A 143,277-nucleotide genomic window follows, 5' to 3' on the forward strand; every position below is an offset into this window, starting at 1 on the left:
GCCCCTGCGGGAGAGGGGACAGGCTGCCCAGTCCACACTGGCCCCCACGGGACTCTCGCCCTCCTCGCTGCCCCCCGCCCAGGCATCCCCTCCCCTTCCCCTGCCCTTCTCCGCTTGTTGCATGAAGGGCGCGCTTGACCTCAATCTGTCTGCTTGGATTAGAGTCCGGAGCCGTTCCCCTCCGCCGAGCGCAGAGCCTCGTCAGGGCTGCGAGGCCACATCTGCCACGGCTGGTTATTCAAGAGGGGCTCAGCGAGGGCCGCCGCCGTCACAGGGCAGCGGGGAGGTGGAGGTGAGAAGGAGCAGCGCTGGCTGCACCGTGTCACAGCCAGCGCTCCCGGCGGCAGGGGGGGAGAGGCACCATCCCACTAAGCTCAGCTTGCCCTGAGAGGTGGAGGCCAAGCAGAAAGGGTTAAGTGGTGAAGGAGGAGTGGAGACTTATTATTATAATGGAATGGAGGTGGCTGCATGGGCTGAGCTCCAGCTGCAGGAATATGGGTCCTTTGGGTTTGCAGCAGTGTTTCTTCAGAGTGCTCCAGAGACACTCACAAATAAAAGTAAATAAAGGTAAGTATGTAAAATGCAGCAAGGCACAGTCTTTGGCCCAGGCAAGTGACTCAGCATGGCTCAACATGGCTGCACACTACACCCTGTTCCCAAAACCAGTGACCTCACTCAAACTGCTCTCTGGGAGCTGCTGCTGCCCATGAAATCCCAAAAAAAGTGACTAGGCAAGAAGCAAATTCCTGCAGGAAGCCCCTTTAACCTTCACTGCACCCTATCCCATGCCACCAGCACCTTCTACTCAGTCTGGAGGCCAGCACCACACCAAAGATAAATACAAGGGAAAGACCAGAGAGAAACGGGAAGGTACAGGAAGGACCAGAGGGAGGGAGGGAAGAAGGTGCCTTCCATCCCCGGGTGGACACAAAGGACAGAGGCATTTGCACTAGAAGCTGACTGGCCAATCTGGGAAGAAGCAGAAGGGTGACGGCTACTGTGACGCCACTCACATGCGCACTGCCCAGCAAACTGGTCAAGAGGGGAGGGCAGCAAGGCCTGGAGGCTTCCACTGTGTTGGTTGAGGATGACAGGCCAAGTCTGACAGCTCTCTGTGCTGTCACCATCTATTGCATTGTGTTCCCTGAAGGACAATGGGGAGAGCACAGCACCCAGAGCCCTGACAAGCGGGCTATCAGACAGCCTGGTACAGCCAAGAACTGTCCCCAGCTGCACACGCCTCTCCACATCAATCCTTTCTCCTCTCTTTCTTTTAGGAACATCATTAGAGGTATTTCCACCTGGTCAGAGGACAGATCTGCACCCAAGCCATCACAGCCATTTCTGACTTCATCAAAACCAGACCTTCAGGAGGGACCATCAGGCCCAGCACCACAGTGAACAACGCCCTGGGAACAAGAAGTTTCACTGCGAGGTGAAAGTTGAAGTCCATAGTACTGCACCAGTGTGTCCTGCACCACAATAGCCATTGTACTGCACCAGTGTGTCCTGCACTACTACAGCTTGTTAACACAGAGATGGAACTGAGCAGTAGTTATAGTTATCTACTATAACTAGTAGATATGGGCTTACTCTGCAGACTAATGTCAGCTGAGAAATATAGATTTAGCTTCTGAAATGTCTCAAAGTCTCAGGTGCTTAAGTCAAACATTTCCAGCCCAGTCCTCCATGGTGAGAAGGAGAGGTGCCAGCGCTGGGAGAGAAGCTCTGCTAAGTCCCAGCTCTTTTGTCCATGCTGAGAACCTCTGTGACTTTGTCTCATCCAGCAACAATGACATGTTACAAATGTGCAAGCTGTGGCTAAGATGCACATTTCTCGCAGGAGGTATATTTCAGCACTTCTCCATCATTTTATCCCGCTCTGTCTCACCCAGTTTGGAGTCATTCCCCCTCAGACACATTGCTAATAGCCCCTAAGTGGGAATCCAAGGGGAAGCCCTAGCTGGAGACACAGTGGGTCCAACAGGGTTAGGGCAAGCAACACTCCATCCACTCCCTGCTCACCTCCAAGGGGAGAAGCCACCCCCTGCTCCAGAGTTACAGCTCTGCAGGCAGAAAGCCCAGAGCAACCACAGAGGCACACAAGCCACCCCGAGACAGCGCAGCTCCACTGCTGCCCAGCCTATCTGCTCTGTTCCCACAGCCACAGAAACTCAGCCAGCAGCTGGGGTGCGTGGTGACACGATGAGGACATGACAGAGGCCTGGCTGCAGCTTCTTGCTGGAGGATAACCCTGCCACCATGCCCTGGGGCATCAGCAGAGAGGAGGCTGACACGCTGACATGTCCCTCCAGCTGCCCTGACGGGCTGGCCTGGCTGTGCTTTCATTCCTCTGCTCCCTCAGCCCTGCCTAGCCCACAACCCACGACTCAAAAGCTTCCTCTTATTTTCAGTTTAGTGACACAGAAAAACAGCCGTCAGGATGGGGGGAAGGGGTCAGATGCCAGCGTGGAGAAATCCTCGGAGTCAGACACACAAACAAACCCAAATCACCGCTTCTCATGGATGTCACAATAAGTAGCACGAACTGTAGCTGCAGGAAAAAAATCCAATAGACACCAATTAAATGCATGACTTGACTGCCTCTGCCATGGCAGCCAGTGGTGGCTTGCTGGTGGCAGCAAAGTATCCCTGGTCATTGCTGACACTGCCGAGCCGCTGCCTCTCCCAGGGGATGCCAAGGACAGTCAGTCTCACCAGTGTGACACATCCCTGTGTACCAGCTGGCTTATTGCCAAGTACACCATAAAGTCACCCATGTCCTGCCTTAAAAACAGGGGACCATCACGTTGCCATGACCCCAGATCTCCCTGGAGTATTAACAGTGAGTGAATCCAATGGAAAAAAAAAAAAAACTTGTTTAAACTGCCCAAAATCTGGGCTGGCACAGACAGGGGCATGTCTGCTATTGCTAAGCAGGACACTACAGCCAGGGCCAGCCCAGCACAGGTCCTGCCACGTCCCTTGACATGACAGAGAACAGATCATCTCATGCCAGAAATAACCAGAGCAGCTGCTGGGTAGCAATGTGGGACAGCCAAGAGAAAACCCACAGCCCATCCGTGAGCCACAGTTTTTCCTTGCCTACCCACAGTGATGCTGCCATCTGCTTTAGACATCCCAAAGACAACTCTGGGTGTGATAGCCACAACAGCACAATACTGTGCCAGGCAGCCTGGCCACAGCATTCCCAGCAGCAGGCACTTCCAAAACCAGCCTTCCTGGTACTGGCAATCAGGTACCGGGTATTGCACTATGGCTACTCCAGGCATCTGCATCACACTGCAGCAGGTGCTCTTCCCGGGGGGCTCTGGGCCCCAGTATTCCCCATAGCCCTCTAAGGTGCACCCCTGCACAGGAGAATTTAGCACATCACAACCACGTCTGCAAGAAACACACGTCCCTCCTCTATTTAATCCGCAGCCACTAGAGGGTAATCCAGTCCTCCAAGTTAGATCAGCTCTTGCTTTGATACACTGGGCAGCAGGCAAGTGCCTGAACCTCAGCAATTAATTACGTGCCTTTCAACAGCTCTTGCCTAAATTAGCATCCATGCCCCCACGGCCAGCCAGAGAGTCCTTCTGGCTACTCCTGAGCTGCACAGTCCGGAGAAGGCACCCCGAGCCAATGCCATGTGCTGGGGTGCAGTTGTGACTCTGTTTCTTCCAGTTGGCTGATGCTGCTCCTCCAAGCTGATTAAGAAGAGTACGAGATAGTTACACAAATAGTGAAATAACATTTTTAAAACCCACCATAACCCTGAAATCTTCATTAATTATGAATTTTGCATGGCAACCGTTACTAAGAGAGTCTCCTCTGAAACTGATGTTCAAAGAACTTTACATCAAATCTTCAAACAGTTGAGAAGGTTCAAGCTACAAAGTCGAAACATCTGTTGCTTTCCATGCATTTTTCAATGGGGAGATCAGAGAGGAGGAAAAAAGTGTACAAAATAATCCTGGTTCTGCTTTATTATTTAAATACAATGACAGTCTATTATATACACTCTGTGCAGAGAGAGAAAGCAGAAATGAAGGCAGAGTGTTTTACAGTTCTACCTACTGGAGCCAAAAATATAATATGCTTCCATTTGCTTTAAATTTAGCCCTTCTGGGAAGTTCTGTATTAACAGCCCTGGGGAATGAAGTCTAAAACAGGAAAAGAAGGGCAACTTCTCCAGCAGAAACAATGAGCTGACAGTCTCATCCCTCCTCCAAGTGCCATGCAAAGCCTGGTTGTGGTGAGAAAGTTTAGAGTCAAGACTGTGGGGTGCACCTCCCAGCTACATCTAATGCCACCTCCCTTTATTGCAGGCAGCAGGGAACAAGCAGAAAGTGTTGTTTTCTGTGCCTGTGGGAAGCACCGAGCTGGCAGGACCATCTCCTAAAAACTGCCTTCAAAACACACTCTCTGCACTCAGCTTTTTGCCCTAAGGGCAGGCAGAAATCTGGAAACCGGTGCCTCTTCACACCTGATCAGTTCCATTTAGTGAGGTCTTCGCTAGACTCAGCTGTGGCATTTTTCAAACTTTTCAAGTGAGAAAAAATAGCGTCATTTTAGCCCAAACCAAACATTTCAAGCAATAAAACAATAACCAACATTTCCAATATTTTCCAAGGCTTTGCAAAATATTTGGTGTCATGCAGGATCGATATCGCTTTCAGTGTAACGTTGACGTTTTTTTGTTGAACTGTGAGAGGAAATTTCTAACAACATTTGGATTGAAGACCTCAATTCAACACACAGCACAGCAACCTCTCACCATGGGACCCTCAGAAATGTGACCCAGAGGTTTGCAAGTTTCCTGAACTTGTGGTGTTTCTACTGCTTTCCCTGGAGCCTCGAGCATTGCTGCATCATAAGACCAACACCTGAGGAGAGACCCTTTTTTTGAATGGGTAAACTGACTTCAGCTTTCAAACCTTGAGCTTTTGGGGACTGCTGTCCCTCTGGGAGCTAATGCTGGAAGAAACCTGGTCTGCCAGGTAAGTTCATCTAATACCAAGAACCAAGACCAGTTGTCAAACTTCAGATGAAGAGCTAGACATCAAGGACACCTGTAACATGAGGCTGGAAATGGTTTCTTGGCTCACTGCACCAAGTCCCTGCTCTCACAGGCACCATGATATATTACCCCTTAATAAACATAAAGCTGAAATCTTTGGTTCAAATTCCCCAAATAGAAAGATGGAATGGGGCATGAGCGAGAAACTGAGTGGCTCCTAAAAGCCTTGTGAACCAGAGATTCACGTCTGAGCTCTCCTCCTGCCTCAAACCCACCAAAACTTTCCTCAAGGCACAGTATTCTACTACTGAGGCGAAGGTGGGAGCTTACCCCACACCTCACCTCTTCCAGCAGGAAGGTGTCAAATCCCTTCAAAGAGGCTTTTTCTGCCCCCAGAACCTCCTTTCAGCCTCCATTCATTTGGAGGCAGCTGAGAAACTCAGCTGCTGCTGGCTCAGCACAGGCAGGGATGAATTATCAAATGCTGCTCCTGAAGGCATGTAAGACGTCCTAGTGGCAGTCACACTGAGCTCCTGGCCATCCTCTTGCTTTCAGTGTAATTTGTCATTTCAATTTGGGCTCCAGCAGTTCAACGGCCCTTGAGGCTTGGTTGGGTCAGAAAGATCAGAACAAGAGGAGGAATATGGAATTAACATTTTCAGAGTGCTCTGTCCCAGCAGCTTTCCCATCTCCCATCTCATCCAGACCCACCCGGGGCCCCAAGCAGCTCCTGGCCTGTGAATCCCATCTGGTTTTGGTGACTCCTGCCCGTGTGGCCAGTCAGCAGCGGTCAGAAGCGAAAGCTGAAGCCAGTGCAGAAATTCCCTCCTCCCCAGGCAGTGCATTTCAATTACCACAGCGTGGGCTTCCAAGTGGATTTATCAAACTGGGCCTATAAAGCAAATTGAATAATCTCATGCTTCAGACCAATAAAATTTAAGTATTATACTTGAAAGTACTTTGACAAAGTAATAAAGATGGAGAGTGAGGGAAAGGAGTTGAGGAGAGCAACCATCTCCTTGTTTGTGTGTTGTAACCAAGCTAAATCAACCCCTAGCTGAAAGGTGCCCCTCCATCATGGGAACCACGGGGGCACATCTGGCTGTGAGACTGCACAATCTGGGTGGAAAGCTGATAAACTCTAAGCTATAAGGATGCTTGTTCACCCATTTTGCCCAAGACTGTTTCCCTTGCTGCTGAAACTTCAGACATCTCTTAAAACAAAATGGGGGGGGGGGGGGGGCAGGGGAAAATTGGAGATAACCGAGACCCTGGAATTAGACACCCCTCCAAAAACAGCATCTGTGAGCAATCTGGTCTTCAACTCTCTGCTGAGCAGGACCAATAGAAAGGGGATTAAGCTGGAACAAGGAAGATTTAGGTTGGTCGGAAGGAAAAACATACTGAGTGCAAGCTTGGGAAAGCCCTGTTGTACATTGCTTTTGGAGACTACAAACCTGAAATTGTTCTAGAAAAAGCAGTTAGAGAAATACCACACCACAATTTAGAACAGGAAGAACACAGATGCATCGGGCAGGTCCAGCATGAAGTCTTTCATGGTATTAAATCACTTGAAAATTGGGATGCCAGGCAACATGAAACACAACAACAGCCCTGGCTCTTTGGGAGTTCTGCTCCACCCATTTCTGCAGACACTCCAAATCTCCTCCCTTTTACCTCCGTCTCTGACTGTAACACTAACCCTCAACTAGAGCAGACTCCTCCCAGATATCCTTATAATAAAAATGAGCACAGATTCCTCCCCCCAATGATGTCCTGTCCTTCTCCCTAAATCAGTGAGATCCTTCATTGAAAGGGACCTCACAAATCTTGGCCGCTGTAACAATATAATTCTGGGATTAGCTGTGAACATCTGCTCTCTTTAGCATAAAAAGACATCCTTACCCCACCAGTACCATTTTCATCATTTGGTATCCAATGGTAGGAACAGCATTCCAGGTTTTGCCTTCCTGAACCCCAGTTCAGTCCCTGCCCTCCATCAGTCCCTTGAAAATCATGCTAGCTCTAGAAACAAACCACCTGCAGTGATCATCCAGACAGGATCTGTAACCCCAAATGAGCAGCAAACTACAGAAAGGGCTGAAATTCTTGGCTCTGCCTTCATCCCACCTCTCCAACCCTTACATGATCCAGGAGCATCACTTCAAGAAATGCAGCCATAAATCATTCTCTCTCTCTCCTCCCAAACATGAATGCATGGGACACCACCTCTCCACATCATGGATTTCTAGCTGCTAAGTCTGGAGTTGCATGCTCACATACCCAAACTGATAACACGTGTTGGGACAGCCCAGGGCACGTGCAGCCCTTCCTCTCTAGCGAGCCCCGCTTTGGCCTGAAGCCTCATCCCTTCACACGACACCAGCTGAGGGCCACCTTTCCACTCAGGTGGGACATGTGCCCAACCTTCCACTTCACAGCCACGATGTTTCCCCTGCTAAATCAGCACCTGGAGCTGGGAGATACGATGGAGCAGTATGGTAAAATCAACCAGCCAGCCCTTCAGAAAATGAAAAATAACAATGAAACCCCCTCTGGCCATTGGCTGGAGCTCAAGCAGACATCAGACCCCTCTTCCTTGCTTATTATTTACTCTCCACTCGCTATCTTTGTTCTGCCCCAGTGATCCCACTGTTCACATGTCCCTGCTCTGCCTTTAACCCCGTTTTGGTTTAGGGTCTGATTAACTCTTGATGCTGAAGGTTTTCGCCATCAAAAGGCTTTGTTGCCATGGTAACTTCTGGGGGGGATTATTCAAACTAGTGGGTCCAGCTAGCACAGGGTCAGCAGGATGAAGGAACACCCAGGGATGCTCAAGTTCCGCTCTGCAGTGGTGCCTGTGCCTCCTCCCCACCACCAATTACTGCAGATGAGAGCCGAAATCCCGCTGCCCTCTTTAACTCTCTCTCTGCATTAGCACCAGCTCATGGACTTTTTTTTCCCTTTTTTTTTTTTTTTTTGCACCATGTGTCACTAATTTTACTCATTTTCTGAGTTTGTCTAGAATAGTAAAAGATTTGATTAGAGTGTTCCCGGTTTTAATTGTAATTAGGACAGTCATTGTACGAGCTATAAAAGGAAATTGGGCTACCGCTGAGTGGAAGAGCCCCTGAGAGAAAAGGAGCTGCGAAGGGAGAATTTCGTTCATAAAAAAAAGGTAAAAAAAACCAGTTTGGTGAAGAAATAAAACTCCAGCTCAGGATAGTGTGACAGCCAAAGTGGCCCAGGCATCTGGGACCATAAGCAAAGCATGTTTCCTGGGGATTTCAGCATGGGTTGTGAGCAGTTTCTTCCCTGCTGCAACCTTCTGTACGACCTTGGGTGAAGCAGCTCTGCCCTCGTGCCTCAGTTTCCCCCACTGGGACTCATCTGAGTGGTCTGTGAGCTAATGGCTTATTTTACAATAAGCATTGTGAGCCCTTGTGATATGGGAGAGGTGAGCATCGAAATAATCCACCCAGTCCCCATGCCTTACCAGAGGACACCTTGCTGGAGGCACCACGGCTGCTGAGGGACAGCACCTGCAGCCAGGGGACAGCAAGATGCCACCCAGGTCCCAAGGATGGACACCAGACACTTCTGCTTTTTTCCAGCAGAGGGAGGGGAAGGCCAATTGAAGTCCACAGTGTTGCTGCTGGGAAGAACACCTAGAAACAGCATGTGCAACGTCAGAGCAGTCACCACCTGAAAAGACCCTGGAGAAGTGCGAATCCCCCAGAGACAGATAGCATCACCTCAGGGTTTGCCAGCCCGGGGTGACCTTGTTGGCCGCCTATGCCAGAAACCTGGTGTTGAACCACCAAATCCTCGGGGATCAGAGGGACAGGCAAGATGCCTGCAGCAGTGTTTCTCAACTGACTTCACTGTATAGAAAAATTGCTCTTGACAGTCATGGTCTCCAGACTGGTCACCATGCCACACCACCATCCCATCCAAAGGATGACTCTCTGCAAAGGGGCAGCTGGCAGTGCCCAGAACCATGTCACCTGCCCACCGTCCCCTCTGCAGAGGGGCAGCCTGCATTGCCTGAGCTGTCAGTCTGGTGCTATAAAATTCGAGATAAATCAATTTTCCCCCTTCCCCCTGCTCTAATTCCACCAGGGGAGATGGTCTTTTTCCTGAAGCAATAATTTGCCTCAGTTAAAAAAAAAACCCACAGTGGAGCTCTGACTGCTCATGGCACATTAATGTGTATCAGCCATCGCCTGCCACCTCCTAATGATCCCACCTCCGATCCGAGCCCAAAACTGTGGGCTTTTTACCACTACATTTAAAGCGAAGAACAAACATAAACCAGTCGCCTCACAGTGTGGCTGAGATTTTCATTAGTCCAGGCGGGGAGAGGAAGGGGGTGTTGCTGTGCTCAGCCCTTACTGCCTTCAAAATTGATGGATTTTCTTTTTATTTTTTTTCCTCTTCCCAGCAGCTCAGAAGAAACTTAATCATCACCTCCAAGGAGGAAGAAACCCCCCGTCGTATCCTTCAACTTGCAGGGCCACGTGATGCTGCTCTGGCCTTACCTATGTGATGTCTGAACACAGCACATGGCCTGGCACTTGGAGCCTGTTTTAGTTCTATAGATTGGTTTTAATTTATGTTATACTATATCACATTACATTACACTGTATTACATTGTAATGCCTTATTATATTATACATAGTTATCAATTTCATATATGTATTTGGATAATAGACTGTAAAGTATATATTATATTTTTTATATATGTATTTATCCCATGTGAGAGACAAAGCCTCTCTCCCATGGAAGGTGGCTGCTTGAGGGCCCCCCATGTCCCCTGAATATGTGGCAGGTCCCTTTCCTGCAGGATTGTGGAGCTCAAGGGGCAGTGAGGTACCAACTAGCCCAGCCGCTCTCTCCATTTTTGGGTCCCTGGGCTGTGGGCTGGCAGCATCACGGGAAGGACTGGGACTGCCTGGGCTGATGCTGCGGGGGGGGGAAAGGAAGGAGCAGGCTGGCCAGTGCCAGACCCTGGGGCCAGAGGGCAAGGGGGATGTTCCTGCCAATGTTTTGTGTAAGCCTGAAGAAGAGGATGAGTCTAACATCATTTTTAGTGACTCAGCCTCTAGGGCTCTGACCACACGAGTGGTGACAACAGAAGGAATACACAATGGGAGACATTGGTGGCAGGTCAAAGAGGTGTTAAACCCCCAAGCCAAAACATTTGTCTTTCTGTAAGAAAGCTCACCAAGGGCAGGAGGTGACTGACACCCACACCACCAGCACATGGCTGTCCATGACTGTGTGCTTGGGGACATGAGCATGCCACGTCCCTGTACTGCTAACCATGAGTCCCCATGTCCTGCACCCACCACGCCCCAAGGTGACACATGGCACTGAGCAACACAGTTCTGCAGGAGCAGCACTACCATCTGCATGTCCTGGCCTTCACTGCACGTCTAAGAGAGACAAAGGATTGTGCAGAGAGGCCCAAAGGCAGGAGAGCATCTCCCAGGGCAGGAGGACAAAGAGGTGCACAGGAAAAGTCCAAAACCACGGTGATGGTGAAGGGATAGAGGTTTTTGTAGAAAGAGTGAGGATGAGACCTTCAGACCCCACGTGGGTGCCCTGGGATGTGCCACTCACCTGGAACCCAAGTTTGGGTGAGGCAAAGGGGCTTCCAAAACCCCCAGGTCAGCCAGGGAGGCCACAGGGAGAGGGCTGCCTCCACCACCAAGCCCCAGCCAGCTCCAGACATGTGGTGGCTTCTGCAGATTTGCTGGATTACTGCCGTCTCAGGCGGCGGTGGTGTATGTTATTGCTGGAAGGTTCACATTTTATCATTTAATCAAATAAAGTGCATTTGTGGATTACACAATCATTTCCAGGCCTTGATAATCTTTTTCTGCTTAGCTCTGCACTAGGACTGAGGAGGCAAACAAAGACATTTGTAGCTGTCGTTGAAGGCCCTGGCTTCCTGCCAGGAGCTTTTACTCCTTGGAAAAACTGGTGCAATTTGTATTGAAGAACATCCTGGCAATGCTGAAATACTAGATATTTATTTATTTGGTCAACCAGGAGGTTTTTAAGTATTTGTTCCCAGCTAAAATAACAGAACAAATATTAAGATAAAAATCCTGTCTGCAAATGGCAAAGTGCCAAAGTCCAGCAAAGGGGTTTATGCGGATGAAAGCATGTCCCAGAGGGGTGACAGGGTCATCCCTTTCCCTCTCTGCACCTTGACGTGGCACATTGGTACCCTCCAGCAAGAAATTTCAACTCCAAGCTGGGGAAGATCCATGGTCGTTATCCCCAGGGAAAGCAGAGAACCCCAAAATATCCCCAGAGGAAGAGAGTGATTAAGGTTGGCTCTGCTTCCTGCACCAGGTAGGAGCTGCTGCAGGCTGGAGTGTGGGGTCCCCTCCAACACATCCAACAAGGATGTGCCACCACTGAAACCCAGCTCAACTCTTCAGGGAGAAACCTTCTCATCCCCATGCCTTGAAAAGGCCCCAAACCAAAAGAAAGTCCCAATATATGTCGGACTGAGAACTTATTTAAATGCAGTTTCTGTACCCACCATGATGCTCACCTGCCTGATGCTCAGCTGCCACCCACTCCCACACGGCCATGAGGATCACAAAACTGGGGGAGATGAAGGTCTTTTTCCCATTGCCCTTAGTTAAATCCTCCCAGAAACCTGATCGAAATTCAGTTCAACTGTTATTTTCTTAAACATTTGAAAGATTGGTAAAAGAAAACTTTGATCTTGCTTTTCTATCTTAAAAAAATAATCTTTGTTTTAATGACACTATGGCTAAAATAGTGGATGTTTAATATTTGCTGATGATGTTCTCACTGGAGAGTAGGAAAACTGCAAGAGAAAACAGGAAAAACATTTAGCTTATACATATTCTAAATGCAGAGAAAACATGTATTCAGCACCCATGGTACAACCAGCCGTGCAAGCCCACTCCTTCAGGAGATTGGCCCCAAGTCAGGAAGAAGCTAACAAAAGAAGAAAAAACAAAAAAGCAGCTAAATTTGTGCGATTTTGGTCTGTGTGCTGCACAGAGCCCTGGCCCCAACCCCACACCCTGGGGATGCACTCCCAAACTCACCTCCTCCTGCCTGGGAATGTCCCCCCATGAGAATGGTGCTGTGGTGGCTGGCTGCTGCCCTGGGCTTCCTCTCCCACTGCTTTGCTTTGGGGCCCTGCTCAGCCTAGAGTGCAGTTTAGAGGTACCCAGAGTTACAGGGTGACAGCTTTAAAGAAAGATCAGGAGCTGGAAAAGATGAGGAGATGGAAGACACCCTGCAGCATCCAGAGCCCGCAGAGACATGACAGCAGCAACACCTCACCACCATGGACTTCTTCCCAAGCACTTGTGCTGTCACCCCATTATGACCCTGTGGAAGGAAGGACCAGGATGTGTCCAAGAGGCAGAAGGGAAGCTGTCCAAGCCCCAGTCGGCTCCTGTGGACCCCGGCGAGCAGCAGAATAGTTGGGAAGGTATTTGCCTCTTGCAGCATAGAGGGTTCAGCTCCTCTGCCTCTGATCAGCAGCTCTGAACACTTTGAAAGGCAAAGAGTGAAATCAAACAGTTTAAAACAATTTAACGTGAGCCACCCAAGAAAGGGGCTGATGGAGAAGCCCACTCCAATCCCACACACATCAACCACCCAAATCCCCCTGTGAGCAGCCCCCACAGCTGCTTTGGAGGTGTAACAGCCACAGCTTGGGGTCCCCACACCCACACATACACCCAGCAGCCCAAAGTGACGCTGGCCCATCCTGATGCCATTTTGCATCATGCCCTCCTGGCACAGCCACAGATTTGTCCACTGCTCCCAGGAACCCAAAGGTGCTTGGTCTTCCCACTCACATCACCCCCAAAAACACAGCAAAACACCAGCTTTAGCAAAAATGTTTAATCTCTCCTTGATGCGTGTGTTTATTTACAAGTACTAAATCTGAAGAACATTAAAATAGGAAATAGCAGGATATTTACACGATCAAAGGGCGCTTGACCAGCTGCGCTGGCCTGTTGCTTCAAGTCTGAAACAATCACAGAAAGGGAATCAGGACTCCGGTGTCTGATTTTTTTTATTCCCCACTTAATTTTTTTAAACTACTAGAATTCTCTGCCTCTCACTGGGTCCACCTTAGGTTCCCCCCTGCTTTCTTAAAGGACAGCTTGTTGTGCGCTTTGGTCAGGAGCGGGTGAGCCCGGGGGAGTCCCGCCACCTGTCCCCCTGCTCCCTGTCCCCAGGTTGGGCCCAGCCCCGGGGATGACACAGGGCTCCTGCTGAGGGGAACACTTCCTGGCTGCACTTTTTTTAAACCCAAACTGAAGAGAAAAGGCAATGTGAGCAGGAAGGGACCCCCTTGCTGCAGCGGTGGGGGATCAGTCTGCAGGGTCCAGCTGCCTCTGACAGCGGTGGGTAGAGCAGGAGCACCCAGAAACACAGGCTCAGGGCAGGGGATGCTTCTTTGTCTCACCCTCTTTTGGGGCATGGGCAAGACCACTGGCAAGAGGAGTCCTGCAAATGCTTCCCAGCTTCTCCCCACCTTTCCCCATTACAAGGCAGGGTTTGATGGGGTCAGCCAGCCCGGCTCTGCCCCTCACCAGGCTGGGGGTGAAGGAGGACGGGCAGGCTGCCTGGCACAATTAAGGACGCTGGGCATCACACAAAAGGCAAAGGTAGCACCAAGAAGTGCCAGAGGCTGCGGGCAGCACTGCAATGCCCACCTTGCCGACCACCACCCTCCCTGTAAGAGGCAGCAAAGGGAACCTGCAGGGGTGGGGAGGTGCTGTGGGATCCTTGGTGGAGCAAACCGCAGACACCCCAAAGCTCTCCAGGAGGAAATCAAGGGGAATCGATCCCTGGGACCACACTACGGGCACTCAGCATCACCAGGGAGCTGGAAGAGCCAGGTCACAGCACTGGGGGAGCCCAGAAAGCACAGTCACACCATGGCACTGTTAGCATGACCTCTCCAGAAGCTTCTCCACTGCCCAAATCTTACTCAGACCCACAACGGCCAAAAAACTTGCCTGTCCCTCTAGCCTGGCCAAGGGAGCACCCACAACATTGCTGCTGGGAAAGCAACGGGCTAAGAGACCCTCCACAATTAACAGTGCTTCCAGCCCTCTTTGTCGAAAAGGAAATTTTCAGGGAGATGCTCTTAAGAAACACATCTCCATCCCCTACAATCACCAACAGGGAGGTCCCACCATTCCCTGTCAATCACCACAAAAACCATGAGTTTGGCTCCTTCAACAGCAATCGAAGCTCCCCAGAATGCCCTTACCACTGCAACAGGTAGGACCCATGCCAGTCCTGGACAGATACCTCAAGGCAACCACTTCCCTTCCACCAGATCACAATGGCCACCGATGCACAGCTGCCATCCTCCAGGCGATTTCCAGGACCTTCACCAAAGCCACCCAGGCAGCAACACCAAGAGGAAGAAGTTTTGGGCCAATCTTGCACCAAAGGGAGACACAGCCACCCTTCTGCCCCATCGCGGCAGCAGCAAACACTAAAAAAGACCCCCCCGAGGGGCCCCCAGAGGGTCCTGTCCCACCAGAGCACTCAGGGAGATGCTGGCAGCCAGCAGTGGCCCTGGCACAGGGTGGGTGGGCACACAGCTGTCCTCTAAGGCTCTCCAAGTAACACATTTGAGATGTGTTTCTGCTGCTTCTTTTTTTTTCTTTTGGACAAGGAAGTGACAAATTAATTTCAAACAAAAAAAATAGATAACAGGTCTAAACAAACCTCTAATATTCAACACTTGCAGTTTTTTTGTTTTATGGGTTTTTTTCTTCTGTTTCTTAAAAAGATCAACTCAGACTAAAATCTAGCACAGTCATGCAACAGCCCACAGCTCTCAGAAATCCAGCGACAGCTCATGGTTCGTAGGTTTGGGAAACAATTATTAAATCCTTTTCAAACATAGTTTTGCTGTTGTGGTTGGGTTTTTTCGTCATTGTTTTTTTTTTCTTTTTTTTAATCAGTATCTTCTCTCCTTTCCCTCCTTATTAAAACAAAACAAAACCAAACAAAATTACAACGTAATGAGAGATGTGCAGGCTTCAAACAATTGTTCTGCATGGTGAGAAAGGCTTGGAAGTTCCTTCCAGACCATTTGGTATCCTTTTTTTATCTTTTTTTTTCGCAGTTGTCATTTGTTTTGTTTTAACTGGCTGTGTAAATTCATCTTGTATTTATATCGGTTCGATTCTCCTTCAGTTAACTATACAGCACCCCACTGGGGCACGAGAATTAGACTGTAACCACATATATATATATACACACTTTTATTATTTTTTTTTTAATTAAAAACTTCATTATTTCTCCCTCTCCCCCCCTTAAACTTGCGATTTAAGGGAATGGACAGAAATCAGCTGGGCTTCTTTCCACTTGGATTTTGACAGCCACCCGCTCCTGGCAGAGTGTGGCCCCGTGTGCTGTGGCCTGGGCAGCGACGGGAGCTCTCAGTACAGAAAAGGAAAGGGTTCTGCTCATTTTTTTGGAAGTTTTTGGTCTCCTGCTGCCTTTCCAGGCAGCATTCAGCACCTTTTCATCTCTGGAAAGCACAAACCCGCGAGGAACTGACATTTCGAAGGGGGCAGCTGAGGGAGAGACCTCGGGTCTCCAGTGAAGCCCCTGTTAGGGCACAGGCAGCAGGGGGAAGATGGGGTGACAGCAAGGAGAGAAAGGGGGAGAAAGAAGGAAAAGACAGAGAAAGAAAGGTCAGTCTTGGGTGGAAGGTCCTGCACACATTTGGGCTTCCCAGGTGGAAGAGTGGGCAACAGCCTCATGGCAGCCATCATCCCAGTCCCTCCATGGGCTGGTAACCCAGTGGGGTTTGCCAGGGGGATCCCGGTCAGGAGGTGCAGAGGATCTGCCTCCCCTTTTCCCGAGGATATGGTCTCTTCCCCTACATCAGCACAAAGACGTGATGGGGGAAAAATAAACATAAGGGGCTTTGTTAAGGCTGCTCCAGTGCCAGGGAATCCATCCCAAAAAGCCAGGTTGGCTCTCCACCAACCCTCCTGACAGCAGGAGCCCCTGCAACTATCCTCTACCCTGCAATCATCCCAGGACAGGCAGGGGCAGGCAGCACTGCCCAGACCACCCCATGGCCAATGAACTAGAAAAACAAGGACAAGCTCAACAAAACACCGACCATCCCTCAGCAATCCCTCAGGCAAAAAAAAAAAATGAGCCTTGGGATCTCCCTTCCTCTCTGATTGTGACCTCCAGAACCACTCAGCAGCATTTAAATAACAGCATCTATTCAGCTAACAAAACTCCCACCTTTTTTTTCTTCAATTTTTTTTTTCGCACTAAACAACATTCAAATAAAACATGGCACAGAACATATTTTAGAAATATCAAAGCTCAGGGATTTCTCCCTTTCCTGCCCACCCCTACTTCCCCCACCCCTAAATCTCCCCAGCATCAGTCCTTGAGCTTATATTTTAAAACCATTTTTGTTAGTTCATTGCAAAAAATTTAGAATATTTTTTCCCCCCATTTTTTGTTATAATTTTTTTCCTTTAAATTAAAAATTTTGTTTCTCTTGTGTAAATTGTGCAAATATAGCAGTTAACACTAGTGGCAGAAGGCCAGAGAGAGAGAGAGACAGAAGGGGGAAGAGACAGAAAAAGAGAGAGGAGGAGGAGGAGAGGGGGTGGACAGCTGGGGGGAAGGAAGGGAGAGCAAGTCAAGTACAGTAAAAATAGGAGCCCACCCACCCTCCCTTCACCAAAGTAACAACAACATCCAAACGCCATCCTAGAAAGCCCCGCGGTCCTGACCCTCCTTCCTTGTGGGCTCAGGGGCTCTGCCCAGGCAAGGGATGCCCAGCAGGTCCATGGGGCAGGCGACCCCCCTTCTCCTCTGCCCGGCATCGCCTCTCTGCAAGGTCCCTGCTTCATCCCGGTTGGACTGGGGGGGTTTGTTTGTGGGTCAGGGAGTTCTATCGACGTTGCTGCTGCCGTCGGGATTTGTTTGTAGTTCTTTCCGCTAAAGCGCGAGGTTTCCTTGTTTGTTCGTGGGAAGCGTGCGGAGGCTCCCGCGGGTCCGGCCGGTCCAGCCCCAAAGTCTTGTGCCCGCGGCTGCCGCTGGCCGGCCCTCCCTCCTGCCGCCTCCGCTGCCCGGGACGCTGGCACCGCCGCCGCCTTCTCAGCTGCTTAAGGCCATTGTGTCGATCGCCTGCTCCAGCTTACTCCTCAGCCGCTGCCTCCGGGCCTGCTCGTCCTTCTCCAATGCAGCTAAAATCTAGGGAGAGAGGGGAGAAGAGAGGGTGAGCAGATGCCCAGCTACCCAAAGTGGCTTTTTGCTGCCCGCTGGTTCTTTGACAGCGTCAGAGCATGGGGATGTGGCCCCACTGGAAGCAGTGCACATTTGTTCTTGTCCCCTGTGGAGCCAGGAAGGGCCAAAGGAGGTGTGAGGTGGAGGACATGGCTTTGAGTGGTGCCACCCCACAGATCGAGGCCACTGGGGCCCCCAAGGGGCTGCAGTAACACCAGGGACCTGCCTGACACTAACAAGAAGGCAACTTGCATGTGGGGAAGTGAAGAAAACATTGGAGGGTGAACCCCAAACCCAAGCAAGCACCATGTCTGTGACTTAACAGTCCTTTAATGCCTTAGGGAAGCAGCGGTTGTGTTTGAGAGACCACAATCAAGCCATGAAGTAGTTCCATGAGCACAAAAAGACAAAATCCACACAGCTTCAGCTACCCAAAGTGGTAAAACCCTGCTCATCTCTTCCCCAAGGCGGACAACTGGGGGGCACTGGGGTGATGGAGGGGGACATCAACATCAGATGGATGCACCAGCAAAGCCTGGGAGCCCTCAGTCCTGTTCAAGGGGTGCACCCACGCACGCTTGAGCATGACGTTCCTCCCTTGAAATCCTCTTTCCCTAAACAAGCTGCTGGCCATGATGATAGATCGCAGGGTGGAGGGATGGTCCCCTGCCCTGGGCTGGATGTGGCTGTGCCCCCAGGGCTGGGGAAGGACTGGCGGCAGCAGAAGGGTGGAGGACAAGGCTCAGAGTGGGAGAAGGGAGTAATGAAGTGTAAAACGAAGGGGCAGTTGCCCTCCCAGCAGCCAGAAGTCTCGTCTCACTAACATCATGCCAGCAGAGCAGAAAAACTGATTTAAAAAAACAAACCTGACAGAAATCTCATCTCCTTGGGTGAGCTAGTTGAGAGAGCAAATTTTTTGCAATTAAATATCAAGGCATCCATCAAAGGGGACTTGATTAACCATTTCATTGGCTGCATAATTGGAAACAAACTGTTGTATAATTAATAGACTTACTAGGAGGTAGGCAAAGTCCATCAGGAGCCCTACAGGTAACTTCTTAATGGGGAATCAGCTCCTTTTGATTAAGAGCTGCTGCAGCGCTGGCAAGTTGTGAAGCAGTGGGCAGGGCATGCTGAGCAGCACCCACCACACTGCCACAACCAGCCTCTGGCCACCAACAGACTGGTTCTGCACCAGGCTTTCTGGGGCAGGACCAGGCTGGTCCCTGTCTCCTGAGGCAATAAGAGATGCCTGAAGAGGAATCTCTTCCCAAAAGAAAAGGGAAAGCTGCATCTCAGCACCGGCATCAGCTCCCGCGGAGGGAAAATTCACTAGCGAGAGCCGGGCACATCTGATTTACCACCACTAGCAGCAACAACCGAGGGCAGCAGCTGGACTGGCAAGAACTCATAGATTCTGCCACAAACCTGCTACTGGGGACACTCCTCCCCATCAATCTCCATAGAAGCTCTCAGCCCTCACACTACACACTGAGCAAAATACCTACAATGACAGTCACGCAGAAACCAAAACCCCACATGCCTGAAAGGTGCTCGAGCTGGAACCAAATGAGATTGGTCTGAGAAGTGGAAGAGGAGCCTATTCCCCCTGCCTGCCTCCTCTGCCTCTCCCAAAAAGAGAGCTGTGTACCCTGGGATGCTGAGGTGTCAAAAGATTCCCAAACTGTCCACACATTTATCTGCTCATCTTATCTCAGCCTTACGGAAAAAAAGCAGTCAAAGAAAACCTGTGCCGAGCGTAGAGAGACCCAGGTTTGTCACCTGCTGTAAGGAGCCAGGACCACTGATTACCAAGATGCAAGTACCCAAATGAAAATTAATTATGATTTTCATTCACAGCCAATGACAGCATATTATTGCACTGAACAACAGGAAAAATTATTCTCTCCCATTTTGCATCAAAGAGGGTGCAATCGGGCTGCATATAATTGTGCTTAATGAATGAAAACAAACAAAGGGAACAGCTGCGATTTATTAATCCCATTACAAATAATAAAAGAAGTTCCTGAGAGCTGTGAACACACTTGTGATGCTTGGAGAGCAGGCAACAGCAAGACACTCAACAGATGTCAGATTGCCATTAGTGCGCAAGAAGAGGACCCGAACCCCTAAAGAGCAGCTCATTAATACCACGTGGTCCCCTCACACAGACCCTTCCCTGCTCTCACCCAGGGCTTGGGGGACTTAAGGCTTGGGGGACTTTCAACCTGGAGGAAGCAAGCACTCAATGATGGCTGAGGAATGATGGCTGTCCCACAGCAGATTTTTATGGACGACTCATCACGCAGAGGTACGGAGGCCTCCTGGATGTGCCATCAGGAGTAGTTTAAGGAGCAGCATAAAGGTCCCACCAGTGTGGTCATCAGTACATGGTCACCATCTCCATGGTGACAACCACACAGCACCTTCCCAAGCACCAGGGTTTCTTCCCATCCCTGTAGGAAAGCCAGGACCTCCTCCTCCCTCCTGTAGAGCACCTGGCTCCACAGGCCTTTGGCCCATGATCTCAGTGCTGACCTTAAACCCAGAGGCCAGGTCTGCTACAACCTGCCTGTGGGCTCCCTAAATTCACACCTCAAAGAGGCTCTGGGAGAAGCCTCTCAGGACTCTTGCATGGTACAACAGGGACCCCGGTTCCTTTCCTGTCTTTCTCCAAGTGGGGAAATGTTCTGGTACTCTGTCACTTAAATAAGCCACCATTCAAACATAGTCATCAAACCCCTTTATTGGGACAATAAAACCTGTACTATCATGCTATATGTATAAATCCACATTTTACTGTAGTTACATATTTTATTGCTTTAATAAGATGTGGGATGTAGATCTGAACAGTGCTTTGAGGAATTAATTTGTATAAATTACAACAGAGGGGTTTTAAACCATCCTTACTGACATTCACAAAACAAGCACTGACGAGACCACCATGTCCTCTAGCTTCCCTGGGGAGTGGAGCTAAACACCACTTTTCCACAGTGTTGATACCTCCCTCCATGGTGCCAGATTGGTGGCAGTGGATAGGGGAGGCATGCTGAGATAATGCCACGAAGTCTGCAGCCTCGTGGAGCTCGTGTGCCAAATGTGTAGAAAAATAGGTGTTTCCCACATTACTCACTGCAGAAAATGTGGAGAATGAAGTGCTGCCTACCCCAGCACCTGCCTTCATGACTCCCAAACCTTTCCTTTTCCACCAGCTCCAGCACAAATATGGACTACATTATTATCCTGCATTTCATGGTGTGTTTTTCTATAAGAAAAAGCAGGGGACTGCAGACACAAGGACAAAGTTGCAGCCTAGGCCTGACTCTGCATCTCCACATCTTACCTCGTCCTTGTACTTGGTGATGTAGGAATAGATCTCGTGCAGCGCGCTCATGCTGTTGAACTGGCTGAGGTGTAACCGCGACTGCTCCGCCAGGTACGCACTCATGTCCTGGTCACTGATCGCTGGCATTTTAGCTATATCTGCATAATATCTGCAAGGCAGGAACAGAAGAGTGGGTCAGAGATAGGGATGGGCAGAAGAGGATGTGTCCCTGCCACAATGCTTGCTGAGAACAGCCACTGCAGAGGCAAGTGAAGAGCATCTTTCCTCCAAGTGGTGACATACCACGATCACCCATTACAACACTGTTGCTCAACGAGGTCTCTGAGCACTCCATGGAGCAGTCAGCATCATTAGAACATGCTCCTGATGGAACAGCGCCCAGCCCAGTGAAGCCCAGCTCCTCTTACCGTGCTGGGAAGCCCAGAGATGCTGCTCTGAGGGATTTCCCAACCTCTCCTAAACTACACATTTTTCCTCCTTCCCATCCCATTGGCACGTTTAGCCACCAAAGTGCATACACCAGGACTCTCCACACCTGCAGCAACACTCAAGGCTTTGTTACCACTCTCCTAAGCTCACTGTGTTGCTAACAATGCCCCTTTGCTTTCCATTAAATACTAGGGGTGTGAACACAAGACAAGGTCACATCCCGCCCTTGCAGCAATACATGCATGGTGGTAGTGGAAAAATATCCAACAGGATGTTCATCACAACCCAGAGAGATCAAAGCTGCAGCAACCCATTGTAGAAGGAGGGTTACACCAAGCACATGCACCAGTGGACTGGCTGCTGAGGTCCTTTTGGAAACCAGGGTTGTGTCCTCAGGCCTCATTTAAAAAGAAACCCTACCCACAGCAAACAAGCCCTGGCTGCTCCCACCACCTGGAAATGCAGAGTGCCAGTCTCTCCCAGGTTTGCTGTACTCCTCACGATTCCTCACTCAGTGAAGTTTCTGGTACAGTGATTAGCATCATTAGTGTCATCAGCTGAATGCTGAGACGGAACACGGCTGAAGCACTTGGATAGGAGCAGATGGCAGCAAGACCACTTGAGGAGATGAATATGAGGATTCACTCCATCCCACAGAACTGAACTCAGCTAGTGATAACTACTTGGGCAGTTTTTACAAAGAGGCTCATTCACACCCAGAAAATGATGCAAGAGAATTTTTAGACACTTCCAGGAGAGCAGTGATCTGAGGTGAGGACCTCTGACAAAACTAGGCATCTGCTACACCCCTAGAGAGATCACCCCAGAGTGGCGTCTCCTAGAGCAGCAGTTTTATATTCTGGGTTTTATCATGACATGCAGGATGGGAGGAAACCATCATTTTTCAATACAAGTGTGCATGGCTTGTGTGGATCAAGATTCCAGTCATACCTACCATTTCCAGAGGACACCTAATGTGCCATGACTCCAGCAGCAAGATCCCTTGGGTTTCCCCAGGTTCCCTACCTCCTAAGCCCTCCACTGTGCTGTTCCTGCCTCAGACTGGCAGGATGCCCTGTTTTCAGCTGGTGCCTGAACCACGGCAGCAGACAGACCTGTAGGTGGGACTATCAGTCCCACTCAGCCACCCTCGAACCACTCCCCCATCCCACCTCTGCATAGCTTTGTGAAGACAACCATGCCAAAAGCCAGAAATGCTGATTGTGCCATAATTCCCTGTAGAGGAGCAGTAGGAGATGTAGTCACCCCCTGCACAGGACATCTCTGCCCCCTGCTCAGCTGCCTCTGGGACCATTCCAAAGGTAAGTGATGGCAGGAACACCTGTCACCAATGAGATCTCCCACTTCCTCCCCAGGGACGCAGCATGCCTAGACCAATGTTTAACTCTGGAATGGTTTTATACCTTTTTTCCTCCAGGCACACATACAGAGCTGAATATTTTTGTCATAGAGATAGCAAGGTCAGAGAAATTCACCTTATGAAGCTTGTGATGTTCCTACGGGACCCCACTCCAAAGACCCATCCAGCCCCATGCAAAGAACTTCCTCCTATTACAATGCAGCTCAACTCTCATCTCAGCCATCGTATTTCAGGGGCATCATCTCTTCTGATCCAAGCCCTATCTTCCTCAAGGGAAGAAGCCTGTCTTTGTAACTGCCTGCAAAGCACCAGGCATGCCAATGGCATGACAAAAATATCTGTGTACAAGCAAGTATCCAAACAATGATTTAGGCTACAAAGTCCCATCCCTACAAACTAGAGAATATGATGTTTATTGTTGCCTGGACAGCTTTCATTTGGTTCATTCTGTATTCAGTCAAAATGCTGAAAAAAGGAAGGGTACTCAGTTAAGGGAAAAAAAAAAAGGCACCATCTTTAGCCCAGCACATCACCACAAGGGAAAAGTTGCATCGGCATCCTGCAATCTGCCATTTTTTAAGTTTTATGAAGTTCCACTTCACAACATTTTAACAGTAGCTCTATTTGGAGGGGTTTGGAGGACATCTAGGTTTCTCTCCCAAAAGGATAAAGCTAAACACAGCGTTATGCCTGAGTGCATCAATTTGCAATCAGTAGCATTCAAACTCTGCACCTTTAACACCGCATTAATTCAGCGGGACAGGGGGATGTCTCTCATCAGCTCAACAGGGAAGGTGGAGGGTGTCAAAAGGAGTCAGGGGACCTGCTCCTCTCCCTGCTCCTCAGCACAGAGACAGCAGCCTGAGCACTGCCTCAGAGCATGTACTCTCATCAGGATCCCAGGTGACATGTACTGACAGATGAGAGAAGGGAAATGATAATTTTCAAGCATTTCAGCAAAACCTGCATGTATTGTAATGGTATGAAAAAGGCACTTCTCTAGTCCAAGGCTGACTTTTCATTGCTCTTCGAAAGCAATCAAGGGAGGTGTTGGTAATTCCCTAGCACAGACCAAGTTTTTACAACAAAAAACATTAGACAACCTAAAAGTGGAGGTTGCTTTTAGCAACCCTTAAGCAAGTCATTAACAGCTCTGTCAAACAGGCATTGCAAACTCATTTCAGGAGACAATCATGAGAAAGCATCAACAACGGGATCACCTTCCACAAGTGTTAGTACAGTCCTTCTTCAGACGGTTGCCAAGAGGAGCCCTCCCAACAACACAAGTCCCTACATTCACGAACATCCATTGTAATTCCCCCAGGTGAAGCAAGGAGCTGTTGCCAACTCTACTCACCTTTCTACCCAGCTCTTGTAGTTGGGGATGTCCTTGGCGTACAGTAGTTTGTTGGAGGGAGAGTCTTTTCCTAGCTTGTGCTCAGAAGTTGAGCAGGAGTCCATGAATGTCTGAGCCACCACGGATAGGCAGGCATCAGTAATACTGTTCTTGTGAATGTCGAACACAAACTGGGGGTTCTTAATCACATTCACCCAAAAACGTAGAGGTAGACTGAGGGATGAAGGAAACAGGAGTCAGCACCTGAATCGAGCCCTGCAGGGCAGCTGGCACATACATGCAACTCCAGTCGTGGAGAACGAGCTCCCCATGACCCAGAACTGGGTAGGTTGCTTTTCCCAGCACTCCAGGGATGTAAACATCCTGGGTAAATGGCCATTCCCCTCTGCCCAACCCCACAAGGCCATAGTTCTCCATGAAAAGGTTCCTCAGCACTGCCAACATCTCTGAAGGCAAACCAGGGCAGTGCAGATCTGTGGTTTCTCCAAGGATCCACTCACACTGAAGAGACCTTGCTGAGCCCGTGGGTTTAATCAAGCACGGTCCCCTTCTCTCACATCAATAATCCCTTCGAAGGCGCTGTGTGGCATTTCACACATCTCCCGTGTCGGAGGAGGGAGTTAACTGGACTCCTCAAGGGACTCATTAGCACATTTAACACCAGAGGAGAACTTAGGCAGCCTCAGATGCTGGAAATAAAGCTCTCAGCTGTAAAGGCAAGAGTGGGTCTTCTGGCGAGCCACTGACTGGATGTTTCCTGCATACTGACACACATGCCACCCTCCATGGCACTGTTTCCCAATCCTGCTGTCCCTCTCCTCTCCCAGGAGCATCTCAGAGCCTCCCCCATCAGAAAGCCTCTCTGCTCTGTCATCCCCCAGCACCTACACTCAGCAAATGCTTTTATTTAAGACAAAACACACTTCGTTCCCCAGGACTTTCCTAATGAGGGTACCGGGTGCATGTACATATTTCATTTGTGAAGGGAATGGCCTGGAGAAATTAGCTCCACACGTCGAATTAGCGCCCAGAGATAAGCACAGGCATTAGTATGCAGGAGCCTTCGTGCCCAGCCCCTGAAGAGCGGGGCTTTTTTTTTTCCTCCCTTGCCTTTCACTCCTTCTTTTAATATAGGAAGCCGAGTTATAAATCAGTTCCAAGCACTTCCGCGCTCTCACATCTCCATTTAAAAATGTTTCTTTTCCTGCCCTGCTAATTGCAAACAGTTACCGAACTACACAAAAGCAATTTGGCTGCCATTTAACAAATGCCAGACACGGGAACTTACGTACCCGTCTCCAGTCATGGCAAGATCAGAGAGATAAAATCAGTGAGGCAGCAGAAATGAAAAATGCCAAGGGGGGCTGCAGAGCCAACGCCTGCTGGAGCCCCGGCCCCAGCACAGCACCCACGGAGGGCTCCTCAGCTGCTCCGCCCTGCTTTTCAGCCAGTGATTAGCAGAGCCGAGGGGCTGGCTCTGAGGGCTAGGCTAGGGAGGATGTGTACTCGGCTTTGTGCTGACTTTGTTAAGGCACGCTCGGCTGAGTGACAGGAAGGAGTGTGGAAACACCTTCAGGACAGCGGTGATGAGAACTCGGACTGGCATCCCCAGAGGAGCCCAGAGGATGGAGAAGGCCAAGGTGAGATGGAAACAGAGCTGCTGTGGTCCTCAGCAACTGCAGCCATCAGGGGGAGCGTGGTGCCTGGGATTTGGGGATGGAAGGGCTGAGGGAGCATTGCATTCCTGGGATTTTTTTCTGATGAAGGAAGGCATGTAAAGGATTTACCCACACCCGAAATACAGATATATGGGCCTTTCTTGTCCTGGATCATTTCCAGGTACGTATTTCTGCTCCCCATGGGAGGGATTGGACACTGTGATATTGTTAGGTTCCCCCCCATCCCACTGTTCCTCTCCATTACCAGTTACTCTTCCAGGTGTGCCTGACATCATAATCATTGATCTGATGCTTATCAGCCTGTTCATCCAAGAAATCAAACATGTATTTGATGGCGAGGGGCAGCGCGCTCCCACGGTGAGCTGTGCTGAAGATGGTCTCAAACAGGTCATCCACGAATTTCTGCAAAGTGCCCTGAAGAGGAGAAAGAGAGAAGGGCTGCTCAGCAACACCCAGCACCAACAGAGAGGTGCGTCTTTAACTAATGGTCGACCTCTAAACCAATTTCACTTCTATTCCTACACCTGGAATAGCAGCACAATACAGTCTGTGTAACCCTACTGGTTCTCAGTGATTTATACTGGAAAATAAACACTGCAATGATGAGGTGTCTCCTTCACTGTATGATCTGTAATGCTAAAAGCACCATACAGAGCAAAAACCAAGTGAATGTGGTCTGTTTTGGGTCCCATTAGGATACTGAAGAACTGACAACAGACATCACCAAAAAAGCCCTCGTCTCATGAGGTAGGGAACCAAGTCGCTGAGCCCAGTCTCTGCAATCCTGAGCCAGTACCTTCAGCACAGCCCTCTGATCCTCTCTAGGAACATTTCAGACACATGGCACCCACTCAGCACTGGAAAAGGTTTGTATGCACTGAATCAAGGGGAACCTGCTGCGAGGCCAAATGCCCAGGTAATTACCCTTCCCACATCACCAATTCTGCACTTTTTCCCAAACACCAAAGAAGATGAAGTACCTGTCCCAGGGCATTTCTGCTTTGCAGACCAGCAGCTGCTCACAGATACAAAAACACCAAAGGGTGCAAAAAGCAAATAGGAATATCCACTCAAGGGATATTCACCGAAGGTTTTGACACACAAAACCATCATCTCCAGCTCAGGAAAGAGACTAACAGAGCAGCTCCTCCTGTGCGGGAGCAGGCAGCTAATAAAAAAGCAGTGCTTACCACTTTTGGACAATGCAAATCACTACCCTTCCCCACCCAGATTTCAAAAGCCAGGCAGCAGCTCTGTGCCTCTGGACCATACCTTGGTTGCTAACAGACGGGTCAGGTAGATTTCTGAGACCATCTTGCTGCCCCGATCGCCCTCCCGCTGGTCCATGTGGTCATGGTTTTTCACCAGGTGCCAGAGCTTGGTGCCGCTCTCCAGGTCAGGGGTGATCATGGGGGTCCGTGAGCGCAAGCTGTCGGGGCTGCTGGCTGTCCTCAGCATGCTCTCTGCAAGCACCAAGCAGAGGAGGATGCTCATACCCTGCCCACCTCTGCCTTGCCACCAGCCCCATTACTCCCCTTCCCTCCACAGAAGCTTTGGGATCCAGCCTCTGCAGCCACCATGGATTGGGAGCTCTGCTGGGACCATCCTCACAGCCTGCTGTGCAAGCCTGATACAAGCCTGTCTGATATACAGAAACACTGTGGAAGGAATTTTTTAGAGTCCTGTCTTGCTCCCAGCACAGAAGTGGCAGGACCACAAATGCCTCCTGCGTCAGTTTGAGCTGACCGCACTATTCCCTTCCAAACCAAGGCTGAAGTACACCTGCCAGCATATTCACTGCAGTCTTCAACTCTGCTCTTTTAAGTGCTAAGTGCCTCTGTGCCTATTTTAATTAGATTTCAGGGGAATAAAAGGGAAGGGATCTCTTAACAGCAGCAATCTCACACGTGTCTTTCTCCCCTGAGTCCAAAACACTGCAAAGAGAGATGGCTCTGGGCACATCCTCTCCCTCTCTAACACCAGAATAAATAGGATGGTGCAGGAGAGCTGGGAGTTTGGAGGATTTTGTTCACATGAGTCACAGTTACAGTCACTTGCCCTGTGCCTTGGTCTGCACGCCCAGCCCAGTGCCAGCTCCCCTGCCAGCCCAGCGGAGGATGCCCCTGTGCACTCACCGTATCTGCTGAGGGACTTGGTGAAGGTGGAGGAGTTGGAGATGTTGTATGCTGAGTTCTGCTTGGGCACCAGGGCTACCGAGGAGCCATCTGTCACCTGCAGGCAGAGATGGTGTGAGCAGGCTGCTACACTGGAGAGGCATGGGGGGAACAGTCCTGGCACAGGGAGAAACCGGCCCCGGTGGGATGAAGCTATACTGCCACCCATCCCAGGGACATCATCTACAGCAAAGGGGACTGACACACCTCTGCGACAGCTCAGGGGAAGGGGCAGAACAGGAACACACCAGATATTTGGCATGAAAATGGCAAAGTAAGGTCAGAGCTGGAAACAGCCTCTATGAGCCCTGGAGATGCCCCATTTAAAAGGACCATAAATATGGGGCCCAGGCACTAAAGTGACTGCAGACCTCCTGGCCATGCCCCTGGAGAGCTGAGCCCAGGCCTTGACCAAGCTGAGGAGGGGGAAGAGATGCTCGAGCTCAAAGGAGCTGATGACTGCTCAGAGCTCTCCACCACGACAGCCTTTACCTGGTAGTGGGCCAGGGTGTTCAGCCTCTTCCAGTCATTGTCGATCTTTGTGGTGACATCTTCGTCCTGCAGTATGATCCGGGCCATCCTGCCCTGCCGCCACTCTGTCCCCATGAGGAGAAGGGCTCGTGGTTAGTGGGTGATAGGAGCACGAAGCCAAGGAGAGGGTAGGAGCACAGTCTGGGAGCCCTCCCAGCCTCTTTTGAACCCCAGGACTGGTGACTATCAACGTGTTGAGCAAATTCAAGTACTCAAGGAAAAGAGCCTGGTGACTGTTTCCTTTGCTTTTCTCCATTGTCCTGTCCCTCCGTTAGGAACAAGATTATTGACACTGTTTTCAACTACTGCTGGCCTCCTTGGGCTTCAGACACCTCAAGTCTGCAATCCAGACCACAGCCAGAACCAAGGAGGCTCCTCTCCCCATTCCCTCTACTGGCAGGACCCACACTCTCATACCAAGGCTCCACACACACAGTCAGTGCCACCAGCACAGCAAAAGTGGACTGAACAAGCACAAATATGCTCCTGTAGGAGACAGATTTTCCTGCCTTGAATAGTTTTTGTGGGACTTCTGCTCTTAGTCACATCCCTGCTCCCCACAGGGCAGTGGCTTGGCTTCTCTCTTACCCAGGTCCATGTCTCCAGCTTTGGGTCGCTGGGAATAGGGTACACCCTTGTAGACAGCATCCAGCAGCTTCTCCTTCACCTGTGTGATGGTGTCGCAGTTCAGCACCTTCACAGGGATCTCTGGGGCGTTCTCGTTCTCGGGATTCACGCAGTTGAGGGTCTGCACAGGAGGGGAGGTCAGAAAGGCTCGAGTGAGAGGCTGTGATGCACTGGCTGCAAAGGCAGGTCCGAGGACGCGAGGCTAGAGCTGTCTAAAGGTCATGTCTTCTCACCTCCTGTGCTGCTGTGGAGCTGCAGCCACGTGGCACATTCCTGCTCTCCCTTTCTCCTTTCCCCACCTCTCCCTGCCACCCTCAAATCTCCAGCTGTTCCCAGGAAGAGAGCACCATGTCAGTGGAGGAATGCTGGGTCAGCAAACCTCATCTCAATGCACCAAAACCTGTCCAGACTGAGCAATGCCCAGGCACACTCCCCTCCCGACCCACCCCAGTGAAGAACGAGCTGCAGGCTCAGCCAAGGTAAGGGCCGGGCTTATCATTTAGCTGGACTGAGGAGAGGGCTCATAAGGAGGAGAATCCTCTCCATCTCTGGCATTATTCTCAAGGCTCTAGCTTTGATCCCCACCCAACATGAGCCATGGACTGCTCCAAGCAGCACACGCTCAACAGCATCTCTCACCCATATCTGTCACAGCCATGGGATTTGCTTGGAGAGATATGGAGCAGGATCCAGTTCATGTTTGACTTTCTCAGGCCCATGGCAAGAGCAAACCTTGCCAAGCAAAGGCCCTGTTTCTAACCCTGGTAGAGATGGGCACCACTCAGACAGAAAAAGAAGCCCCCCAGGGATGCTGGAAAGAAGAAGGGACAAACCACTCTCTGAAAAGTACTTTGGGTGCCTTCAAGATCTTGTTAAATAGCTGGACCTGGCAGTCCTGGCAAGCACCAGTAACAGTGAGGCTTCTGGTTGCACTAACCAGCATTTTGTAGTCAATCTGCTGCCGGATAAGCTTGTCCTCACTGAGGGAGTAGCGAGCCTCTCCTGTGATGGCATCAATGGGTCCCTTCTCCATCTGCTGCTTGATGGCACAGTAGAGCATGAAGAGTGGTTCCCCAGCACACTCCTGCAGGACAGAGGATGAAGGAGAGGGAGAGAGAGGGGTGAGAAAGTGCCAGGCACCAGCTTTGCCTTTCAAGAACCATCGCCGTGTCAGGAGCCTGCTGTGGCCCTGCAACATCAAACCTCATATGTGGCTTTACAAAGAGACTCCAGCTCAAGACTACAGGAAAGGGGGCCCACAGTAAAATTCATCTTGTGAAGGGAACTCATTCTCTCCTTCCAAGCCCACTGAAGGTGCTGCCTTGTCTATCAATGCCTAGGCTCACTTTTCCAGAGTTTCCAGACACTCCTCCGTGAACTCTGCTCCTTCTACAGGCCAAAGATGAGCTAAAAAGGTTAAATTCAGGACTCGTGAAGAGGTCTGGGAACTCTGTATATGGGATACGGCCTGTCTGTTGACCTGCTCCAGCCAAGAGAAGCACCTGAGGACTGGAAAGGGTATGCTGCATGGGACAGCCTGGAGGCTCTTGCCCAGGTAGCACAATGCCGTTCTGACATCTGCCAGGAGCTCTGTCTCACATGAGAGGTCAAAGGAGGTTTCTTCAAATGACAGCTGGGCACAGGCAGCCAAATACACTGGGAAGGATAAGCAAGGGAGTAACCCATTGACAACCCTACCCTGAGACTCCCAGCGATGGAGGGGACCAAGCAATGAGGTCTCCTGTAGTTAAATCATTTGCCACCTACATCCCCTCACTGCAAGCCCCTGTAGTCAGAGCTAGCTTTAGCCACCAGACAGAGGCACATCAGCATTAATCTGCAAGGAAGGGAACGGGAAACTGGACCAGACACTTTCCCCCAGAGATGCTAGATTCAGGAACAGGAAAGGACATGCCAAGGTTGGAGGCACCAACCAGCCTGGAGCAATGTGTTGGTATAGGGGGACTGGGAGTGGACACCCCTTTATCACCCAGGGCCCAAACATTTCCCCTGAGCTGCATCCCAGTGAGCCCTTCCAGATACAGGAATTAGCCCTAAGGGAGAATAAAAGGTATGATGGGAGCGGAGGGGATGGGGAGAAGTCCCAGCAGATTTTACCCCACCAGCCCTCGTCCCTCCCTCCCGGCCGCCTCACAAATAAATTGTACTTTGGTGCAAAGTGCGGCTGCTCTCCCTGTCACCATATGCTGTTAGCATCTCGTTAGCATCTGCGGTAATTAAAGAGACAGCTGCTAACGAGCAGGAACAGGCATACATCATCCCCAGACCTTCCGACAACATGCCTGTCTTTGAAATTATGTTTCATTTGCAAACTTGGCTTCATTAAGTCAGCCTGGAAAAGTGAGAGACCCAAGTGGGTGCTTGGCTGCACATCACTGGCTGCCCGACGAGGCAAGGCTGACCACAGAGTGGTGAGCCCCCAGGGGTCCCACGGCACCCCAGGCCTACCCCTCCAGAAGACCTGAGTTGCTTCTTTTGGTTGCTTGTAAAAACTCGTTGTGAAACTTCCAAGTCTGTGGAAGTGGTGTGGATGGAGGACAGCCTGGAGCAAGACTCCTGCTTTCATCTGGCATGGCTGCTCCCATCTCAGTGAACAGCCTTCCCCTCTCCAGCAAGGCATGGGTGCTGTCCCACCAACTGCAGCTCTGCACCCACCTCTGGGAATCCACACCAAGACAGGTGGGCTCAGTCCTTCCCCCCACTGGCATCCCAGTTGCTCTCCAGACACCACAGCATCACCTCCTCAGTATCACCTCCTCTGCTCCTCGAATGCCAGGTGGGCTGACAGGAAATTTGGATGCATGGATTAGAGCTAGCCCTACAGCCTCCTTGGAAGGATGGAGGCATCAGCGGTTCATTTGATGGGTACACCACTCCTCCAGCATCATGCGGGCTTTTGCAGGCCCCTGTGTGCCCCGGGATTCTGGTCTCCTTCTGACCTGTCAGACACCTTAATGTCAACCAAAACAGCTCCTCTGCCCTGTCCCCCTGACTCTGAGCATCCTCCACACTGCAGCTCGGCTGACCCTCCTGTTCTGAGTGCGGGTCCTACCCTCAAAATGCAGCACCTCACTCCCAGCCTCACTGGCTCCATCAGATCCTGAAGATCAGGGCCAAGATGCTCTGTGGGTCACACTGTGCTGAGACACCACAGGTGAGGGTGGTTTAGGGATCATCCCTGACAGAGACCAACAAAATGAACAGGGACCAAAGAAACCAGTGCCGGGCAGTTGACCCAAGATGAACTCCTTCAGGTGAAATACAGCAGGGGACCACTGAGATGGGGCCAGGTGGCCCCTCATGCTGACAGAAGGGAGCCTGCCCCCTAAATGTGGCTGTGCTCACACTGCCAGCCCTTATGCAGTTTGCTCACTGCTGGGGGCCTGACTGAGGAGGGCTTTGGGAGGGCTCTCTCTGAGAGCCGAGCTGGAGGAGGGCAGCTGCAGACACCCCATGCATGCCCATGTTGGTATGTTGGGAGCAGGCTGAGGCAAGCCAGCTAACTCCCAAACTGTCTTACTGACTAGATCTAGCTCATCAGGCACCTAATATTGTGCATTTTTCAGCACTTGTCTCAATTTATCCGTCTCCCTTTCCCTGAGGTGTCTCATTAAGAGTCTGATAAATGCTTCTACAGGGTCCTCCTGAAACTGCCAGCCCTCAGTGGCTCCCTAAGCTGCTGGCCCTGGGCATGGGGGGGTGTCCTGTCCCTGTCCCTCACCCCAGCATATCTCAGCCATGTGATGTCGAATGCCCGGCCCTGCTCCGGGCAGGTTTGCTGAGAGCCGATCTGGCAGCTGGGCATGCGGCCGCCTGCCTCATTTACACGCACAATTACTGCAGTTTGGGGCAGTTTCCCTGCTGGCAAACTGTCTGCTGTGATACTCTCCATCTACTCCACAGGCTTCTCCTGCTTTTGATGCCACCTGTGATCCTCACTGCCAGGACACAGGCAGAAATCGCCCCGTGGGTCTCCTCTGACCCAGGAGAGGCCACGAGCACATCCTCGAGCCTCTTCCAGTCTAACTCAAGTGACTCAAGCAATGGAGTTTCAACCACTTCCCGGGGAAAGGAATCCCAGCACAACAAATTTCACAGCCAGCAAGTTTATTCATGTCCTCTGTGTATGTTTCTTCTGTAATGGTGCATCTAGATCAGACATCTCTCCTGCTGCTACCACTCAGAGTCTGGAGGCATTTTCCCATGCCAAAGTCATGGTGTAGCCAAGGACTTTATAAAAACCACTGCTCTGGTATCATCCCCACATCTCTCACCTGCTGCTCCTAATCCTCAACCTGCACTGGTGATGCACCCAGAAGCCTCTCTGAAAGGGAACAAGGCTATACAAGGACAGATGCAGGACAGTGGTGGTACATGAGCTGATCCAAAGCAGTTTCTGAACAAGGTGAGCATACCCCTGCCACCTGCCCACATGGCTCAGCCCAGTCAGGACAGGCCAAGGGAGTCAGGTCACACATGTGAATGCAACATCCCCAAACGCCGCTGTTGGCCTTCATAGGCTATGCACCACACTTTGCTTGGCCAAAGCACAACCCTGCCCACTTCAGGGAGCCTTGAGGGAGTTTATCCACAAGGAGAGCTACTCCTGCCTGTTCCACCAAGTCCACAGAGCCCAAAGAGTCACCTGCCAGTGCCCTATCCAATCCCACTGGGCACTGCTGCTGCAGGGGCCCTGCTGGGCAAAGCCCTGGCACAAAGAGGTGGAAGGAGGTTTGACACCTCCCCATGACCAGCACAGCTTCTCTCCTCTCCCACCTCTGGCAAGCGATCTCCACTGCACGCTAGCGAGATTTTTATAGATACAGGCTATCCCTCGACAGAGGCAAAATGCCAAGTGCATGTAAGTGATATTATAAATCACCTCTCGTTGACGATCACTTGAGTTCTGCTCATACTACTGCTCGCTCTCATCTCTTGGCTGGAAATGGTTCAAACTCTCTTTATCTTAATGAGGGATGAAATCCCACAAAAACGGCTGCGTGCCACCCAGCCTCGCTGCACCGACACCAGGCAGGATCCCAAGAAACAGCTCTGCTGACTGACAGACCAGCATCAGGACTGCAGGTGCCGTTCACCCTGACGGAGCCATCCCAAAGCGGTAGCAGGACTGAGGCAGGGGTGCATGGCCTGGAGCTGCTTCTGTGTAACCTACATGGCCACTGGTGCAGCTCCAGCAGTGGAAGCACTGGTGCTGTTGGAATAAATGTTCTCAATACGGGCAGATGAACAAGCGCTAAAACCAGAGCTTACACTTTGATATCTTCTTCTGCTACCCTGATGAAACTAGGAAAAAGGTGAATTCAAGCTAACACAGCGGAGAGCTGTGTCCCTGGCTGTCAACAGGTCCCTCAAGCATTCATCCCCAATGAGGCACCTTTTGCAGGGGAGGCAGCAGTGGTAGAGATGCCTGTAGGAAACAGTTCCCCTACCATGGAACCTCAGTGTTGGAGAGATGAAGAAGCAGTGGCAGTGCTACATGAAGAGTGCAACTCACCAAACTGCCACTCAAACAGGCAGAAATAGCCTCCAATCACAGTCATGCCTACAGAAGGACCAGCTCCCAGGGCTGTTTCTGCCTGAGTTACACAAGCAGAGGCAAGAAGAGAGGAATGGGGACCACTCCAAGACTCAGCTGAGTTGCTTCATATTTATCTTTCCTCAGGGCACCATTGTTAAGATCTCAAATCCACTATGCATTAAGCAATCCCAATATGGATTTCATTTCTCAAACTCAGCTATTTCCCAAAAAGGAGACCCAGAATTACTAATCACATCTCAGAAAACCAGGATGGGAACAGAGGTCTGGGAAGCAATCTCTGCTCCAGGAGGGAGTGGCAACGCTCAGGAGCGTGATAGTCCAGGCTTTGGGTAGCATGCTGCCTGTCCTGGCAAGGCAGAAACCACCTCCCTCTCCACACAGGGTTGCCATCCCTTCCCAAACTCACCTTCAGAAACTTGTACAGCAGAAACGTGAACCAATTCGTCAGCATCTTCTCTGCCACTGATTCCGTTCTGTAGGGAAAGTAGAGAGCAAAACCATCAGCAGAGAATATTAAAGGTCTCTGATCTCACCCGTTGCCACTTCACCCTTAGACTGTGGCTAAATTATTTTTGGCTTTAAAAAGTCTCATGTGGAATGGCAGGATCCTCAAAGTAGGGGGCACAAGCAGACAGCACAAGCTCTAGTGGAAAGCCTGCCCATCCACAGGGCTGAGCCACAGTAGCCCCCAAAGAGGGAGAAGCAATTGGTCTCCAGTATATTTGGAGAACTGGAGAGCTCAACCTTATCCCACGGGGACTTTCACCCAGGGGATGAGCAGCTTTCTGTTTCCCCCCGGTACCTTCTACTTCAATGAACTTTGTTTCTTCTATCACGTCCCATTGGAACCAGGCAGCTCCCTCCACAGGAGGACTGTATGACACACCTGAGCCAGGTACAATGTCACCAAACCTACTTCAAGCTCCCCAGTTAAAGCACACCCTGAAGGAAGAGCTGAGGTTGCAAGGCAAAGCCAGATCCTGACCCACATTCCCATGACAGGAGCACCTCCTCCCACAAAACCATGTGCTCGATCTAGCTGGAAACCCCTCTCCCCACCTGGGAGCTGCTGCTGCCTTCTGCTCCTGTAATGCACTCAACACTGCCATTGCCCTGATGCAGGTCACCACTACAGGTGACAAGGGACTTCCCTGCGACCTCTCTCGTACCCCTTGATCTCTAAAGCTTCAAAGCCGGGGGCTCACAGTAGACCAAGAGGATAATAACCACCACCAGACCACTGTACCAGGTCTTGGTTAAAGCCACCACTGGATTTAGGTCCAGAGTCTTTGGCCCCAATACATTTTTAGTAAAACTTATCTCTAGTACTAATTCAGCCATAAACAAGGGGATTAAAGAAGAAAGGAGTAAGAGCAGTGGTTGGAAGCTTAACCTGTTTTCCATGTACCTTTGGAACACAGAGACTGTGCCAGGCTTGAGATTTAACCTTTCCCTGGGAGTGGGGAGTGATACAGGAGTTTGCAGGTATACAGTGCTGCAACCACCTGCTCCAAAAGGAATTTAAAAATGGAGCCATGTCTCTCAGCTTTCGGAGACACAGTTGAAGGAAACAGCCAAAACTGCCTTAAGAAAACCTATATATTGCCCCTAGTTTCCTAAAGCATGGTTCCAATCCAGATGACATCATGCTCCAAAGCAGCATGGCAAGGAAGGTCCAGGGGGACCTGTGTCTGTTTGGGACCATGCACAAGAGGGAGATCCTGCAGGATGGGTGTGAAACATGGTGGGTCCAAATAGGATGTGGGTCCCTCCAGGTGCTGGTACTGCAGCCAGGATGTGCCACACCAGCAGAGAGAGGGGCAGCCTGGCATGGAGGGAGCTGAGGGTGACACCGGAGCCAGGTGAACTGTGCAGCCCTACAGGTGGAGCTTAACACACAACACCTTATCTCTCTGCCTCAAGATTAAAATTCCCCTTAACACATCTATTATTTTTATCATGGCTTTGGCTTTCACTCCTTTTAAAGTAAAAATGCCAGCCAGTCCCTCGACCCTTTCTGGTTAGGCTTCTTCAGCTTATCCACGCATTAATCATCAGATCAGCCACTTGCAAACACAGACGCTCCTGAAAGCACAGGCAATACTAATAACCTCAGGGATGTGGCTGCATTCCTCTTGCACCAGGGAAACAAATACAAACGAGTTGACTCAAGAAACAAAACCCAGAAGAAACGCAAATGTCAGAGCCACCAGAAGGAGTCCCACTGCCCATTGCCATGCACTGCCCCATGGCAATGCCATGCCCAACAGATGGGCCAGGAGCAGATGGCTGGGCTAGGAAATCCACTTTCCCAGAGTTTATTCAAGCTGACTCAGGGTCATATGGCCCCTTCTAAGGTTTTCTCTTGTGCTAATGGGGTTTAGCCCTTTTTGCCCCCCCCTCCCCCGGAACAGCACAGCCTTCCTTAAATCATTTGGGGACAGCATTACCCAAGCCTCCAGGGAAGGGAAGACTTCCTGCCCCCAACAGGAAAAATTAATCCATCATGGGGAACAAAAAAAAGGAGAAGGAAAGGGACATGGGGAGAAAGCCAAGGGAGGAGTGGACTGAAGCAATTCAGCAGACATTCTCCCCAGCCCTGGACCAGGTCCTTTGCTGACAAGCCTGTAATGCTCATCTGAAGTGCCACCACTCGAGCTCTGGCGGATGTTTGTCTTTATCCGCAATAGAGCCAGATGCCACAGCAAGGGGGGGATTATCCAACAACAAAATAAATAACAGCTCTCCCCAGTTAGATCAATGTTAATCCAGTTGCCCTGGGCGGTAAGCACACTCTCACACCCAACAGCAGGGCTAATCAACTGGATAGAGAAGCCCAGCCCTTGGCACCGCTTACTCCACGTCATGGCTTCAGGAAGAACAGTGGCTCTGTTAAATATCACTCAGGGATGCACAAGCAAGGCACTGGCCAGAGGGCCTCATCCCTGTCCTAATTGCAATGGGCCCTCGAGTGCTGGGGCTGGGGACCAACAGTCTTTGGGCTGCCGGCTCTCACTGCACTGGCGCAGGCTGGGCTCTGCCCCTGTTCTACTGCTACGGATCAGCCACTGCTGTGCTGGCCTCCTCATACTGCCTTTTATTTATATTTTATTGATTTACTTCAGGAGCTGGAAATGTGTTTAATATTTCAGTGAAACCTGGTGTTGTGGAGGGACAATCAGAAGGGAAGAGCCTAAGGATGCACTCAGGGAACAGGGATGGGGAACACCGGTTGGCTCCTCCAAGACCCACCCAGTCAGCCATAGGTCTGCACCACACATCACTCTGCTAATGAGATGCTTTGAAACATTAAGGGCACCCTTGTAACATGATAAATGAAGCAGAGAAAGAAAGCAATGTGTCTAAAAGACTGGCAACACGGATGTAACTGGGACCAGCTCACACCTGGGTCTTCTCCAGGTGTTTCCCCATGGTCAAGCACACAAAACCTCACAGGCTTTGTCCAGTCTGGCCATGCCACAAACATCAGCTGATGTTTGGATGATGCTCGGGTTTCCTTGAGCCTTCCTGGTGACATGCCAGCCCTGTGCTGCTCGGCCATCCCTGCATCTCCGCTGGAGGCTGGTGGCACTGGGCTGGAGGAGGTAGAGATGGGGAGGCACAGCATAGTGTGTGAAGGGAGAAGATGGCACAGAGGGCCTCGAGCTGAACCAGTAGAGCTTATTAATAATTTTTGTTCAGGACTTGGTGTATCTTTCAATATTCATCAGTCTGTGATGAAGGAGAGCTCAGAGCTATCGTTAAATATTGATGGGCCAGGCAGACTCACAGCAGGGCTTGGCAGGCTGCCTCCTGCTCGCACTCCCACCAGCCCCGTTGAGACTCCCAGCTTCCAAAAATCCACTTGGCTTTCCCGGGAAAACCCCCATGTGACTGGCAAGGTGGACAAGCCCTGAGGAGACGGCAGGGAAAGGAGGACTCCTGCCTGCTGCCAGCCCACAGAGGCACCCATGCAACTGCCAGGCAAGTCAAGAGACACTCCACATGCCAAGAGGTGGGGAGGACCACCTGATCACCTGGAGAAGGGAAGGCAGACGGGGGCATCCTTACATGCCACAGTGCCTGGCACCAGCGTGTACTCTCCCTGCACCAGCCTGTGCAGCTAGCAGCTGCCGAGTACCTTGGTCACTCCTTCCCAGGCAACATAAGCCCACATGGGTCAAACTAGAGTGAGAACATCCCATGGGTGTTCTGAGTTGGCTGGGGGCAGGTGGTCCCACATCCCTCTCACACTTGCACGCAAACAGGCAAGGAAATGCTTGACCACACACCCAGTGCTCACACTGCCACAGCCAACACCAAAGCCATCACTGACGGCATCCCCAAAGGACACCAGCTCGTGTCACCACACTCAGAAGAGCCTGGGCACTGTCCCACAGCTCCAAACTCTCGGCTGGTTACTCACCTCCGCAAGAGCAGCTTGGGGTGGTTCTTACTCTCCAGGTTCTTCTCGATAAGGTCAGAGAGGAGCTGCTTCAGCACACCTGTGGCATACTCCATCTCGCCCTGCAGCGCCGTCATGATGAGGGAGGCCACATTGCCGCGGTCCCGCATGGAGAAGCTCCGCTGAGCCTCCAGAGTGCGGATGAAGGTCAACAAGAAGTGCTTCTTGTTCAGGAGTTGACCAAAGAGGGTCAAGGACTTCTCCACATTTGCCTGGACCTGAAAGGATAGAGCAAAGCTGAGAGACAGGCATGACCAGGAGGGTGACAAACAGGTGACTGGGCTGAACAATACCCTGGATTCACCCTCATCCCACAAGAAGAAATGATGAAAAAGGGTCAAGAAGCAGCTGGATTTCCTCCCTCCATACTGTCAAGCTTCCTCTTTGGTGATCAGTCTCAGTTCCCTCCAGAGTGTTATCTAGTTTGCAATACCCCAGCACCAGGTTAACAGTCTCAGGGCATCGCTGTATAGAGCTGTCTATATATACACACCCTTCCATACAAAGACTCTCTCCAGAGAGAGTCTTTGTGTACAGGCACATAAATGCACTTCCCTCCCATACACACTCTTTCTCTCCCAAGCACACACACAAATTATAATTTTCAATTTCAGCTAACAAGCAGCCCAATTCCCACCCAAGTCACTGCAACATGCACTTGGGGTATTGCACAGAAAGCAAATAAAGCCACAACCCTGAGCTCCACCAGCAGCAAACCCGCCTGGTTTGGGGGAGATGGATTTCAGACAGGGAAGCAAACAGCAGAAACCTGGCAATGTCCCACTCCAGACACAGCCTGAAACAGTCCCTTTTCTCATGAGACGTTTGAAGGTGTATTTCTGGCCATACTTGGCCATGTAGGACCCAACAGGGATTGGGCTGGGATGCTTTCATCTCCATGCTGCCATCGGCAGCCCAGGTCTGGTCAGCCCTGACCACACTCCTTACCAGAAATGAACATTTCTACAACACTCTGCTTTCCTGTTAGAAGAGATTTCCTCTGAACAAAAGCCTTGCTGTGGTTAAAACTATTCCCCAATCTTGTCTTCCTGAATGGGAGAATAAGCGTAAAATTTCATTTCATGTAGGTATTTGGAAAGAAAACAACACTTTTCATTTCAAAACACCAACTCAAAATGAAGAACAGGGTTTTGACACATCAAATCATTTAACTTCAGTCAAAACTTTGGATTGGCACTTTTCAGTTCAGTGAAATTCCTCACAGTTGTAATTTTACTCTTCAAAATACTCTTTTCCACTGGACAAAAACTCTGTTTTCCACCACATCCTTGTCAACTCTCTGATATGGGTCCCCAGGTGGGACTGTCACCCTCACTACCCAGGTGAGAGGGGACACCTGCCTTAGAGCACCTCAGAAGAGCAATGGGGAGTGACAAACCCTCTCTGCCCCCATCCTTGAGGCTCCTCTAGTGGGCACCACATGGCTCAATTTCTCCTAATGCAGGCCTGAGAATGATGTCCTGCTAGGAATGGAAATACTTTAAGTTATATTTTCCTGGAGCCCCTCCCTCCAGACACACAGGGACCTCAATGCAATTACACTGGTAACTCAGCAGACGCCTGAGATTAAGCAGCATGAGCTGCTCCCTGTGGGGACACAGAGATGCCAGTTGATTCCCCAGCATGGCAAGACCCCAGAGCTGGTTGGAGTGCACTGGCTGCACTGCAGACCTACCAGACCCACCAGTGAAACTGGGGCAGCAGGAGTTATGCTGGATTCCCACCCCTGTGCATTGCTGGTGCTTTTGCAGTCAAGATCAGTCAAAGTAGACCATAGGCTGTAAAGCAGCAGGATTTCAATAAGACAGGAAACAGGTCCTGCCCAACAGTGACCATCCCACGAGAGGACATGAAAACCTCATCAAGAGCAGCACAGCAATGTCTGAGGCCCCTGACTCGTCGCCTCCCTAAGCCCCTGTGTTTAACTTGCTGATCCTTAGCAGAAATAAATGAACAATACTGAATTAAATATTTAATCAGGCTTAAATTCTCACAAAGCAACAAGCTTCCCCCCAAACCCTGCAGAGGAAGGGAGCTGGTACCGACAACCCGGTGCTCACTGCGGATTAGTGTGTGCATGAGCAAGCACTGTTTCCTTCCCGTCACTTGCAATAGCTAATGTTACACTCTGAGTAAAGAGACAAATAAAAGCAAACCTGATTAAATTATATGAAGCTTACACAACTGTAGTTGCTTTATTTAATCTCTTTTGGGGATTTTTTTTTTTCTCCTTTGCAACTTTAACCCCTTGCTTCCCAGGCCAGGCTGAGCTAGCGGGCTCTCTCAAGCAGGATGTTTTGAATTAGGAGCTGAAAGTGGACAAACTCCCACCCAGCCTGTCACAGCCAATGCAAAATTCATCCTCTGATACCCTTTTTGATACCCTTTCCTCTTTAGGGAAAATCTTATGGAGCAAGAGCAGAGGTGAGAGGAGAACCAGGCATCTGGACAGACAGGAAGGGCTGTGCCCCAGGGAGGACTACGATCACGCCTGCTTAGGCTCTGAGCATCCGGAAACCTGAGCTGCAAGGGGAAATCCATGGAAACAGGGTCCCCACCGTGCTCCAGAGCTGGGATTAGGGACCAGGGAAAGAGAGCAGGCAGAGGGCCAGGGCCCGTGCTGTAGCCATGCTGGCATACAAGGCCAGCACGTGCACTTGGAGTTGGTAAGAGCTTGTTGTGTTGTAATTAGTGACCGTGCATCTTGCACCAGGGCCAATTACTTCTCCTAAATACATTGTGAAGCCCACGTCGACATTAATTACTGTGCTGGGTCAGCAGTGAGGGGAAGTGGAGGTCACCCCCCTCCTTTCTCTAATCAAGAGCGGCCTCAGCAGCCCAGCACATGAGAAGCCAATTGCTGTGCAATTGCATGCACTAAATTATACAGAGGTGGGGAGGACGGGAGAGGAGAAGGAGCTGGTTTGGGGAGCAGGGGAAGGATGCCAAGGATGGGTTCTGTGTGGGGAAATGGAGCCAAGCAAGCAGGCGATGTCAGACAAGCCTGCTAAAAACGAGTGACCGGTCAGGCATCAAACAAACCCAATTGAATAAAGCAAGTGCTGTAGAAAATGACAGCAGCAATGATATTAATATAAATATTGATATTAATGTCAGAGAGCACAGTAACCATTTGGCAGCCAGTCCACATCCGTGTTGGCTGCCACGTGGCGAGATGCTCTTTGCTGCACCACACCGGGCCAGCATCCAACCAAAGTATCTCTCCAGCCCTGTGCCTGGGGCACAGGGACTCATGCAGTGGCACATCCCCAGTGTGAAACACTACAGAGACAGACAGATAGACCCACACCTCCATCTCCTTCAGCACAGGGTGGTCTTCTATCCCCGGGAAGAGAACCCGCATGGCGTAGGTACGGTAATCCAGAAAGGGGATGCCAGCCCCGTCCAGGTCGTTAGTGAGCTCGTTGATGTCAGTCTGCAGCTCAGCAAAGGCTGGGGTGGGAAAAGCAGAATTAAATGACACATCTTGGAGACCCAGCACACAGCACTGGCACTTAGCCCACCACTGCACCCCCAGCACCCCATGGGTGGACCCCCTCAAGGCGTGAATATGCTCAGCATCCCTCCTCCTGGCAGGCTGTGATTGTTGTCCCTGTCTCACAGATGGAGAAACTGAGCTGCAGAGTGTAGGGATGACATTCCCAGAATAAATCAAGTGGCAGATTTGGGAACAGAATTGTCAGGTCCCAGGGGGCTCAAATCCCCCCTGCTTAGCACTTGCAGCCTCCCAGGGATGCTGGGGGCAGCGGGAAACAGCAAGACTTGAACAAAACCAGAGCTACTGAGGGAAAACGTTAGCCTAAACCACAAGAATGTCCTCATTTCTTTTTGACCTAAATACGACTTGAGAGAAGAACTTGAACACACCCACCCCAGCACCTCCCAATCTGAGCAGAGTCAGCTGTGACTCCCAGGGGAACATGATCCAGGGGGGTCCTGAACCTTTAATTGCACCTACAGGGAAAAGCTGACGGGAGAGGAATCTTGGAGATGCACCAGGGAAGGGGGTTGTGGTGGGGGGAGAAAACCCTCAGAAAAATCAAATTAACAGCACTTTAAAGGGAGCTGAAAGCCAGGCAGAGGACTGCAGGCTCGTCAGCCTGATGAGAAAAAACAAACCGTCAGCTTGAAAGGCGTGCTATCTTATCTGTAACTAGCGGGACTAGAAAAGAGAAAAGGCAGGGAAGAGATTGTGCCTTTTAATTAAAAGCAGATCCTTTTATCTGCCAGCTGTGGAAGACAAGACACCATCCCCTCCACCAGCTCCCTCCCCTCTCCCTGTCACCAGTGCCATCCGCAGGCATGCGGAGGGATGGGGATTTGGGGGAGCAAAGGGGTTGTCTTTTTTTCCCCTTTTTATTATCTTGTTTTCGGTGCCTGCTCCATTCGCAGCGCTGGTTGTGGCTGTGGCTGGCAGGGTCAGGGCCTCTGGAGCCAGCTCAGGGGGATAATGGGCAATTAGGTTTTATCAGCAGGATCATACAAGGAATTCTGTCCAATTTCACAGCATCCGTCTGTCACATAATGAGAGACTGACTGCCCACTCACAGGAAGCCTTCGGTACCCTCCTTGCTGTCTTTTATCCGATTTGGAGAAATGGAAAAGAATATCTTAACTGGAAAAATCCCCAAATCCCACCCAAAATGAGTTCGCTTCCAATGACAAAGCAGCTTTGCCCATTCCCATTCCCTCTCCGGAAGGCAGCAGAGGAAGGTTGGGAGCACACTGAGTCTCGGAGCAGTAAGAAACCCTAGAAGACCCCCACACTGATGGCACAGGGATCCCTCACCCTCTTTGCACTCCAGGGCCACCCGAGACTCCAGGTTGTCCATCTGCAGCTGGAGACGTTTCAGGGTCCGGTCAGCATCCCGGGACTTGCGCTTGTAGGCGATGAGGACGATGATGATGATGAGGAGGAGCAGCCCACCCCCACCGCCGATCCCGATGATGGCGGGCAGGGTGAGCAGGCTGTCCGAGTAGATCTGCAGTGTCCCCGGGGAGAACTCGAACCCTCCAGCCTTGATCTGCACCATGGTGGGGGAAAAAATGGACCTGGTGTCAGGGGATATGCACCCAGGGCAGCCCTCCCTGCTGGTGCCCACCATCCTGGAAACTGGGGCATGACTCCCAGCCCATGGCACGAAGGATGTGGCAAAATGAAGGGACGGCAGGGGCTGGTCTGGAGCAGTGCAACGTGCTTTAATGGCATGCAGGACACACGCTGCCAGTGCACACGGAGCAGGCAGAGAGTTTGATGTCTCATTCAGACAACATTACAGCAACAGATGGGATGTAAAGCAAGTTCCCCCATGGATGGGGAGCCTGGTGGGGACCGTGCTGGGTCCCTTTCAACAAGGCAGAGTCCTGGAGCATGAACACCACTGTGCTACAACCCCACAAACAATGCAGCCGGCCTTACAGCATGTGCCAGCACTGAGGGGAAGAGGTGGGAACCCCCCTGCCTTGCACCCAGCAGGGAAGGCAGGTTGTTGGCAGGGCCAGCCAGGACACAAGAACACCCAGCTGAGCGTGCTGGGGAGGGGACAAAGTATTTCGTCCTACCAAACACGTAATCAGAAAAAGGGATGCACAGAGAGCAGAAAGATGGCTCCTGAAGATGCTCCTGCACGTGCACAGACTATCCAGTCCTTATCCGAGGACAAACACACAGCAGGGCCAGTGCCAGGATAAAGACTGAACCTCTGTGACACATTGGACCCAAGGAGCAAAGGCACTGGTGTCAGCACTTACCGTGACTTTGTGCTGGCCAGTGAGGTTGGGGGACTCACAGAGGAGCTGGGTCTCGGAGACAGTCAGGGTGCAGGGAGTGTCTCCAATCAGCACCGTGTAGTTGAGGCGGGAGTTACCAGCAGCCGGCGGGAGCAGGTTCCTGCCCTTTGAGGGAACAAGGAATGACATTGTCAGTTCTCATGCAAAGAGGAATGTTTAAAAAAAACTCAACATAAGGCAAATGCATGCTCTCACAGTGCAGGACTCAGCCCCAGGAGAGACAAAACGCCACCTCCACCGAGGGACATATCCCTTCCTCTGCCCCCAGGAGCAGACTGCCTTACCTTGAGGATGAGGGGAGAGCTGGGCTTCAGCTCCAGCATCCCTGTGGGGCTGAGTGGCTCAAATACAGGGTCTGGGTAGTAGACGAAATTGGTGGTGTTGATGATCAGCAGGGCCTGGACATTATCCATGACGAAGCCGATCTCATCCGGGCGGTCGCCAAGCTCCGGAGGGCTCCGCACAGGATTGTCAATGGAGGGTGCGTAGCACACCATGGTGGTGTCATTGTAGACCGTGCAGTTCTGCAGGAGGCACAGACCGAGGTCACACCCAGCTCCCAACAGAGAGGTCAGGATCAAACCCCACAAGGATCTCCTGAAAGCAACATCTCTGGACACAGGGTTTAGATTTGGAATCTCCTGTTCTGTTCTATCAACGGGCATCACATCCCACCCCAGGGCAGAGACAGACTCCTGTCCGCAATGGATGTGCAAGGGATAGCAGGCGAGAGGTCACTGGGGACAGGCTTTTTCTGTCAATATCCTGCAGATATCCCACAAACCTCCCATCAGTTTTGAACACTCAGATCTAACCCTCTCCCGACAGCACCTGGCTGGAGGTTTTGCAGAGAGATCAGTGCCCCTCTTTGGGCAGCAGCCCCTGGACCTCAGCCTTTCCCCACCATCACACCTGATGGGCAAGGGATGAACTTTCTGCCCTGTGTTGCATAGGGATGGCATCCCTCCTCTTTGTGCACTGCCCCCAGCCGGTGTCACTTACGTTCTCCCTTTCAGAGCTGCAGTACTTGGCCCGGATCCTGGGCTCTTTGATGGTGGCCAGGTTGGTGCCAGTCACGGTCAGCAACGTCCCACCGCTAGAGATGTGGAGACCATGGGTTAGTAAAGGCAGCTGACACTGGGTCCCCAGTTCTAGGAAGAAAGCACCCATTCTCTCCAGCCAGATGCCCATCTGTCCCAGCCTGGATAAACCACAATGTCCCAGGAATTTCTTATCCCACCCACACGTCACCATGGCTGGCAGGATCTGGCACACATCACTGCCAAATCATCTAGGCTGACCCAGAGGCCAAACAGAGATATAAAACTTGATAATTAACACTAATATCCCACTCTGTGTCCAGGTTTGAGATCTGAAGACAGCTCCCAAGCTAAAGGCAACTAAGCATCCACAATGGGAAGGCATCCCAAGGAGGTTGAGTTCCTCTCTGCCATCCCTTTCTCCATCACACATGCAGTGGGTGACAGGACAGGCTGAACCCTGCCAGTTCTTCTCAATGGCTTGGTGTTAAAAGCCCTGTGGTCCCAGAGAGCTCGACCGTGCCCCTGGGGAGCTTGCTCCTCTCATCAACAGCCTAGGGAAGGTTTCCCTTGGCACTAGCTCTTAATGGATTCCTTTGCCTCCTCTCCAGCCAATTCAAACCTTTTAGAAAAATATGTAAACATTTCAAAAAATCCCCCAATGGGAAATATTTTAATTTTATTTGCCGCCGCCAAATGTCAAGCTGAAATTAAGCAGATCCAAAGCACTGTCTGCTCTTGCCCCCTGCCAGGCTCAGCACTGCAGGCCAGGAGTTAGCAGGGCCCTGGTGCCAAGCCATTGCTCACACTCCTCTCGCCATGTCTTTGGACCGCAGCCTGCCAGTTATCACTGCAGCACGGAGATGTACCCATTAGGATCAGGGAATCCGTGTGGAAAACAGTCACCTATGCATCTCTCAAGCTCCTCACGACTCACCTGTTGATGCTCCATTCGGGATCAATCTTTTGGATGGTGGGGTCCTCCGTGTAGTTGTACTTCACCTCTGGGTTGCTCAGCTCTGCCCGGTTGATGTTGATGAGGATGGGAGAGCCGCCGGGGGTGTGCCCAGGGGGGGTCCTGCACCGGATCTCACGGGCGCTTCTCCTGGAGCAAAAACACAGAAGCTGTCAGTGCCTGGGCAGGAGGGAGGTGAGGGCAGCCAGGGGACCAGTGCTGCCTGGGAGCCCCCTGCCCCAGCCCCTCTCCCCTTCTGAAACAACTGGGGGGTGAAGAAAGAAAGGAGGAAAAGTGGAAAAAAAAAAAAAACAAGAAATGAAACAAAAGGCAGCTGAGAAATGCTGAGCAGCTCCTGAGCATTCCCATCCTGCGGCTGCTGCAAACAGCAGCGATTAGGGCTGATAACCAGTAATTACCACAGGAAAATATTTAAAGAGCCGCTCCATTATCATCCCTAATCTAAAAATTATCCACTTCATGCCTCAGGGCTTTGTGCTTTTAGAGAAAAATCCCTGTTCTTAGGGCTCTTCCTGCAGCCTCTGACACACAGAGGTTTCAAGAGGAGACACCTTTGGCCACCCAGGGGGTTTGGCTCCCAGGATTCCTCCTGGCTTCCCAGCACAGGCTTCTGGCTGCTGCTCTGTCAGGGGGTCCCGCTGTCTTCGAAGGTGCCTGTAGCCCATCCTCCACCATCCTCTGTGCCCCTCACCCTGAAAAAGCACAGGGCCGTCCCCCGATGGTCACAGAGACATTGCTGCCAGCATTGAGGTGGCTGCCTTCGATGGCGATCCAGGTGCCGCCGGAGAGAGGACCCCGGGCGGGGACCACACGGGAGAAAGTGGGTGTCTGTCAAAGGAAAAGAGCATCCCTGAAGTCAGACAGGCTGGGAACCAAAACCCGCATCCCCAAACAGCCTTGACTGGGTGACAGGACCACAGACAAGAGGGACCTGTGGGCTGGGCACAGTACTAAGGGCTGGCAGTGCCAGCAGGACAGTGGGGAGGCAGAGCAGTGGCAGACTCAGAGAAATTCAATCAGCATGACTCAATGCCCGACCAGGGCAGCCCCACCTGTCCCCCAGGAAAACGATGGTAAATTTTCCAATTCACACAGAAAACCACCCAAAACCACCCGCCATCACCTCCCCCCTGGGGTGCCAGACCTGTCCCCCGGCACAGGGCTTACCACAAAGGTGAAGCTCTTGGGGGATGTGGCCCGGTAGTTGGGCAGGCAGTCACGGATGCACACTTCCACCCGTGCCTCATGCACCTTGCTCGAGCTGGCATCTCCAATTTCACACACAATCCTAAAGGATGAGGGGAAGAAGCTCTCAGTGTCCTGGCACCAAAGCAAAGGTTTCAGGTGCCAGAAGATTCATGAGAAATCAAGGTGGTGGCAGTTGGCACTTCCAGCCATGGAGGGAGCTTCCCCAGAGCCTCTGGGCTCCTCCCAGAGCAACCACAACCAGCAGGTACTTTTCTCCCAGTTCAGTCCAGCCAGCTCCAGGCCTTTTGCAGCATTTAGCACCAGCACCCCTGTCCCTGACCTACCAAGGTGATCTGGAGCACGCCCGCCCCTCACCAGGCACTTACTGCTCAGCGCTGATGTACTCGCTCTCGATGGGGACACACGTCACTTTGCCCACTCGAACGCCCCAGCGAACATCTTCAAACTTCAGGCCCAGATTCTCGCCAGTGATGGTCAGACGGGTCCCTCCTTGCCTGGGGCCAGTCTCAGGGAATAACTAGGAGAGAGCATGGCCTGTCACAAGGGTGAAGAGCCGCAGGGACACCTCACTCAGATAGGCTGCAGTCCAGGCAGCCGCAGGATGTGTGTTACTCCCCTACGAGCAGCAAGGAGCAGATGGGTGATGATAAATGCCAGCGTGTCTGTAAGTTGCCCACAGAGCAGGAAATACCTCCCCAGTGACAGCTGCATCCACAAATCCCCCCAGGAACAAGCCAGGAGATACCAGATGTATATAAGCAGAGGGCTGGGATTTGGACACCCCACTGCAGACAGAGCTGTCTCGCAGGTGACAAGGACAGGGATGGGAACGAGACAGGGCAGCATCAGCCACGGCTCCAGCTGAGCCGGCAAGGAAGCACCTGGGTGTGCCTGGCTTTTTGCCAGGTCCCAGGTAGCCAGGGATGAGGTTCCCACGTCCAAGATGACCTCAAAGGAGAAAGCATCTTGACCACATTCCTGCAGGGGGGAAATGGCAGGCAGGGGGGAAAAGGGTTTCTCTTTACCAGTAAACCCTGTGCTAAGACCGGCTGTCTGGGAAGGGACGGGACCCCAGCGCTGCGCCTCATTTACCAGGATGATGCCCAGTAAAGCAGACAGGTGTGGCCTGACAGACGGTGGCAGGATGACGGATGAACAGAGGTGTGGGCCCATTGCTGCCTCCAACCAGGCAATTACAGGCAGTTTTACATCAGCCATCACTGGCCCCGAGGTCCAGTGCCCACCTGCAGCACTAACTGGGATTAATGGCAGGGCTGCACGCCCCAGGTGGGTTTGGGGACGGGGCTGGACCCCAGTGACACCAAAACAGAGCAGGGCAAAAAGCAGCTGCAGGTAGCAGGACAGGGAGAGAGGAATGTGGCCTGGGTCAGTCCAGGAAGAAAGCACATCTGAGCCCAGGGAAAGAGACTGTTGCATGTGATGCCCTTCTCTGCTCCTGCAGCATTGGCCAAGAGCCCCTGTAGCACCAGAAGGCACCTCTGCCTGCACCAAGCCCAGCTCCTGGACAGGCTCAGGCCACAACCAAGCACATGCAAGCTCTTTGCATTCCTGGCAAATCTGGGCAGCTGCAACCCTGGGGCCTGAGCCAGCTGGAGCCTCCTCGTCTTTTGCCTCCCCCTACTACTCGTGCAGGGCTCACTCCCGGACATCACCTCCGCGGGAGGAAAGGCAGATGAGCTGGGGGTGGGAAATGTGCAGCAGCAGACACAGTCCACGTACCAGCCCTGATAGACCACATGGAGCCAGGGGCTGTTTCTGCACAGACCCACCGCAGCCATCGCTGCTAGGGTTAACCTCTGCCCTCTGGATTCACACTGGGCTGGTCACCTTCAGCACACACAAACTTGAACAGGGGCAGTCAGTTCCCCCGCACACAAGGCATCCCATGGGACATGTCCCAGGACAGCAGAGCTGGGCCTGGTGCCTGAGCCCTGACTCCCACCAAAGCAACTACAGTTTACCATTTACACAGCAACAAAACCCTCCAGGGCTGTGGGGAACCACTGTTTGCCCAAACCCTCTTCAGCCCCTGCCCAAGTACGGGATTGGAGCTCGCTCTGGCAGCTGCAGCCGGCATCAGGTTGGGTCTTCCCCTTAAATCAAGCTCCGCCAGGGTGGCTGGCAAGCAGCGGCTGTTTGTTTGGTGTTTCTAAATGAGTGTTAAAAGCTGCTCCGGCATGTTCAATTCCTCCTCCGCAGCAGCAAAGCTGACAAGGGCCATGCGTTCGGGGAGGAATGAGCCCGGGAATGAAATGACATCGTTGGTCGCCCAGCACAGGGAGGTCACGGCTAAACAAGGTGTGCAGGACGAGGGAGCTGAGAAGGAGAGCAGGGGCTGCTGGAGCCTCCCCTTTTTCCCCTTCAACCTCTGGACTCCTGGCCCCAACAAACACTGCTGCTTTTCTCCTAATTGGTTTCACAGGGTCCTTTTACATCAACAAGCGAACGGCTCTAGTGGGTACAAGCAGCTGGCTTGCTCTCAGCTCTGGCAGCCGCAGCAGGGCCAGGAGGTGCTGAGGCCAAGAGATTCCCCCTTCCCAAGGGAAAGGATATCACTCTGAGGGTCACAGAGAGCACCAGGCAAGACACTGCAGAGGTCTAGAAGGAGCTTGTCCCCACCACTGAGCAATGGGTAAGTGATTCTTCACTCCAAGGGTGAAGAATCACGGCCATCTCCCAGCCAGCCCCAGCACCCATGAAGACACCTGCACTCCAGTGGGCTGGGCAAGAAGGAGGCTCCAGCTCCTCATGAAATTACTGTAGGAGACTCTTTTCCCCCATCAGCCCATGCTGCCCTCTCTGCACCAGGCTTCTCTCTGGACCATTTCCAAGACTGCCCACAGCCCAGATGTGGGACTGGGGCAGTGGGAAGCAGCAGGCTACAGGCAGGGTGCTGGAGGAGCATCACAGCAACAGCTACACATCCACAGGACTGCCAACCCCCATGGCACTAACACAGAGTGGCATTAATGTCAAGCCCACCTGCTAACAGCTCTGTTCCTGCTGCACCTACAGTTACTGCAAAATTTCATAACGATGCAGGGCAGGAGAGCTGCTACCAACCCTGGACACCATCAGCTGCTAGGAAGCTGCTGTGAGTAGCATGTGTGTGAATGCCTGCGGCCCAGTCACGTGAACACAAAAGAGGACAGGGCACAGCCTAAAAAGAGGCCACCCTGGCCATGACCCGGCCACTGCAGTCTCCACCCCCATCATCCCTAGGGATCCAAATTTGGGAAGTTCAGCCTGAGCATGGTGAGAAGTCGCTGGGAACAGGGAGCCCTGCAGCTCCACACAAAACAGCAGACCTCCTCGTGGACTCTGAGGCTTAATCCCACTTCCCCAGGAATGGATCCCTTCTCCTGCCAGCACTTCACCAGCCCCGAGCAGCTCTCTGCAGGCAGTACTTCTTGCAGGCAGGGCTCTTTGCAGGCAGGGACATGCCTGTTGGGGTGTTCCCCCCTTCCCCACATGGCTGCCACCCAGCACACTGCAGTGCCCATGCTGTGCAAGAGGCAGGCAGCATGCACAGAGAAAAGCCAAGACTCTCATTTCCAGCTTCCATCAGATAAGGCACTGAAACTCAAACAGATCAGATCCTGTGCTAAGTCTCCAGTAATTAACACCACCGAGGCCCAGCCAGCCATGGGTAAGCAGAAGGTATCCAGCCAAAATACCCATCAGTCCCTCCTTGTGAACCTTGATCTTGGCCCAAAAGGCATGTGAACATGAATATACACAATCTTATTAAGCAAAGGTCAAAAAAGCTTCAGGGAAAGGGGATGACGATGAACTACTGGCCCCAGAAAACACAGCAACATGAGCACCCTGGAGCTGCATCTTTCCTGGATCCTCCAGTCATGTACAGGAATGGTGGGAATCTCGGAAATGGGCCAGAAAGCCCAGGGCATGGGGGTGGGGGAGAGTGGATTTTAGCCTTGGAAATTAAACTGGCAACAAAAAACATTCAAGTACTACACAAACATCGAGTAGATCTGGCTGCTATAAGGCACCACCAGAGAGCCCCATCCCCATCTCTATGCCCATCTTCCATGTCCCTTCCTGGGCCATCTCCACTCATCTGTCCCCACGTACCTTGGTGATCTTGGGGTCAGTGCAGCGGCTGTTGCCGCTGCTGGCGTGCATCCAGCTGCTCTCGTAGGCCAGGCAGTGCTGCCGCAGGGAGCAGCGTCTCTCCGACACGCACCAGCCGCACTCGAAGCGCGGGTCAGCCTTGAGGCACAGCCCGCAGCTCTCCCGTAGGGCTGAGCACTTGTACAGGTGGGCTGTAACAGCAGGAGGAGTGCAGGGGTCAGCATGGGCCCCAGAGCCCACGGGCAAAAGGTTTTAGGGAAAAGGGTACCTGCTCTTGCCTCCTCCCACCAACTCACAGGGCAACAGGACGCACCAGCACCTTGGACTCAACACCAAAGCAGAGCTTTGGGCTCTCTCCCAAAGCTTCTTGGAGAAAAGCCTCTTGTTTAGAAACCTTGTCAACATTGTTCCCTTCTACAAGGCACTGGTGCAAACCGGGGAAGGAGCAGGGGAGAGAGGTGAGCTGGAGGCTGGGGCAGCTCCAGACGGCTTTCCCACCCTGATCCCATCCCTCACTCACCCTGGATGTTCTGAGGGTTGTCAATGACGAAGTTCCCGTTCCAGACCACAGACAAGTTGACGGGCAGGTCGCTGATGTCATTCCCTTCATAGAAATACTGCAGAAGGAGACAGAAGGAGGCAGAACCCATTAATCGTTGAGGCAAAATGTCCCAGTGAGAGGCATGGAGAGACATACAATCCCATTACATGGATGTCTCCCATCAGCCCAGAGGAGAGGGATGAGGGCGTCATTGGGACTTGCTGTCTAGGAACAAGCAGGTCTGACAGCCACTGGTCAAAGCATCAGACACGGCACATGAAACCACTGGATTGGACTGGCAAAAAAGGTAAAGCAGCAAAACAGAGGGTTTCTAAATAGACTCCAACTCCATTAAGTCAAAGGTCTGAAGCTGTTGCTGCTGGGAGAAGAGGAAACAGATGGTGACTGAGCAGCACAGACACATCTCTCCTCACCAGGCACCTGAGCCCTCCCCCATGTCCTCCCCACTCCAGGGATGCTCAGTTGGATGTTTGAGATTATGGTCATCACTAATGAAGCCTGGGCACATCACAGGAGTGGATTCAGTCACCTCCAACAGCCAGTGGGAGGATGTCCCTTGTGGACCCCTCCAGCCCCATCACCCATAACACAATTATACAAAGCTGTGGCCACATGGTTGTGGATGGGACAGAGCCAAGGACCATCCTGATGCCACACCAGCCCTCAGAAAGGTCTCAGAAGAGAGCAGCCCTCTCCTCCACACTGCAACTCCAGTTGCCCTCCTCCCAGCCCCACACTGTACTCAGACATCAGATGCACTCCATTTCAGGGCTGGCACCACCACCCTGATCCCCTGAGCTCCCATGTAGGGAGGTGATGCCAGGGAATCCTGTCCCCCAGCTCTAGGGTACCCCAAACTCAGGCCCCAGCCCCTGCTGCTGTTCAGACATATCCACCTCCATTGTTCCTTCTAGCTTGGCCAGTGTCTCCTCCCAATCCAGATCCCTCTCCCCTGCCTCAACACCTGAGTCCCACTCCCAGCAGCCCCATCAATATTCCCTGCAAAGCCCCTGCACACAGACAGAGAGGTTTAATCGATATGGAGGCAGGAAGGCAGTTGGAACCATCCCTGACAGCTAATGACCTCCTTCGGCAAGAGATTCCCCACTCCTCGCCTGCGAAAATGACAGGCGTGTCAGGAGAGATTAAATGAATGATTCATGGGTTGCTGGAGTTTGTTAGGGAGCAGCGGACGCGCTGGCAGAGGTTCACCCAGCCACAGGCAGGACACAGCCCTGCCACCACCTCCAGCCAGTCCCAGAGTCACCTTTCACAGCCCCGGTGCTGTACAGGAGGAGGTGGCCTCAGCATCGCCTCCAGCAGTGCCCAGCTGCTGCCCCACAAAGACCCAGGACCACTCCACTCGAGACAGGGACGTAGCCCATGAAGGAAGTCAGCACGCCCAGGTGGTTCAGGAAAGCAAGGGACACTTGGGTCCTTCTCACCTGACCATCAAAGCTGGTCCCTTCTGTGCTGAGTCTCTCCCAGCCCAGGCAGCATCACCAGTCCAGCATCAGACACGGCACCAAAATGGGGCACGTGCCCAATGTGAGACACAGCTATGGCAACATACCACCCTCAGCCCTACAGGGTGCAAATGAGAGGCCAGGCTTGGTCCCCTGTTATAGCTTTTGGCTAGTGAATCCTTTGTCCAGGAGCCACACCTCCAACTGCAAATGCAACAGCTCCACCAACATCTCCCCTCTACAGGCAGAGCCCCATCAACCTCTCAGACATGGCACCTCTTGCCATGCTTGCTCAGAGGACCTTCATCACATCCCCACCACCCACCATCTACCAACAGAGCCTCTCAGCAACATTCCCGTCACCAGACCTGCAAAGATGGAGTCAGAACTGGGCTAGGAGTACAGATCTGTTCACCTTCCTCTATCCTACCCCCACCCAAGGATATCCACGACGAGGAGCCAGCCAGACCCAGAGCAGTGAGCAGAGACCATTCCCTGGCAGCAGGAGGGAGCATGTGCTGGGGAGGGCGGTGCCGGCGCCGGAGCAGAATTTAGCTGTGACGAGCCACGTGGCAGCGTAAGTGAAATTGGCATTTTCAATTTGTACTCTGACATGTCTCATTTGGGGCCCTGGCATCTCGGGAAGGCATCCAGCCTGCAGCTGTCCAAAACACTTATTTGCATCTCTCTGCCCCGGCTGCTTTTGGAAATTAGTTCTTCTGGGAGGTGGGTTGGAGGAAGAAGAATAGGGGGAGAGGGAGGGAGAACATTAACTCTTCGTGCACCAGTCCCGAGATGGCAACAGAGCAATTGCATGAGAGACTGTCTCCCTCTGGAAAAGGACAAGTGCTGAGGATGCTGAATTTGCTGTGGAACAGAGGTGGAGTGGACAGCGGGAGCAGCGGGAGCACAGGACTGTGTGAAGGCAAGTGGCAGAGCAGGAGTTGTTGCCCCAGCTGGTGTTCATGGCGTGGGATCATCAAGAGAACGTGGATATCAATGAAAAATATGTCCTTGGCATCTGCAAGTCTGTCAGCAGCCTCTCACCTGCCCTGTGGAGACAGCAGCGAGTCTGTGACTTGGATGCTGCTACTGGTCCCTGTAGGATGCCGGAGCTGGAGTCATGATTCGCTGCTCAGGGACAGGAGCTCCAGCCACAGAGGCTCTGGACTCAGCCTTCTGGGATGCAGAGATCCATCAGATCTAATCCATCCAGATCCATCAGATCCCTCTCTAATTCCCAAAGCTTCTCCTACTTTGAAGGATGTTTCTGAAAGGCCTCCTTGCAGCTGCCCTTGCCATAGTGTAGGCAGGAAGGTGCCCTCTCCACCCACAGGCACAGCCATAGCCACATTCAGGGAGATGGCAGCATCCAAGCAAAGCAGCAGCCACCTTCCTGACCTGAAAGCAGGTGGGGATCAGGCAAGGGTTGCTTACCAATCTGTCCATCCTATGGGATCCAGACAAGAGCCCACAGACAGCCAGGAGGTCCCAGCATGCTGGCTCCTCCCTGCTTCGAGCTAACACAGTGCTAAACATCCATTAAATACTTAACTGTTATTAACTTCCCAGTTAATCAATCCCAGTGGCTGGCAGCAGCCTGGGATAAGCAGCAGGATGAGTGTGAGTGGGGGGATGCACCTACCCAGGTAGTTCTGTTATCAGACCAGATTTTGCTCTACAAAGGTGCCCAAGACCACTTGGCTGTGCCAAAGGATGATTTGGCTTGGCAGTTGCTACAAGGACAAGTTGTGGGAAAGGGATGTTTGAGAGCAAAAAATGACAGGCACAGCCCTGAGAGCAAACCAACGGCACCCAGAAGAGAAGTGCTCTCATGCAGCACAGTCCACAGAAGGAGATGGGAGAAAAGATGTCATCAAGTGAGTCAGCAACTGAAATATGAGCTGCCTGGCTCCTTACCTAACCCAGCCAGCCTCTCCATCCCTCTCTGGGAGAGCTTACAAGGCACATATGAAAGAGATGACAGAGGATGCTTCAGCCCCACCAACCTGGATACCAGCCTTCCTAGCAAGGTTTCCCTCTGTAGAGATGCAGTTCAGGCAAGAGAACTCACTGCTAAGCCTTTCTCAAGGCTTTTCACCCAAAACTTACCTAAGGCATCTTCCCAAGTAGCAACCAACAACCTCATACGCTTCTCACATCCGCCCCGTCCCCATGCAGGGGATGCTACCAGCCTTGCACATTGCAAGGGCTGTGGGTGTCACCTGCCCTGAAGGTCCCACTTTCAGTTCTAGCAAGCCCACTGCTTTCCCACCCACCAGCTAGCAGTAACAGGCACCGACAGTTGCCCAGCTTCCCTTGGGATGAGGGATTCAGCACTTGGAGAAGGTGCCTCCAGGGAGCCACACAGGGGACAGAGCTGCTGATCTGGGGGCAGATCACACTGAGATGCACTTCAGGATGCTCCTGCAAGTGCTGTACCAACTAGCCAAAGCACTAGCCCTTCCCAGGCCAGGGGAAGCAGGGTGACCCCCCCAGCCCTCAGATCCCTTGCCACAGGGCATCCATCCCGCTCCAGCCGCAATCTGCACAGCCCAGCCCAGGGGAAGGCAGCGGAGGGGCTGCTCCTCTGCGAGGAAACCCACACATCCAAATTTCCCGTGCAACAACCCTTACTCCCACATGCACCATCCCCCTGGGCTGCATTTCTGGAGGAGAGCTTGGGCTGCAGCTGTGTCCTATTTTTCTGTAGTTGATGACCTCAACTCCTTCCCTGCACTATGGGGACGGCAGTAATGTACATCGCGTCTCGCCAGGGCTCAACTGCAATTCATCATTATTTTATCTGCTGGAATTTAATTGGATCCTATCAAACTCTCCTGATACTCCCTTTTCACTTTAAACACTGCTGCAGGAAAGATAAATGTAGGCACCGCTAGGACGGAGAGCACGGCTTTGTCGGCGAACGGAGCTGGGGCTGCGAGCTCCAATCCTGTTTCCCTCTCCATGGCTGGTTAATTAGAGATACATATACCGGAGGTGTGCAGTGCTCAGAACAGGGCATGTGTGTATGATTTATGTTCCTCTATAAATACACCCTTGGCCGAGTATATCGTCATCTACACAACGGTGCAACTTGACAGTAACACTCAGCCTCTGATTCTGGATCTCCTCTTGCTCTTTTCACATGGATCTCCTCCTTTCCTCCCCCATCACACACAAGCTTCTTCACCTGGATTCCTCCTTCCTGAAATCCGGCAGGGTGTGAGAACCTGAGACCCTGGGAATATGTCACAGCAACACTCAGGCTCCACAGCAACAAAAAAAATACTCAGAAAACATAAATTTACCAGGTCTTAACTCCCTCCCCAGCATTCATACCTGGGGCTGGGCTTCAGCACCCACGCTGGTTCCCACTTGTGTGCCCACCTCATCAGCCCAGCTTGCCCTGCACCCACACTTCGTCACTGGAACAAACAACTCCAGGAGAACATCCTGACCTGATTCTGGCTGGTGAGCAGCAACCTCCACAGCCACAGCAGAAATAGGTGGGCAGGGTGGGCTCTCTGTTCCAGGGGCATGGGCAAGAAAGGAGCCAAAAGGGAGCCAGGGAGGTGACACAGCTGCTTCTCGCCACATGAGGCTTTGGTTAAAAGGAAAGGGAAAATACTGAGGCATGAGGTTTAATTTAAAGTACTGAGACAACAAGCTCATGGAAAGGAGATCAGGGGTTCTTCCTATTTATATATTTAAAGGAAAAGAGCAACTCTGGGGGTATTTCAGCCTTATGAGGAACGTCCTGGAAAGAAAAAGCCAAAGCCTTGGCAGCAAGAAACACCTGTAGCTATTTTGCCAAGGCCAGGACTAAATCAGATCAAGTCCAATGTTACAAGCAGTAGTGCAGATTCAGGATTGTGGCACTTTTCAACAGCAAAATTGTTTCATTTCTGCAGCAATCAGGAGGATCAGCCCTGCTGAGGGATGGTAGATGAGAAAGAACAGTCAAAGGCAGGGATGTTTGGGAAATGAAATTCAGTGGCATTACCTGCACGTGTTGAGACAGGTGACCATTTTTCCATCCTCTGCTGCAAAAAATAAGCCTGGAGAAGTCTGCTTCCAGAAGATTAAAAGTAACCAATTAGCAAAAAAATGGTTTATTGGCAAAAAACTTCATTTTCTTAGACAGGCTTGTCTTTCCTCTTTGCATCTTGACAATATATGTGGCAAACCTTTAGGGTTGCTTTCCTTTTGAAGAGCAGAAAGAGGCCAAAGTGAGGAGGCAGAAAAGGTTCTTTTGGCTTGACTTTTGCCCTGCGATGCTGGGGAACACCAGAACTGGTCTCCCCTGAGTTTGCCAAAGATCTATTGGGTATTCCAAACAATGTTTATAGTTGACACTCAAACTCTAATGAATGGACTGCTGCATATTTAACAGAGACGTCCTTTCTTCGAACTGCAAACAAGTCATTGGAGTTTGACAAGCACTAAAACTGAACAACAAAGAGTTTTAAGGGGCTTGACTTATTATCCCTTCCATTCACCAGTGACTCAGGAAAGCATCCCTAATTCCACAGAGTAATTAACCTCTTGTTTAAATCTCACTAAACTCCTGGAAACAATGTGTGCTTAAATGCCTTTCAGAGGAGAGGACATCTATTCTTCACTTTCTGGCTGGGAAGATGTCTTCCTTTTCCTATTTCTCCACTTGCCAGTGTCCTCCACACCAGGCATGACCCAAAATCCTAACCCAAAGGATGACCTGCAATGGAAGAAGCCAGCAGGTCATGGGTGGGTGACAGCACAGGAGCCTGAAGCGCTTTCAACCAGCCAGATGGGCTGTAAAAGGCGCGAAGGAGACAAACACCACAGAAGTGTGAATCTGAGTCCCCCACACCATAACGCAGCCTGGCTCGATGCCCTCAAATGTTAAAGCAGGCGAGCAGACCCTGAAAGCAAGGTGGTTTCTTTCACGCCAAAACTCTCCTCTTGCGTCTGTGAAGACACCCTGCGCCTGAACACCACGTCTCCTGCCCAGGACTGCAGCCCCACAGAGCTGCTGCCACTCCGACACACCTCACAACACCTCACACATGCTCTTCTGGCAATTTGTGCTGTTTTCAGGGCACCCCTGCAATTTTCAGGTCAAACATCCACCACTGTCAGCCCAGGATAAGGTGTTGGTTACCTCAGCCCTGCATGAGGACCACAGGGTGGGCAGGCACACCTCAAGCTGTCCTATCCCTTTGGAGAAGAGTTACAGAGGCTGTATAGCTCATGACACCAGTCCTGGCAACCATGGCACCCCTTGGGAAACCCACCACAGGCAGTGGGTTTTGCTTCTCTCTCTCCCTCATGTCTGGCAAATTGAGATTTACTGGGGAAAAATGAGCCCAAATCACTCAGAGCCCCTTGCCAAGCTCCATGTCTGTTATGTAAAGGCTCCTCTCTGGTGCAGGCACCTCTGCCCACAGGAGCCATTAGGCTGTTGCTGCCAGCACTGTACAGCCATAGCACTTCCCTATAGGGAGCATCCTGCAGCACACATGTCCCAAACTGCCTTGGAATTAACTGAGCCAAACCACACACTCCATAATTGGGCAGAAGGGACCTGCCAGCTCCAGACAGAGGAGACCTGGCAGAAGGTTGGGCTGGCCAAGGGGCTCTGGCCAGGCAGGGGCTCATGAGTTGTCCCTGCAAACGTGGGGACCAGCAAATCACTGCAAGAAATGGAGGTCTGTGAGCCAACATCCACTTCCCCCACGTGCACAAGGCAGCTGAGGTTTTGGATCCTTGGTGCTGATGCAGCTCTGTGCCCAGCTGACGGTTCCTGCAGGCTGGGCTTTCTCCTGGGAACAGAGACACCACGCTTCTTCCACACTCTGCAACAGGGCATTGGTTCCTCCAGCCTGTTTCCAGACCCAGCAGCGGGGCCAGGCACAGACACATCACAGAATAGCCCTCGGACAGCAAAGAAAGTTCACAAAGCAGCCTTCTGCTGGAACAAGAGTGGTTCAGCTGACCCCCAAGAAGCCTCCCACATGCCTGCAATGGAGACAGAGCAGCCAAGCTTGGCTACCAGCAGCAACGAGACCCTGGTGAAGGTGACAAGCAAAGACTGGGGCTGGGAGCAGACCTGCATGACAAAGCCCCAGTGAGGGTCACAACACCACAGAGCAACAGCCCTGACAGGTCCATCTGGCTTCTTTTCTTCCCTGAATGCAGCAGCAAGAAGACAAATCTTTGCTTAAGCCACCTGGTTAATGGCTTCTCACAGCAGAGCCCTGTAGATTCCGCTCTGGTCCTGCTGCTCCCTGGGGCCTGGGCCTTGTCCTGCTGCCTGCACCCACCTCCAGGCCAAGCACAGAGCCACCAACATTTCCAGCCAGCAGCTCAGGACCGGGAGCATTTCTGCTCTTCACAAACTGCCTGTCACCAAGAAAGAGCCCCAGTAGCACGGCATCCCCCTGGCACTGCCAGCACAGCATCCCCCTGGCACTGCCAGCACAGCATCCCCCTGGCACTGCCAGCATGGCATCCCTCAGCACTGCCAGCATGGCATCCCTCGGCACTGCCAGCACAGCATCCCCCTGGCACTGCCAGCATAGCATCCCTCGGCACTGCTGGCCAGGGCAGGAGGCAATGACTCAGGATGCTTCTCCTGCCCAAAGGCTCCACAGCCCTGGGATCACCGGCAGAGGGAGGGAGCCAGTGCTCATCTTCAATGGCCTCTAAATGTCACTCGTGCCACCAAAGGGAGCAGGGATCGGCGCTGGTGTTAGGCTGCAAATGAGCTTTCACAGTATGGGAGATGAAAAACAAATTTTAAAAGGATTAAATGGGAGAGAGAAGGGAGGGGGCAGCTCCATGTGGATGAGGGCAGGTCTGTGCAGAGCCCAGCAGGCAGCCAAGGAGCTAAGCAATATTGGCTCCCAGTGGGGGCTATTAACACCCAGGGTGGTTTGCTTGTGGGCCTGGTGCACAGCGAGAGGCACACACACAACTCACCCAGGGCTGCAAAACACCCTCCCACTTAGGGATAAAGCACCCAGAGAGGGTAGAGGAGGCAGAGATGCCTGCAGGAGAGAGCTGAAGTGACAGGGCTGCAGGGAGCAAGAACACAGAGACAGGGAGTGATGCAGAGAGCATGGGCAGGCGGGCAGGCAGGCAGGCAGACGGGAATGAGGCAGCTGCTGGTCAGAATCAGGGATGGAGTCAAGGATAGACAGGAGCTGCAGGGGAGGAGGGGAAGCACTTGCAGGGCTGGCCAGCACAGCTGCATGTAGGGGGCTCCTTGTGTGCAGCAGGACACAGAGGAGTTAGCTCAATCCCACCTGTAAAGTGGGATGGCTTGGTGTCAGGGGGAAGCGAGAGCAGGCAGAGAGAAGGAGGAGGCAAGGCTCTGGCACATCTGGGCCAGCTGGCTCCAGTCCAGACAACTTTCTTCAGCTTTGCAAAGCCAATTTTCTTGGAAGTGCTCCTAAAACCTGGTGGCCCCAGCATTGATCCTATCCAGAAAAACCCCAAGCAACCTCCCCATGCACCTGGGAGAAGTGGCAGAGAGCCTACCTCAACGCCACAGCACCAGAACCCCCCGTTACCTGCCCATGGGAGAGCAAACCTGGCCATGCAACGAGCCGGGGTGGTCCCGGGGCAGGCGGGAAGGAGCAGCCCCACAGACAAGGCCCAGGCCAAGGCAAACCACACACTCACCGAGGTGTTCTGGCACTGGATGCTGGTGCTGTTGAAGCGCAGGGCAGTGACACGAGTGGTGCTGCCGGGGATGTGGAAGATGCACTCGTAGTTGCGCTGGCCAGACTGCGGCTGGGGCAGGTTTTTGGCTGTCAGGGTGATGGGTTTCACCACACCCACAGGGATGTAGATCTGGGTGGAAGGCAGGATCTGTGGGCAGTCCTGCAAAGGAAACAAGAGGCAGTTGATGAGATGGGAACACTGTGCAGCCTCCCCCCAGCATCCTGTGATCCTCTCCTCGGCTGGCAGGCTGGGCACATGCTTGAGTAAACACTCATATGCCAGCACCCAAACCAGCATCTCATGGCTGCTCTGCCCACAGCCCTGGAGACAGAAGAGCACAGAGGAATCTGGTGGCAGGGCAGTAGTGTTTTCCACAGCATCAGTTGATTTAGGTGGGAGGTAGGGAGAGGACTCATCTATGGAACCTGTAACCTGGCACCACAACAGCAACACATGTCTGGGCTGACTGGTAATGAGATGGACTTTATTGTGTCACTGCAGTCAGTACGTCTCAGACTTAATGCCCACCGGGCTATGCATTGTCAAGCTATACTCTTGGTCTTCCTCTTTCCCTTACAGCCTCCATCCCCCTTCCTTCACAAGTGGACAGAAAAGCTTGAAGCAGACAGGACCAGCTCAAAGCAATGCCACCCCAACCAGCCCATCTGCAGGGTGCCCAGCAAACAGTGCCTCTGGCCAGGGAATGCTCGTGAGTCCAAGCTGGAGAGAGCAAGGCACCACCCTGCCGGCCCCCTGCACTCCCTGGGGAAGGAGACATTGGGAGGGCAAAGCACTCTACTTGTAATAGCCACAGGCTCCCACCTGCTCCAGGGGAGCTGGTGACTCCAGTGTGCAAAGCACAGGGGAGCAGGAGAGAGCAAAAATAAATGAGCTCAGGCAGCAAAACAGCTCTGCAGCCCTCGTGGGTGACACTTCGGCAACAACAGCCTGATGCAATGCCGCGCTGGCTTTGCCGAGCTGGGCAGAGGTCTCACACCTACAGCAGATACTCCTGGGAGTGTTGGCTTGAAATAACATCAAGAAGGAATAACATGTGCTGAAACAAGCTGCTTTGAAAACAGACACAGGGTGGACACAGCCACCCCGCTGCTCCCGCAAGGCTGCCGATGGCCACAGCACAGCTGCAAGGGCAGCTCTCACCCCAAGGCCACCAGCAGCCACGTGTGACCAAGGCTGCCCAGCTGCCTCCTGCCACCCTGCAGCAAGCCAGGCCAGACCTTGCACAGCACCAGGCTTTATCTCAGCCAGTATGATTAATTAACTTTCAAACGATGCAGAGAAACAAGAACAAAATTGTTTCATTTAGCAAATATTAACAGAAAAAAACAACTAGTTTTACTCTCTGGTTTCCTGTTCTTCACAGGACTGTATTCCCCAAAAGCACAATTTTTAAAGGGAAGAAATTATTCACCCCCAAAACATACTAAACAAAATGAAAGCAGAGAGGAACAGTGATGTCAGCTCCAACCCAGAGATAGCAACGGGTCTGGGACAGTCTGGGGACCCTCGGTGCTGCTCTGCCACCTCTCTGCTCCATGTCATGGCTGCCCCTCTGCAAAGGAGGGCTTCAGTTGCCCCCCCTTTCAAAATCAGCTCAAGACTCATAGCAGGAAGACACCTCATGCCTGTTGCCATTTCCATGGAGTGGCCTCACCGCTGCAAGACAGTTGTTCCCCACCAGCTCCCAGCTCAGAAGTGCTGTTGGAGGGAGTAGCCCCCACCTGCTTGATCCCCCTCCAATGCTGCAGTGGGACCTCTCCAGTGGCACACGCCTTCCCTGCAGTGCATGCACACACTCAGCAAGGATTAGCTCCTGGCTCATTCTCCAACACCCCCACCTAATTTTTCAGTAATTATTGCCGCCAACCCAGCTGGGGTGGTGAGTAAGTGGTGGGTAAGTCCATGCCCCCCCCGCTGGGCTCACCACGACTGTTTGTAGGGCTGGTGCCCAAGGAGCACAGCAGGCACGTGTGTCCCTCTCCCCACGCAGGCAGGTGGGCTCGTTCTGCTGACTCGTGGTTTGAGCTGAATCCCCCCGTGATGTCACATGCTCCACATCTGCCAGCAGAAGTGTCTCATCCAGCAAAAATGCCATCCCGCGCCCAAACAGGAAGCACCTGGTGCTGGTGGGCGCCCACGGTGCCCAGAGGGGTGGGGGCACAGGGACAACTCATTTCCCCTACAAGTCCAACCGCTGACACAACTTGTTCCAGCATTGCCCAGTACTTCCATCCCTTGGGAACACTCTGCATAGCCCACAGAGCTCTGCATCCTGCCAAAAACAGCCCCTCCTAGTCCAGTCCCAGGAGCAGGGAGCTATGAAGGGATGGGATGAGCTTCTCGAAAAGCAAGACCCCAACACACAAAAACTCCCAAACGTTGCACAACTTGGATTTTCTCCATTAAAACCATTTTTCTAGCTGGATAAGAACATGACATGGGTGTCCAGGTTCATCTGGAGAGGTAAGAGCTTTAGAGTCACACTGCAAATGCTGTGGTTTGGGTTTCTCCGGCAGGTCTCAGCTCCAGCTGCAAGGCTGTACCATCAGCAAAGATGAGATGAAGGCAGTCTGGGACTGGGCCTGACCCTGGCTTTGAGGTTCCCTCACAAAGTCCTCAGCCATTCCCACTGGTGGGGGAATGAAGAATAAACACAAGCTGAACCTGCTTAAGTTGAACTGACACACTTGGTTCCTGCAGTCCAGGAGCCTTTCACCCTTCACAGCAGCTCTGCATCAGCAGGGGCTGTCACAGGAGAGCTGCTTTTTGGAATGGGATGCTCCAGTCCATCACTGACCACCATGCACCCCCAGTTGGAAAAAGGGAACAGCAGCCTGTGCTGCTTCATCACCCCTTCCCCAGCACTGCAAGCCCCACAGCAAAGCCAAAGAGGAGGGCAATCTCCAGAGCCCAGGCTTTAAAGCCACCACAGCCAGAGGGCAGGGACATCCTTCCTGCTATCATCATTCCCAGGCACATTTACATGAGTGGTGGCTCCTACCCACAACCCATTCCAGCTGTGCCACCCCTCTAAATCCCCACAAACATCCCTGGCATGTCCAGGACAGAGTGCCATGGGTCACTCTGTGTTTTCCTACAAAACAGCCACTTTCCTACCCAGGAAACCGTGGTGAACCACCCGTGGGAAGTAGCAGAGACGGAGATGAGCTCTGTTGTTACCCTCTGTTCCTCCATCTCCTGACCAGTGCCCACCACACTCCAGCCAACGCAGACAGACCAAATCCTGCTTAAAATAACCCTTCTGCAGAGAGGATGGGGCTGGATGTCTACCATTAACTTGTCCAGTGGTGCCATGGGCTGGCACTGAGCCCCCCACCCACCACACCACCCTGCTGGGGACCGGGATGGCCAGGGATGGGGACGAGATGTCTCACCTCAGCCCGGTCACAGAGCCCACAGCAGCAGCTGGTCTGAGGGTATCTCACCAACCCTGCTGGGAACTGCTGAGGCCACACCAATGTGCAAACAGGCTGAGCCAGGCACTCCAAACCTCAAGCCAGGCACTGCTCCAGGTCCCAGTGTGGCCAAAAGGTCTGCTGGAGGACACCCTGCTCAGGAGTGACACAAGTTCCTGAGCAGCTGGTCCGTGGGAGAGCTGTGAATGTCCCAAAGACAACAGCAATGTGGGTACAGCCAGAGGCTTTTGGGTTTGCCTGGCAGAGAAGGGCAGAGACCAGCAGCCACCTCAATGAGGTGAATGGGCAGATGAGAGTCGCTGTGCTCCAGTGGTCTGGACACCACGTGTTGCGTTTGCAGAAGCAATGCCAGGGCTGCCTGGAAGTGTGACCTCAGAGCAAGCTTCTGGATGCCTGGGATGGGCAGATCCTCACTAGATTTCTTCAGGGCATAAACTAGGAGAAAGCAGCTTTTTCCAATCTTCTCATGCTAGTGAATCCCCCCTCAGGCAGCAGGACCCTTCCCACTGGGCCCACGCACAGGCAATGGAAAACCCAGGTAAGTTCAACCAGAGCCTCCTTCCAGAATAAGGACAGAGGAGAAACTCTCCTTCCCGTAACTCTCCCTTCAGGACCCAAATCAGCATTTACTGTAAAGCCAGCAGTGGCTTGCTAGACCTCCAAACCCAATCCAAGCAGCCAGCGATGCTACCACAGGCTGGGGACACCAGAACGTCCTGCAAGCACACTGCCAGTGACAGGTTTCCCCAGTGGGTGGCATGGATGCTGCGCAGGATGAACCCCCACAAAAGAACATGCTCTTTAGCAAAGTAGTTGAGACGAAGAAGGTGTGAGATGCAGCAAAATGGTTTGTTTTACAGACTTCAACCTTCCCTCTCCAAAAACAAGTCGTTCTGCAATGACAGTTCAAGCTTGCTCCCTTCACAGACATCAAAGGAAAACGCTTTGGCGTCTCTGCCTTTGTTTTTTCTTTCATTCACCCTAAAGTGCTCCCGGCTGCACCCAACTTCCCAAGCTGCCTCTCCTCAGCCACACAGCCTCTCTCTACCAGCACATAGTCCCAGCAGCATTTCCCATTTCCCCCTCACTGCTTCTCAGGCAATTCCCAGCACCCCAAGCAAGGCAGTAGGAATGGTTTCCAAAGTGGTCTGTCCTGTGGCCCTCTAAGGAGCCACGAGAAGACTGGGGCAGGAGAGGGGAGCAGTCTGATGTTGCCTTACCTCAGAGAACTTGACACGTCCCTCCAGGAAAGAGCAGTCGGCAGCGTTGTGAGTGCAGATGTGGCGGTACTTGCACCAGTGGCAGGGGAAGGAGCCGTTCACACAGGACAGGCAGCTGCAGAGAGAGAGAAGTGGGCAGTGTCAGGGCAGCATCGAGGCAGAGTCCACAGGGGCACTTCTTGGGATGCTTCAGCAGGACCCAGTATCTCTGGGTGGAAAGGACCCTCGATCCATGAGGCAAGGGTCGTGCACCAGCAGGTTGGGAAGGGAGGTGCCACTCACTCTGAATCCCCAGGCTTTGCCCACGGTAAGGTGGGGAAACGGCCTTTCTGACACCACAGAGTTTGTGTCCCAGTCGGAGTGACCACACTCCCTCCTCCGCTTGGCAGACTGACCCTGCCCACCCCACTCTCGCAGGGGCCAAGCTCCAGACTTTGGGAGCTTTATTTGGGTTCACTGAAAGGCGATTTTAGCAACAGGCAGCAGAACAAGGGCTCTGCACTGCAGGGGAACAGGGGAGAAAGGGCCAGATTAATGCACGCTCATTGAGAGGAGAATTATAACTAGCGAAAGGTTGGGTCAGATTAACATTTCGGGACTGTAGGGCCTTTCAGCTGCTCACAATAGGTTGTGTGTGACCCCCTCCCTCAGCCCCCTCATCCCCAGCCCTCCACAGCCGCACGCGCGTGTGTCTGTGCGCTCCCACCCCCTCCCTCCAGCCCCAGACGCTTCCGTCTCTCTCCCCAGCCTCCTCTCCAAGCTCTTTGTGCAGGCTCTTGCTCCTTTCTCCCTGTTTCTTCTGGGGGATGCCCTCAGGGACCCAGGGATGCCAGGATGCCCATGCTCTGCTCTACATTCCTCTTACCAAAGAAACCAGCCCAGGGACCCGATGCCTCTCCCCAGCACAGGAGGGGACACAAAGAGTCCCTTCCTTGTGGAACCATTCACAGGAGCAGCAACCCAACATCCCCTCGCTATCCTCCCCAAATGCACACCCTCTCAGTACACAAGGCATCCCTGTTGGCAGGCACAGGGGATCCTGTGGTGGCTTTCGGGGTCCTCACCCCTGTGAGGAGGGAAGGGGTTGAGCTGTCCTGGGGGAGGATTGCAGCCACATCCCACATTTAGTGCACAAATGGGCAGGTCTGCATCAGACATGTCCATGCAGCCCAAGCTGCTCTCCCAAGGAGGAGACAGGAGAGCTGCTGAAGCATAAGCTAAAAGGCAGTAAAAATAATCAGCCTGGCTTTAAAAAAGAAAAAAAAAAAGGAAAGGGAAAAAAGCAGCAGTACTAGTTTTCTCCTTAGAAGGCTGATACCTGCACTCACTGATCCAAGCATCAAAAGGATCAGGCCCAAAGCAATTATATTTAAACAAAGACAGGCTTTTCTCTGAACACAGCTCTGGCAGGAGGCAGGCAGCCCTGCCCAGCCCAATCCTGCTCCTAAATCACAGCTACCTCTCTGCCTCTACCCCTGGGAAATGACAGGAAAACACAGCATCACCCTGTGAGGCAGCAGAAAGACAATCTTCTTGGAGAAGAGATCTTTGGTGGCAGAGCCTGGCACACTGAATCCCTCACCCTCCAGCAGACTTGTCACTTTGGAGGTGTGGGGACAGCACACGAGGGAGCCACAGGGTGAGGGCAGCCCAAAGTGCAAACACACACCCAAGGCTTCACAGGCCCACAGCTTCCAGCTTGCCCTGGGGTTTCACACACCATTACATATACAGCAAGAGCTTCCCAAATCCATGTGCACACACTAAGGAAATATTTAATTAAGCTGCTTGCAAAGGGGGTTGGAAGTCATTTCCATGTTTCGCTCACATTTTCACTTCCAAATGAACAGCCCTTTTAGCTTTACCCACAAATATGCTAATTGAGATGCTCCTTATGCAAATATATGCAATTTTATTTCAGCTGCAGAGATTCAACTTAAAAGCAGAGCCACAGCCCCCTATCTCTGGTTGCTTTGATGGAGGGAGGTGCAGAGAGTGGGGGTGTGGGGAACACAAACAAAGCCAAAGGACAGCTCCTGTCTTCCTGCTAAGGGCTCAAGCACAACCAGTGGACAGGCAAATACAGGATGTGGAGGAGCCGGACAGGGAACACACAGGTTAATCCTCATGGGAGTAGTGCAGCCACAAAGAGGTCATGTATGAGAGAAGCATGGTACTAGCAGTCACAAGCCACATGCTGGGGCGTAACTACCAAGCCTAATTGCCTCCCCCTCCCCCCACAGCAAAAGGAGAGATTTTCCAGTCACCAGCTCTTCTGGGGTCTACAAAAAACATCGTAGTCCCCTTTCCACCACCTCACAAGCCGTCTCAAAGCTGGGTGAAGCTCCCGATGCAGCCCTGCCCCAGGGAGCTCAGCCCCAAGAGCTGCAGTTCCACTTTGCAGTTCTTCAGGACCAAAGCCAAATCTTGGCTAGTTCAGGACTCTTCTCACCTGAGGGTCTCCTTTGCCATTTAACTACTACAGGTCCCAGCTGGCCTTCTGGTCTCTGCTTGCCAAGGGATCTCAGGTTATCCTCCACATACAGCCTGAGATGCATGGTTCCCCCTTCCTACTTCAGCCCACCCAGTTGCTTCTAACTTAACTGAGCCATTCCTAAAGCCCCATCCCCCTAGATGGTTTTCACACTCTCCCTTCTGCCGAGGTTCTCCATCAGCCATAAGGACATCAAATGCCACCGTGAGAGCACTCACCACACATATCTTGATCTCCAGCATCCCTGCTGCATTTAGAGCTTGTCTGGGTCAGCTCCCACCCCCAGCCAAAGACTGGACAAAGTGGTGAGTAAGTCAGCACACAGGTGCCAGTAACACGGTGGAACCCTGTTTCCAGCTTGCCTCATTCCTGCACGGCTATTTGACCACTCCAGCTCCCTGAAAACCCAGGGAAGAGCTGAGGCAGGGACCCCCAGCTGCTGGTCAGGCTGGCAGTGTGGCTGGGGCTGTATCCTCAGTGTGTCCATATCCCCGGTGTGTCCGTGTGCCACTGCTGTCTGTTCCCGGCACAGGAGCAGGTTGCTCGGCAGCGCGATGCCATCTGTGCCGTCTCTCTCCTTCCCACGGTCAGGCACTCTTCCCTCATCACTTCTTGCCTAAGAGGTTTTCATCACTCCTGATAATTAGAGGGAGGCTCTCCTTCATGTGTTGAAGTGCTCCCCTCCTTGAAGCGTGCCAGGAGAGCAAGAAGCCCAGCCAGGAAGAAAACTGATGGAGGGGGTTCAGCACAGACATGGACCCACAGCTTGCTCCCCATCTGCCTCCTCCCCAGCCCAGCCAGGTGCCAGGTGGAGATGAAGCCCAGGTAAGGCAGGGAGAAGGAGGTCAGACCCACCAGCAATGCCCCCCTTGCCTCCTGATGTCCTCATGCAAGAGGAGTGGCACCAGACTCAGAGCAGCATTTCGGGATCACTCTGTGCCAAGTGCCCCATCCCAAAACAAGTCCAGGCTCACTGCTGGGCCTGCAACCTCCCCCTGCCAAAGCAGGCATCCCTGCAGGCATCAGGGCAGCTCTGCCCACCTCTGAGTGCATCAGGGACAAAGCCAGAGCATCACCACGCCTCCATGCTTGCCCACAACTCACTGCACAGCTGGGTCAACACCTCCCAACACTGCTCCCTCCACTTCCCTAACTGATCCCAAACTTGGTTAGGCCTGCTAGGGAAACACCCGACACGGCTGCAGAAAAGCAGAGGTGCAGAGAGAGCAGAATGACAGCAAAGAAGCCTCTCCAGGGCCACAAGCACTGCTACAGGATGAGTCCAGACCCAGAGGTGGCCTCGAGGACCGACTCCTTGCTGGGTGTGCGGGCAGCTCTGCAGAAGCCACCTCTGGCCACCACAGAAAGGTCATAGCTGCCTGTCTCTGTGCCTGACCTGAAGCAAAGCTGTAGTTGATGGGAAGCACGGGGAGCCAGAAGTGCTGGGTCCAGGCTCTTCATTTAGTCTCCTTCCTGCTCTCCCAGCCCCAGGCGTGCCACATGCCCGAAGGAGCCTAGAGCTCTTCATCACACTGAACAGTGAGGGCAGAAAACAAAACCAGCATCCACAGGAGTGAGATAGGCCTGAGCAGCAAACATGACAGGGACAGGAGGTGCAAGCATTGCACACACATACATACACACAGAGATTGAGGCTATTTCCATGGAGCAGCGCATTACTGAAGGAAGAATGGGGAGCAAAGGGCAGGGAGGAGGGACAGGGGCAAGTTGAACGGCACCAAGAGCAGAGCAGGGGAGGTCCATTAAAAAAGGGGAAGTATAAACACCGTGTTGATGAAAACAGCATCTGTGCAGGCACAGCACAGCCGCCTGTGAGCCCCCTGACTGCTGCTCAGACCTCCTCTTGGCAGGAAGATGCTTCCTTAGTGAATACTCAGCTCCGGCATAGCCTGCATCTGGAGCAGCAGCTGTCAGGGCTGAGGGGCTGAACTGCAGTGCTTTGGGCTTCATATCCATCTCTCTGCCCCAGGAAGAGGGGAAATCCTGAAGAGCTGTGGGACCAGACTGTCAGTGTCCCCCCCAGCCCCTACACAGACCTACAGGCAGCTTTCTGACGAATGCCCAGACCCAAAGCCAGGACAGGCATGGGGTGGAAGGTCAGCTCTTGCCTCCTTCCATCTCTGCCCATCTCAATCAATTTCTGTCCTTTTGACACAAGTCCAATGCTATTCCATTGCTGCTGGGTTTTGCCAAAGTCCTTACTCACAGGGTAACAGCTGGACATGCTGACCCACCACAGGATGGGTGGGTCATCCATCATCGTGCTGAAGGATGCAGAATCATGCTCTGGGTTTAAAGGTAATTCCCTTGAAACATCCTCAGCTGCCTCCCCTCACTGAAACACAACATCAGGTTGTACCAGCCCTCCTCATTCACAAGAAACATGACATAAACTAGGTTATCCCAAGCTGTCTCTGGGGCCATCCTACAGATTTTCCACCTGCCCCAGCCCAGGAATACACAGGGATCTGTTACCACCATGCAGCTCAGCCATGCAAACCCAGATACACTCACTCAACTGCTTGCAGCCATCTGTCCATGCCTTTGAAAGGAAAGCATCTGTAAGCATCTGGAAACGAGCAGCACTGGCCCAGCAGAGAAGCAGCCAGGCCGTGTGCGGGCATACAGAAAGGCTGCAGCGAGGAGCCCAGTGGCACGAGGACTGGCATCATTCCACGGGTGCCAGCGGGTGCCTTGGCCACCAGAGCAGCCCAGCCCCACCTTACTGGCACAGCCCCGCTGCTCCCAGCCCTTGGGACACACATTAAAATCCCATTTACTTAATGGAGGCTTATAGGGAAAGCCTGACCTGTGGGATAGAGCCACAGTAGTTCACTTCAGCCTGGAGGAGTTAAAGCCATTTGGCATGTCTGCCCCTGCTCCATTCTTGCAGAAATTCATCACCCCACAGACGATGGGACCCGACTGTCACAGCTCCCACTGCAGCAAGGCACAACCACAAGGCTGGTAGCACCATGACAACCTCCCAGATTGGAGACACCAACACAGGTTTCCAGGATGCTCAGATCCCCTCTCAGCGTCAGACCTGCTGACTTGTGATTTTTCTCCTTTCCTGGTGCCACCACCTGGATTTTTGCTTCCACGTTGCAATGGCTGGACATGCTGGCAGGGAGTCGAGTCTGGTGATGCACTGGGCATGCTGGTGCTTGAAAAAACAGCAGCACTGCAAAACCTGCCCACAAAATTGAAGGAAGCACCAAAGGCTCTCATCTTCTTCCCCATCCAACTCCACTTGCCAGCTCCCTTCCCACAGCCGCACTCTCCAAAAAGCCAAACCACAACAGGATTTATGAAACAGTTTCCAGAGAAGAAATCCAGCAAGGAAACATGGAAATAGTGAGAATAAATACATCTTAGTATTCCCTGGAATTGCTCACTGGCTTTCAGTGAGGATTCCCCGCTCACCCAGCCCACCAGCAAGAGCGGGCACTGCCAGAGGCAGGCAGGGAGCCTGGTGTTACATCTTTATCTTGAAAGGGAACTCATTTCCCCACAAATGCTTTGAAGAGGGAGTTTAACACTGACAAAGACAACCTCAACATCTGCCCGAGCAGGCGCTGGACTGGCTGATTCATTAAGACAATCAAAGGTGCCGAGTGGCCTTTAAATGCCTACTCGTGATCTGTGTCCCATCAGAAACCCCCCCAGGGAATCCATCCTGGTCCCTGCCATGGCATTTTTCATCATGCCCTCCACTGCAGGAACCACAGCCTGTCTCCAGGAGATGCAGGGGAGCCTGCATGAGCAGCCCTGCTCTCCTGCCATGGGCTGGCAGCAACCCTCAGCCACCCACGTCCCCCTTTGCAAGGGCCCCATTTCTCTGCATTGAACTCTTAGTTTCTACTCCCCCATTCAGTTCATCTCCCACAGCTCAGCCAGAAGCATCCCCTGCTTTAGGAGGGGATGCACAAACCTTTAGGAGCAAGATGCCCAAAAGATGCCACTGCCTGGTAACACCCGCCTGAGCCCCACGGGAGCCCTGAGTCTGCTGGGGTGCGATACACAAAGTTGGGATCCCCAGAAGCTTCCAAGGTGACTCTGCTAGAGAGGAATGGAGCCCCAGAGAGGGTACAAGTCTCAGACCAGGGCTCCCAGAGACCCTGCACAAAGTACCCCATGAATCAGTGGTGCCAGTCTGTGAAGGGCACAATCCCACACAGGTGACACTATTTAGCCCTGCTACAGCAGACAGGACAGCTATGGAGCTCTAACTGGAAGGCACCCCCCTCAGCCCAGATCATCACAGCCAAACATACAGGCAGCACAACCCACTCTGGACCCTCCTTAACTGCAGGAGAAGGGATCAGAAGCATTTTCCCTTCTGCAACCCCTCCCTGGACCAGGTGGGTTCAAGGAGTCCTTGGAAATGCATGGGAAGAACAGTTTTGCAAGGTGATGGGAAACGAGAGCCAGGATGCTCACACAGCACCAGGACCAGCCCCACAGCCTGCAAAAGGGCTTCAGCAGCGTGTTTTGCTGATGCCTTTCCAGATGTCTGCTGAAAATAAGAAGGGTCAGACTCTCTCCAGCGCACACGGTGGAGCTGCGTTGGCTTCCCTGGAGCTACCCCAGCTGACATCAGCAAAGAGCTGCCTTATAATCCTCCCATCTCTCCACAACCATCTGAAAAATCTCGCCTAAACATTTCACCCTCAGCTGAGAAATGATTTGACATGCAGAACTCTGGCTTCCAACCTAAGCAAAACTGCCCAAATACAAAAAGAAAACGTAATGCACAGTGATCAGAGATCTCCACAGGAAAGACATTAGCCTCATGGAAAACCATATTGTTCCTAATACAGAATTTATCAGGCTGACGTATAGATTTTCCTCCACAAAATATGAAACCTGGATCTGAAAGGCTATTAACTCCAGAGAGATCCATTAAAGACGCCTGTCTGCAAATGGTATTTAAAAGTATTGCATCATCCCAGGAGGTATTGTCATGCTCTTTGGCTATGATTCGACTGCAGGTCACATAGTTAAAACTACCTCCAAACTAAAACTCTTGACATAAAAAAAAATAATAATAATGTTCACCAGCCTAGAACATGGACTTTTCTATCAGCTCCAACTGGAGCCCATAAATATTAATGCATCCATAATTAGCCTTTTTAAATAATGCATCCAAAATTAAACATCAACGCAGTAATAAATCAGTCAGGGCTCTTTGTTGTAGGTTTGTTTGGGGGGGGGATAGGGTTTTTTCCCCCCTCTGTGTCAGGCACATAAAATAAAATGCCAATTCCCTCTCCACCTCTTCCCATCGGAGTGCTGATTGGACCAAATCTGATGCCATTTGTACTTAAAAGTCATCTTTCTTTCATTTAGAAAAATAAAAGTCATATCTAGTTTTTGATTTGCAAAATAATGACATGCAGCCAGCCTGAGCCAAAGCTGAGCTAATGTTATTGAAACCACAGGACGTGAAGGGAGACAAAGCTCATCTCGGAGTCAAGGTGAGGCAGAAAGTCAAGTTTGCAAACTCTCTCCTCCCTCGCCAGCACAGGGCTCCCAGGAGCAAAGAGCAAAGAGCGGGAGGGCAGGAATCCCTGTGATGCAGGAGCTTTGCAGGGGCCTTCTCTGACACATCCCTCCCAGAGCTCACTCCGGATGCCCAGCCAGGGCGCCTGCATCTCACCTGCTTTTCCCTGATCAAGGTGGAACTCCAAACAGGCTTTGGAGGAGCAAACTCCAGCAGAGTCCCTGAGCCAGACTTAACACTTTGCAAAAAGACTTCCAAAAGGCATTTGCTTATCTATAATTACTGATCAGCTGGAGTGTCACCATCCATGGGAGGTTCCTGGCAGAGTAATGAAATCACTTGCATTCTTGAGCTCCAAATTCTTTGCCCAAACACACCCCAGCATCAACTCCAGTCCCACAGCTCAGTTCAAGCACAGTGTTGGCAATTCCTCACCAGGAGTTGAGGTTTGAGAGTTTAGACACCCTGCTTAGACAGTACATCAATAATCCACACCTCCTCTATTTTATCAAACACATATCTCAAGCTGTCTAAAAACCCTTACAGGAGTAGATTTCACAGCAGCCTGACAAGAAAGAAAATTCACAATTACTTCCAGTCAGGAAATTCTTGGGTAAATGCCCCAGGACATGCAGCATGTTCCATCCCATGTTGCTGTAACTTTCCAGCTCCCTCTCCAGCAAGCCTGGGAAGCAGGTACCGTGGCAGAAAAATACAGGCTTCTCTTTTTGCATTGCCAAGTCCCTCCTATTAACTGTTTCCAGGAATAACAAGACACTTGGCATTTTCAGTCACATGGATTGATTGCTACAGTCTGCAATGCAGTAAACTTCCTTTTTCTTCCAAAATTTTGCCAAACCCAAAGTCCTGCCAAACCCAAAGTCCTGCCAAACCCGAAGTCCTGTTTTGATGTGAGGTTCTGCCCTGATGCTACACATTCCCACACACCCAAACCAGCTGTGGGTACTCTGGTCACCATCCCAGTTTACACAGGTAAAAGGAGGAGGTTTCTCACTGTAAACACCACTGTACTCAACTGCCCTTTCCTATTGCAACATTAGCACCTGGAAAGCTGAGAACTCTCTCCCAGTCTCACACCATCCCAACGATCTGTTCCCAGAGCCCTCCCACAAAGTCCAGGCCACTTACGATTGATGAACGCTGCAGTTGTAGAAAACAAAATCCACGGAGGCAAATTTCTTCCCCGTCTCCTTGGATTTCAGGTAGAGCTTCACCACTCGCTTGTCCCCTTTGAGAGACCCAGGCAGAAAAAGGCATCAGAAAGGATACGCTCCACGGCCCAGCATTCAGCTCAAGGCTTGTGATGTGCTGGAGAGAGCTGGGCATCCCCACTCCATGCAGTTAACTAACAAAATGACCCAAATGTGGCAATAAAAAGAGAGTGTTCACCCACCCCCACTCAGACACCAAACAGGCCAGGAGAGTCCAAGTACAGCTCTGAGCCCCTACAGCTGAACATAACCTGCTGGCATGGAGACTGGTGCCTTGGGTTGTACTGGTGGTACTGAAGGGGGGGGGGTTTAACAGTCCTGGGGTCAGGAGAATTTCCCAGAGCCCATGGCCACCTACAAGCACATCTGCCCAGGAATGGTCCACAGGTGGAAATAGGGCCAGGGTGCCCAGGAGTGGTCAACAAGTAGAATCATAAAATGGTTTGGATTAGAAGGGACCTTAAGAATCACCTAGTTCCAACTCCCCTGCCATAGGCTGTGCCCAAGTAGCTGTGTCCATGGCTTGGAGGAGACCAACGACCAGCCACAAGCAGCACCTACACCCTCCTACACCCTGAGAACCCAACTCGGGTCCAGATCTCAAGACTGGGATTGCTGTCACCAGAGGACTGTGCTCTTCCACATCTGCCTGTGGGGCAACACATGGGACAAGGTTTGTCTCAGGCTTTTTCCCACCCCAGGGCACAAGCTCACCGCGGCCCCTGGTGATGGGGATGACGTCCTTGGCAGAGGGAGAGCTGCAGTAGATCTTCCCATCCTCAATGCGGCTCTCAGATTCAGTGAAGTCTTCAAAGGAACAGTTGACTCCTGCCGAGAGGTCTGGGACGTTCCAGGCCTGCAGGACCAGCTGGGGAGGAGTGGCAAGAGCATCAACACAGAAAATTTGCAAAAAAACTCCTCTTTGTGTAAGTCCAGCAAACAGAAAAGACATGGGGTGCAATCCCTACTCTGCCACCACACGTGGCGGGGAGACCTGCTCTGGGCTTTTGCAAGACAGCCCCATCCATGTATCTCCCTGCTCAAGAAAGGAGCATGGATTTAAATGGGTTAAGAGATGGAATGACTCACAGCCTCCATCCTCGGCCCTTGCCATACCACAAGCCATTACACCTCACCTCTCTACAGAAACCAAGAGCAGTGTCAAGGCTGAAGTGTGTTTCACAGAAAGGCACCCACTCTGGGAGAGTCGAGGAGGGGAGGAATCCACCTCTTCCTTCACAAAGTCATCCCCAGGGTCAGCAGTTCTCACTTTACAAAACGCTTGCCTTATTTCTAATTTGAATTTTTCACAGCTTCCAGCCATTACTTCTTGTTATGCTTTTCCTTGATAGATTAAAAAGCCCTTTAGTCCCTGATATTTGCTCCTTGTAAAGGCACTTATACTCTGTAATCAAGTCACCTCTTAATCTTCTTTTTGATAAGCTAAGCAGATTGAGCTCTGGAAGTCTCTCACTGCAAGGCATTTTCTCCAGCCTTCAACTCATTTACATGATGTTTACGGGAGGTTTTCAGTCTCTCCCGTTGAAAGCTGGACTCCAGCCCAAGCACAGCATCCCTATGTCAACCACCCCAGCAGGGAGATAACTACCTGAGGGGTGAAAACACTGCCCAGCTCCCAGCTCTACCCAAGGAGCACCGAGCCGCACAGCAAGGGCTCAGCCCCAGCACCGCTTTCCAGAACATCTGGAAAGGGCTCAGCCCCAGCACCACTTTCCAGGACATCTTCAGCCATGTTTAACTTTAGACTTGGCAATATCAAACCCCAGCTTCTCTGCTAAACCAGTCACACTCAAACCCAGCCGCTCTGAAGGAACTCTCACTCGTTCCACCCTCCAGTGCCATCATTCCAGAAGGTCCCATCTGCAGCTATATCGCATTTATCTCCACATTACCAAAGAACATTTACCCCTGCAGAAGTGATTTCCAAACTGTTTCCATCCAGTGACAATTCCCCTCTGATGAGGAGTTTTTGAGATCTGTCACGGAGCCAGTTCTTAATCCACTTAACACGTGCTTTATCAATATTGTATAATGCTAATTTTTAATCAGAACGTTGTGTTGTACTGAGTCAAATGCCTTGTAGGAGCCTAAAGACATGACATCCCTGCAGTCCCTCTTCTAATTCAAGTCATAAATTCATCAAAGAGCAAAATGTGGTTTGTCAGACATAAAACCACATTGACTGGCATAAATTATATTCCCATCCTTAAATCTTTTTCAGGTGTATCCTGAACCTGCTCTTTCTTTAGTTTTTCTAAATCTAAAGTCCAACTAAACAGTCTCTGACCATTTCGCCCTTTCTGCATCTAAGAAAAAAAATAAGCACCTTTTATGTTTCTGGGGCTTTTCTCAATATTCAATTATTTATTACAAAGTCATATTATTAAAAATATCCACAGGCCATAGAACTCCTTGGCCAACTTTTTTAGGATTCCTGAGTGCCGGATACCCAGACCTGGCAGTTTATTGCTAGTATATGCTGTTTCTTGTTCTCTTCATGGTGCTAATGGCCTGGAAAATACTTCAGCTAAGTCCATCAACCTTTCTGTCTGCACAGAGAAAGAGCAGCAAGTTGTGCATCAAAGCCTCATCCCAAAATATCTACCTCAGGCGAGGGTCAGAGACAGGTTATTGAACTAGACAGATCGCTGGCCATGAATGGCATTTCTGATGGTTGTGCTTGTATTATGCAGAAATATTTATTGCTCAGTTGTGTCTTTTCTGAATAATCATCAACTGGTTTATTATCTCTATCAATACAGAGCCAATGGCCAGCCCTCATCAATGCCCTGCACTTCGCTATGTTTTATCTGTCTCAGACCTCTCTTCCCCTTTCTCCCCACTTGTCACATAGTCATTAGTTACTTTTAATTGTCGTCTCCCCAGCCGCTGCCTCCAGAGGGCCAGGAGGTGTCTGGTGGGGGGAATCTGAGGGGAGCAGAGGTGTCTTACCGGGACCTCTGACATGGTGACCGAGATGTTCTTGGGCTGCACGGTGAGCTGGACGCACTGCCGCAGGTCGGAGGCGAAGCGCTGGGGCTCGTCCGCCCGCTCGCACCGGTCCTTGCGTGAGCATCTGCAGGGGGGTGAAAGCACAACGGTGAGGAGCAGAATCCCCCAGGGGGTCCTGCATGGCTTTGGGCTGACACCACAGCACACAGACTGTTCGACACAGAGGTGATGTCCAGGTAGGGATCTTGGGTGCCCGAGGCCCATACTGGAGCTCTGCTCTCCCATGGGACTTCTGGGGGTGTTTTATATTCAGTTTTTCTTACTGGCACAAGGATGCCGAACCCAGGAGCCCATAGGCAGGATTAGTAGGCCCTGTCAGCAGCTTCACCATGCATGGATGCTCATAAGCACACCTGGGCACTGTGGGAGGGGATGACAGGCCCCTTGGACCACTCCACCCCTCCACATTTTAGGGACAAAGCTTGGGAGGGATGTCCCCAAAGAGACCATCAGTGGGGACAGACACATTTTACCAACTGCAGGTTGCTGGCATGGCCCCAGGGACAATCCTGTGGTACTTACATGTTGTGGAGGACGCACCAGCCACAGTGGGGGTCCCGGGAGCCCAGGCACAGCTCGCAGCTCTCATACTGCTCACAGCTCTCCACCGGCACACGCGTCACCTGCAGGGGACAGGCACAGAGTGAAGGGGGACAGGCTGAGTGTTTCTCTGCTGTGCCCACACCTTGATACCATAGACAGACCCAGCACAGACTCACCCTGGCCCATTAGCAGGAGGCAGGAGCAGCGAGCAGGCTGAGCCCCTCACCATCGCCCCCTCCTCTCCCAGGCCCAGGCAGCACATTTGTAGGCAACACATCCACCCCAGAGACGCTTTTACCCCAACCAAGCTCCTTTCATCGTTGCATCTTTGCAGGGTTTGGGAGTGGGCTGTGCAGGCTCAGCCCCACACCGGTTCCCAGTGCCGGCCGGGCACCCCACAGCTGCTGCAGCCCTGCTCCGAAAGGGTTACCAGTTCTTTATTAATTGCTCCTCCAGATTTGATTAAAATCCCCTCATTCTCCAAGCCCTTCGAGCTCTGTTACAACTGTTCATTTAATTACTTTCCACCAGCACTCTGATAACACCAAGCGTAGTAGGGAAGAGTGTGGGCTTTATTAAGGAGAGGGGAGGAGAAGAGGGGTGACAGGGAGGGGGTGCAGGGAGCTGCCTGTTCGCAGCAGGGAGCTGCTGCGAGGAGCCGGCAGCACCGAGCAGCTGCCCGTGCTCACCACACTTGTGCCTCAGTTTCCCCACTGCTCCCACGGGGCAGGACTCACTCATTAATTAAAATTTGCAAACTTCTCTCCTGAAGGCTAAACCTGGGGTGTTCCCCCTCCTCACAGCCCAGCAGGACACAGGCTCAGCGTGATGTCTACAGGACTGAGATAGCCGACCAGCCAGTCCCCCTGGGGTGCATACAGATGAGGATATCTGTAGTGTTCCCTTTTGTTTGTCCCTGGCATTCCTTCAGGCAAGTGGTGACAAGGGCATTGGCAGCGGGTCCCTTTCAGGCAGACCCTACACAGACAAGTGCCAGCTCCCAGCAACTGTGGTGGCCCCTGGGGAAGATTCCCAGTCCAGGTCAAGACCCCCAGTCTAGGTCAGAATAACTGCCCCCTCGGCATCCACTTCTCCACCATCTCCCCCGCAGAGGGGTGGCTTAGCTGAGTCAGCCCTGGGACAGACACACAACCCGCGATGGAAACACAGCCCAGGACAGTGGCATGGAGGAGCCAAAATGCAGTTTCCTGCCCCATCTGGAAAGCCACATGCTTCCAGCAGCAGAGCAGAAACCAGAGATAGGCACTGGGACGAACGAGGAAAGGGCTCTGCTGTCCCCACAGGGCTGTCTAGACAAACCCATTTCCCTGCTCCAGCATCCTTCCCCCTCCCAAGCCCCCAGGCTAGCAGCCAGGAGGCTGTTATACTCCAAGCTCTCCTGGCAGTCCCACTCTGCACACACTTCTGGTTAGGCAGAGGAGCTGAGGTGCTGCGAGGCACAGGCACACCATGTCCCAGCACAGCCACCTTGTGTCACCCCACCAGGCATGGCATGTGTCCCCATTGGCACCACATGGTGCCACCATAGTGGCATGAACCTGCATCACCCCCTCCAATGCATCCCACCAACAGATGAACTCACACCAGCAGCTCTCCCACAGGTTGTGAATCAAGCAAATGCCCACAAAGACAACCAAAACTTCCTATCATGAGCCCAGATCGTGCTGCCAGGATGGCAGCACCAGATCCAGATTAGGTCTGTACCTCCAGTTGGCTCAGCACAAGCAGAGGCAGGGACCAAGGGGTGCACACCAGGGGTCTGGGTTTGCACCAGCCCATGTCCCCTCTGCCCTGTCATGCAAAAGCAACTGCTCCAGAGGAGAAAAGGTCGTTCAGAGCAAGGATCTCCTGCTAGCCTATAAAACTCTTGCTCAGGAGGGGATGGCCAGAACAGGGAGGAGGTTTATGGCCTTGCAGAAAGGGAAGGGTCAGGAAACCCTTGTCCCCAGGGACCATGGGAATTTCAAGCAGCTGCTGCTAACAATTAATGCCTTGGGACAGTGTTTCTGCAGAGAGGAGCAGGGAGGAGCTGTCCCTGGGATCCCCAGTCCCTGCAGACAGGAGCAGGAAGGAGCTGTCCCAGGGTCTCTAGGCATCCCCAGTCCCAGGAAGTAAAGGATAGACCCCATCAGGGAGCTCCCCAAAAGGCTTCCCAGCACACAGGACTGCAGGCTGGAGTTGCAGTGTGAGCTGCTGAGTCAGGAGAGCAGAGGGGGCTCTTACCTGTTTCTCAGTCATGGCGTAGATGTGCTGGCGGTCAGGGCTCAGCACCAGGTCTCGCAGGATGGAGCTGCCCTCATGGGCCACAACATTCTCGTACTGCAGAGCTTGGTGCTTCCTCTCAGCTGGCAAGTCCACCAGGATCTGTAGGAAGAGCAAGGAGGGGTGAGCATGATCCCACAGGCACCTCAACCCCCACCCAGGATGTGGGATATGGAATGTGCCCCACTAGGGATGCTGCCTGCCGTCCCACACCAGCGTGGCCATGCCACGCCCCTGCCGTTCTGCAAACATCTCAACCCTTTCCAGAAGAGCAAACTGCAATGTCTTCTTCCCTTTACTGCATTTGTCTGGTGCATTTGCATCACATTCATGCTGATGGCATTCATCTCCCTCCAGGGAGCAAGGCCACAGTCCCTGGTTCTCACGCTGCACCCTTCTACATGCTGCCCTGCTCCCCCACTGCTGCTCAGCCCCAAAGCCCCTCCAACTTGTAGCATGGAGATGAGCCCCCAGCTTGCAGCAAAGCATCAAACCTCATTTTGCCACAGCAGTGCCAAAAGCAGCTTGCACATCACAGGCAGGACGCTGCAGCGCACGCAGGCAGGGCTTGCATCTCCCCATCCATCAGGGAAAACACTTGGGCTCGTGACCGGGGAAGTCAAGAGGGTCTCAAGGAAGTTTGGGGTCAATAGAGGTTCAGAAAGAGCCTTTGTTCCCTGAGCAGGAACACAGCGAAGGATTTAATCCCCTTATGGCTCACAATTACGTTAAAGCTCTTCCTAAGTACACCAGTTCCTGGCTGTACCAGCGATAACCACATCAGGAGGCACCATGGGGCTGGAGGCACACACCACACAGGGGTGTGTGCTCTGCACTCAGCTCTGCTACCTGACATAACCTGATTGCCACCCCTGCAAGCCGCAGATACTTCCTGCTCATGCCATCGATTATGATACCCCCAGATTAGGGCTGTCCCCTGGCACAGGGTAGCCTCAAGGGAGGTAATGCCAGAGAAACGGCTCAGGGGATCTGGTCTGCTCCTATGGGATGGGATGGGATGGGAATCATGCCAGCAGCACATTCTGCAAAAAGCCCAGTAGCAGGCAGCGAAGCATCGTGCCCAGAGAGACAGCGCAAACTCTGCCCAAGATCAGCTACGTGCTGCTGCTGGCACACACAGGGACCTGGTCCAGCACCTCCATCTGCAGGACTCAGGATCCTCCCACAGCAGAGGGGCATATCCATTGCTTTGAAGAACCCCCCAAGTGTATCCCACAGCCCTGCCCTGGTCATTGCACCCGCTCCCACGGCCCAGTACAGCCTTGCACCCCCGCAGCAGCCACTCCAGCATCCCAGCCACCTCGTCCCTCTTCTGCAATAAATTGCTGCCAGCATTTGCACAGTTCCCAATCAGGAGGATACGGGTCGGGAAAGCAGGATCCCGGTGTGCAGCTGATTAGCATGGAAATGTATGCGGCTCACAAACAAACCGGCCCGTTTAATTAGAGCGGCGCCTTTGATTCACTGCCAGCCTCCTGCATGCACCAGCCCCGGATTATTTTTAGGCAGTTTTACAAAACAAATGTATTTAATTAAGAAAGAGACCCCTGAGCAACCAGAGAGAGATGAGTCCTGCATAGCAGTGAGCAAAGGGGCCGCCCTCTCCCCAGGGATGTGGTGACTGGGCTTGCAGGGCCAGGCTAATTCTTGAGAGCCCACAGCACAGCCAAAAACCCCCTGTACATCCCTGCACAGGACTGAAGAGCCTTTGTCACAACCCAGAATGGTCCTAGTACTCATCTGACTTCACAGCATCCTTTGCTACCACCCCTGCACACTCTGCTCCCCATCACCCCCACACTTGGTACCATTGTATGCTGGGGAATCCAGAGGCCCCTAAAGCCTCTATCTGCCCTTTGTGCAGGGGTATCTTGTTGCCCAGGTCCATGTTTGTTCCTACTCCAAACATCAGAGGAGGTCAAGCCCCTGACACCTGTAGTACAGGGCCATGTGGCACACCTGCCCTGCGGTGTCCCTTGCTCAGTAGTACCCAGCGTCACCCCCAGAGCCCAACCCTGCCTCCCCACATCTCCTCATAGGTTGCTCCCCTCCCAGCTCTCAGCTTGTCCCCTACAAAGTCCTGTCCAAGCCAGCTCTCCAGGGGAGGGTAACAGGGAATATCCCCCCCTCCCCAGCAAGGCAGCATCTCCCCACCTCGCTATGGCAATGTGACAAACACACCTTTCCAATCCTTTTATGGGCCGCAGTTGCGGCACAGAATAATCGATGGAGTTTTACCCTGGTTCTAAAATAGATCTATGGCTGGATGTCGCACTGGCAGTAATTTTTAACTAGCGGGGTAATTTCCCCATTACATTATTGCACTGCGCAGTGCTGGGAAAGAGAAAGAGATGTATTAAAAAAACAACAGACATGAAGCACTTCCAGTTAATTTGAGGCTCCAGGAAGAACCTAAAAATACTCTCAGTAGTCAAATGGGGCTGAAGCCCAGCCTGACACACGTCAGGATGCTCGGGGGGGGGGGCCCGTGCACACACAAGAACCCTTCTCTCTAGCACCTCTCCCCCTGCTAAGGATACTCTGTAGGTGAGTTTGGGATTCAGGAAAATGAAATTTGGAAGACCTGGTAATCAAGTTGTTTTCTGGTTTGCCAAAGTGCAGGGCACAGAAGGAGATTGTGAGTTAGCTCATGGTCAGGAAACACATCCTGATGCTCCTCCATAGCATGATGAAATCATAGAATAGTTTGGGTGGAAGGACGCTTAAAGATCATCTAGTTCCAACCCCCATGTTCCAATTACCTGATTCCACTATACCAGATTGCTCCAAGCCCCATCCAACCTGGCCTTGAATATTCCCAGGGATGGGGCATCCCCACAGCTCCCTTGAGCAACCTGTGCCAGTGACTCACCACTTCCATAGTGAAGAATTTCTTCCTAATACCTAATCTAAACTTGCCCTCTTTCAGTTTAAAGCCATCACCCCTTGTTCTATCACTCCATGCCCTTGTCAAAAGTCCCTCTCTGGCTCTCTTGGAGCTGCTCTAGGGACGCAAAGGTACTCTAAGATCTCCCCAGAGCTTTCTCTTCTCCTGGGTGAAAAACCCCAACTCTCTCAGCCTGTCTCTATAGCAGAGGTGCTCCAGCCCTCTGAGCATCTTCACAGCCTCCTCTGGACTCACTCCAACACTTCTTATGTTGGGGGTCCAAGAGCTGGACACAGCACTGCAGGTTGGGTCTCTTACAAAAGCAGAGGGGCAGAATCCCCTGCCTGGATCTGCTGGCCACTCTGCTTTTGATGCAGCCCAGGACATGGTTGGCTTTCTGGGCTGCGAGTGCACACTGACATCTTGTCAACCAACACCCCCAAGCCCTTCTCTGCAGGGCTGCTCTAGATCCATTCTCTGCCCAGCCTATGTTTGTGCTTGGGATTGCTCTGACCCAGGTGCAGGACCTTGCACTTGGGCCTTGTTGAATTTCATGAGGTTCACACAGGCCCCCTCTCAGGCCTGTCAAGGTCCCTCTGGATGGCATTCCTTCCCTCCAGCATATCAACCACGACACACAGCTCGAGGTCATCAACAAACTTGCTGAGGGTGCACTCAATCCCACTGTCCATGTCACCAACAAAGATGTTAAATGGTGCTGGTCCCAATTCTGGCTCCTGAGGAATGCCACTCCATCTACAGCAGACAGACCCCAGCATTATCCCACGCCAAGCAGGACCTAACTGCCCACAGTACCCATGCCATGCAGACAAGAGGTGGGAACCCAAGTGTCAGGGCCTTTTCAGCGGGATTAGCCCAACATGAATTTACCTATCCTGGCTGGCAGGAAGAGGATGGGCTGCTTGGATTATAACATGGCAGAGCAGCACAAGGGATGCACAAGGTGCCTCCCATCTCCTACAGACACCGTGAGGGACCACTTTCTTCCCCTTCCCTGCAGCCACAGGGTAGCTGGGGGCAGGGGAAGGGGGAGAGGATGCAATTTAATCAGAGCAGCCCCCCTCGGAAATACACTCCTTCCTGCCCACCCTGCCTGCCTTCCCACTCGGGGGAAAAGACATTTACCATAAATAAATAAATAAATAAACATATTAACCTTTCTCCTCATCCTGACGCTGATATAATTACCCAATACTAATAATTACTCACACTAATTTCTCGCTCAGAATTCCTGCCCTCGCTCCTGCCTGCCTCGGGCTGGCTTCAGGCACCAGCTCGGCAGCACTGCCTCCTGCCAGGAGCTGCAGGAGCCCCAGGGGGCAGCTGGATCCCAGGGCTGAACCAAGGTAGAGGAGCAGGAGTGAGGGTCGACTTGTGGGGCTGCTGCCTTGGCAAGTACATTGAGAAGACCAGAGGCATGAAATTATAAACACCCTGCTCGGGTGATTCATCTCAAAGCAAGCCCAGGGGCTGCTCTGCCAGAAACCCATGTGCACACCTTCCTTGCCCAAGCAGGGAGCCCACCCCACAGGGTGAGCACCCAGCACAACTGAAGAGGGAAGGTTTAGGACCTGGACCCCCATAAGCTGAGAACCCTGGCAAAGGAATGATGAGGGAAAGGATGGGCTGCAACACCCCAACTCCCAGGGACCCTGATGTAACGAGTGACCGTGCACAGCACGCCCCAGCTGGGCAGATGCAAAGTCCTCTACCAGGAGATACGGAGAAGGTTCCTGGGCATGGTCTTGTCTGGGCTGGAGAAAGGAGTTGCCATCCCATACAAGGTTTAGGAGGAAGAGAGCACTCGCCTCGCTAAAAAAATAGTTCCTTCCACTGCAGGATGCTTCTCCCCTGGGAAAGACACCCTTGAGGCTTGTCCAGGTAAGGAAGCACCTCCCTACTGCCATAACCACTGTCCAAACTGCCATAGGGCAAACCTCCCAACATCCTTATAGCCACCAGCAACGGGCACAAGGCAGAGAGGAACATCTCCCCAGGGCCCATTTTTGGAAAGACAGGCAGCAGCCATGACCTGGCAGCCACCCAGCACTGGCAGCGGGTCCAGAGGAGGACGGCAGTGGATGACAGGGCTTTACAGCTCACCCTCGGCCAGGGACACCAGGTGGAGAGGGAGAAAGCACACAGCCGGAGAGGGAAGGCAGTTGCAGACATGCCAAGGCTGCTTTTGGATTTCACATGTGCCAGCAGACGTCTGGCTGGGGTCTGGGAGTTGCTGGGGTGGGCCACTGGCTCCCTGCAGGACCAAAACCACGTGCTTGGAGGCACATAGAGAAGGTCCTCAAGAGACCCCATCTCACCACAGGGGACACCTCCTAAGCCCACCACCAGGAAGAGGGGGCTCTTCACTGCCTCGCAGCCACAGGCTCTCCCACCCCCGTGTAACATCTCCTCACCTCCAGGCTCTCAAGCCCCCATCCTGAGTCCCAGGCGGTCCCCCGCAGACCCCTCCTCTGGGCAGGAGAAGTGCTCAGCCAGGCTTTGTACTCTTATCTGTGCAGGGCTGTGATTAATTCGCAGCGGCTGGCAGCAGCTACAAGAGGAGGGCGCTTTTGCCCGCCTGCCACACTTCAAAGGCAGGGACTTATCTGCCTGAAACACACTCGGCAGCCTTTTCACGGGGACCCTTTCCAGTTCCACAGGGCTCACACGGTGCCGACGGGCAGCGTGAAAGAAAGGCTTATTTACGGGAGTGCATTTCAAAGCCTCCCCTCTTCCCTCTCAACACGCACTGGGGAAAGCAGAGAGTTCCCCAGCCCCAGGGATGTCCACTGGGGACAGAGATTGAGCAGGCAGGGACAAGACAAGGCTGCGAGGAGACGATGCTGGAACGAGGTCCCTGTCCCACCTTTGTCCAGCTCCACAGCACATCCCTGAGTTGGGAGGAGGAAAAAGCTTTGACATGGGTAGAGGGCAGAGTCCAGCCCCAGAACTGAAACCTTCCCCTCCCCATGCCACTGCTGCTCACGGCTGAGGCACCACTGAAGTCCCAGGTTCCCACACCCAAATCAGTGAGTGTGCATCCCCTCTTCATAAGAGTGGGGCCATGCTAATGCCCCCAACATTCTGCTTCGATTTTGGCATCATCCACCCAAAAGGCATAGGGCAAATGTAACCAGAAAAAGAGCAGGTCCTGGCAGAGCTCACCCCCCAAACCATGGGGCCACCTCCAAGAGGCAACAGAGGGCCCAGGGCAGAGGTGACAGCTGCCACGAAGTGTCACACAGCACCACACTGACAAGCCTACAGCTGGAAAAGGTATCACCTGTGTCCAGCCCCACTGGGGGGAAAGTGACTCCCCTAAAGTGTCAGCCTGCACAGCCCCTCCTGGCACACAGCCTGGGCTCACCCCAAGCAGTGTAGGGATAGGGACACCAGCTGTCCCTCCACGTGCCTTCCCCTGCTAGCCATCCCCCCAGGACCAGCAGCTGCCACCCACACGTCTCTCTCCAGTTTCCAAAGAAGGCAAAGGGTTTAAATGAAATTCCTGGGTCAGCTGCTCTGGGGACACACACACTCCTCTTTTCCCCCACACCGAGGAAGGTGCAGCAACAGGCAGGGCCAGGAGCAGCTGTGGGGCCATAGCATCATCTGTCCAGTGGGCACAGCTGGTGGGGACAGGGAGCTGGGTACTGTTGGAGAGGAGGGCACTGGTATGCCAGGGGTCAAGAGCAGGCAGGAGAAGGCAGTGGCTCCTACTCCTTCCCACTGTATCGTTACCAAACTTCAATGTCCAGGGGGATAAGGATTCACCTCCAGTTTTGCTCAGATAACAAGGAAATCATCACTGGGATTGGCTGCACCACGCTTTACCAGGGCTCACCCTACAGCTGCTCTGTGCCACAGGGCAGGAGCCGGGCACCCAGAGGAAGGGTACAGGCAGCTGGTAGCAGGGCCATGGGCAGGGCTTTGGGGATGCATCTCGCAAGGACTCTCTCCTGGAACTGGCAACAGGATGGGCCCCACAGAAATATCCCAGCTATGCAGGGCAGGCTGGCAGCCAGCATCCCTGTTCCCCCCAGCTGGCTGGCTGGCCACTCTCTCTGCCACCCCACCAGCTGCCTGTGCAGGAATGTACCAGGATCAGACACATGCCTCCTACCAGACAGGCAGGCAGATGCTGGCTGCTCAAACCCAGCAGAGCCAGGTCCTGTCCTCCTGGCCTCCTCTCCCAGAAGGAGAAGGTTTCACTGGCCCCTCACACAGGGTTGGGATGCTCCTGCCTCATCACTAACCTGCCAATGAGCAAGGTGAGCTGCCCCGTTTGCATTCAGTGAAACCCATTCACTTGGTAAAGACAAATACAAGCAAGGCTTTTGTCCTGGGCCCGACATCGCCCTGAGTCAGAGAATATTGGGACTTTAATCATTTTGGTATAATAAAGCAAAAAACAAGGAGATACTTAATTTAAATCAATGCTCTTAACAGCAACAAATGCCAGCCAACCCTGGCAGACGTGACACTGGTTCACAGCCAGTTTCAAAGCACACATTACTGCTGGTGTGCCATCCCCAGGCAGTATCCTGAGCTTGGCCACGTGGGCTGAGGACAGATGCACTCACTGCATCTTTCCAGGCAGGTGGGGTGGGAATTGGGTGAAGGTGCTGGGGTTTGCCTTAGGAAAAGAAGAAGAGAGAGGGAGGCAGTGGGGTAACCCTGCCCAGCAGGCCCCCAAAAAACAGCACCACCTTCCCCAAAACTCCTCAACCACCTTTTTCTTTCATTTAAACTCATTTCCATCTTTTCCTCTTGTTCAGCCACCCACACGAGTGATGCTCCCCTAAGCCAAGTGGACTCAGCAGAGCCAGCCAAACCAGCACCAGCCCACACAGCACGGCATGGCACAGCACAGGACTGACCAGCTCCTCACCCACCATCTACAAACCTTCCGAAAATCTCTCCTCACCAGGTCTGCCACCATTGCTCCATCAGCAGGACAGGAAGTACAGCCCAATACCCTGTTCCAGCAATTCTGACAGAATTAAGATGCTGTCAGAAAAATCCTTTCCATTCTTTTGTACCAAAACTGAACCGCTGGAAAGAGGGAGCGAATGCCAGGGTACTGCATAGGAGGAGCACCTTTGACAGAGTCAAACACAGGTGCAGAAGGAACTGATGGATATAACAAAGTGGTGGGAGGAATTAAAGTCACCCTACTCCCTGGGAGCCACACGAGGTGGGATGGGTTAAGGCATTTGCCCCACTTCTCTCCCCAGTAAAGCCCCAGGTCCCAGCCCCCCCCCAGCCCCCAGCCCCACGGCTGCTCCAGCAGTCTCGAGCCATTGATTTCTCAGCTTTGCCCTTCAAAACCCTCTTGGCTCAGAGCCCAGTTCATATCGTCTAGTCACTCAGGAGCAAAATATCTCTATTATTATTGCAATTATTTCCCAATCAGCATCGCTCAGGGCTGAGGCGGTCAGAGGGGGACCCGACAAGCAAATCAATGGGCAGCCGCTGCCCGGGGGCTGCGGGGACCGGGCGGGAGGTGCTGGCAGCTGCTGAGTGGCACAGAGGAGGGCAGGCAGAGGACAGGGGACCCCAGGGACCCCTCCATGTGATGCCATGGCCCAGCAGGGTGGCAGTCCTTGGTCTTTGCTGACTGTCAGCCAAGCAACAGTGATGCAACTTAACCTCTGCACAGAGCGTGCACAGAGCCACTGACGCTGCACACTCTGCATGCAACGGAAGGACTTTACCTCCAAGGCTAAAGAGAACCGACTGGAGTTCCAGGGTGTCCCTGGGAGCAGCACAGGAACTGCCAGGACATCAGTTCCTCGGGGTGGGAGCGACAGAGCCCCTCAAAACTACTTCTTCAGCAGCACAGAGCCTGCACCTGACTGTGCCCATTCCAGCACAAATGTCCAGTGAAATCTCAGCACCCCATCCCACCACAGAAATGTCCCGCTTGAGGGAGAGGAACACATACAGGCAAGAGGGTCCTGCTGTTTTTCTCAAGCCTTGAGAAGAAAGGACAGAGCTGTGGAGGTAGGAGAGCCCTATAATGGACAGGCAAGGAATTTTAGCCTTGCAAAACAGAACGTAAGGGCAGAAAAAGCAGAGCAAAATGCAATGGGGATCTTCTCACTGCATCCCACCGTTCCTCTTTATGTAAAAATAACGCCCTGGGTGACAGCAATGAAGGGCAAAGCACACCACAGAAATACCAGATTATTTTTTCCCTCGTTCATTAATTACTGTAGGCATCCCAAGTGTCCCAGCAGGCCCCAGGCATGAACGGCATGAATGGAGCCAGGGTAATGTGTCACTCTCCCGGCTCCCACAGGACTCAGACTGCACGTGACCAGCCTGGGGCAAGTTAATATCTAAACCAGAGAAGGCCCTGGGAAGGCAGCTCTCACCTGAAGGACTCAATACTGAGTTTTCCAGACAAAAGCCATATTCTCCACTGCCAAGGCACTGGCTCCACCAAGGAGATCACATCCTTCTGTCCCACAGGGACCAGCCTGAACCGTTGGCTACTGGTTCCCCTAACACACAGCCCATCACCCCATCCAGCAAGCAGTGCAGACCCAGAGCTGCCATCCCTAGCCTCTCCACAGCTTGGAAGTTGATATTTCTTCTGCAAATCCCAAGCATCACTTATTTACCTCTTAATGATGTTGCTCAGCTCTACAGGGCAGCATAAATCCTCTTTCCTGAGCCTCACTAAGATTCTTGCCCATGCAACCAGACCAAAATAACCCCGATGTGAATGCCAAAGGCTTGTCCCACCACCCTCACACTTCTGGCTACTGGGGACATGGAGCCATGGCCAGAGGCTCAAAGCCTTGTTGCCTGCCAGCAGCGATAGGGACCCTCCCCGTTACAGGGGAAAAAGGCAGGGAGGAGGTATCAGGGCGTCACCAGGGACACAGCAGGGAGGAAGTGTGAGCTCCCAGGGCTGCAGCACAGCTGGAGATCAGCTGGATCCTTCCTCCCCTCTTGGTTCCAGGAAAATAGCTGTTTCCTTCCTGGTCCCTAAACAACACAGCAGTGAGAGAGGAGCTGCCTGAGGACTAGGTAGGGGCTGTCGGTCTTGCAAACAGAGGAGCCAGTGGCAGGAAAAGCCAACACAGAGGAGGGCTGTGGAGGGACATACCCCAAGGGGGAAACTGTTTCAGGGTACACTCCCTGATCAGGTCCCCTCCCACCCCAGTGTCCACCCCAGCAGCCCCACACTCAGATTCAGTACCAGTCAAGCCCCTGTTTCAGGGCGGCTGCCTGTGCAGGGCATCATGGCTTGTGCCTGAATTTACCCATCCATCAGAATCCAATGCCTTCTGCATCCCCACCTCAGCAGCTCCCCACTCGTTCAGCTCCAGCCACATAAGTGCACCAGCTACTATTTCCACAGCATGAGAACCAAAAGCCATTTGCTGCAGCAACATATTGCAGCAAGAGGGGTATAACATGAATGAAATTCACTGCCTGTTCACCTCCACCCAGGGAGAAGGACAACACTGACTGCACAAAGGGGATTCGGCTTCACCTGTTTGACACCAGCTTTAATCCCTTTCTACCAATCAGGCCTCTTGTTACTGCAGCTCTGGGCTCTTCTAGTGTTTTGTCTCCATGGTCAAATCACACCAGACTGCCCAGGAGAAGCTGATAAGCAATAAATAAGCAGGGTCTAAATATGCAGGGCACAGTGACATTAAATAATAACACCCAACAGTCAGCGGGACCGGGCAGCCAGAATTTCTTACAGATTCAATGACAAGATCATACATCACACAATGTACTTCATAGGAATGTAACCCATGACATCAGGAGAAGGTAGAAAGTTAGTCACACCTTTCTTTCCTTTCCTTTTTTTTTTTTTACTTCTTTAGATCAACAGTTCCACTATCGACGCGCCATGATCAAAACTCCAGGTTCCATCTTTCCTCATGAAACAGTCCTTGCTCGAAACACAAGCACTTTCAAGATTAGAAATCCTCAAACATTCCATGGCCAGTGATACCTACAATAACAGCCAGCTGAGCTTGGCTTCGCACTGAGCACACCAGAGCGCCTGCAAATATTTTGCTTTCAATTGACTCAGGCCCTCTCACTCACTCCGCCTTGAGCTCTTGATGTGCTTGCTAAATTCCCTGTTCTTACCTTTCATTCATATTTTAAGGTTTCATTCCCACACCCTAAACCTGGCCCTCCTACACCATTTCCAACCTGGAAAGCCACATCCCTGGTTACACTACAGCCTCCTCCATGTCTTCACAAAGCCAGCAGAAAGCTATGGGGCCGTGACTCCCCCCCATGCAGGACTCAGAGTGAAGAAAATCACTTCTCTGCAGTGGGTTCTCTGTTCAAAACCAGGATGGAAATTAGGCTTTTCAGTCTGCACACTGGAGCAATTTCGAAGGAGAGATTGAGAAGATTTAAATACAGAGATTGCTTTCCCTAAGGATGCTGCTCAAGATATTTAAGAGCTCAGGTTTTACACGGCATGGATTTCCTTTGGCACCGACGCAGAACTCCCTGCCCCGCTTCTGCAGGCAGCAATCCCTTCTGCAAGCAGCAATCCCTGCTGAAGGCTGTCAGGGAACACAGGGTCCCACTGGCCAACACTGAGCCCATCACTGATGGCAGGACTCACCCAGGGGTATAAACTAGGGCACAGGGGTGCTGGACCCTACCCTGAGCTTTCCAGGTGTGATAGCACTCAGCAATAAATCCTTATGATCTCAGCTCTTGCAGGTCCATGCAATGGAAAATTAAAATCCCAGCTAACTCCTTAATGAATTACTCCTGGGAATGCAGGGCTGCTCTCTGAAAGCCCAGCTCTTGCTAAGACCAAACCACATGCCACATTCAAAACCAAGTTCTCAGAAGATCTTTAAGGAACACCTACCACCCTTCCCACCATTCCCACTGCTTCCAGGGGATCTCAAGTGAAGCTGCTACCCACCAGGACTTGCCAGCACCGTAGCCAAGGAGCTGCTCCCACATGGCACTGAGCAGCCTGGAGAATGCCGGGCAAGGGTCACTGGCCCAGTGCTGGAGGGAGCAGAGATGGGACAGGCACACAGTCCCTGGATAAGGAGCTTTATCCTGAAATGCAACCCTGGCAGGCACCCATCACATGCCTGAGTATCTGTAAAGGGAGGCCAAGGGGTGGGAAATGACGTTAATTAAAGTTTTAATTACTGTAACCAAACGAGTAGTATAATTACTTTATTCTCACAGAGACTCCAAACTGATTAAGGACCACGTGCACAATCTTCGGGTTGATGTGGTTTTTAATTAAATGTGCCATCAAAGACAGTGAGAGGGGTGGGCAAGACAATGGTTCAGCCCTTCCTGAACCTCCAGACACCTCATGCAAGGAGGGAGTCCAGGATGGCAGAGGCACATGGGTCAGCAGCAGCAGCAGCATCCAGTGCCAAAGGCCAAAGGTAACTGCCTTGCAAAGACTGAAGCCAGCAGGGTGCACACCAGCATCTTGAAGGAAAAGCTCCTCTCCTACACATCAGCCCTCAGCTTCACATTCCCCCAAAACATCTACCTTTACAAACATTTGCAAAACAGCCCCACATGGGCACTGAAAATATTAATGAACTGGTGCTGCCAACTGGAGGGAATGATTAAAAAACAATTTTGCAAAGGTATCCTTTTCAAATAATAATAATACTAAAAGACAAAGCAGTAAAAATTAAATTCCCAGTCCCCTACCTCAAATAAATAGTATCAGAATTTGAAATGAGACATAATTACCCCGGCAAGGTTAAAGCTGCTAATGCACACGGAATACAGAATCACCATCCATCATAATCATATCTCATATCGCAGCCATTATTTATAATTAGGAGGCACAGTTTAAAAAACACATAAAGACGCCCATGCAATGCAGTAATTCTTCTGTTATTGCTCCTGGAGGGCCAATCCTGCTCCGATTTGTGGAGTCCAGGACCAGGCAAAAGTAATTCCCCAAAAGTCATTCCCAAAAAGCTCCTCTCTGGGAAGGGAAACCCTTCTCAGCCCACCTGCAAGCCCTGCCTAAGTGCCATGCTGTCAGCAGTAGGGCACAGCCAGGCTGCACTGCGCCCCTTCCAGCCATTTCAAACCCAAGTAGGCTCACAAAGCATCCAGACAGTCCTTTTCCCTTAACTATAGTGAATTTACAATTTTTTCCCCAAATGTCAGTGCAGGAAGAGTAGAGTGGAGCAGACAGTAGAGCCACAACCCAGCTCAGCAAGGCAGGAACATGCAAAGGTGGGCTTTGCCTGGGCTTTTTCCACTGCTGGGTGGTTGCTATTTTTTTTTACCTATTTTCGAAACCACAGAACGAGTTATAGCAGGAGCTGGAAACACCAAAAGCTAACCCCAGAGCTGCTGAAAGCTGCCCTCCTTTGAAGCACGGGCTTTGCAGGCTGCCCCCATGCCCCAGTGAAATATTAACAAGCTTCCTGCAAAGCAGGAGGAAATTACGCTTAATATATTCTGGGGAAGTCCACAGACAGCAGTGCCTACGCGGCAGAGCCTGGCTCTAGAGAGACCTGCCTCCAAATCCCTTCTCCTCCCAGCAACAAGGAGCAGTCAGTCTGTAGCCCTGCAGGGACATGCAGCAGCTCCATCACGCACACACGAGCGCTGAGTAAAGCCCTTGCACACATAAGCACAAACCCCTGGACGTGGCGGGATACACAGCTGATTCAGAGCCCCAGGAATCTGGGAGATGTAGATTTGCACCCTTTGGTGACAAAATAGAAAGCAACAGCGGTTGGAGAGGGTGTCCTGAGGACACAGAGCTGTGATGGTAGAGGTGACAGCAAAAGCCCAGAGATGAGACCACAGAAAGGACACGGACACACACACACACACACACACACACACACACACTCTCTCACACTCACAGACGCATGTAAATCTAGGCTACAGTGTTTTTAGAGATGGAAAAGCAAGCTGGGTTAAGGAGAGGGAGAAGCTGAGGCATGGCCAGAGAGGCACAAGTGTCCAGCTCAAGCAGCCCCAAGAAGGAGCTCAGCCCTCGGCAGCCCAAGGGGAACAGCTGAAGCTGACTCGCCCCACCAGTCTCATGACTCTTACTCACAGCAGAGCTGCACTTTCTCAGAAGTTTCACTAAGCTGTAAAACAAGAAAAAAATAACAAGAAAAGGAAAGGACAAAAAAGCCAAGAAAAAGACATCTTGCAGATGCACATACAAACACATGCTCTCCAGAACCCAGGAAACACATTTCCAATGAAGGTTGCCGTAACCAGAGCGAAACACCAGCCCAGTTTCCAGCCAGAGTCCCCTTACCAGGGGCGCCAAGAGGGGCTCTGTGCAGAGCAGCACCACGTCACTGCCACCATAAAAAGAAGAGACAAGCCTTTTTGGGGTTCAGGCACTGTGTCCCACTTGGCTGTCAGCTCTCCAGGGCAGGTTGTCTTTTTGCATGGTGAGTCCCAGCCTATGCAACTCATCATGAGTGACAGCTCTGACCACTAGGGCTGCAAGCAGGGGACAACAGGGTATCTCTTGGGTCTGCCCTGAGCATTTTCCAGCTCCCCCGCTATTTCAGACAGTCAGTGCACTGCCCAACATGCCAAGGATCTGCAGTCTTGTAAGACTGGATAAGTTTGGGGAAGACCACCTTGGGGATGCCAGAAAGGGGATGCTCACCACAGGGCTATGGAAGAGTATTGCAAAGGCAAAGGGGAGTGGGTCATCCCCCCACAGTCAGTGCCTCCCCAAGCCCTTAAATGGTCATCAGCACCTCATCAGGCTCTGGGTGTCATTCTTAAGCCATCTCATCCCTGACACCACACACCAGAAGGACTTTTAACACCACTGGCAGCTGAGTTTACCACCAGCAAAAGAAGCAGAGAGGAGGAGGTGCTTTGCAGGCTTGGGCAGAGGATCACTATTTGCCCTTCCAAGTGCTGAAAACTAATCCCCCCCTTCCCCCTTTTTATCCCATTGAAAACTTGACAGAACCTCCTAGCGCTTTGCAGTTGAAATTGGCAGGTCTTAAATTAATTGACTGCAATTTTACACAACAACATGTTTAGCTGCGAGCTGGCCCGCGGCCCGCTTGGCTCGCCACCGCTCCCCAGACACTTTTCAAGCAACCTCCAAAACTTCACAACACATCGAAGGCGAGGCGAGCAGGCTGCCAACGTGACCTGCTCCCTGCCAAAAGCCAGCCCTGCCTCCCTGCGCCCCCACCCCGACCCTGATCCAGCTCCTCCGGTGTTTTCCCCCACTCTTGTTAATGGCTCGTTAAATTATTCTTGTCGTCTCCGAGGATTTTTGCTCCTCCAAACTACGAGGAGCACGGGGCGGGCTGGGTTACGGGCCCGCTGCTTTGCCATGGAAACGGCAGCCATGGGACCAATGCACGCAACAGGAGTGAGAAAAGTCAGGGTGGTTTTTTTATTTCAATCCATCCTGACACATTCCTGTTCTCCTTCTGCTCAATACCACGAAGGACAAAGCCCAAAGCGAAAGTGGCAGGTTTGCAATGTCCCCATCTGGGACTGAGTGCTTGGGGTAATGCAAAAACACACAATCCCAGCGCCCAGGAGCAAGATGACGCCTGCAACCCATCTCCCACCTCTCCAAAAAACAACCGTGCTTCTCTTAGGAGAGGGTCTGAGGGGGCACTGCAGCTTGCAGGGAGCCTGCCTGCAACCCAACCTCCAGAATTCAGGGCTGGCCCCAGCTTGAGGTCTCCCAGCCTCCCAGCTCCCAGGAGACACTGTCACTGGCTCGGCCAAGCACAAGCCCCAGCAATGAGTCAGCCCCAGCTCCCAACCCTAATCTAATCCCATCCCCAGTGCTGGGCAGCTTTCCAGGGCATGTCCACAACATGAAAGGCATGCTCTTGCCGCACTGCTGGGTCGAGAGCTGGAGGAGGAGAGGGGAGGATTGCTCCGGCTCTGCTGAGGACTTGGGTCAAGCAGCTGATGCTCTGCGAAAGCCAAACTGGGGGTGGGTTGTTTGTGTGATTTCATTGCTTGAACAAACAGAAACATCCTGTATGTGATTAAGAGCCTTTATGAAAAACACACCAGTGCTGAGCCCCACAGCTGGGGCCAAAGGTATGGCTGCGGCGGGAAGGCAGCACACAGCAGGGTTCGGCCGCTCTGGGGTGAGGAGAGCTCCCTGGCAGATTCACACAGCCACAGCACCCCAGGGACATTTCAGACCATGCACAGAAACTGACATCCCCACTAGGAAATCATCTCCCCTATAAAATGTCATTGTTTTCATGCCAACCTCCCCAAGCTCTAGGGAGCAAGAGGCACGGCAGGGTTACCAACAGCCCACAAAGCCGCAGGCGATGGCTGCTCGGGGAGAGGCAGCCAAGGCTCTAACATCACTCTGAAGCTTTAATTCTTTCCTTTATCACCTTCTGCCCCAGGATATCAAAGTATTCCACGCATGCCTCGAGCTTGCTCCTCCTTTTGGCTGCAGGCATCACCACCCACAGAAGGCACAGAGGAGAAAGGGACACAGGCAGGAGAAGGGAACTGACCACAGTCCACCCCCGCCCCGGAAAAAGAGAGAACTCCAGCTCCTGCCAAAAACCAGGACTTGCCTGGACTTGTGCAGCCATCACCTCCACAGACCCTGCCCTCCACTCCAACAGAGCTGCCTCGAGGGAGCCGCGCCAGGAAAACACATGCTTTTGTTTAAGGAGCACAGGCTGAACAGGGGAAAAAAGCACTTAAACATTACACACTCACACATCAAAAAAAAAAAAAAAAAGGAAAAAGAAAGAAAATTGAAGTTTTGTAGTTGTTTCCCTGGCAAGGTTCAAAATAGGGCAAGGTTTTTGTTTTTGCTGGGAGGTTTGAAAAAAAAAAATGTATTTCATCCAAACCATCCTTGAAACATTCTTGACATTTATTACCATAAACTTTTCCTCCAATTAATTGCTTCTATACGACTATCATTTTCCTGATGAAAAACAACACCAGAAACTCGCAAGCTATTTAAAAAAATGCTCGCTCGCTCTCTCTTTCTCCCTGCTTTGGAGCACAAACAGAATTAGGGAGGTTAGGGGAGTCAAAACCAACAGTTTTGACTCAACAGCCTTGGCCAGTGAGAGCTGCCACCCACGGCAGGGACACTGAGGGTGACACTTAGAGCTCACTAGACGCTGCAAAAACACCCCGAGTCTGCAAGTACGCAGTATCACCTCTGGCATCGACTCAGAAATGCATAGTGGGCCAAGTCTCAGGCAAAAAATCATAAACCTGGAGATTTGGGATGGGTTTGTAGCCAAGGCTTTCAGAGAAGAGCATTGAGGATGCTCACACAAGTGCGACAGTACATGAAAGAGGGGAATGAAAGGAGAGCAGAGTTGAGTGGAGATGCTCCCATCTCAGAAGGGATTTAAGGATCCCACATTAAGAACCAGATTAATATGTGCCCTTAGTCACCAAGGCCAACCACACTTTGAAGCTTGAGCAAGCACATTTCCCCCCCTCATTCCCTGCTCCTCCATTCCCAGGCTGAAGGTAGCAATTTTTGCCCTCTTTTAAAACAACAAGCCCTTGGAGGAAGAAGCCAAAGCTCACACATCCTGCATTGAAGCTGACTCATCCCCCTGGGAGAGCCCAGGAATCTCATTGCCAGATTATGTGCTCCAGCCACAGGCTCACACTTTCCAGCCGGCAGACTGGAGAAGGGGAGGCAGGAAGGAAACCCCCAGCTGAGACAGAGAGTGTTCATCTCACCTGCTAGAGAGAAACACGCCTTTAATTTTAGACGCTGAGCGTAAAAACAAGATCCCTTGAGGCTCATAAACATACCAGAAAGAGAGGGAGAGTAACATGGAGAAACCCTGGAGAAACAAACGAAGAAATCAATTTGGGAAGTTCCCATCCAGGATGGGAATAATCTGGCACAGGCCACACGGGCGAGGTGCAGTTTTCAGGTTTTTGAGTCTTTTTAAAGGACTTTGCTTATTTCTCATATGAACCATCACATGCATCACCCTACCCCAGGAAACCAAGTGTAGCAGTGGTAAGCCCAACTCCATCCAGCAGGACAGAGGCTCCTCCACTCCCTCTGCCACTAAAGCTTGCCAGTACAGATGACTCCAAGGTCCTGCATCCCGATATCCTCACCAGGGATGCTGAGCATTTCTTTGTGGCTGCATACGTGCCAGCCTCGCCAAGACACTCACTTTCCATAGATAATTACAGATGCAGTCACCCTGGCCAAGACACAGGCCTGTTTTTGGAAACTTTTAAAGGAAAATAAATACATACATATATATATAGAGAGAGAAACACATGCACATCAAAACTGCATCATATTTTCCCTCCATGACTTTTTTCAGTTGCATTTTGTTCAGCAGCTACCAATTAATTTTTGACCACTGTTAATGGAAAGCAGAAAGCCAGGGGAAACAGGGAACAGCCAGGTGCTGACCCAGCCTCCAAGACCAGCAGAACTGCTTTCAAGACTGCAAACTGCTCTACAGACCTCAAGCTTGCCTACGAGCACATCTGTTGAGCCCAAAATCCATCCTCAGAGGATTTTGCTGCATCTTTCAGTAAAAATTCAGCTTTAAGTCCTGGTTGGGAAGAGCATCGCCAGTGACATGAGTCTGGTGGAGCTCAGGTTTTGGAAGGGGTTGCTGCTGGGAGGATTGGGAAGATGCAAGAGGGACAGGGAGGACTTCTGCAGGTGAGGAGAGCCCTGCTGGAGACATGGATGCCGTTTCCTTTAAGGTGGGAAACAGGACCAGGGGTCCTTGAAGGACATGGCATCCATGTGTCTCCAACTCCCTCCTCCCTGAGCTCCACCCGAGAACAGCCACAGCAAAATCACACGTGCATTTTAACATCATCCCTTCACCTGCCACTACCCCAGCTCCCACTCACACAGCTCCAGAGCTCCATTGTATCCAGCAAGGACTAAATGTTGTCCCTAGAAAGGTAAGGAAACCCCTTACCTCAGGAGCTGCCAGCCCAGCAAGCAGCATTACCAGCATTAAGCCTCCAGCTATAGCAGCACCAGGTTGGCTCAGCGGATGCCAGCACATAATTAAGATCTACAGGGCCCTGTCAATCAAGGAGGGGAAAGAAACGGCAGGGAAGCCTCTCCTGGGACACAGCAGAAGCCTACACATTACTGGTGCCAGGGTGCCCAAGGGATGCTGGTGGGATGGCACAAATCCTATCCACCCCTGGAGCAAGCAGCCAGGCTCTCCACCCTCCAAACTGCCTCTTCTCATCTGTTCTATGAACTCTAACCCTCCCAAAGCAAGCCTGTGCTCTCCCAGTGCAACATCATTCCTAACTCTTGCTCTGGAAGGAACAGCCCCACTTAAGAGCCCAGTGGATACTGTAACCCAGGGTGGACCCAGAGGGAAGAGCCAGCCCTGCGTGTGAGATAGGGTGCTACAGCATTTGAGGCTTCAGTCTGGCCCACTAAGGAGGCTGGGGGGACAAAAGGACCTTTCCAGTGCTCCAGGCAAAAGGAGGAAAGGTCCAGGGAAAGCAGAGGCTGCAGAGGGCGAGCAGCCCCTCCTGCGCCAAAACATTCTCATTAACCCAATTCTCATTTGGGCCAAACCATGGAGCTGGGACCCAGCAGCTCTCAGCCCACACTGCAGCAGCATCAGGGAGCAGCATGGGAAAACTGCACTCCAAGAGCACACACAGCCTGGAGGGGCAGCAGGACAAGCCCCCTCCTTTACCCTGGAGCATCAACCTTTCCCAGTCTCGTTCTCAAAGAGGGACTGCCCGGCAGGGTGGAGTGGCATCCCCACTACTCCAGAGCTGCGCACAGCCACGCTAGCGCACAAATTGCTTCATTAAATGTCATCGCATTAAGCCAGTTTCATGAATTTAACATTGTCCCCGGACTATTGTTTGCCTGAAAATTAAATTATGGCAACATTTGTTGTTTCAACGAGTTCTGTCTGTCAGGGAAGGGGCTGGAGGAGGAGATGCAGGCGCAGGCAGGGAATGCCACTTCAGCAACGGGGCTTCTGTGGACATGTGGCTCCAGTGAAGATAGGAAACACAGCCACGGCTTCCTTCATGGGGGTGGGAGAAGGGGAAAATTAAGTTAAAGCGTTGTTTCAACGAAAGCCAACCATGCCAGATGTGGAGAAGTGAGCCAAGCTGTTTGTAAATGGAAAGCATTGCTGTTTTGGAGCAAATATAGGCACCAACCAGCCCCAGCAGCCACTGGCCAGCACAGCAAAGTATCATCCCATACCCCTACAAGCACCACACACCCTGGTTTCCGCCGCACAAGTAGCTCGGGGTGGCAGTCCAGGGCTTTTTGATCTTTCAAGATTACAAAGCTTTGCCGCATACAGGAACACTCTGAGAAATTTCTCATTTATACTGCCTTTTCCCTAGAGCAGCTCCTCTCTGCAGTATCAGAAACAAAGGTGACAACCTTTCGCTTTGTAAAGAAAACCGCCAAGCGAAGCGGACTATAAATAGCACCCAAAACTGACCCGCATCCCCAGCCGAGGGGAATGAAATGAAGACAAGTGAACGAACAGCTTCAAGGTCAGAGAGACTTTTTTATTTCCCCTTTGTTCAAGGTCTGGTAATTTTTATCCACGCAGGAGAGCAATCCAAAATACATCATTAGGGTTGTAGCTAATAAAACCCACACTGGCTTTTTTCAGCCCAGCATTGTTTCCTTTGCCCATATGGGGATTATGGAGGGAGGGAGATGCTTCCCCCAGCACCTGCTCTACCATCACAACCTCTCCTTGCATCCCTGCACTGAGCACCCTGGCCACGCCAGATCTGTCCCAGCACAGAGCAACCGACCAATGCTGCCCTCAAGAGCACAAAGTGTGGACAAATTAAAGCGCTATCACATCATCCTGCCTTTCTCTGCCAGACTGTAGGGATGCTCCCCACTACTTCAGATCATTCTTAGTCTGCAGAGAGCCGGCTTGTCACACAGCACTGGCTCTCTTCCTTCTCTCCAGCTGCTAAATGGCATTAAAAGAACTAAGCAGCCATTAAATAAAACTTTCCCACTTGCTTCCCATGTAGACAATTGCTCTCACTGCCACAGGGAGGTTTCGTACTGGCAGCTGGTCCATGGGTACACAAAGAGCAGGGAGGTGCCAGGATCAACTCTAGTATAGCACAGGTCACCTAGGGAAAGCATCCGGGGAGAAACAGGGACGTGATCCCGGGGGTCTGCATCCTCACCACCACCTAGCACACAGCCCAGCTCCTCCACTCTTATTTCACCCCACAACGCTGACCCCACAGGGCACCTTCCTTCTGCCTTTCCCATCAGTACCAGCCTGGCATTAGCATCCATTCTCCTGCTCCACTTCAGAAAAGCCCATAATTAACAAGGGCAGGGGATAACGGAGGCCAAACAGCAGCTCTTCTGAGCAATCTGGGGCTGAGCACCATCCCCGCCTGGACCTGGAGACAAACGACCTCTCCGTGTATCAAAGTCTCAGAGATTGATGACAGGCTCCAGCAGCCACTAAGGGGCAGCTGGAGTCCACATCCTGCATCCCCAAGTGCTGTACCACATCTCCACCTCACTCTTGATTTATGATGGATTTTCCTCCCAGTCCAGGGGAGGAAATCAGGCAGGTCAGCCCATGGGGATGTCTGACCTTCCCCACAGTCACGTCTCTACCCGAGGCAGTGCTGGGACATGCTCAAGACAATGCTGAAGGTAACTGAGCCCCTGCTAAGCACACATCTTCCCTCCTCCAGGGGCTGAGGGCAAATTCCTCAGGCACCATTAAATCTGGGTTAATGGGGTTGCACAAAGGCGAAGCAGGACACCAGCACTGCCCCTTCCCACCAGGCATACCAACAGTCCCTGCCTCCCAAACCGCTGCCTTCCTGATCCTCCTTCTTGGCTGCCTTTGGTGGGACATAGGGGCCATTCTCCCACCTGAAAAGCCAAAATTAGTCAATGTTTGTGCCAGTGAATAGGCACAATGGCTCCAACAGGAGGGATCCAACAGAGCTGGGCCCTCCCAACTCATTTCCATCTCAATGGGGTGTCTTTTCCCCCTACCCTATCCCCATGGGGCCACCACAGAGGTCCCCAGCAGGAGGCACAGTCCAAAGCAAGAGTCGTGCTCCTGCTCTTCCCAGCAGAATAGAGGTCACAGACAGGGGCCACAGCCCTGCATTCAGCAGCAGAAAGATGCAGAAGAAAATGCTCAGCAGCTTCACGCTTCACCAACCAAACCAACCCCACCAGCCGAGAGGGAAAACCCAGTGCTCACTGCTGGCACTGCACACCCCCAGCAAGCCCACACACTCCTTTTCCTAACGCCAGCCCCCAATGACTCTCACCCAGACGTTTACAGGGGCTCAGCATCCTCACTAATGATGCCAAAGCATCACTCATCCACCCTGCTCTCCCACTACTGCCACGCCATAGCCACCAATGCCTTACACAGCCCTACAGTAACAGGGGCAGGACCAACAAGGCACACAGCCAGAAACCCGCAGGCTTTTTCCTTTCCCAGCCCTATTTCCACATTACTTCCAGGGCGGCAGCCCCTGCCAGGGCATAGGATGGTCTGCAGGGACCAGCTATGAAGGTGATGCTGCCGTGTTTGGCTGGCACAGACCCGCCAGCTCCTGAGCACACCCTGCAGGGCAGCACTGAGCTGTCTTGAGGGGCTGCCGAGAGGCGCTTTGCCCTCAAACCCGGGGACAATTACAGAAGCCAGGTTTACACCTGGTAACCGTTTTGAAGACAAGGGGTCTTTGGGATCCACCTTCATCCTCGAGCCTCCTCCAGCCTTCACAACATACTGTTCCCCAAAAGTCACCTTGCCTGACACCGGCAAAGTCCAGCAGCAGCACTACCTTAGTGCCAGCTGCTCCGCGGGAGCCGGGGTGGGCTGATGGATGGGGTGAGGCGGCACGCTGCCTGCGGGCGCCCGGCGCCAGGGAGAGGCGAGACGTGCACCGTCAGCGCTTTCGGCAGGGAAGGTTGGAGCAGGGCTGGCTCCTGCTGCCTCCCGGCTGGCCGGGCGCCAGGCTCCCAGGCCTCCTCGCTCACCTGCCGGCTTTGTGCGGAGAGCAGAGCAGATGGGGAGGGGGGAAAAAAAAGAGGGTTACGGCTTGTGAGTCAAAAAGCCTGGGGGCATAGAGGGTGGAGGGAGTAGGGTTTTGTGGGGAGGGAGCCTCCTGACACTTCCTCTGCTTCCCCAAGGCTGTGTGTGCACGCTTGAGCATCCCTTGGAGGGACAAGAGCCTGGAAATATTCATCTCCATCCATCCTGCACAAGGCAGGAGCAGGAACCCCAGTGGCATTCCCCTCCGGGAGTCACTCGAGGACGAATCTGGCAGCTGCCTGCAGCCATGGCCTCGCCACCCTGGCAGATCCCAGAGGCCAACGGTTCACGATGAATTTCTAATTGTTTCCTCCAACAATGAGACATCCTGTTCAGAGCCGGGCGGCGCAACAAAGCCCGACGCTAGCGAGCAGGGCCCCTTCCTGCTGAGCAGGAATGGGGCGATGCCGAGTGCTCCCTGCCACGAGCAGGGAATGGGGAAGGCTCTGCCGCCCCCTCCCCATCACCCCATCCACTTAACATGCCAGCTCTCCAGCCTCCACCTTGATTAAAACAGCTTAACGACTCCAGCGAGAGCTCTCGAGGGGGCGGGGATCCGCCAAGAGGTATTTGATGGATTCACTTTGGCAACCGTTGGCTACCTTGTCATGCCAATAAAATTATTGCCATTGATTGGGGAGAGGCGCGGCCGCATGCTCCGAGGAGCGTATCTCCCTCCCGGGGCTGGGCACAGGCGCCCATGGGGGCTGCACGCACATGGGGAGGGGACGAGGGGTCTCCAGAGGATGGGATGGGGAGGGAGGGGGAGAGGGCAGAGGGAAGAGGCAGGAGGAACAAAAGGCCCTTGTGCTGGGCAGCCAGCTGGGAAGAGGCAGCAACACAGGCAGGAGAGAATTTCAGGGGCTGCGCAGGGGTCGATGCTCGGGGAGTCCTCAAGAGTCACCGGCTGACACCATCAGGGCCAGGGCAGGCTTCATGCCCCGAATATGTCCTGTCTCCCACCCCCGACAAAAAAATAAAAGCCATCCAAGGCACAGGCAGTAAGTAGGGTAGCCAGCAGCAGGGTCACGAGGGGGGCCGAGCCCTCCCGCGCGCTCTGGGAGCCGGATTTCACGCGCCGAGACACAAAGGGCCCCTTTTCAGCCGGAGCCGCTTACCCTGAGCACTAAGCAGAGGGTGACGCGAAAGGATCCGTGGGGACTGGGACCAGCAGAGTGGGCAGGGAGCCTGACAGCTTCTCCTCCCAGCTCACATGGACCACGATCGGGTCATGCATCGTACCCTAGAGGCCAACACATGGGGGCTTTTGCGATCGGAAGGGAGCCAGCAGGCAACAGGGAAATCCTCAAAAGAGCCCCCTCTTCACAGCACCTATTTTCTGCCCAGACACACCAAGGGTTGTGAACACTCCAAAGCCTCCTCATCCAAAGCTTTAAGAGAACTCAAAGGGGGTGCCTCCATGGGCTGCCAAGTCTGCTCTCCCAAAGCACCTCCATGTCCCTGCCCTCGGCAGGACAGGAGGCTGCAGGGGAGCCCTTCCACCCTCCCCAGGACAGGACAGGAGCACCATGTCCTGTCGTGCAGGGATGGGGATAACCCACTTAGTGTGAAGAGTTTATTATTCTAATTATTTAAGTGGAGAAACCAAATCAGGCAGACATAGGGCCAGTTCAGCTGTGCTTTCTGTGGGAAAGAATAAACAAGCTGTGGCAAGCACAAGGCCTGGAGGGGAGCAGATTCCCGGCAGAGACACATTCTGATACATTCATGCCCAAGGCCAGCCAGTTTCAGGACAGGGCAGGGAGCTACAGGGATTGCAGTGGTGACTGAGCAGCCAGATAATCCTCAAAAAATGAGAGCTTGGCTGGCTGCGAGGGATGTGTAGTCCAATGCTATCCTGCTGGGATGAATTGGCTGCATTATCCCACAACCATGCCTGCCTTAGCAATCTCCAACACCTGGATATTCAGTGGTGCTGAGAATCTCCTGTGGGGCTGTGGCAGAAGGGACAGCTCTCAGCCTCCCTGCCCCATAAGCAGCCAGGGACGGCTGTGGGCAGGGAGCCACCGGCTGTGTTGAGAGAAGCTCAGCTCACCCCCCAAAAATAACCAAGCAGCACCCAAAACTGGGTCAACCCACAAGGGCTACATTGAGCTCCGCAAAGCCCCAAGGCAATGCCATGTTTGCATAACGAGGAGCAGATGGCAGCAAAGGAAGGCAGCAGGGTCTGCACTGCACCTCCCAGAATATCCCACCGCTTCAGCTTCCAGCCACCAGCCAAGCACGGTGCAGTTACTGGGAGGAGGTTGCAGTACCAGCACACCCCCTCCAGTATCATTCTTCTTCCCTCTCTCCATACAACACTTCAAGCTCAGCCAAAATCAAGTCCTTGGCACACACAGGTCAAGAGGTGACACAGGTGCAGCGTCAAATGTGCCTCTCCAGCACATAACTGAGCACTCCCATTGCAATAACACACAGCTTTGTGTCCACCCAGAAAATAGGAAAGACAACCTGGGAAAATGATAACTGTCCAATATAAAGACTGCCAAGTGAGGACAGGTGGTTTCCAGGAAAAACCAGAGCATTAGGAAGCAAGTCTCATTTCCCTTGCACAAACATCCCCTGGACATTCCCGCTGCAGCATGCTCACGGCTCACGTCCCCATGTCACTTCCCTATCCACAGCACCCTCAGACTACAGGGTGCAAGGCCAGGTCCCTACTGTGCCAGCTCAAGAGTAGAGAGGAAGTGGCTCACTGCCAGCCCCAGCAGCATGGGAAGCCATCCCCACATTGCTCACCTGGGCATGGCAGGAATTCCCCGGGCGCCCCAGTCCCATGACTGCTGGCACCGAGGACAGCGAGCACGCGGGACCAAGAGCTTTCCAAGCCTGGCCTCTCCACATAACTCGGGATCAGCCAAAGATAACTGCCTGCCTGGCAATGCTGCAGGGACAAGCTGAGAGCAGGCTGCCATGGGCTCTGCTGCCGCAACTCACTCAGTATCCCAGGGATCAGGATCTCCATCCCCCCAGTGCCTCCCCAGCCCAGCCCACAGTTCCTGTCCCGCACAGAGTTTTGCAAATCTGACATTGCTTGCAAGATCCTTCCACCCCCCGAAACTGGGGACTCCCTGCAGCTGTGGTGGCAGCAGGTGCTCCCCAGCACCCTGCCTTCTCAGCAGCAACTGTTGGTGGCAGGGCTGGGGAGAGGCTGCAGGGCAGCCAGAGGCTCGTGTGGCTTTTTGGGGGGACAAAAGGAGGCTCTGTCTGCACGCAACAGCCTGGACAAATGCTGGGCATGAGAGCTGCCATCCAAGGAAAATCCAGACACGGCATTGACTCTGCCCTGACCTTACCCCAGCCCAGATGGCGAGATTGGTGCCCCTCAGCAGAGCAGCATCTATTACAGGGCTCCTGGGGACGGGGGAGGGGGCACCCAGCTGTCGGCACAGCCCTTCCTCTCCCAGAGGAGATGCCAGGGGTTCTGGCAAGGGCGGGGGGGCCAGCAGGAGGGCAGAGAAGGCACCAGGCTGCATCAAGCCTAATGTGGGTTCTTGCCAAGGGGACGGTGGGAAACACTAACAGCTTAAAAGCAGAGGGATTGTGACCGCTGCTGAACGATGCAGCCCCTCTCCCTGCACCCTCTGCCTGGAGGAGCCACCTTGGCTACACTTTGCCCTGCCAGGCATCGCATCCCCCAGCTGAGGACACACTGGTGCCACTCAAAGACAGGTCAGCAGCCCCTTCCCGCCCTTCCCTCCCTCTGGCCCCGGCAGCCAGGCGGCAGGATCAGGTAGCTGCTGAGGCAGCGCTTTGCCAGGCAGCCAGGCAGCCCCTGCCGCAGGAGGGCTGGGCTGCCCACCTCAAGGTCATTGCAGGGACGAGGAGGAGCCCTCACGGCGCAGGGCTCGAAGCCTGCAAAGTGCTCCCATGCTGCCACTGGAGAGCTCTGCAAATCCCCAGGGGATTTGAGGGCTCCAGGTAGGATAAGCCTACAAAACCTGCTCAGCAACCCTGTGCTCGGATAGGGCTGAGACCCATCTCTTCATTCTCCACGGAGCTGCTCCATGTCCTCTTGCCCTGCAGGGCCAGAGAGTGAGACCAGCTATTTGGGGCATCAAGTTTAAAACTATGAAAAAGAGGTCTTGGGAAAGCCCTGCAGGAAAGGAGGACGCTCAAACCACACCTGGGCTTCAAGTTCTGGCTGCAGTCATGGCTGTAGCATGTAGCCCATACACTAGTCAGGCACCTGAACTAGACCACCCCTGGCAAATGGCTCTGAAGGCACAAAGACTAGAGAAAAACTGAGTAAAGGAGGAAGAGGAAAAATCAAATCTGCCATCTAAAAACCAACCACCAGCCCCTCTAGATAAATGAGGAATTAGAGGTGTAACACTGTTGTCATGGCTTTTCGAACTCTCCTCCCACATGCTCCTTCCTTCCCATCCCCACCTAAAACCCCCATCTGGAGCCCAGAGGCAGGAGAAGCTGGCAGCAACATGACACCAGTCCCTTTAGATCCCTCATCGATCCGGAAGGGAGGATGAGCTGCCTCCATCAGCTCCCCACAGCCCTGCTCAGCCCTGCTACCACTGTGCACCCCCCCGAGGACCACAGAAAGCCAAGCAGATGTGGGGCTGGAGAGGGCCCCTCCATCCTACCCCTCACACCAACACATGCTGCCCATGTACCTAAAAATGCTGCTAATGGGCAGGGGTACTGGTGGGTTGGTCAAGAGTCCACGGGAAGCACGGGCAGGAGGAGCAGGACATACAGAGACTATCACCCACAATGGCACCCTGCTCTGGATTCCTGCCAGGGGAGCTACCCTGCTGTTTCCAGGGCACTCTGACCATCACAGATAAGGAGACATAGCAAAAAGGCAGGATGCTGTGCCCAAGATGGGGTGTGGAGCATCTAGCAAGCCACAAAAAGACAGGCCAGACCCCACAGCCAAGCTCTGGTCCATAGCAGGGACCCTACAAGGACCTTCACACAGCGTTTCCCTGGCTGAGGATGTGTTAATGGAAGCCCTGTTTATACAGGGCATGTACAGCTATAATTATAGGCATGATGTTATGATAACAGGAAATCCGTGCCCTGTGGAGATGCAGGCAGAGAAAGGCACGCACAGAGCTATTTGCTAATTGCCACCAACAATCAGCCTTTTGTGCCGTGGCGGGGTACGGGAAGTGAAGTCTCCCCATCACCGGGCTGGAGCCATCAGCACCCACCTCTGCCCACCCTACCCAGGCCATATGGATCCGGACAGACAGAGCCCCCCTTGCAGCAGCTAAAGAGCAAACCCATGTGCCCTGAGACATAACAAGATGGGTTGTGATCCACCAGTGGCAAGGACTCAACTTCCCTGTGTTATAACCCTTCCAAAAGGCAGAGGTTTTGTAAATTTGGTTGACAGAGAGAAGCAATGGGAAATTGCGCCTCACTGGCCCTTTGCAAATTACCCCCAATATATCAAGTCACTCACGGAGGCACAGCAGTCATCCCTCCCCAACATCATCACTAAGGACTTTCCTACCTTTTTGATCTTCCCGCTTCGTGTGCCTGCAAAGACAACGGTTTGTCCTCTGTAGTCGTAGGCAGCCACCGAGGTCATCCCATCCTCCTTATCCACAAAGAGTGGGGTCCCCTCGATGGTGACGGTCCCACCCAATGGCTGGTTAAAATCCTGGCCACAGAAATTATCGTCGATCTGCAGCGGCTGTCAAAAGAAAGCAGAGGAGAGATGAGCTTTTTGCCAATGCCTCGATATGTTGGACCTCCCACACGGCCATCAGCCATCACCCACATTCACCCCACAGCTACGGCCCCTTCAACAGCCCCATCCCTTGCCCCCCCCCCCCAGCCATCGCACCTCACAAGACGAAGGAAGGCATGAGTTGATGCTTCCCTAACATTCCCTATGCACTGATGTAAGGCACTCGGGACAGAGGGCCTGCATGCAGGCCCTCTCTACATCTGAAAAAGCTTTGCAGGCCAAGACCAAGGCCCTCTGTCCTCTGCATCTTACAAACCCAGCGGGAGCCAGCGCAGCATCCCTGCTCCCCCTCCATCCCCGCTGCTGCTATCTCAGACACGTGGGATGCCAGCACAAGTTCCCCAGCACACGCACATCCCTCTCCTTCTCATCCCGGTGCTAGCTCCAAAAAGAAAACAGCTTGGCAGCAAGGCAGCTGGGGCTGAATCCTGCGCCCCAGCCTCCCCCTGGAGACAAAACACTTCCCAGCCAAGGCCGTGCCAAGGCAAACGAGTCGGGGCTCCTAAAAGAGCCTCATTTCACACAACAAACACTCTACCCACCTGCCAGCCCTGTTCCACCTCCTGCAGGAACGTCTTTGGGAAATCCCCACATTTTTTCCATGCTGCCTTGCCCCATACAAGGCGCCTGACTCAGCCAGCTGCCTCCTCAGTTCAGCACGAGCCCGTGGGTCTGGGAGAAGCTTTTGCAAGCTCAGCCCAGGAAGAGGCAGAAGCAGGGCTGCATCGGCCCCTCTCAGCTCTCAGGGCCATGATGGCAGGGACCTCCAGCACGGACAGTCCTGAGGATGGGAAAGGCAAAGCCAGAGGGATTGCCCCTGTGAAAGCTGAGATGCAGGTGGGGGAGCGGGACCAGGACCAGATCAACAGCATTCATCCCCACATCGACCATCCTCATCATGTCACACTCACCTGCTGAGCAGAACAATAGACCCTGGCCACAGCTATCTGGCCTGGGGGGGCATATCGGCCTCCCAGAGGTCCCACACAGGGCAACAGCCTCACATGGTCACACAGCACCAGCAAAATCCTCATCCCCTCCCAGGAAGGGGTTTCAGCCAAATCCGCAAGGGTGGCAGCAAACCTGGGTGCAGGAGGGTAGAGTGGCAAGGCAGGCATGACCGACAGGGAGACAGCCTGATCCAGTCACAGGATTCTTCCGCTTCACAAGGTTCCTTATATAACTTTGAATTTTAAGGAGAGAGAGGTTTTTTGGCAAGCAGCAGCCTCCAAATGCATGCCAGTCCCCAAGGGGTTTTAAATCCATACAGCATGTGCATGGAGCATATGGGAAAATGCCGAGCTCCCAAGCTCCACGTACACAAGGGCAGTACAGAGCTCTGTAATTCCCACTCATTGCTGCCTGGGAAGCAAGGGTCAGCCCAGACCAGCTCCCACCAATAACCCACAATCACCCACACGGAGGAGGGAAAACACGGCACTTTTCTGTGCCCCAGCACAATACACTCGCAGCTACAACGGCATTAGCCTCCCACAGCCATGGCAACACTGCTTGCCCTCCTCACTGTGCTGCCATGCCAGCTCCAAGGCCAGTGGTCCCACTCCCGGTTCCAGTGGGAACTCAGTGCCATGCCAGCCTTCCAGCAGGGGAGGACAGGGAACGATGCCAGCCGGTCACATTCAGCCTCCCTGGGCAGTCTGGGGATGCTGGGCTGCTTCCTCAGTTACTCTAACTTCTGGTTTTCCTGGATGCTGAGTTAATGTACAAAGATCAACTCCCTTCCCTGCCTGACTGCTGCTCATCCTTCACTGAACTGGGGAACTCCTACAGCCAGGCACGAGAAATCCAGGGACCCCCAAAACAGGAACATGGGGCACCATGCATCTCTGCAACCACGGGAAAAGGAGAAAAGGGGAATCAGGACCTCTCCACCCACCCTCTGATTCCCAGCCTTGCCCTTTTCTATCCATTGGCCAACATACACTTATGCATCCTCTTCTGCATAACCAGGCTAGGAATTTTAAAACAGCAGATAAGAGAGAATTATCTTCCCAATCACGAATTGAGATGCCAGCGATGCTTCAGCCAATACACGGCTCCTATCCAACACCCGGGATCCCTCAGGTGCTTTGCTGAGGAAAAAACTGTCCCCAACGGCCCAAATAAACCCCAGCACCTTCCACCCAGCCATCTACAGTAGCAGAGGGGTTAAGGGCAGTGCTGTGAATGTATTGAAGCCCTGGCACCCCTGGGTGCAGGTTTTGCTCTCTCCGAGCTCAATCTGCAGCTTCCTCAACCCCTCTGCTGCTGAATATGCAAGAGGAGAGATGTTTACGGTGTTTACTGCTCTCTGCTTTGTCTCAACATACTCTCTGGGAAATGACAAATACAGCTGCGCTCCGGGACCGAGGAGCGCCCGCCGCCACGCCGCCACCACCTCGATAAATAATTACGCCGACAATTAGCTCATTAACAGCAAACTGCCTCGTTAGGGAAGCACAGGCGGCACAGCGAGGTCGGGCCAAGGGCAGCAGTACCGGGGTTATGGCACCCACCGACTTCCCTGGCAGATGTGGGCTGCAGGGACAGTCGAGGCGGAGGGATGGAAGGACAGCGGGACAGCTGTCCCCGGCCAGCGCCGGCAGGGACCGACACGCACCACGGCACGCGAGGGCCAGTGACCTTGCAGCGTTTCTGCCTGCGGATGCTGGGATCCGCAGGAGGAATCGGGGTCTGCTTGCTCGTGCATTTGCAGGGGTGTTTGCAGGGATCACGGCCTCAGCCCATTGCAAGGGGGAGCTGTTTGTTTTGGTGGTTTTGGTGTGTTTTTTTTAGTTTTTCCTTTTCTCTGTGCTTTCCTTTGGCACCCCTCTCAGTTGCCCCTAGACTCCAGACAACCCAGGCACCACCTGCGCAGCACAGCAATCTTCTCTCTCCCAGCACTAACCTGTCTCCCCAGAATAGGGTCAGGAAATTTGGATTTCCTGGGGAAAGGGGCCTGAAGGAAGGGGAAAGCAGGCCCACAGCACCGAGCGAGCAGTAGCGGGTGTCTCCTTGACATGCCTTGTCTCATTGCCTCCCTTCAAGCCCACTTATGAAAGCAATGAGGGAGCAGACAGCACGGCAAGGCTCGCATCACTCAGCATTATTAATTAGCCAGTAATTCACCAGTTAGCACCATTATAGGCTCAGCTCATCCCCCTGTGCCCCTCCAGGGGCTGCGATGGAGGATGAGGGGGGATGCAGGGAGCCAGGGAGGAGGTTGCAGGAGGCTGGTACCAAGTGCCAGGCTGGGATGCCAGGCTTTTTGGCATTAATCGCTGCTCGGGAATAATCCCAGTGTGGTACAGTTTGTTACCACCTGCATTTTTCCGGCTGCCCCGGAAAGGATTTGGCTTATCCCAGCCCGCTTTTAGGCCCGTTTGTCACCAGCCATTGCCCTGTGCCAGCAAGCTGGGCAGCAAACCCCACTGAGGAGTCAAAACTCATTTTCTCCCTGGGGTGGCCCAGGGAAAACTGATGCCCACATCCTGCGTGCTCCAGGCACTGGCTCTGCCCACACTGTCAGCCCAGGAGTCAAGGACTCCAAGAACCCTAAATAGCTCCCTGCTACAACATCTGCACTCCAGCTCCAGCCCGGTGCCCTTTCCCAGCCCTGCTACACCAGACCATCATCCCCCCAGTTTGGGGATGGGTGCAATGGGCAGGTGCACTGAGCACATCTGGCCATAGGCACACAGACCCCCCAGCCCTGCACTGCACAGGGGAAGAAAAGAGCCTGGCTCTTTTCACACAGCACCAAACCCCTCTCAGTGAAACACTGTGAGCAGCAGTGCCTCTGGAGGGGTTCAGGGGTGATTTAGTCAGCGGGGCTGGTGCAGAGGAATGGACAGGGTAGTTCCACAAGGTGACTCTGCTCCATACGCGAGTCCATGCTCAGGTCTGAGTACACCAGCATGAGGGGTCTTGCTCCTGAGCCAGCTCACTACCCTTCCTGCTGCCGTATCACTGGATCCCAGAAGGAGAGAGAGAGAAATGGGAGGCAGGAATTCGCTCCTCTCGCCAGCGCCGGAGAGGAACCACTGACATCTCCTGAGCTATCTGCCAAGCCTGGCAGCCTCTCTTCCTGGCTCCAACACCAACTCTGGAGAGTCAGAGCTACCCTGCAGCACCAGGGATGAGCATCCCTTGGCCCTGTGCTGCTCAAGGACCGCGAGTGCAATGCTGGCAAAACTTCCTCCAGCATAAACCATGCGGAGGAAGGAGCGGAGCAAGAGAGTTCCTTGCACATTTTCCATAGGGACGGGGTGTAATTCCCAAGCAACTACTGACTTGAGCAATTGCATTCTGCCTCCTTAAAAATTAAAAAACAACATGGCCTTTATTTTCTGGCCAGCACTCACCACCAAGATATCCGTCACTGTCATCACGCACCCTAGAGGTGGCTTTATTTTATTAGGGGCACAGAAATTCCTGCCAGAAAGGGGTAACATGCTCCAAGGGGTCTGTTTTGGCTTGTGCTCAGCAAGCTGAGGGCTTGACTCATGATCCAGTCATGTCTTTCGCAGCTCAGCCTGTCAGCCAGAGAAGGACAGGGACAGAAAACACTGCCTGGATCCCCTGGGGGAGGGTAGCACTCTCCAACCCACCCCATATGAAAGCAGAAGCACCTGCATCATGGCACACATCCTTCCACCGCACAAGAGCCACACATCTGCAGGACCCAGAGAGCACCTTGAGATCCTCCTGCTCACAGGAACTGGCCACCAGGTAGCAATCCCAGGACTCTCCAAGCTTAGAACTACCACCAAAATGCAGGGGGGCAGAGACCCCTCCCCAAACCCAGGGGACATGGCATTGGTGAGCCAGGAGTGCAGGAGGAAGCAGCGAACAACTCCGCTGCCGGAGCCAGCAGCTGCGCGACCCAACAGGCAGCAGTGTAACGATTTCATCATTTTCCAGCAAAATTGAATTAGTTCAAAGCCAAAATCTGATTTGCAGGCCCAGCGCTCTTGACAGCAAACCCTTTACTTTGTCAGGCAGCTGTTAGCTGTCTCCTCCGGAGCTGCGGGGAGGACAGTGGGAGAGAAGGCAGGGCTGCTCCACAGGGACCCCCTGCCCACCTGCCTGCACCCAAAACCCTGCTTGAGCAGGGCTGGGGGCTTGGTGATGGGTGCCAAGCACCAGCAATGGGGCTTGGGGGAGGTGGGCAATAGCAGGTGTGTCAGGACTTCCACCAGACCCTCCCAAACACACACACTGGTACCCTAAAACCTGCCTCAGCCAGGTATCTGACCCTGCCTGGGGACTACACAGCCCAGCCTGGTGATATCCAGTGTATGACCTCCCTGCTACCTGGAGTTGTAGTCTCCAGCAACCACTCCTAGTTTATAACACTGCCTGGGAAAAAAATCCAGTAACAGTAACAGTTCAACTAGAAAACAAACTCGGAAAGCCAAGCAGGGAGGTCCCCTGCCCCTCACGGCTCATAAGTCCCACAGAGCAGCTGAGCCACCAGCAGGGACTAGAGGCGCTCAGGTGAGCACCAGGCAGGAAGACACCTCTCTGGGGACAGAGGGAAGTGCTTCCTCAGGTGGAAATCACTGCTCTAGGATACCAGCACTCACCTCCTGCGCCTCTGGATGACAGTTTGCACTGGCCACTCAAAACTCACCTCACTGACAGCGCCTTGTGCCCTCTGTCCTCTTCTCCAGCACCCCACAGAGAGGATGTGGTCCCTACATGCTGAACATGTGACCAGCTTCTCCTGGGACTGCCAACCTCTCCACTGCCCTCCATCAGGTCTGCTCTCTCTGTCCCCCAAATCCTACTGCCTCCAACACCTCCTGCTTGGCAAGCCCCAGGTGACATGATGCTCAAAATTCCACATGTGGCACCTGCAAGGGACTCCACAGTGGAGCTGCAGCAGATGCCCTAAGGACTGAGCATTCCACCCTCCCAGCCCAACTGACTCTCACTACCCAAATCCACAAGGAAGGGACACCTGCCGAAGCAGGCACCTGCATCAGCATGAGGCCCCTTGATTGGGAGTCTTCACGGGCACTGAATTCAGCCCAAATCCAGACAGCTGCCCCACCATGAAGCTGTGATCTCCACAAGGAATTCTACCAGGCAAATGGAGTACCTTGCTCCAATGGCACCAGTCCTCCCACTGGGAAAATACAGCTCAGGTCAGGTCACTGTGAAGGGTCCAGCCAGAGAGCACCACCAGGAACCAGAAACAGCCTGGCTTGACTAGCGACAAGCAGGGACTTACCGAGTTGATGCAGCCCAGCTCCTTATTCAAGAGCCAGGGCAGTGAGAGTTTCCCTTCCCCTCTGTAGCACGACTGGATACGCTCCTTGATCTTATCCTTGATCTTCTTCAACGTGAAGAGGCAGAGCACAGACTCCTTGGGAGGCTTAACCCTGTTTTTCTGGCCCTGGGAGAAGATGGTGAAGAGGATATCCTCCTGCTCTGAGATGCCCAGGTATTTGGCCAAAGCCTTGCCAGGTTTGGTCAGATAGGCGTCCTGGATCAGGCGGTACTCGATGCCGTCCTGCACGCAGCCGATGGGGAACTCCACGTAGGAGTAGAACTTGGGATCGTCCACACAGAGGCGGACTATCTTGGAGGTGAAAAACTGCTCCCCAGTGGAGTCGGGAGAGGTGAGCTGGGTGTCCAGCTGCAGGGTCAGGTAGTAAACAAACTGCTCGCTGCTGAAGCTGTAGATGTAGTAGATGTCAAAGGTGGGGAACTTGGAGAGTGTATCCGAGGGGATTTTGAGCTGCGAGGAGACAAACTCATCCTGGTAGACAAAGCCAAACATCTCCGCGTTCTCCTCATTGGCCATCAGCTTGCGGCTGGAGAGGGTGGGGAAGTACTCTGACTTCCCATCAATAGGCGTCCCAATGAAGAGCTTGTTCTGCCCATTCAGCACCTCGATGATGACCCCAGACATGGTGCCCGACTCGTTGACGCTGGAGAGGTAGTGCTCCTTGCGGTGGTGGGGCTCACCCAACTTGAAGAGGTCGTCCAGCCGCAGGAACTGGCAAATACCCTGGGAGGCACTGCCACAGGCGATCAGCCGATTCCCCGAGTAGTCCACCAGCAGCAGTTTGTTCACATTGTTGGTGGTAACCAGCCCATGTGGGCAGGACTGAACGCTGGGCGGAGGGTAACACTTCTCATTGTCCTCCACGGGCCCCGTCACGTGGGTCCTCAGGAGTGTGAGGTTATTGGAGAGCTTGTAGATCCGATTGACAGCCCCCACGTAGACCTCCCCGGTTTTGTTGTGGACCACCAAGTGTGTCAAGCTCCAGTCTGTAACCGGGAAAGTCCTAAAGGGAGACTTGGGGCTGCCTTCCGCCAGCGGTAGCCAGGTGCTCCCCAAGAGCAGCAAGGTCCAAATGTGGATGGACAAGTGGTGCTTGAGCCAAATGAGCCACATTGCAGCAGCCTCACATCCAGCCAAGGCCATACCCAAACCCAGCCACAAAATAAATAGAAACAAACCCAAACTAAAGGGATGAGGGAGGGAGGAGGAGCTAACAGGACACAGTCTCCTCTGCTTCCACTGCGCTCGGCATTCAGGGCATCGTGGGCACGGCCAGTCCGGTCAGCCCTAGAGGGAGAAAGACAAGAAAAGTAGGGTTAGGAGGCTTTCCTGCACAGTGTCAGGCCTGTTCCCCCCCACCCAGCAAAGACTGTGATGCTTCACATTTTTCTAGCAGGCAGCCTACCAAAACATCCCCCACCACCTCCTGCTCCAGAAAGACACATCCCCAGCGCAGGGACGAAGGAAACCTGCATGACGCCAAGGACAACCCTGCCTGGTCACACACCACTGTGCACAGCATGTCTCAACCAAGGAGCTGCCATGCACTTGGTATCACCAAGCCAGACTCAACCACCATCCCCACCAGCCAGTGTAGCCCCTCTAATGGGGGTCAGTCTACCCTAACCCCCACCCAAACCCCCTTGTGAAGAGCAGCAGCTGCTTGAGCATGCCGGCAGCCAATGCCCGCTGATGTGCTCCGGTACACCTACCACACACAAACACCCCAGCAGGGCACAGCTGGCCCTGACCTGCTTTTAAGACCAGCAGCAGCACTAAGGTGTTAGCCAGGGATGGCTGCTAACAAGCCTCGAGAGGAGCTCCTGGCCTGCTGCCCCTGCCCCACTCCACCACGGAGCTGGGAGCAGATGAAAAATCCCAGTTAGCAGCAAGCACAACCCAAGCCCCTGCACAAAGGAGGATCTCAAAAGCACCTTTTAAAGGAGCTGAGAGAGGAGAGAGCCCTGGCATGCTGCCCACCATCCCTGCCACCTGCTTGCCTGACAAACCCCAGGAGGGCCACAGGCAGGAGGGATTGGAGGGAGCAAGCAGGCACAGCAAGGAGAAGCACGTCCCTCTGGCATTTCTGTGCATTACGAAACACAGGGCCAGCCATCAGGCAGTTGGCTTGAGAGGCTCCAGAGGAATGAGGGGGCACATGCAGGGAGGATGGAGAGCTCTGCCTCCTGCTGTGCCACAGCTGGGGCTCACCAACATGGAGCAGAAAAGCAGCAGGGAGCCAGCCAAATATCCCAAACCAATGTGACCTTTGCATCACAGCAGTGGGGAGGAGATAGCCGCCGCAGGAAGCCAACACACAGCTCTGCTCTCCCCAGCCCCTTCTTTACAGCCCCACCCTGTCTTCTCCATCCACCTTCCCTGCACAGGCAGAGGCACCCCTGGACTAACACGGGGTTGTGCAAACCCCCGTGCCAGTACACAGCCCATCCTACCATCTCAACCCATCCACCCAGGGTGGGACCATTGTTCCCAAGGTCCGTGGACAGAACATCAGCTCAGTTCCCCAGCCACTGCAGATAAGCCGCTTCAAAAGGGAGTGGAGAAGGAAAGCCTCCCTCTCTCCTCCCACTCCTTATCATCCATCTCTGACTCAGCCCAGGATAACCTTCCAGAGGATCCCCAGCAGGGAGTGGCACAGGTAGGAAATATGGCCTGCAGTGACTGGCAGCTCTGCCAGGATCCCAGACCCGGCAGGGCAGGTGTCAGAGGGCAGCCAGCTGCACACACTGTATCAGCAGGGCTGCATTGGGCTGATTGGCTGCCCCAGCCTCGGCAGCCTGCTCTTGGCAGGGCTCTGGGACCCACCAGCCAGGCCACATGCAAACCCTGAGGGGCTGCATCATCAGCAGGCCAGCAGCTGGGCCATACAGGTACCCCAACATCCCAAACAGCATCCTTCAATTCTGCTGCTCCCTTCTCAAGACACATAGCCAGACATGAAGAGGTCTTAGAGAAGGGAGAGCCTTTTTTTGCCCCTTTTCCTGCTCCCAACAAACATGAGACCCCCCAGGACAAGCCCAGCCTTGGCCACCCCTGCAGCTCTGCCAGCTACACTGTGCCCCCAACACTTAAGCAAAGCTTCCACATCACTTCCAAACCCCCTTGGCAGATCTGCCATCTCCACCAGCTCTCCTCTGCCCATACACTCCCCACTCTGCTCCCTTCCACACTCCAACACATCCACCTCCAAGGGATATTTGGGTAACAGCAAATGAACAACACTGAGACCAAAGCCAGGTGCCACAAAGCTCCAAGGCTATGGAGACAATCAAAGCACCAGCCCTGGAAATCATCCCCATGGTCCTAATCCCCCATTCCTAACAACTTGTCCAACACTGAAAGCCTCCCAGCAAAGAGCAGGTAGTCACAACACCTCCAGGGCAAGACGTGCTCCCAGAGGACACCCACACTGCCCAGTATCTTCATTTTTTTGAGGTTGTTGGTAAAAGCATAACCAGGAACACCCCAGATCAGAACCTATTAGCCCCAAACCACCCTGAGGTGTGAGACCAAGCGGCGCTGTCGGCACAAACCCACTCGTTAGCTCAGAAAGCCACTAGTCCAGCAGCAGCAGGCAGTGCAGTTTCTTGACAGAAGGAACTGCCAGAGGGCAGTTTCCCACCCCAAGAAACTGGCACAGCTCTCACCAAGCCACTGCTCCCATGTGCTGAGCCCCTCCAGGAACAGTATGTCCAGCTGCCTGTCAGGGAGATCACCACCAACAGCAAACTCACACCGCAGAGAGAAGGAGCAGGGAAGGCAGTGGAGCTGACAGTGGGAGATTGGTGCAGTGTGGGGATGCCCGCTGGAGCATCATCCTGCTATGGTGAGAGAGCAGGACAGGGAACTTGCTTTCTTGGTGCGTTTCTATGATTCATTGCTTCTATTTTAGGAAGTGGGTGAGAGAACTAGAGGTCGAGCTGCTGCCACAAAGCAGGGCTAGAAAGCCCAACAGGAGATTCCCAAATTAATGTAGGGAACTGCAACTCAGAAGCTGGAACGAGAGCAAAGTGAGGCAGAGCTGGGGCGAGCCGAGAGATGACACTCTGCAGAGCTCCTCTGAGATTTCTGCTCCTAAATATATTACAGCAGCAACATCTCGTCCTAGTGACCTGACACCAGTGGTGGTTTTGTCCAGTCCTGCTTAAAACCATCAGCAGCGATTACTGAAAATAAAACTGTACGAATTTGCACCCAAAAGTTTGTCTGCTTTCTTTGAGATTTGAGATGATATGGGTTCCTGAAATTTGGATCGAATTAAAGCAAGGCTCAAGCCCACCACGGTGGAGACAGCAGGGAGCCCTGCACCAGACCATGGGCGTCTGCACAGCCCCAGCTCCCTGCCAGCGGGAGCAGTGGCCAAAGGGCATTTCCCTGCTGCCACACAGCCTCCAAGTCCCATGGGGAGGTCACGGTACAGCTAACGGCAGGGCAGCTCCTCTGCTGGCACGCTCTTGAAACCACACAGCACCCAAACCCCCGGGGGCTGCACTAAAGCAGCACCTTACCCCAGGGAGGACACAGTCTAGGGCCACGACAGGAGCACCACTGGGAAGTGAGACCTGCACCACACACACCTCCACTGCAGTCCAAAGGCACAGAAAAGCCCAGGCGGGCAGACACCCTGGAGCCGAGCCCTGCCCTGAAACAGGCTGCAATAAAATAATACACCCCAGCCCAGATGCATGCGTGCCAACCAGGAGGGTAGGACCAAAAATACACCCTGCTAGGCTGCCTGGGCAGCAAGTGATGCAGTGCAAAGCATCCTGCAGGGCTGAGCATCCGCAGGGCTCACCCCACAGCGGGGCCACACTGCCGGCGAGACAGCACCGCAGGCTCGTGTTTTGTTTTCCATGCACACACACACACACATATATATATATACACACACATATATTTATAGCAGGAAACCTGCCGTCAGAAACAAAGCCAGCACAAGAGCCCAATCCACCCCAGCCCCTTTCATCCCACACTGCAAAGGACATTTGCTCACGGTTTCACCTCGAAGTGGCCACGTTGAGATGGTCACAGCTGCTGCATGACTTGGATAAGGCTGCCCACCTCGCTGCAGCCAACACTCACACGCCCCAGCTTCCAAAAAGCCTTTCAGCAACAAGTCAGGGAGATGCCCCACAGACATCTGTGCCCCACTCACTGGCTGCTGAAGAGGTGGCAAGGGGCAGGAGCCCTCATCCTCCAAGGCTGAGAGCTTCCTGGTCCTGCAGTATGCCCAAAACCTTGGGTTTGGGATGAGAGTTCATGCTTTGGGAAAATAATCATCACTTTTGATAGCACAAAGCAGGAGTACTGAGATGGAAAAAGTAACCTTAAAAGGCAAAGACTGGACAGAGCATTAAGGACCAGCTCTCCACTCATCCAGGCAGCAAGTCCAAAGTACTGACGATGCCGAGTCGTTGGCATTAGCCTACACAGCAGCAGCCCTCGTGGGAATACCCGGAGACAGCGTTGAAAACATGCAGACAAGCACAGAGGTGCACTCACAGACCCGCCTTGTCATCCCTGCTACTGTATCAGCAAGATCCCACGGGTTGGCTCCCTGAAAACCACCCCTAGAGCTTTACAGCCTTGAACTTTGCAAGGGAGGCTGGAAGAGAGAAGGCATGGGATTCAAAACCCCAGACCCCAAAACCGACCCCAGAAAGGGGCAATGGCATCTAATGGGCCTTTAGCTGTAATCTCTCCAAGGCACTTGCTGCTCTCAGCAATAAGAAACAGTCGAGAAGGGACCACCTTTGAGCTGCCAGTAATTAGCAAAGGGGAGAGAGGGGAAACTATCTAGGGGAGAGAAAAGCCTGCAGGCCACAGGAGAGGCAGCCTCACCATACAGCTGGTGTATTTTTAGGTTCATCTGCCCAGGAAAAGCCTTGCAACAATGAGGAAAGCCTGGTGGTGGTAGAGTTAGAGCTGCACTACATACACAATCTCTGCAACGGGGGCTAAACTTTAACTCCTTCCTTCACCATACACAGCCATTGAAAACTATTTGTCTGGGGTCTCTCCTTAACCAGCAGTTAAATCATTATGAATCTTATCCCTGGCTCAAACCACACCCTGATGAAATCAATGACAGGCTTTGAAGCTGCCCCAGTGCTGCAATCTCCATTGCTATCACTCAATCAGGAATATCTTTAGGATCTTCAGTTTTCCCCCACAGGCAGGGGCTGAGGACTCTGTCCTGCCCTGTCACTGAGGCGAATATGGGCACAGCAGCTTCTGCTCCTGCCCTGCAAGGATCTTCTGGGCGAGGAATTCAACCTCTTTTGTCTTGAGAAACATGACAAGCAGAAGGAGCCATCTACTGCCCAAGGGCTCATGAAGCTTGACCCTCAGCTGAAAGGATCATAAAAGAACAAGCAGTGAGGAAATTAAAGAGCATTTTTCAAGCGCACAATTCCCCTTCTCCAGTCCTCTGCAAGAAGTCACGTCAGACCAAGGAGAACAGCTCTGGAGCCACCACGTGCTCCTACCATCAAGAGACTGCGTGCTGCCCTGCAGAGAGCCCTTCCAAAAAGCACTCACAAGCAGTTCCAATATGGAAATGCAGGCTGCCCACAACTACAACATCCCAAGGCAGAGAGGCACACAAGGATAGCCTCAGCAGGTCTTGCCAGGACTGCTTATCCCTGCCACAGAAACCAGGCATCACTGAGACCTTACACATATTTCCCAACTCCATCTAGCTATGACGAAAGTGAGAACCAATGGCTGTCCTCTGCCTTATTCCCACAACTCTTTTGGGTATTACAGTTCATATAGAGACCCTATGAGGGCTGCTGAGGGGCTTTCCATATGCAGCCCACATGCTAACTGTGTACTTCCAGGAGAGTGCACCCCACCCTTTCCTTGTGCTCCTGCAGCCAAGGGAGGAATATAAAGACCTGGATCAACTGATGCCTGGGATGGAGACCAGTGCACCACAGGGTGACCATCCGCACAAGACGCAGCCTGCTGCCTCCTCATGCTGCTTCAGGAAGTTTGTCCATCAGCATACACAGAGTACAACACCTCATTCCAAATCCCTCTACCTCTCATCACGCTGCAGACCCCAATCCAAGGCACTAGGACACACATGGCACTGTGGCTTCCTACTATCAACACTCACTCAAGGCTTCAAATCCCAGACTGATGTGTTTTGCCACCTCAACCAGGATCAATTAACAACATTTTGCCCTCTGCTTCAGTGCAAAGAAGTCCAGATCAAGTGCCCTGAAGGCCTCCTTCCACTTTGGCTTTGGTCCATGCACTCCCAGACCCTGGTTCTCACATCCCATCAGTTCACTGCCCCATATAAATGTCCAGAAAACAGCCCTGCTGGCAGAGGTCACCGTGGTCCAGTTAGACCTGCAGAGACCCAGAAGGTCATGCACAAGCCAGGTTTCCCAACAGCCAGCAGAGAAGTTCAATGAGAAGAAGACTCAGAGAAGTCCTCTCACCATCAGCATCCTTACCTTTTCTGATTTCACTCCCTGTGGCATAACATATCACTTTTCACTCCCAAACCTCCTGCTCCACATCCCTCACTGGGCCATGGCAGCCACAAACACAAGCTGATGATCAATGCACCTCAGATCAATGCTCCCCAGATCAACGCACCTCTTCCAGCCCAGCTCTCCAAGCTGGGTTTTCCCCTCTCCAACACAAGCACACACCTCTGCACCTCCTACCAGCCTGCACAAAGCCCTTGGGAGAGCTGCTCTTCCCTGGAATCTCAGTGGGAATCTGGAGAGCTCCCGCTTTGCAATGCTTTTGCCACAGGAGCATTCCTGGTTGCTGGACACCCTCTGCTCCCGGTAAAGGGAGGTCATTCTGGGGCTGGTTTAATCCCTGCTGAGCTGAAATTCCCATGCTTCCGCCCGGCCCCGTGCTGACACCAGCATTCGTGCTGTCCTGTGGCAAGCTGAGCACAACTGCCGCCACAGTTAGTTCTGATTAAAACAGACCAAACAGACCACAAAACTTCTCCAATCGAGGTTTCCCAAGCCATATGTGCCTTTCCTTCCCCCCTCAACCTCCCACCCTTCCCTCTCTGCCGTCCCACTCATGCTGCCCCAAGCACTACAGCTGGAAATGACTCAGGTCCTGGCTCTGCTTCCCCCGTGGAGATCCCAGCTCAGCACGGCCCCGTGTTTTATTTGCCCAAGGTGGAGCTGACCCAGGAGAAGTGAGACAGCCAGAGAGCTAGTGCAGCCTCTCTTGGCAGGGGGACAGGAAGAGAAGGGGAAGAGCCCAAAAGTCCCCCCACAGCAACACCACTGCAGGGGAAACTGCTCCCAGAGTCCATCAGGGGCTTCATTCGCAGCACAGAGGGCAAAGGGTATCTGATACAAACAGGGAGGCACCAGGGCAGGGGCTGTGCCCGCACTCTGCTCTCCGATGGGCAGTGCCAGCACAACTCCCACCCTGGCACACCCCCACCCCACCACCCACAGCAAGGGGGTCTCACCACCCAGCCTGGGCAGAGCACACGTCAAAGTGTAGATGCAGCTCAAGAGATGCTGGCTGGGAGGGAGAGCAGAGCAAGGCTGCTCCTCTCCCTGCAGATCCTGGTTGCAGCCCCAACCCACACTGGACCCAGGTGTGCTGCTATCACCTGACACCATGCACAAGGGGCTGAGGCTCCAACAGGCACCAGCATAATGGATCTGCTCCTTCGGCACAAAACAGAGGAGGCAGCTGCCCACTTGTGCTGGGAGGACTGTCCAAGCCAAAAAAATCCACTTTCTGGTAATGAAGGCGGCTGGATGGCAGCTCCAGCAAAGTGCCATCACCCCACAGCGGGCCAGGGGGCTATACAGGGCACACCCAGCCGGACAAAAGATATCTCGCTTGGCTGCGAGCTGACACGCTGCCCTGGCTCGGTCGCATCCCTCCCTCCCACCTCTCGCCCCCACAGGCACGAGGCCGTGCAGAGCAGGACCTGTCCCACGTGTGCCGGCAGGCCCGCGGGCACCTCCGCCGAGCTGATAAGGAATAATAGCGGGTGGTGGTGGAAGCCGGGGCTGCTGGAAGCCAGGGCTGCTGGCGGCGTCATGGGGCTCAGCGGCAGCTCTCCTTCGGAAACAGCACTGCCTTCCTGCCTTCCTCCTCCCCCATTTCTTCCCGATGACATCAGCCTGAAAAACAGGTTCTTGACTTCAGCAGGGCTCATCAGGCTGATTCTGGTCCCGCCAGAGACGGGAGAGCCCCCCTTGACTCCAGAAAGGAAACAGCCATCCAGGAGCCGGACACGGAGATAAGCAGCAGCGGGCAGGCAGGGACTCTGCCAGCATGCCAACACTTCTAGGAATAAAAACCATGGAGAAGCAGATGGGGGTGGAGGGAGTGTGACACTGGGGAATAGATTTAAATGTTTTACAAAGGCCTCGGCAGCTATAAGCTCGGGCTCATGCCCCATCTCTGACACTGCTCTGCTACAGGGCAGACAGACCCACCCAGCCCAAAACTCAAATCCCAGGGCCGACTCCTGGCTCCCTCCAGCTCCCAGAGCCCGAAAGTAAGCCCTCAGGCTGGCCAAAATGACAAGACAGGACTTAACACTATCCAGTTAAGCCTTCCGAGGGCCACAGGTCTGGACGTGGACCAGCGGGGAACACGATTCTGCGAAACATCCTGCCCACCAGCCAAGGCTCCAAGATTATTTTTAAACTCCTCCTAAAATATTTTTGGGTTTTCCTCTTCCCCTGTTGAAACTAACAGTCTGCACAGGAAGAGCGAAGCAGCCGCCCGTACACAAAGCCCGGCCGCATGCACAAAGCAAACAATTTACTGCCATTATAATTACCTGCGATGTTATCAGCAGCTCTGACGGGGTCGGCATTCACAGAAGGAAATGTGGTTTTCCACATCATGCCATCCGAAACATGTGTGACCATCCTTCCTCCTGCCCTGCCCAAAGGATCAGCTGCCAGAAGCACCCAGTTGTGCCTACACAGTGTTAAAGTGGGGGAACAGCCCTTGGATGTGGGTCTACATCATGCAGGAAATTTCATCCCCTAACACAGGAATCTGCCTCTCCTGTTGCCAGGAATTTACTTCTGCAGGAGAGCCTGAGTATTTTGACATGCAAGGAGTTGTTTAACTAAGCACGTAAAGCAAAGGGACTCGCAGGGCTCCTACAATGACACCAAGACTTGCCTGGATGGGTGTAGATCCTCAAAGTATCGGGCCCCAGACACACCTGACACTACTCCAGAGGGGTTTGGAGCATCCCAGCTTCCCAATAATTGTGGGAAACTAGCCCTGCTCCTAACCCCTCACATGCTGGATCGTAGCTCTGCTCCACCAAACTCCCAAGAAAACACAAATCGCTCAACATCTATCAGTTCAAAACATCCGTGCAATTAGCAAGAACTTTTTTTTCTCCCTCCAGTATAATTATATATGTTTTAACGCAATTACCACCCCTATATTTTGTACATTAAACAGTAGGCAATCCAAGGAAGAGAGAGGCTTTTATTTTTCTTGGCTTCGCCTTTCTGAAAATAATAGTATGTCACAAAATAACTCCGGAAGAAGGGCTTATCTTTACCCAAAAAAGAGGGAGAGCAGAAGGAAAGTGGGAAGGGGGAAGGAGAAATCTCCCAAAGGGAAAGTGGGGATTGCAGTGCCCCTCCACGCTCCCCTCACCCTCTGGTCCCTACACGTACCTACACCTGGAAATTGTCACGGATACCACAGACAGGACTCGGAAACAGCCTCAGCCTCTGTCCTCCACCGCGACAGAAAGGAAAACTGGATCAAGCAAATGGTCGTGGTTACTCAAGCCGGGGTCATTAGCCGGATTAAAGCTCCCGAGCTCCGGCCAGCAGCACGGAGAGCAAAGTGCAGCTAAACTGCCCAAATTGGATTACCAACGCTCCCGGGTCTCTGTGCCAAGTTGGACAGCAGATTGCGGGACGTTCGGGATGGGCAGGCGGGCACTGAGCTCCGGGACTGATCCACAGGCTGCCAGTAAGGAGGAGGAGAAATGAGGAGGAGATAGTCCCCACAGAGCAGATCACCCAGACCCATGCAGCCTGACCCTGGCACCCCTGGCATGTTGTCACCCCGGGCACTTTCTCCAGCAAAATCCCTCACAATCTCAGCTCAAGGAGCAAAGAGGATATTGCACCCTGGTTCACACCAGGTCCTGAGTTGACCCCAGCAATAAAAAAATCTCCTTTGTGGTTCAGGCAGCTTACAAGGGTCTCAGCCCCCACACACAGACTAACACAGAATAGCCCACAGGGCAGAGTTAAATTTGTCCCCCATCACACCAAGACATCCCACACTGAGAGGATAGAGAAGTCACCCAAAATAGTCCACCTTGCACCACACAAGGCGACTTCAGAGGAGAAAGGAGCAAAAGTGTTTGTGGAATGTGAGCCTGGCAATCTGGATATGGAGCTTTTCTCCAGACTCAAACCTCTCAGCATACCAGCAACAAAAAGGTGTGCCAAGCCTTAGCTAAAGGGAAAATAAACTTTGAAATGTTTTTCATTCAGGTTTTTAAATGGTGGCTTCCCCCTGGAACAAGGGCTGGAGGCAGCCACAGATGCGGAATGCTCAGGGAACCAAGGCAAACAAGGACACCTTCCCATGCCCAGCCACACTCTGATGAACCCGTGGGAAGATGTGTATTTTGGCTACACCACACGCGGAGTGCAGGGGAGAAGAGCCAGGACTGCCCATGCCTGGCACTGAAACCATCAAAACTTATTGGCTGGAGTTTTTTTCCTCCATGATGGACAAGATGTTTGCTCAAACTTGACTTCCAAGTGTAGCCGGAGGACCATGTTGGGGTACCTACACAGCTTCCATGCTGCATCCTGGGCAGGAATAAGAGGGGCATGACTGAGGCTGTGGGTCAGAGACAATGTCAGAACATACATGTTCTCACCAAGTACCATATATTTGTAGTGGGATGTTCCCCATAGCAATGACCAGGGCTCCAGACAGAGAAGCAGCTGTTTGTCTCCAGTCTAATGCCAAACCAGCCACCTCAGCACTGGATGGTGGCAAACACTCCTCATTTTGCATGGAGCCACAGCACTCTGCACCTTGCTGGGAAAAGGGGCCCCGATACCTACTCAGGAGAGGTAAGGGGTTGTGGTCCATGCTGAATTGAGCTCCACATCAGCCACGATTCCCTGCCCTTGGGCCTTCCTCCACACACATGGCACACCACCAAGCCATTCATCACTCAAACACTGGTCAGAAGTCCCCTGCCCACTGGTTTCTTCCATATAGCACACAACTACGTAAGGACACAACCTGGAAGAGACATTCATGGACCACAGCACCAAACCAATGTCCCAATGCATACATCCCATCAGCTTAGGTCGATGCAAAATCCAAGCTTGCAGGCAGTGAAGATGGTATATGGGAGTCGGGGTGACCCATGCCCACCCTCCCACTGCTGCACACAGGGATGGCAGCACCTCTGCTATCCAGGCTCTTCCAAGGTTCCTCTTCCTTCTATGGAGCTGGAGGTGCCAAAAACCATGACTGACTCCTTTTTGGCAAACACAAACGACTAAAGCACTGGAAACACCCTACACAGAAAGGCGGTCTCACAACAAAGCCCCGTGGGACTCAGCAGAAGCCCGATGCTGCAGGCAAGGCTCCCCCCGGTTTGCAGGCAGGCGGCAGTGCCAGCACGGCAGCACCAGGCATTCCTGCTCCGAAATGCCCAGCTCACGGCTCAGTCCGGCTCTCGACAGCAGTTAGTGCTACAGCCAGGAGCAAGGCTGGCAGCAACAAAGGCCCTGACCCCCACTCGGCCTAGAAAATAAAACACGGACAAGTTCCCTTCTTTAAGTCCGATCCTTCCCTTTGTTCAGCAGATGTCAAACGCAGCGTACCCACTGAAATAAATGGCCCGGTGTGACACACCGGGGAGCAGGGCAGGGGCCAGCCCCGGCTGCTGCCGCCATGGAGGAGGGGAGGCAGCCCTGCTAGAACGCAGCAGCGCCGCTTTATTACCCTCTTCCATTTCGGCTGCGCAGAGCTCGGGCGAAACAGCGCTCGCCGGGAGCCGCCGACATGGCCCTCGGCCCCGTCTCCAACGGAGTTCAGAGGAGTTTGTTTCTCTCTCGCAGGGCATTGCCTCGCTCGGGGAGAGGGCTTTGTGTCACGGAGCACAAGGGCTCTGCTCCGCAGCTCCGTGCACAGCCTCAGCATGCACGAAGGCGGATGCCTCTGCTCTGCTCCAAATTCGATGCTTCTATTAAAAAAAAAAAAAAAACAAGCCAAGAGGGGAAAACTCTCACCGATGCCGCTATCACCGTGCTAACAAAAGCAACGTCGCTAAAACTTTAATCTTCAGGGGTAGCAGCTGCAGAAAGCCCAGCCACGCAAGAGAGCAGGAGCCAGCCAGCCCCCGGCGCTGCGTCCCCGCAGACCCTCGGGAGCTGCGAGCGCATCCAGGCTTGCCGCTCTCGGAGGAACGGCATCGGCAGCCAAAGCCGCGGGCGGATGGGAAGCACCAAATCATACACATGATCGGGTATTTTGAATCCAAACTTCCTTACCAGCCTTCCTTACGGCCCCGTGTCGCCACACCGCTGCCGGCACCGGCATCCACTGGCACAAGCAGATCGCACGGCAGCGAGCGGGTAGAAAAAAAAAACCTTCCCTCCTTGCAGCCACTTAAGAAATTATCCATGCATCCTCCCAGAGGCTTCTGCCCCACTGCTTTTCCTTGGCTTCTCCACCTTTCCGCCCTGTTCGGTCACCAGTGTCTTGAGAGAGAGACATCGAGTCACTCATTTTACCCACTGAGTATATACAAAAGACCCTGGGATTGTTCAGGAAGCAATTAGCCGCTGTTCAGAGGAAAATGGTGTTTTCAAATGGATAACCTTTGATGTAGTCAATAGCCTCAGCTCCTCTTTTTTTTTTTCCTTTTTTTTCTTCTTGCAGCCGCACACAAAAGAAATGAAAAAATGAAAAATGAAAAGAAGAAGTCCAGCAAAAGGCTGGTAATTCCCCCCGACACAGCTCTCGCTCAGCAAAAAGAGATTTTCTCGCAACTTGAAGGAAAAGCAGCTTCGGGAGGCAGCTCATCTGCCCAACTTTTCTCCCCTCCGTGTCCCGAAGCACACGAGAAGGATTATGAATATTCATCCCCCCGTTAGCAGGTTCTGCTTTTGTTTTGTCCTCCCCAAGCAGGAGGCAGGAGGGAGCTAACAAGTGAGGTTAATGCCTGTCTTTTCTCTCCCATCCGTCTCCTCTTTAACCAGTGACCTTCATGTTAAGCCCTGTTTACACACCAGCCCCCCTTCCCTGGCTCCCCCCACCCCGGCGCTCGGCCAGGGGCAGAAGGAAGAATTTTCCCGCAAGGAAGATAAGGGAGGAGAAGGGATTGCGGGATTTCGGGATTTATTTCAGCACGCCACAGAAATTTTGCAAATCCCTCCCCGATCGTACGCCGGAGCTGGCGTGCGTGTTCGCTGGGCATAAATGGGAAAGGGCTAAGGGACACCGAGCGCGCAGCCGGCTTTATTCGCCACCTTCCACGTTCATCCCGGCGGCGGGAGGCGCGCACCGGCGCGCAGCCCCGCACACAGGTACCGCAGCCTCCCACGCCTCGCTCGGAGGTGCCCAGCGCTGCGCTGCCAAACTACAGCGCGATCACAATAGTAACAATCATAACGAGGGTGACGGCGGCCATCCCACCCCATTCCATCATATCCCACCCCATTCCATCATATCCCATCCCAGCTCGCAGGGCACCCCCGGCATCCCTTCTGCCGGTGGCTGGGGAACGGGGAGCGCGGAGGGAACGGCGGCGCTACGGGCTCCGGGGCGAGTTCAGCCCGGATGCCGCTCACCGCGCCCCGCCGGGATGCGGGGATGAGAAGCAGCGAGAATGCGTGAATGGATGTGGGGCAGCACAATGCGGGAACGGCAGCGGCGATGAATGTGGGGCAGCGCGATGCGGAGATGGCAGCGGGGACACGGGGCTGCGCGGACACAGGGATGAGAGCGGGGATGTGGGGCAGCACGATGCCGGTTGCAGGGCAGGGAAGATGCGGAATCCGAGGCGGCGAGTCCGGGGAAGGCTGAGCCCCGCTCACGTCCCCAGCAGTGCCGGACCCGGGCGGGCAGCGGGGCGGCGGGGCCGGGGCAGCGAGCCCCGCCGGGAGCCGGGGCGGGCGGGCTGCAGCGGGCAGGGAGGTGGCCGAGCCCCGCCGCTACACTGGGCAGGGAGGAACCCCCGGGACCCCGCGGTACCGCCCCAGCCCCACCAGCTCCGAGCACGGAGGGGGCCCCCACCCCGTCCAGCCCGCACCTGCCCGGTCCCGGGCGCCCCGCCGCGGGACCCACGCGGGGCGTGGGGCGGATAAAGAAAGAGACTCGGTCCCGGCGGGGTTTTTGTCCCCCGGCGGGAGGCGGCTCCCGGGGCCGCGGGGCGCAATGCGGGCTGGCCCCGGGAGGCAGCAGCGCGGCCCTGCCCGGCCCAGCCCAGCCCTGCCCGGCCCGGCCGCCGCGGCCCCTCCGCGCCCCCCGACGGGGCCGCCGTGCCCTGCCCGGGCCAGCGATGGCGAGATAAAGCCAAAATTTTTGGGGGGTGGCAATAAAAGCCAAATCTGCGTTATTTTTTCAGCAAACCCACCGATCGGACACAATCGCGCGCCGCGCCCGAAAGTTGCAACCCCGGTTTACTCACGGCTCCGGTCCCCGCTCGCCTCCGCCGTGCCAGCCATAATTGCATTCCACACCGAGCCGCCCGCCGGGCCGCCGCCGCCTTCTCCGCCGCCGCCTCCTCCTTCTCCTCCGTCCCCTCCTCCTCCTCCTCCTCCTCCTCCGCGCCCGCCTCCCCTCCCCACCGCCACCTCCGCCGCCGCCGCCCGGGGCTCCGCGCCCGCCTCGCTCGCGCCGCCGCCGCCGCCGCTGCCCCGCATGAATGGGACGGGGCGCGGGGCCCCGACGGAACGCCGCCCGCCGCGCGCGCCCCCGCCGCCGCGCGCGCGCACGCCCCGCACCGGCGGCGCGAGGGAAAGGGAGGGGAGGGGGGAGGCGGGGGCGCGCCCGCGAGCGCGCGCCGCCTCCAGGGGGCGCCCGAGGTGGGGAAGGAACGGAGGGAGGGGAGAGAGGGGGGAAGAACGGGGAGAGGGAGGGAGGGAGGGAGGGAGGGGCCGGCCCGCCCTCCGCCCGCGTTAAAAGGGCGATGCCGCGCGGGGACGGGGCCAAAAGCCGTGATGGTGCTGTGAGGACCGCAAAGAGCGGGGCCCGGACTCACCTGAGGGTCCCCGCCGGCCGCCCCCCTGCAGCCCACGGCGGGACTGCGTTCCCCAGGGGTGTCCGTTCAGCATCGTCCCGCTGGCACCGTACACATTCTGCTTAAAAAATTAATTGTAATGTATTATTTTTTTGTGTTTTAAAATATAAATATATATTTATAATATATATACATTGCAATATAATACTATATTATATATGCATATATAATAAATATATTATTTATTATTTTATATTTTATGTGTTTACTTTTTAAAGTATCGATTTTTAAAATATTATTTTAAAAATATTATTTTTAATAAAAATAATTTTTAAAACATTCAAAAATATTAATTAGGGGTCTGAAGGGGTTGTTTGTCTTTTTTTAAGCACACTCGGTGCCATCCACTTTTGTCACCTTCATTCCCCCACCCTTACGCTCTCCTCTTACTTTTCCCTCTCACTGTGCCAGCCGTTGTGTCCCTTCATGGGGACAGCTGTGTCCCCCTGGAGCCCTGCCTGCCCCCAGCAAGGGGTCCTGCATGTTTGGGTAGGCCCGACCAAAATGCTCCATCATCTCTCCGTGGGGAAGGGACTTTTGTAAAGGCCACCAGGAATAAATACAGCGTTTGTCATTTGGATAGCCAGTGATTTTGGGAGTGACCTTTGGGATGGAAATGGCAGGGAATGACTCTATTCTGACCTGCCCATTAGGAAATGGAGTTGCAGATGGTTATGTTTTACTGGGGCCCACCGTGTGCTGCAGCATGGGGAAAATCAGCGAAAGGGGGGTTGTTCACCCAGGTTTTCAAGGGTGCAACCAGCCAGATCTTTATCACCACCAGTTCTCAACACTGGGATGCTTTACCCCTTAGGCAGGGACACACTGTGGGAGTTTGGGAGTTGCCCTGTCCATGATAAGAAGGTGTGTGGTTACCTTGTGCAGTCACACATGCAGATCTCCTCCCTCGCCATCCCAGCAGGTGTGCATGTCTCCATGTGGGCTGAGCTACAAACATGTAGCAGCTCCTTGACCCTCTGACAAGAAGAACTATAGAAATGGGAAGCAGGATCACCACAGGGTACTTTGGGAGAGGACATGGAAGGGAAAAAAGGAGGCATCTAGTGAATCTCAAACACCAGAAGAGAAGAAACTGGGCCCTCAGAGGCTCCACCGAGGGTAGAAAGATTGAGGAAAAAAGGGTAATTTGGCTGAGTTCAACACTAGAGATGCACTTCTCTTCCAGCCCTCAGCACCTCAATGCTCACACGTTGCTCAGAGCCCACCTGAGAGCAAAGATGATGTCCTTGCAATTCAGACAACAGGGTTTTTTCCTCATTTATCCCCCCATCCTGCCCTCACCAGCATCCATCTCCAGGAGGCAGGGGGAGCTGGGAACAGGCGCATTCCCCCAGGGCACGGCGTCGGTGCCTGCCATTCTCCCACCTCTTATTTGTGCACAGACACACATGGGGCCCAGACTTAAAAGCTTCTGAGACAGAGAAGACATCATCAAGCTCTGCCGGCAGAGAAGTGGCTGGGATTTGGATCTTTTCCCCCAGACTGAAAGAAACACTTCTCCTTTTTTTTTCCTTCTTCCTCCAAGAGACTAAATTTAGTAAATTCCTTTCACATTAAAAACTTGTCAGGTATTCACATCCAAAGAGGCTCCTGCTCCTGTCTCTCAGGGGAGTTACCGAGACAGCGAAACCTCTTAAACGAATAAAGAAGAAAGGAGAGATATTCAGGAAATCTCCCACCACTGCTTTTAAATTTGCTCTCTCCCAGAGCTGGTGCATGGGCACCTTGGTCCCACGGCTGCCATCTCCTGCCACAAAGGCAAGAGAAGAGGAATGAATTCTCCCTCCCCAGAGCAGGACTCAGCGATGCAGCAGTGTCGACCTCTGGGCCAGCGCTACCATTCCCGTGTGCCCCTGGGATGGGAAACTGTGGCGATTTATTTTCGCTGAAAAATGGATTCTTACCCACAGCATCCATCCAGCGACAAGGGGAACCAAGGTGCTGGAGCCATGAAAAGAACGAGCATCTGGCTGAGGGTGCATCCCGAGCCACCAATGAGGGCCCAGCCCTGACAGAAGGGAAAAAAAAAACCAGCAAGAAAATCCAAGAACTCCCATGCCAGAGCCCAGCACAGTGTTAGGAGGGACATGGCAGGGTAGATCCCAGGATTGTACTGTGTGGGAAGCAGCCTGACTCACAGTGACCAACAGAGCTCACGTGGCTGGTCCGATGGCTCATCCGACACCGTGCCCGGCGGGCACTGGGACACGCTTGTCACTCACATGGCTTCCCCCGTGTCTGGGCAACTCACCCCTGCAGAGAGACCCTCGTTATCTCAGGAAACTTGGCCTTTTATCCTGCCTCCCACGGGGCTTCAATTGCTCTGTTCATCCCCAACCTCCCCGCGCATCCTCACCCCCCTTCCCCGACAGACCCCGAGGGCTGACAGCCTCGCTGTGCCCTGAGGACAGCAGCTTGAGTGGCACCTCAAAGGCACTACAGAGCTCCCCGCTCTGCAGGGTGCTGGGAGGGGGGGCTGGAGGCAGGAGATGGCTCCGGTGGCAGCTGCACCCAAAGCCCAGCCATGAGGGGCGAGGGGTTCACCTGGCTCCTTCTCATTACACTGAATGCTGACTCAGCACTTCTTGCCAACAACTTTGACCAAAATCACGTTGAGAGACAATCTGTTCTTGATATGTCTGGGGCGCTTTCCCGACATCACCAAAGAGACTGAGGGGCATTTTGTTCTCTAAAAGCAGCCTGAAAACTACTTTGTCAAAAAGAGAAACTAACTGGGAGAGGATTGAGTTGCTGGAGAGAGCCCAGAGAGATAGGGAGGCTCTTCTGCTCCGCTCGCTGGGTTAACCCAGTCTGAGTGGTGAAGGATCAAAAATAATCAGATAAATTCATAGTTTTTTATAACTGTTTGCAATTTTTGACTGCTGAAAATTTCTGCTAAAAGGCAGAGTTCTGCCTGGTGCACCCAGGTTCTCAAGCACAACACCTCCCTTGGTTATCGCCCACAGGCCATTGCAAAACGAACGCCCCAGAGCCTGCAATCCTGTTTTAAACCCCCTGCACTGAACAGCAACACACAGGGATGAGAAAAACCCAGTGGCCTCAGCCCAGAAGTTTTTGGGCTGTGAAATCTGGCTGGCCCAGAGAACAGTCTGGAACCCAAATGTGGGCTTTGGGGACCTTCACACCCAAACTCTGCACTCCAAACTCTGCCCAGCCAGTCTCAGGGGTCCATCCCAAAGGGCATGGGCACCAGGAGGGTATCAGCTCTGCACAGATGGCAGTAATGGGTTTTTTTCCCTCCTCGGGTTCTCACAGACATCTTTGCTAATCCAGCCCTGGGAGCAGAAATTCTGGGCAGCTGGGCTGGGGAGCAGCACTGGGTCCAACCAGAGGGTTTGTCAAAGTTTTCCAGGAGGCATCAACAGCTCTTTAAGCTTCTTGACAGCCAATATAACAAACTGTGTCTGCAGAGCTCTGGGGATACAGGGTGGAATTAAAATGGTTAATGAATAGAGCCATTTCAGGGGATCACAGCTGCAGAAGTGTGAAGGGCAGTGGGCAAAAGGTGCTGGAGAGGTACACAGGGAAGAGATGCAGGGTGGCACAGGAGCTGTCAGCAGGGCAGCAGCATTCCTCCTTTCCTAGCTCTGGCCAGGAAGGAAGGCACTTTGCTGCCTGCCAGTGCAGCTTTTATCCTGTGCCTGCTGCTACAGGCACCCTCCAGACCACTGGGGTCCGCAAAAGGGCAAGCAACCTCTTCCTCCATCCCACCATACTCATGTTCCTTGAAATGGGAAATTTTCTATCAGAGGCCTTGATGGGCAGGCAGCACCACTGTAAATTTCAGCAAGAAGAGAATCTTCTTGAAGGGGATCAGGAGAAAGAGAGGTCTGGGAGTATCCTCATTTCCCCAGCCTGTCACACTGGCAGTGATGCACACTTTGATTTGGGAAGAGGTTTGGTGGGATGGGTGCTGGAGGCTGTGGTTGTGGGAGATGCTCTGGGGGACCCTGCCAGGTCTGTAATGGGAGGCCAGTCTGGGCATCAGTGCCAGCACCTGGGACCCAGGGGAGGACACACAGCTGCAATGAGGGAGGATGGACACCCAGTGGGATGACCCTCTCTGCTCTTCTCCAAGCTGATCCCCAGCTCCCAAAAGACTTGCCTGACCGATGACTGTGTATCCACCAGCCGACAAATCATGCACGCACCAGTCCTTCCCCGGCGGGCAGGGAGGTCCTGCAGAGATCCCCTCTGGCCATACCTGCTCCGGCTGAGCTCCTTCCCAGCTCCTTCATCCCTCAGCTCTGTGACTCACAATGGTGCTTAATTAGCAGGATGCCTGATGCAGACACCTGTCAACTCCTCGGAGACAACCAGCATTTCACGTTAGCTGCCCCGGGGCTGTTCGGCAGGAACAGCTCGCTCTCCGTATTGATATTCCTTCATCTCAGCCTATTTTCCAAGCCGTCAAGCTGCCATCTCTACCCTCCCAGGATGCTGGGGAAAGCAGCCTCATGTCCGTCAGCTCCTGGACTCTGATCCTACCTTTGCAGCCACTCAGGAGTGGTGGAACCACTTTGTTCTTCTCCCAGCAGCCCAGTGTCCCTGCACAGAGTTCATCAAGCACAGACTTTGAGTCACAGCAATTTTGAAGACAGGAAAAAAGTCACCGCCTGACTCTCTACGTCCACAAAGTCTCCAAGATGCAGCCCTCCATCACTGTGGATGTGGCATCACCACCCCAGCCATGGCGTGGGGACACCCATCCCATCAGGAGCCACGGCAATAGCCAGTGGAAGAGACATGACTGCTTTGATTTATTGCAGCTGGCAGAAGGGCACAGTGCCATCCCAGCAGGTTTAGGGCCAGAGGCATTTTGTGATGCAGTGCTGGGTCCTGCACCCAGCAGTGCTGGGTCCCTACTTGGGTGTGCTGAGGTTCATGGCCAGTCTTGCAGAGACAGTAAAAGGCAGGACAGATTGACCAGACAGTTCTAACAGAGGTATAAAGAGATTTCCTATTAATTGCAAAAGGTGTTAACTCTGAAACCTAATGATTGAGGGCTAAATAAGAACCTGAGGTCAGTGCTCACCACCACGGCCAGCCTGGCACCAGCTGGAACCAGGCAGAGCATCCCTTCTGGGGAAACTTTGTGTCCTTCAGAGCACTCCTCCACACCCCCTCTGCTGTAGCCCCCTGTCCTTCTGCTTATTCACAGCTGCCCGATACCCTCCCTCGCCAGGACCAGCTGAGGACCACTGTCATGGAGCAGACTCATCTCTTGCCTCGCTATTAGGATGACATGTGTCACTGTCCACTTCCCAAAGGCTTTCTGGTCCTCCACTAGTGCCAGAAGCAGAGACGCTGTGCTCAGCATGTATAAGGGCAAGGGGTGACTGCAGTGGTCTTCCATAGGGAGAAGACATAAAATGGCACAATTAAGATTGGGTGAGGCATCAGCCAGACTAAACTCCAGGCCACAGTTGCCCTTACTTCTTGGTGCCAGGCTCCATCCCCAGGATGGGTGTTCTCCCCATGACTCAAGTCAGTGGAAAGATTAACACCAAATCCTTTGTCGGCTCAGAAATTCATCTCCATCACATGGAACGAGTGGGTGGCCACGAGACACCAAGGAGTCCCTTCCCTTTGTCCAGTACCCATGTAAAATTAAAATGGACAAGGAAGAAGCTGCTGTAAATAATGCATTCATGGTGCACTACACGGCTTCGGGAGCACATATTCATTGTCTAGTCTTATTTAAAGAAACCCAGCCCTGCCTGAGTCATTAAAAATGTATCCTGGTTTCAGCTTCATCCCATATACACTCACCACTGTGAAGCAGGTGGCTCGGTGGCTGTTTTCATGCCTTCCTTCTCTCAGCTGGTCCTGGGCAGCCCCATGCTGTTATGAGTGAGGCCTTCAGGTCATATGAAAAATTCACGCGCTTGGCATCAGGCATTTTCCATCCCCGTGCTCCCTGCTCCTCCCTCACACCTGGGCCCAAAGACCCTCTCTCTGCCACTGCCTCCCAGACCCCAGCAGCATCCTCTGAGCTAATAAAGGACTCCAACAAGAACTGCTAAGTCCCAGTCTGGCCACAGCATCAATCCCACCACTTTTCCACCCCACTGCCTTCTCCTCACCTCCCTTTGGCCAGTCTTCATTTTCCACCACCTTCCCCTTGCTTGCACCCTGCATCTCCTCTCACCCACAGCCTGACTTGCTGGTGGGGTTCACCAGCTCTTGGCTGGGTGCTAACAGTTTGTGGGAGCCAAGCCCACAGCGAGGCACTTTCCCGCACAGCATCCTCCTGCCTTGCAGGAGATGACACTGAGGAGTCAGCCCGTTAACCATCCATAGGTTGCAGCGCCATTTGCTTTGCGTTTTCATTCCAGGGATGCAGTACCCAAAGTTGGCATCTTGCATAGCTCCAGGCAGGGACCAGAGGGAATTTAATTTACCCTTGGTGCTCTGGAAAAGGCGGCTGGGGGTGAGGAGGAGAGGCTAGACCCAAAGCTGGGAGTAAGAAGAAGGTGAAGTTTCCCAATGTCCAGCTGATAATCACCACGTGCCATTCAACAACCAGGTGGCCACAAGTCCAAACACCTCATTAATGGCCCAGTGCTTCAAATACCTCAGCCTTTGCTGGGCCACGACTAAAGCATCTGGACCCATTCTTATAAGGACAGAGGGGCACCCCAGAGTGCTCCCGTCCAACCAAAGGCAAAGCCACAAACCGTGCTCAGCCCATCTCTGCCTGTCAGAGGGAGTTCGTGGGTGACCACAAGCACATGTGTGACCACAGGAAAGCCTGGGGCAGAGGCATTATCCACAGCTTATAACATCCATCCCTGTTTGCTGCTCACTGCCTCCTCCTGTCTGGAAAGCACTGGAGGCAAACCCCAGGGTGGGATAAGCTGGCAGCATCACACAGACACGTGGACACCCACCCGCATGCACACGCAGCCTGTGCCCGCCCTGGCACCCTCCTGGATCCTTTGCATCCCTCCCTGTGGAGCAGCTCCTCCAGAGGCACTGCAGGAAAACCTGGGAGATAACATGCCTGCGACATTAGCAATTAAGGAACATTAATTATAATAATAATAATTATCACAAAATAGCATTTTTATGGCACAATATTATGTTGAAAGATTTACAACATACTGAATCATGAAGTTCGCAATTAAAAGTTATTTTAAGTTTCTAATTTCACTTTAATTCTATTCCAATAAAAGATAGGATAAATATACCTTAAGAAAATCTGCAGAAACCATTACTTAAGGCAATTTCCCTATATAGGGATGTTATATTGCAGCACAGAGATCCCTTGAGGAGCATCACAAACCTCGGTGAGGAAGAAATGTCCGACCCTGAGAAATACCAAGCTCCGCAAGCCTTGCCCCAGGGCAGCAGGGCACTGCAGCTTGAAGGCACCAGTGGTCTCTTGGCTTGAGCTTCCCAGCCACAAGCTCTCCTGAAGTGGTTCTGTACATCATGGTGTTTCATCGAGACAGGAGGAACTAGAGAGCCTGGAACTCTCCAGGCAGCCACAGGAAGAGCTGAGCTGGGTTTATTCCTCACACTGCCAGAGGAGTCCTGGCATCACCACTACGTGCGTAACGCTGGTGGGATGGAGCGAGGATGTTTCACTCCAGCTCTGACTTCAGTCTGTACACCTGTAACAGTCTGTAGGAGAGTGGGGGCAAATAAAGGACCCAAATCCCAGTCTTCCATGGGAAAATTATTATTGACTATTGTGGTTTTACAGAATCGAAACCCGACCTGCAATTGTTTTGATGAAAGTTCATCACTACGGTAAGAAAAGGAAAGAAAAAAAGGGAGAGGGAAATTCTTTAGACATAGTCAAAGCTCTATGTCTTGGAAGAGATATCACCATTGTGAAAGGATTTTTCAGTTTCATTTTGTGAATAAACCCCATAACATTAACAAAGCCAAAATCAGAATACAAAGCCTGATGCTTACCACAGCAGCTGATTCTGACTGCCCCATATCCTGCAGCACAGGAATTTTGTATCACCCCAGTACCTGAAACACATTTTGGAATCTCCAGTTCTCCACCCAAGCAAAAAAGTCCAGACTCCACTTTGCTGGACCATCGCTGTAACGCTGCTGGGCTGGTGCTGGTTCAGCCATCCCAGCCTTGATGCCCCACTGCATTAGGAGACCTGGAGCCACCGTCTGCTGGGCCGAGCCCCCCTCGCCTGAGAGCTGCACCCTACTCTCACTGCCAACACCAAATGGCACAAGAGGGGGAAAGGGAAAAGGATCGGCTGTTGGTCTTGGGAAGCCATTTACCTCCAACACCATACCCATGTACCAGGCAGCCCTGCCTGTGCCCCAAAAAAAGCCACCATGGGGCGCAAGCAGCTGAAGGTCCATCACATCCACCCCTCAAGAGCCAGAATGGACCAGCCAGCACATTGCTGTCCCATGGTGGCCACACCCATTTGATTGCCAGAGGATGTGCCACATCCTTTTGCCCACAATGCCACCCCCACTTGCTGCCTTTAAGGAGCCCCCTCCACCTGTGATCTAATGCTGGGACAACTCATCACACCAATGGAGCAGCTGCAGGGTAGGCTGGAGGACCCTCCACCCCCTTAGCTGTGCCCCTGCCCAAAGCAGTCAGCACAGCCGACTGCCTCTGAGCTCAGCCTGAGCCCCATTCCCGCGGGAGCTCCCCTGGGACTTAACTTCTTCATAATTAATTTAAGTGCCTCCGTGCGTCGCGCTGCCCACCAGCGCTTCCCGAGCACAGATTACTCACCTCGCTGCGGACGCAGGGAACATTACAAGCGGGTCCGGAAGACAAGAGGTCTTGGCTCCCTGACAGCCCATAACTGATGGCTGGTTTGGGAGGCAGCTGAAGCAATGCCAGTTCTCAGAAAAGCAGCAGGTCTGCCAGCGGGTGATCCCGGCACCCACGCTCCCAGATGGCTGGGAGGGAGACGGGAACTCCCCAAAAGCTGAGCAGGGATGGTGGGGTGTGCATTTGAGGGAAGGGTGAAGGCTTTAACAAGAAGAGGTGCTTATATTGCCAGCAAAGTCTTTAATTGATTCTGGGAGAGTGATTTCTAAATTATATCCTGATGTGTACACTGCAATCAATAAATGCGTTAAAGAAAGGAGCCTGGGTTGAGCTGCTCCACACCATTCCCACAGCCTGTTCCCAGCTCAGTGCCCTGCAGAGCTACAGAGGAATCCCTGTGAGCAGTAGGGCTGGGAGCTGCAGCAGCTGGGGATGAGCCCCATGGAGCATCCCTCTCCAAGCAGGTTCCCCTCACCTGGGAAGGATGCAGGCATCCTGAAATACTGACTTCTTCAAGGATTGGTCCCACAGTTTGGCATCAGAGACAGCAATAAGCCTCCCTGTGCCACAGTGGAATGGTGCTTCCACTGTAGCCTTGAGCAGCTCCTCTTATCCTGCCGCTCCCCATCTCCTGGGTACTTCTAACAAACTGATTTGATCTGGAAAACCAAGAGTGAGGCAGAATGGTCCTTTGCATAAGGATTTGCCAGAAATCCCAAAGAGCTTGGCTGCCTGCCTATTCTAGGATGACAGATTTAGGAAGGGGTTTACCATCTTTAGGAAAGGTTTAGTGATTTGGAGAATCTGCCTGGAAGTTCCTGCTCTCCTTGCACACTCCCCTGGCACATCCCTGCTGCCCAAAGAGAGAGCTAGGAGCTAGGAAAACAAAGGCTAATACAAACACTTCAGCCTATTTATTAAAAAAGTTTACAAAATGATGAGTGAAAGACAGCTAATGATGCATCGTATGGTTCGTGCCAAGGAAAACGCTCTAAATTGAAGTCCTCAAATATGAAAAGAATCAACATTTAATAAGACAGCTAATGTATGTTATTTAAATGTCACTTCATTATTAAAAGTGTATATTTTTTGAGGTTTAATAACCATGTAATTGAGGCATCTTTTCTATAGTTAAACCTTGGCAAATATGTTTTTCATAATTAGCCAGTATTTATTTAACATGTAATAACCATCCCATTAAATTTAATGACTTCAATTAATAGGTACAAAGGGGCCTTTTTTAATGTCAATACGTATTCCTAAAGACAGTTCCCGACGTGGGGCCACAAGGAAGCTCAGCTACCTGGGGGGTGACTGAGGAGGGCAGGTGTCTGAGCCAATCCACAGGGCTCTGGTGGTGCCCCATTGCAGGAATGGGGATCCCTGGAGTAGCCAGAGCTTGGGGGTCACAAAGAGGGTGATGCCAGCGGGCATCCCATGGGGACCCCAGCCCATCCTTGTTGGGCTCTTCCTCACCTCTCCAGCCCTGCTGCCAGGTATGAGGAGTGAGGCCA

The 143,277-nt window shown here is 53.0% G+C and overlaps 1 protein-coding gene across 1 annotated transcript; it reads right to left on the reverse strand.

Annotated features, from left to right (window-relative positions):
- Window positions 1–16,662: 16,662 nt before the first annotated feature.
- PLXNA1 (plexin A1) lies at window positions 16,663–117,923 on the reverse strand. Its single transcript, XM_064667499.1, has 31 exons — window positions 116,583–117,923; window positions 110,105–110,287; window positions 81,568–81,708; window positions 79,303–79,403; window positions 78,721–78,844; window positions 76,462–76,615; window positions 75,665–75,764; window positions 66,495–66,609; window positions 61,775–61,975; window positions 52,596–52,692; window positions 52,076–52,266; window positions 48,325–48,476; window positions 47,918–48,038; window positions 47,442–47,578; window positions 46,712–46,879; window positions 45,737–45,830; window positions 45,019–45,258; window positions 44,696–44,839; window positions 43,734–43,968; window positions 42,234–42,376; window positions 38,864–39,120; window positions 34,844–34,910; window positions 29,794–29,940; window positions 28,818–28,977; window positions 28,191–28,294; window positions 27,660–27,756; window positions 26,797–26,987; window positions 25,769–25,938; window positions 23,846–24,058; window positions 20,676–20,826; window positions 16,663–17,299 (listed from the first exon to the last, which is right to left on the reverse strand). Exons 1-31 carry the CDS (start codon window positions 117,783–117,785, stop codon window positions 17,204–17,206), a joined length of 5,697 nt encoding a protein of 1,898 aa, XP_064523569.1. The 5' UTR covers window positions 117,786–117,923; the 3' UTR covers window positions 16,663–17,203.
- Between the last annotated feature and the right edge of the window lie 25,354 nt (window positions 117,924–143,277).

Source organism: Pseudopipra pipra, chromosome 11, assembly GCF_036250125.1.
Source record: "Pseudopipra pipra isolate bDixPip1 chromosome 11, bDixPip1.hap1, whole genome shotgun sequence".
NCBI lineage: Eukaryota > Metazoa > Chordata > Aves > Passeriformes > Pipridae > Pseudopipra > Pseudopipra pipra.

Bases quoted from the DNA above. Each gene is read 5' to 3' on its own strand.
- PLXNA1 (XM_064667499.1), bottom strand. From the start codon at position 117,785: ATGGCCTTGGCTGGATGTGAGGCTGCTGCAATGTGGCTCATTTGGCTC. The intron at 29,941-34,843 runs GTGAGTTTGGGA...TCTGTCCTGCAG, and splicing joins TGCTGTACAAGTTTCTGAAG to GAGTGTGCTGGGGAACCACT. The intron at 17,300-20,675 runs GTAAGATGTGGA...CTCTCTCCCTAG, and splicing joins TCACCAAGTACAAGGACGAG to ATTTTAGCTGCATTGGAGAA.